Here is a 144179-nt window from a genome sequence, read left to right as displayed (position 1 = left end):
TCGACCATGGTATCCTTCTGGAGAGGCTCGCGGAGTTGGGAGTTGGGGGCACTGCTTGGCAGTGGCTCTGTTCCTACTTAGCGGATCGTCACCAGAAGGTAGTGCTTGGGGAACATTGCTCGACACCCTGGACTCTCCATTGTGGAGTCCCTCAGGGGTCAGTTTTGTCCCCCATGCTTTTTAACATCTACATGCAGCCTCTGGGTGCGGTCATCAGGAGTTTTGGAGTGTGTTGCCATCAGAACGCTGATGACACGCAGCTCTACTTCTCCTTTTCACCTTCGTCAGGTGAGACTGTTGATGTGCTGAACCGTTGTCTGACCGCGATAATGGACTGGATGAGAGCTAATAAACTGAAACTCAATCCAGACAAGACTGAGACACTGTTGGTGAGCTCTTTCCCTGCTCAGATGGTGGATGCTTATCCTGTTCTAGATGGGGTTACACTCCCCTTGAAGGAACAGGTTCATAGTTTGGGGGTCCTTTTTGACTCGAGGCTCAAGTGGCCTCGGTGGCACGGAATGCGTTTTACCACCTTCGCTTAGTAGCCCAACTACGCCCCTATCTGGACAGTGATGATCTTGCCTCGGTTGTTCACGCTCTGGTAACTTCTAGACTGGATTACTGTAACGCGCTCTACGTAGGGCTGCCCTTGAAGACTGTTCGGAAACTTAAGCTAGTGCAAAATGCGGCAGCCAGGCTGTTGACAAGGACCAATCGGTCTGCGCATATAACACCTGTCCTGGCCCGCTTGCACTGGCTACCTATTTGTTTTCGAGCTAGATTCAAGGTGCTGGTGTTGACCTATAAAGCCTTACACGGTGTGGGACAGCAATACCTTGTGGAACGCCTCTCCCACTATGAACCTACCCGTTCACTTCGTTCTGTATCTAAGGCCCTCCTCCGGGTACCAACTTACCAGGATGCCCGGAGGACTGTTACTAGATCTAGGGCCTTTTCTGTGGTGGCCCCCAAATTGTGGAACAGCTTACCGGAGGAAATACGCCTGGCGCCTACGGTTCTTTCTTTTAGGCGCCAGGTTAAGACCTGGCTGTACTCCCAGGCATTTTAATGTTTTAATGTTTAATGCTTTATGTTTAATGTTTTTAGTTTAATGTGTCCTTCTGTTACTGATTTTATTCTATATTGTATTTTAATCCTGTTTTGTACACCGCCCAGAGAGCTATTAGCTATGGGCGGTCTAGAAATGAAAAAAAATAAATAAAAAAAAATAAATAAACTCTGTTAAGAGCCTGATGCATCTCATTGTTTCACAGAGTGACAAGGGCTTCAACATGGTCACCTGCTCTATCTACTGGTACCAGGGCATTCAGAAATCCAGTGGATTCCATTAGTCTCCGGGGGCAGACCATCTTAATCTGTCCACCATCCCTGCAGGGGAGGATCAGAGCCGTCAGTCTAAACTTCACCAGGAAGTGGTTTGACCATGACAATGGGTTGCCATCCACCACCACCCTACCTCCAGACCATTCCTTCATCTGGAGCAAAAACCAAGTCGACGGTATGCTCTGCCCTATGTGTCAGGCTGGTGGCAATTTGGGATGGCCCCATGGTTGTCATGGAAGCTATTAAGTCCCAAGCCAGAACACTCAAGGCAGCCTCAGCATAGACACTGAAATCACCCAGGACTATTGTTCTGGACTCCTCCAATACCACAGCCGAGATGGCCTACACCACCTCGGTCAGAGAAGTGGCCAGGCAGCAGGGTGGATGGTACACCAGCAGCAACCCAAGTTTACTGTCTCCTTTGTCTGACACCAAGGGCAGGCCCTCACAGCCAACTCCAAGACAGAGTGGTTTCCAGGTGACAGAGATGGAAGTTCTGTAGACCACAGCAACTCCTCCCCCCTGTCCCTGCAGCCTGTGCTGGTGTTGCACTGAGTATCCAGATGGACAAAGCTGGGTCAGATCAAATCCTCCCAGCTCACCCATCCAGGTGTTGGTAATGCACACCAAATTGGCACCTTCATCCATTATCAAATAATGGATGAGTGTGGTCTTATTGTGTACCCATCTGGAGTTAAACAACAGCACACACATGCTAGTGGCACAGCAGATGAGCAACAAGGAACCCGTCCATGGGAGGAGTGGGAGCGAGGAACAAGGCATAGATAGCCTTGCCCTCATCTTCTATGGTAGCTCACCACCTCTCCATGGCTATACCGCTCTCTAACTATGATCACTGGAATTGGGGTGGCATCACCCATGTCCCTACTAAGACTCCTCCTAAACATCTAATAGGGACTCCACAAGAGCCCTCCAACAAAACCTACCTGAACCAGTTATCGCAGTAGGCCTCTGAGAGAATTGGGAACAGTCAGACCCACTCAATTGCTTTCACACAGGGCACATCTACTCCCCTTCCCATCTCCCACCCAGGGAGGGCCAGTCTTCTGCCAGTTGCAGACTCTCACCCTGAAGGCATCTGGCGACTTTCTCCTATCGTTCAGTTCACCGCACAGGCTCTCACCCTGCACAGGAGCCACACATGCGCCATACGCCCTCCCCACTACCAACCTCCTCTACACTGTTTTTTTAAATTGATGATTAAAGTGCTCTAGTGCAACAAATCTCCTTTTTAAAGAAAAAGGACATTTTTCGATGAAGAAAGTGACAGGGAAATGCACTATAAAGTGTGAGAGAAACAACATTTAATAGGAAGATATATAACCCCTGCACACGCAAATCAGGATTAATAGTCATTGTTGTATAGTTGTATAATCTCCCTGCAAACAAATCAGGACGCATACGCAGTAAAGACTGGACATCACCTACGCTCCACAAAAGCTCTAAGTCAACCCTGTGAGATCACAGGGATTGTAGCCAACTATGTTCTACTCAGAGTAGACCCACTGAAATCAATGGGCCTTAGTTAGTCCTGCCTATGAATGTCAATGGGTCTACTCTGAGTAGGACCAGCACTGTATACTACCCACAATTGTAATGAGTATTATTTAGCACTAGCCCTACTCATAGTAGACCCATTGAAGTTCATGGACATGACTAACAGGTTCATTGATTTCAGTGGGTTTACTCTGAGTAGGACGCAGTTGAATACCACCCTTTTTAAAATAAAAAACAGTTTTCAATTGAACATTCCTTTCTTGCCACTAGAGGGCCCTATGGAGCAACTGGAAATAGATTTTGCTTGTCTGTCACTCTAGTGTGTCTATTCCATCTTGCTCTCTCTGAAACCCTTGCAGTTGTTTCTGAAACCCATTTCTTCAATTACCTTTAAAAAGAAAAGAAAAGGCCCGTTTATCGCTCTGGCTTTCCTTCCCAAAGCCCCATTGCTTCTCCTGATGCTAATGAAGTGTGTGTGTGTGTGTGAGAGAGAGAGAGAGAGAGAGCAGTGCACAATGTCCTTGTCATCAACGTCTTGCTGCTTCCAACAGGCTCTAGGAATGCTGCTGCTTCAGTGCCTTGTCTCTGCCAGTGCAGTTCCAGGCCCTTCCCCAAAACAAACACCGTAGACAATGAAGCCTGGAATAATAGACTTCAGATGAAGGGGAGATTAAAAACAGGCAACAATGAAAACAGACCTTTAAAAACAACATAAAAGGAAATAAAATCAATGCGGGGGGGATGGGGAGTTAGAGCTGCAAAAGCACAATGAGGAAAAGTTTGGCCTTCAGAACACACAATAGGCAGACACAGGCATATCGTGCATCCTCCCACCTGGGGATAACTATTAAAAATTATGGAAATGACCTGCAAAATGTACCGCTTGGAAGATCTAAAAGCTTGGCTTTAATTTCCTGTGGCAGTTGAGGGTGTTTAAACTTTCCAAGGCAAGGTTTTCTACTTTGCATGACAGTAAAGTAGACGGTTATTATTGGGCCCATATGCACAAGTAATTTGCACAGGTAATTGTGATGATAGCAAAGGGCAAATTATAGGCTGCAGCCAGTAACTGCTGAAATGTGTTTCATGAATATAATGGCATTGTTCTTCATTGACAGTGTTTGTACACCACAATTTCACAAGGGTGCTCAGGACAATGGACAAATTAGAGTGGCAGAATGAAATAAACAAGATCGGTACAAAAGCTTTTAAAAAAGCAACCCCAGCAAAAGATATGATAAAGCAGGGGTTCCCAAACGGTGGGTCTCCATTGGTCCACAAGGTGGTCCGTGGCATGGCTGCATTAAATATATTGATTTTTAATTTGTATTTTTATAGCTTCTTTTATTTCTTATATTGTATGTTATTGTATTACACTTTGAATTGTAATATGGAATCCAAATAGAAAAACAACAGAATACCATTTAAGAAATAAGCAAAGCAATAAAAAATACAGTTAGAAATCGTACAGCTTCTAGCCCATGGCATTACAACCGTTAAAGCAGACAGAAAAATCATTAAGTGGTCCACCAAGACCATCAGTAATTTTCAAGTGGTGCATGGGGGGAAAAAGTTTGGGAACCACTGCCATATAGTGATCGACCTGAAGATTTTAAAAGTCGACAGAGCCCAAGCCTATGCATGCCCACTCAGAGGTAAGCACTATGAAGTTCATTGGGGCTTGCTGCCATGTAATAGAGAATTCCAAACCATGGGAATCAGGCCTCCAGAGATCCACCTCCTCAAAAAACCCAAAGCATCCAAACTCTGTTGGGTGGCAGGTGGGAGGGGCTGAAGCTGGGAAAATTCCACATCTTCAGCAGACGTCATTCCAAGAACTCCACCCAGAGGGCACAACTGCCCCACCCAGCCCATGCTCAGCCCATCACCCATGTGCACACGTTGCAATCAAATCTTCCACCCACCCCACACCTCCTGCATCCATGCAACATACATGCCAAGGAAGCGCACCAACAAACATACACACCAATGCAAAAAAACCCCCACCCCACACAGCCCCCTATACAGCAAGCACAGAAAGAGGTACGCAGCCCTCCTGATGCTGCCACTGAGGCAGGATCTGAGGGGGCACCAGAGGTTTCAGAAAAGTCGCAGCTGGAGATGCCTGGGGTGGAGAGGTCTTCTTGTGGCAGTGTGTGTGTGGGGAGGATGTTGGCATTGTGTCCAGCGCTGAGGGTGCCCCCTCAAGCAGCAGCGAGGAAGGGGAGCAGGGTACAAAGAAGGTGGGTGGTGAAGGTGGCAGGGGTGTTAGCATTGCATCAGCCCTGGACAACTCAACATTGCATCACCCTTATACTGGATGCTGAGTCATTATATAAAAAATATATTGACCAGCTTACTTTTGAGCATGTACTTAGGACAGGAAGCATATGCGTGCTGTATAAGAGTGAATATAAGAGTCAGACGTTATTACAATTGGGTGAGTGTATTTTTCATGCATAATTGAGATAAATTCTGTTTCAGATTCTTGCCTGAATTGGAATATAATCCTTAGTGGTTATGTTTACAGAGGCTTGTATCATGCTGCTTTACAGAAGAATTTGGCGCCTGTTGAAGACCTTCCTCTTTCAACAAGCCTTTTAAGTAGAGACCTTATCCCAGTCTGCTTCTGTGTTGGAATTGCTTTTTAACAAGCTTTTAAACCTTTTTTTTAAAACCAATATGTTTTTTAACCTTTTTTTAAAAAAAAATCTTCAAAGCTTTTTTAAAAAATTGATTTTAAAGTTGTTTTGTTTTAATGTATTTTAATGTCTGTTTTTATGATGTTTTAAAGTGTTTTTAGTGCTTTTGTTTGCCACTCCTGCTGGGAGGAAAGGCAGGATATAAATAAATAAATAAATAAGAATTGCAAAGTTATTTTCATAAATGATATCTGCAGCAGTAACATAGTTTATATGATAAGCCTGATTTTTAATTTTTAGTATGAATTGGTATATTTTATAGGTTAATTAAAAGCATTTTTATATATCTTTGTTTTATATATTGAAGCATTGTATAACCTGAATCCACGCACAAACAGAAGCTCTCCAAATAGATGCCACTGATGAAGACTTGAATTGAGTCGAAATGTGTTTGGCATATTTTCACATATTTGACATAGTATTTGAGATTTGTTGTGCATATTACCGTTGCAATTTATATTTCTGTATTTGTACACCTTTGCATTTTATTGCCGTGTTGCCATTGGGAGTGTATGTATATTTTGTCTATAGAGCTAACAATTTATAGAATCATCATAGAATCATAGAATAGTAGAGCTGGAAGGGGCCAGAGCTTGGAAAAGTTACTTTTTTGAACTACAACTCCCATCAGCCCAATCCAGTGGCCATGCTGACTGGGGCTGATGGGAGTTGTAGTTTAGAAAAGTAACTTTTGCAAGCTCTGGAAGGGGCCTATAAGGCCATCAAGTCCAACCCGCTGCTCAATGCAGGAATCCAAATCAAAGCATTCCCGACAGATGGCTGTCCAGCTGCCTCTTGAATGCCTCTAGTGTCGGAGAGCCCACTACCACTCTAGGTAATTGATTCCATTTCCATTCATATCATGCCCACTGGGCATTATTGTGTATTCTGTCAGCTATTAGCCAAGACTATTTTTCCCACTATTAATTTCTATATATTTTTTTAGAATCATATCATGTCTGATTAGACCTTGACTTTATTTTCTTTTCTTTATCTGATTTGGTATAAGGCATCTTCCTTTGATTCTACCTACGGAGGAGTTTGCAGAATCAGCCAACTGTCACCCTCTGCAGGAGGTGAGATGCAGGGGCCAGGGCAGGAAGGGAGAGCAGCAAGATTTGCAGTGGGATGTGGCATGGGCCCCCCACCTCATCTCCCAGTCCTCCGCCAGCACATGCCTTGATGCCTTCCTGGGTAGCGTGTTGGTGCATGTCCAGGAGTTCATCCACTTTTTGGACGCAGAGGATGAGTTTGCAAGGATAAGGGATGCTTTCTATGCCATGGCTGGCCTCCTGCCCATCCTTGGAGCCCTGGATAGCACCTTCATGCCCATCTTGGCACTCGGTTGCAAGTGTAGGGGAGCTGCCCACCATTCTGCTCTCTCCCCTGCGGCTGAGCATGGGTACCAGGTGAGCCCCTTCCTGCTCACAGTATATCCCATGGATGTATCAAGCCACATGCCACTGCATAAACAAATAGACTGTTCCATGTGCTTGATGATCCAATGGGCATTTGCAATGCTCAAGAGGTGGTTCTGCTGCCTCCATCATGAGAGGGCATGTGACCCACTGCCCCATGAAGAGGGTAAAGTTTGGACCCCCCGCTTCCTGTCTCCCCTTTCCTTGGTTCCCCCAGGTTGGGCAATCTTGTGTGGGGCAGCCCTCCTCAGCCCATGCGTTGGGGTCCCCCCAGCTCCCTGTCCACAAGCTCTCCTGTGTGTGTTACTGCCGGTGTAGGGCTCTCTCCTTGGTCCTGAGCCTGACTCTTGCAGTGGCTGCTTGCCTGTGTGGGAGCTCTGGGTCCCTCAGTGCTGGTTGGATGGCAATTGCTAAAAACAAACTCTGCTGGTGATGGCCGGCCAACAGGACTGTAGCTAAACTGGGACTGCTGACAAACAGGAGGAGGGATCCATGTGCTCGAGGAAGCGGAAGCATAAAACAAAACAAAATTAAGGGGGAAATCTAAGGGAGCAACCAACTACAGCAGCAACAACACCTGTTCCCCCACTCACTGAGGAGTAAGCATGTTTAGTGGATATTGAATATGGGTGCCTGTTGGGGGTGGTGATGCAAGAAGGGGATAATAGAATGGATTGTCCTGTAAAAGGGCATGGCTGGCTGGCTGGCTGGCTGGCTGGCTAGAACCCTGATCGGGGCCCTCTGCACTGCAACATTATGTTGCAGGTCCCACTCGATATTATTAGTACAGCTGTTCTAGTTGTCATTTTTATTGTTGGTATTTAGGGCTGCCACTCGGTTAAAGAAATCTTAATTGAATTCAGTGGCATTTACTCCCACATAAAAGGATCCAGGATTGCAGCCTAAAATTAACCATAGTCAATTAAACATTGTATCACCACCATCATATAACCAACCTTATTTCATGTTCACATCAGCCGGAAATTCAAACATTAAGATCCATCAGACTTGCCAGCCGACTGCATGGTGAGCATATGTGTTGAATGAAGGCTTGTTAAAATGTAGAGCTGTTCTCCAGCACCCTGTAACAATTTGCCGACAACTGAAGTGTGGGGTTTTGTATTTTCCCCATGAGCTTTCAAATACACCAGAGACATTTGCCGGAGATTACAGATTTACCGTGTGCGGGGGAAGAGGCTACCCTCCCCCATCCCACCCCACCCCTAACAAATGCATATACTGAAAACATCAAGAAATAATGGAACAAAATGGAAAGGAAAGGGGGGAAATGAGCACTTTTAGAATATTGACAATATCACAATACCAGATAATGGAACTCTGTAGGCCTCACAGGTACCCTTACCTTTGCATCTGTCCCTAAGAGGCAGGTAATTGCTATCTGGAGCAAAACATTTATAAAAGTTGCCAGGCCCAGCCTCCAAGAGGTCTTCTGTATCTTTAAAAGTTGTGCAGGGGGAAGAGAGAATTCCACCTTGTGGTTTTTCCCATTATAGTGTTGCAAGAACACCTGCACTGGGCTGACTTTCTCTTCTCCTAAAGATACAGGATCAGGATCAGGCCAAGGACCTGGCAACCTTAGTTAGAATGTATGTGTGCGTGTGTTTTGTGCAGATGAGTATGTGCTGTGAGCAGATGGGTGTGAATGGGAGTGTGTATAAGAGACGGGGGGGCTGCCCATAACTGGCATACAGCTCCTGGATGGCAAAAAGGTTCCCTATCCCTACTTTAGTGACATAGGTGCTGCTGAACTATGCACTTACCCTGTGCCGGTTTCCAGAAAGTCCCAGTCACATAGGATGGGTCCGCAATGCAGCTCCTTCCTATGTCATCAGCACCCCAGCCTAGTCCTATTGCAGGAGAACTAGGAAAGGTGGCAGTCTATTGCTCATGCCAGACCGCTTCCCCCAGCCCCAGCCCCAGCCCAACACACCCACATGAAAACGTTTTGACCTTTCTTTTTCTTTGGTCATACAATGGGAATAAAATGGAAATGGAAATCGATCCCGACTTATGGCGACCCCATGAACAGGGTTTTCATGGTAAGCGGTATTCAGAGGTGGTTTACCATTGCCTTCTTCTGAGGCTGAGAGGCAGTGACTCGCCCAAGGTCACCCAGTGAGCTTTATGGCTGTGTGGGGATTCGAACCCTGGTCTCCCAGGTCATAGTCCAACACTCTAACCACTACACCACACTGGCTCTCTACAATGGCAATAATGGGCTCAAATTACAGAAAGCCAGATGGCGGCTGAGCATCAAGAAAAACTTCCTAACTGTTAGAGCGGTACGACAATGGAACCAATTACCTAAGGAAGTGGTGGGCTCTCCAACACTGGAGGCCTTCAAGAGGCAGCTGGACAGCCACCTGTCGTGGATGCTTTAATCTGGATTCTTGCATTGAGCAGGGGGTTGGACTCGATGGCCTTATAGGCCCCTTCCAACTCTACTGTTCTATGATTCTGTGATGACTGCTGATCTCAAGTACACTTTCACACAGTCCCCAGGACCATTATGAAAATAACAGAGGAAAATGCTGAAGGCTCCTTTGTCTTTTAACCACATGCTTTAATTTGGATTCCTGCACTGAGCAGGGGGTTGGACTCGATGGCCTTATAGGCCCTTTCCAACTCTACTATTCTATGATTCTGTGAGATAATGCAAAGACAGCATAACGAACTTGCTAGTTTTATTACCAGGGCTGTAGTCATCTGCGGTCTCGGGGGGTCTTAGACCCCTTACTTTTTTGGGAGCAGGGCCCCTATCTCTCCAGCATCTTATGAGGCAATCAGCATGAAAGGAGAGTGTGTTAGCTACTGAGAAGAGTCTTCTAACATCCTTCCTTGTCTTTTTCTGTTGAGTGGAGTGAAAGGAGGCGAGTCAGCTACTGAGGTGAGTCATGCTTATTGTCTCCTAGGAATGTCTGTTGTTGTAAGAGAAGGCATTAACAACGATCTCATTCTCAACCCAGTGGCAAAAAAAGGGGGAGGGGTGTGGCTGTCTAACATGAAGGGACCCTGCACTTCTGAATTTGCCACTACACTGATGTTTATGACTATGGGTGCATGCCAAAGCCCTTTTGGGCAAAATGTAGGAAGATGCCAAATGTACCTAATGTAAAAGAATGGATTTCAAAATTATGGGATTAACCCCGGTCAGGTAGCAGTGGGACTTGATAATGCTGCAGAGCCACTATTGAATCTGCACTCCTGTTGCTCACACTGGCTCAGGAAGAAAGTTGTGTGTGTGTGTGTGTGTGTGTGTGACATTCCTGGAGCTGGTACAGTGACAGGAGTGGTACTGGCTCAGGATCCAGTGGATCCCAGGCTGGCGCAGTCTCACCCCAACCTGCAATGCCTCATTTTGGCACTTTCTACATATATATAATAAATTAATAATAAATTAAATTTTTGTGTCGCCTATCTGGCCGAAACCACTCTAGGCGACGTACAACATTAAATTCAACAATACATCATAATACAATACATAATAAAATACAATGCAGTCAACAATAACCATTTTAAAAAGCGGCAGTACAGGGCCATCAATAGACAATTTTAAAACAATATAAAGAAATTAGCCCACCCCGGGGACCCCAAAGGCCTGTCCAAAGAGCCATGTTTTTAAGGCTCAGAGAAATGTATCTAGGGAAGGGGCATGGCGAAGATCGAACGGGAGGGAGTTCCAGAGAGTGGGGGCCGCCACTGAGAATGCCCTCTCTCTAGTCCCCACCAACCTAGCTGTTTTCGTTGGTGGGACGGAGAGAAGGCCCTGTGTGGCTGATCTGGTTGGGCGGCTTAGTTGGTGGTACTGGAGGTGCTCCTTCAGGTAAACTGGGCCGAGACCGTATAGGGATTTAAAGGTTAAGACCAACACCTTGAATTGGGCCCGGAAAACAACTGGAAGCCAATGTAGATGAAATAACACCGGCGTGATGTGATCACGGTGGCGGCTGTTTGTAAGCAGGCGTGCCGCCGCATTCTGCACCAGTTGTAGTTTCCAGACCGTTTTCAAGGGTAACCCCACGTAGAGCGCATTGCAGTAGTCTAATCGAGAGGTGACCAGGGCATGTACCACCAGTGGGAGCTGGTGAATAGGGAGGTAGGGTTGCAGCCTCCGTATGAGGCATAGTTGATACCAAGCTGCCCGGCTCACTGCCGAAATCTGAGCCTCCATGGACAGCCTGGAATCAAGCACAACCCCAAGGCTGCGGACCTGATCCTTCAGGGGCAATTTTACCCCATTAAGATTCAGGTCAGCAACACCCAGCCTTCCCCTGTCACCCACAAGTAGCACCTCGGTCTTATCAGGATTGAGCTTCAGCCTGTTTCTCCGCCAGTAATAGTTTTGTCTGTCGATCCTCCATTTGGTGGGCTGAAGAGAGACAGAGACCAGCAGGACCACCCAGTCCAATTCCTCCCCTGCCCCCAGTTTGACATAAAGGGGGTTTGGATTGTGGCCTAAATTGTCTAATTATATGAGAGTGCAAGGGGAATGTCAGAAACAGAGTAACATAATTGGTCACCATTTATTACCCACTACAGATAAAATTCTATCTTTCCTTATGTTTGCAACATTGTTTGAAAAGTTATGAAGTTCATCTGACTGTATGCCCTGCAAAAGATTCTCTCTCTCATTAGGCTGGGCTACTTTTTATTATTATTTTGTTGGGAAGGTTCTTTTCTTTTTAAGAACTACGGTATGTTTAATTCAAGAGTTGATGGGTCTGTTGCATTGACTTTTCTTGCTAGAAGTCTTAGTAAACCAATGTAACAGTATGCTATATTTAACAATTTATGAAGTTGTATTATATTGAGGCATATGTATATATCTCTCTCTGTTAAGATTAAGGAACATGTGTTTAAAAAACAAGGAATTTATTATTATTATTATTATTATTATTATTATTATTAGTTTACTTAGTTTGGGCCAAAGGCCCTCAAGGCGGCATACAAAAAACATAAATATCATCAATAAAACAATACAAAATACAATCTGCAAAAGTTAAATAACAATACACATAGCAGCTCTTAATTGTGGCTTTATCCGTGGTACAAGTAACTGCATTTTCTGTGTCAAATTCCAGTCTCCTCAAAGCCAGGAATAAAAACATTCAGACTGTAAAGCTCCAGTCAGAAATCCTGTGGACCAAGAACAAGTTCCTTGCTCCTGGAGGATCAAACTGGGGCACTCATACAACAGCCCAGAATCCTCCGAGGAGTCCAGAGATAGCAGGGAGCCAATCATACGCTGTGGTCAGATAGAAAGCTCTCAGATGGGAGGCATTTCCTTAACAGGGCAACTAGCTGCCAAGGGAAGTCACCAACAGGTTATCCCTCTATGCCAGCCTTTCCAAACTTGGTGCCCTCCAAATACTCTGGTCTAAACTCTCATTAGCCCAAGTAGTCCAAAATACCTGGAGGGTGTCAGGTGAGGTAAGTGAAGGCTGTTCTGTGCCACCACACTCCTGGCCTCCTACCTGATTGCCTAAAACATTTGTCCACTCTCAGGCCTGAGTGCACCACACTGTTACTGGATTGGGGTGTCTACAGGGCTGAGCAGAAATGTCCCCTAAATTAGTCACCCCATTTCTAAGGCAGGAAATTTGGAGGGGGCATTTTGGAATTTTTCTTTTTCAACTTAGTTGTCCTGTCACTGCAGGAGGCGGGCAATGGAGGAGTTCCTCTAAGGCAGTGTTTCTCAACCGGTGTGCCTCCAGATGTTGGACCACAATTCCCATCTTTCCTGACCATTGGCAATGCTGGCTGAGGCTGATGGGAGTTGTGGTCCAACAACGTCTGGAGGCACACCAGTTGAGAAACACTGCTCTAAGGGGACGCCTCCCAGTAGCTTGCATTTCCCCCTCCCCTCCAAATGCCCTTGGAATGATATTATGCAGTTCATGTCATCATTCTGAAGAGGAATTGTGGGGTGGGGGGAGGCTGAAGGCCGCTTGGGCAGGAATTGCTATAGCAACAAAAAGCCATTGCCACCCCATAAGCCCTTGCTGAAACTTGCAAAGAATTCAATCTTCCTCATTTCCCCTCATTTTCTGCCTCGTTTTCTGCCCCAATTTTCTCTCCTGTCCATTTTCAAGCTGAAAGTTCTGAAACTAGATTTCCTTGACTGAATCTTAATTTCTATCTTGCCAGCTAGCTCCTTCACCTAAAGGCATGGTAGCTCTTAAGAACATAAAGAGCCCTGCTGGATCCGGCCAAAGGACTCTACCTAGTCCAGCATTCTGGGTTCTGCCCAGTGCTGTGCGCAGGGAGGTCCACGTGTGCAACAGGGCTTACTTTCCTCTCTTCTCCTCCCCCCCAGTCTGCCCCCTTGAGGGTGTCTGGGGGGCTACAAGGAAGAGGAGGAGAGGGGGATGTTCCACTGCACAAGTGGAAGTCTGTTAAGCGAGTGGCAAGGGAAGCACTGGATACAACCTTCTCTTCTCACAGGTGTGACAGAGGTACCCCTAGGAAGCCTACAAGCAGGACATGAGTCCTGAACTGTTCTTGTTCCCCAGTGATTGGATTTTAGCTGCCTCTGGTCCAGGAGATAATATATAGCCAGCATGACTAGTAGCCATTGATAGCCCCCAGCATCCATTAGAAATGGAAAAATCTGTCCATTTCGGTTTCTCTCTCTTTTTCATTTTTCTGAACTTAGATTTGGTTCTCTGCATTTTTGCAGCCATTTCCTGAAAAAAAATCCTCATGAAAATTTATCAAGGTTTTAGTGTGAATTTTTGCATGCAGTTTTGACTAATATGTACATTTTTGCAAAGCTCTTTCCCCTAATAATGCATACGTTGTGGCTGGAGAACTGCACCGCAAACTCTGGAAAAGTGCAAGTTTTGAAAGATAGCAGTGTTTCGGTTCAAGAAGGGCGGATTATGAAGGTTCTAATTAAAATGCAAACAAAACAATTTCTCCCCCATCCCCAGTTTCCATTAATTTGTCACCCACAGTTGTTTGTTACATGTTCATCAATATTCCCTGAGCAGTAAGAAGTTCTAGCATCAATGCTACAAGGATGAGTTCATTTTTGAACATAGAGACCACAGACCTATGGAATCTTTGTAATATTTCTTTTATTTAACAATCTACAAGCAGAGGATATTGGAAGCAAATAGAGATTCCTGTGTCAGGCAACAAATCTGTTAGCCCTGCATCCAGTTCCTGCAAGTGTTCCTGCAGTGCCCCAGACTCTCCCTCTGCCTTTTCCAAACTGTTTCTTTGCCCTATCCTTATAGCTCTGAGGGATGTCACATTCCAAAGGCAGGGGGAAAGAGAGCTTTCTAGGCCATCAGGAAAACATCCTTCCCCATTAAGGAACATTAAAGCTCTTCTGTCAAAATCTCTGGCCACTCCTCACTTGGCTATTCCCAGTGATCAGGTTCAGAAAAGGACAATCAGAATGATCAAAGGGACGGAGCGACTCCCTTGTGAGGAAAGGTTGCAGCATTGGGGGCTTTTCAGTTTAGAGAAAAGGTGAGTCAGAGGCAACATGATAGAAGTGTATTAAATTATGCATAGAGAAAGTGAAAAGAATTTCTCCCTCTGTCATAACACTAGAACTCGTGGACATTCAATGAAGTTGAAAGTTGGAAGATTCAGGACAGACAAAAAAATACTTCTTCACGCAGTGCATAGATAAACCATAGAATTTGCTCCCACAAGAGGCAGTAATAGCCACCAACTTGGAAGGCTTTAAAAGAAGATCAGACAAATTCATGGAGGATAAGGCTATCAGTGGCTACTAGCCATGATGGCTGTGCTCTGCCAGACAGAGTCAGAGGCAGTACGCATCTGAAAACCAGTTGCTGGAAACTGTAGAAGCGGAGAGTGCTCTTGCACTCAGGTCCTGCTTTTGGGCTCCCCATGAGCATCTGATTGGCCACTGTGAGAACAGGATGCTGGGCTAGGTGGGCCATTGGCCTGATCCAGCAGGCTCTTCTATGGTTCTTATGACTGCCCAACTAAAATATACAGCTCTTTTTGTGTGTCACCTAGCCTCTCATACCGATGCACAGCAGGTATATGAACCCAAAGTCCAAATATCTTTTACTATCGTTTCTGGTCTGATCAATTTCAGCTTGTTGCTAATGAACTAAAAACAGTGCCTGAGATGGATCAGTTGTCATTTGAAACCAGATTGATAATATAATTAAGATTCCCTCAAAGACCTTTTATTTTTGCCTTGTTAATTAGCAGAGGAGTGGGGGAGGGAAGACCCACAGAATGCAGCTCCTGCCATCTCCTGACAGATTAATAGAATCATGATTTGCTCCCCATCTCACTCATCATTCTGTAGGATTCATTCACAGACACCATGGTGGGTTAGTTGGTTGGACATGGACTGATGTTTGCGCCCAGGTTTCTAGACAGAAAGATGATGCCCTGGGAAAGCCATAATTGCCATTTTAGTTTATTTCTTTATGGTATTTATAGACTGCCTTTCTTCTCAGTATGGTGTGCAACATAGAATGTATAACAATAATAAAACTCAAGAGGATGTAAAAATTAAAGCCATTTAAAACCTCCAAATAAAAGCCGTCATCTGCTATAGTTAAGTGATGTGTATAAAATGAAACAGAAAAGATGGACTTACAGTATGAGAACATATCAATACTATCAACATATAACTGTGTTATACCAGTTTAAATGCCATGGATTTCCCCAAAGAATTCTGGGAATTGTGGTTTGGTGAGAGTGCTCTTGGTTAACATGGTTATCCCATTTTAAAGTCAATAATTTGTTTCTTGCAAACACATTTTTTGAACAACCAAAAAGACGACTGTACACATGGACATCACCAAATGGTCAATATAGGAATCAAATTGATTATATAATTGGTAGCAGAAGATGGAGAAGTTCCATACTTTCTGCAAAAACAAGACCAGGAACAGACTGTGGTACAGATCATGAACTGATCGTATTGAAAATCAGAGTAAAGCTAAAGAAGAAGAACAAAGCAATCATAATGCCAAAATACAATTTAAATAACATCCCAGAAGCATATAAAAATCAAATGAGGGACAGGTTTGAGGCTTTAAACATAGTTGACGGAGAACCAGAAGAACTATGGAATGAAGTCAGAGACGTTATCAGGGAAGAATGCAAAAAGACAATACCTCTAGTTAAAAAGAGAGAAAGACCTCAATGGATGACTGAAGAAACTCTTCAAATGGTTAAAGAGAGAAGGAAAGCAAAAGCAAAAAGAGAGCCCTGTTCCAAAAGATTAGAGAAATGAAAGGGAAATTTAAACCAAGAGTAGGGATGTTGAATAATCAACAGGGGAACACACTGACTGACCGAGATGAAATAAAAGGAAGATGGAAGCAATACACTGAAGAACTCTATAAAGGAGATGCCAGGATGACTGATTCATTCAGAGAGAAACTGTATGATGAAGAGCCAGGAATTTTAGAATGCGAGGTGAAAGCTGCTCTTAAAATACTTGGAAGAAACAAATCACCAGGAACAGATGGCATACCAATAGAGTTGCTACAAGCTACTGAATCTGTCCAAATTTTGACAAAAATCTGTGAAGAAATATGGAAAACTAAGCAATGGCTCACAGACTGGAAGCGTTCAATATACATCCCAATTCCAAAGAAAGGGAATGCAGTAATTATCAAACTATTGCCTTAATATCCTGTGCAAGTAAAGTAATGCTCAAGATTCTACAACAAAGGCTCTTACCATATATGGAGCAAGAAATGCCAGACATCCAAGCTGGATTTAGAACGGGAAGAGGTACCAGAGATCATATAGCAAACATACGTTAGATAATGGAACGGACCAAGAAATTTCAGAAGAAAATCACCCTGTGCTTTATAGATTGCAGCAAAGCCTTTGACTGTGTAGATCATGAAAACCTATGGAATGCTTTAAAAGAAATGGGGGTGCCACAGCATCTGATTGTCCTGATGTGCAACCTATACTCTGCACAAGAGGCTACTGTAAGGACGGAATATGGAGAAACTGATTGGTTCCCCATCGGAAAGGGTGTGAGACGGGTGTATTTCCAGAGCTTGGAAAAGTTACTTTTTTGAACTACAACTCCCATCAGCCCCAGCTAGCATGGCCACTGGATTGGGCTGATGGGAGTTGTAGTTCAAAAAAGTAACTTTTCCAAGCTCTGATTTTTTATCACCCTATTTGTTTAATCTATACACAGAACATATCATACGGAAAGCAGGACTGGACCAAGATGAAGGAGGTGTGAAAATTGGAGGGAGAAATATCAATAATTTAAGATATGCAGACAATAACATACTACTAGCTGAAACCAATAATGATTTGAAACGAATGCTGATGAAAGTTAAAGAGGAAAGCACAAAAGCAGGACTACAGCTGAACGTCAAGAAGACTAAAGTTATGACAACAGAAGATTTGTGTAACTTTACAGTTGACAATGAGGACATTGAACTTGTCAAGGATTATCAACACCTTGGCACAGTCATTAACCAAAATGGAGACAATAGTCAAGAAATCAGAAGAAGGCTAGGACTGGGGAGGGCAGCTGTGAGAGAACTAGAAAAGGTCCTCAAATGTAAAGATGTATCACTGAACACTAAAGTCAGGATCATTCAGACCATGGTATTTCCGATCTCTATGTATGGACGTGAAAGTTGGACAGTGAAAAAAGCAGATAAGAGAAAAATCAACTCATTTGAAATGTGGTGTTGGAGAAGAGCTTTGCAGATACCATGGACTGCAAAAAAGACAAATAATTGGGTGTTAGAACAAATTAAACCAGAACTATCACTAGAAGCTGAAATGATGAAACTGAGGTTATCATACTTTGGACACATAATGAGAAGACATGATTCATTAGAAAAGATAATAATGCTGGGAAAAGCAGAAGGGAGTAGAAAAAGAGGAAGGCCAAACAAGAGATGGATTGATTCCATAAAGGAAGCCACAGACCTGAACTTACAAGATCTGAACAGGGTGGTTCATGACAGATGCTCTTGGAGGTCATTGATTCATAGGGTCGCCATAAGTCGTAGTCGACTTGGAGGCACATAACAACAACAACAACAAGAAGTTGGTGGCTAGTATCACCACATCTTGTGGCAATAAATTTAGTCGTAAGAATGTAAGAAGCACCCTGCTGAATCAGACCAAAGGTCTATCTAGCCTAGCATTGTGCTCCCACAGTGCCCAAACAGATGCCTCTTAGAAGCCTACAAGCAGGACAGGAGTGCAGTAGCAGGTTTACTCAGGGTCTGCAGTGTACTGCCTCTTAGAGTGGAGAAATCAGGACAAACGTCCATTGAAAGTCATAGCATTCTCTAATCCCCCTTTTAAAGATCTCCAAGCTGGTAACCATCACTGCCTCTTGTGGCAGTGAATCCCAGAGTTTAGCTAGGCACAGTTGAACATATACGTCCTCTTGCCTGTCCTGAGGCTCTCACTATCACCATTGGATGGCTCCAGATTCTAATATTATGGAAGAGGGAGAAAAACTTCTCTCTGTCCACTTTTGCCACACGCTGCATCATTTTATACATCTCATTTTATTTGCCTTCCCCCCCCCGAAACTAAAAAGCCACAGACGTTGTAACCTTTCCTCATAGGAGAGTTGCTCCAGTCCCCTTATCAACTGCAGTGTGGCAACCAGGACTCTGCAGGACTCTACACAGTAGTCCAAGCGAGACTGCACTCTAGGTTTCTATAACGGCATTACTCTATTACCTTTCTGATTGCATTTGCCATTTCATTATCCATTTGCCAAGTCTGAGATCTTCGCCATTTCTTTTTGCTTTTAAAAATGTAAATGTACTGTCTTCAAGTCAATTCCGACTTATGGAGACCCTATGAATAGGGTTTTCATGAGGCTAAGAGGCAGTGACTGGCCGAAGGTCACCCAGTGCGCTTCATGGCTGTGTGGGGATTCGAACCCTGGTCTCCCAGGTCATAGTCCAACACCTTAACCACTACACCACACTAGCCCTTTACTACCTTGAATAATTTTTGTGTCATTGGCAAATCTGGCCACCTCACTGCTTAAAAAGTATAGATCCTTGAGGAGCTCCCCCCCCCATGAGAACTGTCAATTTATTTCGACTAGGAATGGGGGAGACATTTAGTTTGGTTTGCATCTTAATGTGAAACTTCTTAAGTCACACTTACTGAAACAATGCATGAACTGAAATGCAGCCATCCTCCCAAACACACACTTCTCTGAATTTTACAGTGCTATTATCCGTGGCGCAGAGTGGTAAGCGGCGGTAATGCAGCCGAAGCTCTGCTCACGGCTGGAGTTCGATTCCAACGGAAGGAGGAAGTTGAATCTCCGGTAAAAGGGGTCGAGGTCCACTCAGCCTTCCATCCATCCATGGTTGGTAAAATGAGTACCTGGCATATGCTGGGGGGTAAACGGTTTGCCTAGTAAACGTCGCAAGACATCACCCTAAGAGTCGGAAACGACTCGCACTATAAGTGCGGGGACACCTTTACCTTTACCGTTATTCTCCAACCAAAACCTGTGTACAGAAATGCATATATTACAGGAAAGTGTGTGTAAAAATGCATGTATAAATGAAAAGAACACACAAAATGCATTTTATTAGGCAAAATTGCTTGCAAAAAATGTGTGATTAGGAGAAATGCACATTAATATGACATTTGTCAGGAGAGAGATGGAAGAGTGCAACCCTGTTAATTCTCCTTGACCTCTTGGTGGCTTTCAATACTGTTGACCATAGCAGCGTCTCAGAGAGGTGGGGCTTGGGGTTACTGAGCTTCGGTGTTTCCACTCCTATTTCCAGGGCCATTTCCAGAAAGTAGTTAAGAGAGGATACTGTTTGGCACCATGAGAGTTGTCCTGTGGTGTTCCATCTTCAGGGTTCCATCTTGTCCCCCATGCTATTGAACACCAATATGAAGCCACTGGGAGCTGTCATGAGGAGATTTGGAGTGAGGAATGACCAATATGTGAATGACACCCAGCTCTATATCTCTATTCCAACTGAATCAGAAGAGGTGGTGGAAGTGGTACACCTGGGCTTGGAAGTGGTGATGGGCTGGATGTGGGCCTATACATTGAAAATGAATCCTTAAAAGACAGAAGTGTTGTGTCCAGAGTTCTCAAGTATGGGAGGTGAGGATATGGCCTGTCCTGGATGGGGTTGCACTCCCCTGAAGGATCCCTAACTTGGGGGATGCTCCTGGATTCAGACTTGTCACTGGAGGCTCAGGTGGCCTTGGTGGCTAGGAGTGGCTATTTCCAGCTCCAGCTGGTTTGCCAGCTTTCGCCCCTTTTGGACAGAGATGACTTGGCCACTATATTCCATGCTCTGTAACTTTCACACTGGATTATTGCAATGTGCTCTGTGTGGAGCTACCCTTGAAGATGAACTTGGAAACTTCAACTGATCCAAAATGCAGTAGCCAGATTACTAGCCAATTAAATTTCATATAAACCCTGTTTTAAAATAGCTGCATTGGTTGCCAGTTTGTTTCTGGGCCCAATTCAAGGTGCTTACGCTTGTGTATAAAGCCCTAAACAACCTAAGTCCCAAATATCTGAAAGACAGCCTTCCCTACAGATCCTCTTGGATTTTGAGACTGGCAGAAAGAGCATTCTCTATGGCTAGGGTTGCCATATTGCCCGGTTAGCCAGGTTTTACCCGGATTCTATGCATGCCACCCGGCGCCCGGCTAGCCCCTTAGGTGGCCCGGATTCTCAGCTTTAATTTAAAAAAAAAAAGTTTCTAGGTGGTCCGGTTCTCGAGATATGCATAAAAACGTCAGCCGCCCCCCCCCCCGACTGTTAAATCTTTCTTTAAAGTACTACAGCACTTCCTAGCTTTAACCCCGCCCGTTCAGGATTGCAGCCAATCAGGGATTGTGTTTCAGTTTCATTGACCTCAGGCAGTGTCTAGAAAACAAAATGGTGGTTTCACCTCCCGTTTATCTGAAAATCTCATAAATTGGGTAAGTATATACATTTCAGTTTTTTTTCCTCTTGTGTGTAGGAGTCAGATCTTGGGCAGTGTTTGAAAACCTTCCCAATGCTTGCTTTTTGTAAAAGCAATGCTAATCCCATATGCCCAGAGTAAATCCCATTGAATTCATTAGGACTTACTTTTGAGTAGACATGGTTATGAATGTGCTCAAAATCAATGGGACTTTGGAGTGAATGTAAAAAAGAATTGTGTTTGTGTTCTAACTCTTTCTGCCCCCTTCTCCAGTCCTATTTTAAAGCAAGTAGGCAGGGCTTACTTAGGTATTACAGTTTTTATTCTGTAGGAAAGTAATACTGATTTTTTTTAAACTAATACTGATTTTTCTGCAATGACCAACTGGTTTGACAATAAACGATTATATGGGCTGTATGTATTTATACATCTGCAGTGTGTGCGTGAGTGTGTATGGAGTCTTTCCAACACCCCTGTGAGGTAGGGTTGGAAACCAAGGCAGCTCACAACAAGAAATAAAGCCATTTAAAATCCAATAACCATAAAAACAAGTATAAACAGTTGCAAAACAGTGTAAAGTGGCATGATTTGGAATTTTGGGTTGTGTGAATGAAGTTGCTTATCACTTGAGGTTGCATTTCTATCCCTGTTTGAATAAGCCCCACTGAATACACTGGGACTTGCTTCTGAATAAATAAACCGAGGATTGCACTATAAATATCTTTACAGTTTGTGTAAATAATAAATATATTTGATAGTCATGCTTATATAAATATTTCTTCATTTATCATATTTTTGGATTTTGGTTAGGAATCCTGACTGGTTGTGAGATGCTTAGTTTTTTGCCTTACTCATAGGAATCTTCTTGTGGTTGGTATGGTATTACATTTAGGAAAGTGTTACTGCCTTCTGTGTTTTTTTTTCCTCTTTGCATTTCACTTATCTTTAACCTCACAGCCATAGAAGCAACAGCAGCATATGCAAGATAATTAACTCCCATTAGTGATAAGAACAAGAATTTATAATTATTATTTCAATTAAAACAAGAGGCTTATCAATACTTTGAAGAGGACCAGATATTTATTTTCTTTCTGAGCCCAGGACTGGGTCTTTCATGATGCCTGGGGGGGGGGAGCAGGAGAGTAGTCGATAAGACAGACATCCTGGCATTGATAATCTAATTAGCAAGGTATGTGTGGGGTTGTTGCACACTTCCAGGCCCAGTTTCATTTTGAGTATGGAGGTGGAACCTGTGTAGATGTGGTTGATCAAAGGGAGAAGAAATTTTGAGTTAAGCAAAGCTCTGCTTTTATAAAACCTAAGAAACATACAGATACTTTGAATGTCTGAGTGCCTGCACCGGTGGAATACTGGAGGAACTTGTAAAACTTGCTGCAACAGTATTTAGAACTGAGCATATGGTGTGAAAGACTACTTTTCCTAACATTTTGGCTTCTTGTTTTTCTCCACCCACCACATCTTTGAAATATATCGTATATGGTTAACCGTACTGCTGCCCTGACTTACTTTATGTTTGTTGCTATTTTGTGTTTTTATTATGTTTTTATATTGTGTATTTTTATTGTTTTTATTATATTTGTAAGCTGTGCTGAGCTCTGTTTTTAACAGCAAAAGGGCAGGATATAAAATCTCTTAATCAATCAATAAATACTCCATAGTGTTGGAAACTAGAGTCTAGGCATTTAAGGCTGAAAATGTTGCTTTTAAAAAAAAGATTTCTCACATCTTTCCCCAGCTTTTGGTGGTAATTCCTAGGCACAAAAAAAAAAAGAACCGGACAATCCAAATATTAATATGCAAATATTTGCATAATATGCAAATACTTTACATAATATGCCAATGAACCTGCCCAGATTTGTGGAACTGGAATATGGCAACCCTATCTATGGCAGCCCCTGAGTTTTGGAATTCACTCCCCACAGAGGTGTGGCTGACACCTTCAACATGCAGCTTTCATCATATGCTGAAGATGCACCTCTTCACCCTATCTTTTGACACTTGAGATATATAGGACTCTCTAGAGAGCCAGTGTGATGTAGTGGTTAGAGTGTTGGACTATGACCTGGGAGACCAGGACTCGAATCCCCACGCAGCCTTCTAGTTGTGAATGTAATTTGTTTTAAACTGAATGCCGTATTTTATATTGTTGTGGCCTGCCCTCGGACCTACTAGTGCAAGGTGGGCAACAACAACAACGGTATGCCAATAGATTTTTGTGAGGATTTTTAAAAAAAATATTTTATTTTATTTCTTTATTATCTTTATTTTTACCCCGCCCTTTTTCCAAAATTGGAACTCAAGGCGGCTTACAGATAAAAGTGGATACATATAATAAAAAGATACAAGAATCTGCATTAAGCTAAAATCAAACTGTTTGCAACATTAAAACATTAACATACACTCAAGATACTTAAAAACAATTTAAAAATAGTGCAATTAAAACTGTGAGCAATACAGCATACCTCTTAAGGCCCTGTCCTAAGCACCTTCTGTTCCAAAAGCCCGTTGGAAGTCTTCACCTGCTGACGAAAAGACAGCAAGGAGGGAGCCATTCTTACCTCCCTAGAAAGGGAGTTCCAAAGCCTAGGGGCGGCCACCGAAAAAGCCCTGTCTCGCGTCCCCACCCATCATGCTTGTGAGGGTGTTGACGTACTAGCCTTAACTGGGCAAAAGCACTCCTGGCCACCGCAGCCACCTGAGCCTCCAAGTTTAAAGCTGGGTCCAGGAGCACACCCAAACTGCGAACCTGTGTCTTCAGGGGAAGTGTAACCCCATCCAGCACAGGCTGTATCCCTATTCCCTGATCTGCCTTTCGACTGACCAGGAGCACCTCTGTCTTGTCTGGATTAAACTTCAGTTTGTTCACCCTCATCCAATCCGTCACTGATGCCAGGCACTGGTTTAGAATCAAGACAGCTTCCTTTGTGTTAGGTAGGAAGGAGAAATAGAGTTGGGTGTCATCAGCATACTGATGGCACCAAACCCCGAACCCCCGGACAACCTCTCCCAGCGGTTTCATGTAGATGTTAAATAGCATGGGGGATAAAACTGAACCCTGAGAGACCCCACAGGCCAACAGCCAAGGAGTCGAACAGGAATCCCCCAGCACCACCTTCTGAGTACGCCCCTCCAGGAAGGAACGGAGCCACTGTAAAACAGTGCCCCCAACTCCCATCTCAGCAAGGTGGCCCAAAAGGATACCATGGTCGATGGTATCAAAAGCCGCTGAGAGATCCAGTAGAACCAACAGGGACACACTCCCCCCGTCCAGTTCTCTGTGTAGGTCATCCACCAAGGCGACCAAAGCCGTCTCTGTCCCATAGCCAGGCCTGAAACCGGACTTAAAAGGATCCAGATAATCCGTATCATCCAGGAATCTCTGGAGCTGGGAGGCCACCACACGCTCTATTACCTTGCTCAGAAATGGGATGTTGGACACCCCAACATCATGCACACTGATGGAGAAATATGAACTGAACTCAAGAGTGGAAAAAATAAAAAACAGAGAAACAAAATTGATTTATCCATCCTTAATACTGACTCTCTGATACTGTTCTTTAACCAGTTGTCAATCCACAAGAGGACCTGGCTTCTCATCTCATGACTGGTAAGTTTGCTCAGGAGAAGAGGTTCTAGTCTTGCTTTCTTTGTGACATCTGCATGCAGGGAATTTGGGGGTTTGTTTCTTTACGGAAGAACATTCAGTTTATGTGGGTCCCTATTTGCAGTTTCAAGTTGTGCAGGCCAGACACAGGTCAACTACCTCCATAAGCACTAGGCCTACTGCAGCATGCTACTCTAGTTACAGTTGCAGCTCTGTGCAATGATAGGACTGTCCAGGAGCCATGTACTTGTGCCTTTCTTTTCTTTGAAAAGGATGGAATGGCAAAAGAATTCAACTGGTAAGAGTTTTAGCACTATTTTGAGACAAGAACTAGGAACGGGAGGCGAGGAGGGGTGAGCGGCACCTTGACAGTTTTCTAATGCCATTTCCATTAGAGGTGGAGAGGCTAATTAATTGGCATCTAATATATGTGAGCTTCCTTAATTAAAATGTACTGAAGCAAGGCTAATTCCTTCATTACAAAGACAGCATTCCATTTGAGTCCCTGGTTTTCAGGCTTCTGCTTGTCCATGCTCTTCATGGAGAGCTTCATTCTTTGACCTGCTCTGACAACCTTCACAAATGCTGAGCATGCGCTGCGAACATAGAAGTGTGCCCTCTGGTCACAGCTTCCAACCACTGCACAAACTTCCATAGAATCATAGAATAGTAGAGTTGGAAGGGGCCTATAAGACCATCAAGTCCAACCCCCTGCTCAATGCAGGAATCCAAATCAAAGCATTTCCGACAGATGGCTGTCCAGCTGCCTCTTGAATGCCTCCAGGGTCGGAGAGCCCACCACCTCTCTAGGTAATCGGTTCCATTGTCGTATGGCTCTAACAGTTAGGAAGTTTTTCCTGATGTCCAGTCGAAATCTGGCTTCCTGCAACTTGAGCCCATTATTCCGTGTCCTGCACTCTGGGATGATCGAGAAGAGATCCCGGCCCTCCTCTATGTGACAACCTTTCATGTACTTGAAGAGTGCTATCGTATCTCCCCTCAGTCTTCTCTTCTCCAGGCTAAACATGCCCAGTTCTTTCAGTCTCTCCTCATAGGGCTTTGTTTCCAGTCCCCTGATCATCCTTGTTGCCCTCCTCTGAACCCATTCCAGTTTGTCTGCATCCTTCTTGAAGTGCGGAGATCAGAACTGGATGCAGTATTCAAGGTGAGGCCTAACCAGTGCTGAATCCTTGCGCCTGAGGGTGGGAGATTTTGGGGCACCATTAAAAGATGGAAGGTTGTTAATAATGTAGAGCAGAGATTCCCAAACTGTGCTCCATGGATCACCAGCGATCTGCGAGCCTCATTCAGGTGTTCTCCAGTGTGTTTGTGGATTTGCCATTGAAGACGGGAGATAACACATCCATCACACTGAATTTTCATATTGATCTTTGATTGTATTTTGATTGCTGCTTTTATTTCTCATATTGTATTTCATTCTACTGCAGTTGGAATTCTATGGAATACAATATCTAAGAAATGAAAGAAGCAATAAAAATACAGTTGAAAGTCACACAGCATTTGCACATCACATTATAATTACTACAACAGACCGAAAAATCACGAAGTGGTCCGAAAAGATCCTCAGTAATTTCATGTGGTCCATGTGTGGGGGGAAAAGTTTGGGAGCCATTGATGTAGAACATAATTCTAGCCATGTCTCCTCAGAAGTAAGTCCTATTGAATTCAATAGGGCTTACTCCTAGATAAGTGAGTACAGCCTTAGTTCCTAACAGGGTAGGGACATAGATGTAGGAAAAAGCCACAGCTCCGTGATACTTTGCATGCAGAAGGTCTCATGTTCAATTCCTGGCATTTTTAGGTAGGGCTGGGAAAGACCTGGAAAAGCTGCTGCCAGTCAGGGTAGGTGATACTGAACTAGATGGCCCAATAGTCTGATTTGGTACAAGGCAGCTTCCTTTGACATTTGAATTTCCTGCCTGACACACCTGAGGTGATTGCTTGGAGGTGAACAGAGATGTAATGTTTCCAGAAATTGGGGTGGGAGGAATGTTTTTTCCCCTTCCTCTGCCCCCACCGAAAAAAAATAAACCCTGCTGAGAGAACTTTAAAACCAAACTTTTACCAGCCATAAAATGCATTAGGTATAACTTTAGGTAACCATTGGAATGTTTAGTAAATTAATGAGTGTATGTAACCTATGTTGTTAAATCGTCATAGCTCTGCTGCAGTCAGAGTAGATATGACCCACTTTCAATTGGTGGTAATTAAGAAAGGGAGATTAATAATCCAGATAAGCTCCTTAAATGCAATTACTTTCTGCAGCAAGTAAATTACCCCAGTTCCTGTTGAGCCCAAATCTGATAGTGTCAAATTTGCAAATGAAGTTTCTTCACAATGAACGCTCCCCTTATCTGTTGTGTTACACTATGGAACCTTCCCATTATAGAATGTATAGGGAGACCCCCCGGTTTCTGCGTGGCCTTTTTCAATATTTAGTTTGTGAGTGTATGTCAGTGTGGTGTATTGCTCAGAGAGCAGGATTAGGAACTGGGGGACCAGGGCTCGAATCCCCACTCAGCCATGTAAATCACTGGGTAACCTTAAGCCAGTCACTGCCTCTCAGTTTAACCTACCTCACAGGGTTGTTGTGGGGATTAAATGAGAAAGGTAGAACCATGCACACCATCCTGAGCCCCTTGGAGAAAGGTAGGATATAAATCCAATAAACAAATAAATTTCTTCTCTTGAACAGAAAAAGACTGCTGCAGCCTCTGTATTGCAATGTCAGTTGCAAAATCTTGAGTGCAGCTGATCCCAGCAGGACTTGCAGACAGAATTGGTAAATTGATCTGCATAACTGTAAGCCCCACTTGCCAAAGAACAATTGCGGCTCCTGATTGTTCCTTTGCAGCTACATATTTAGCTGCCCCACACCTGAAGTCATATGATGCCAGTGGTAGGTAGGTGGGTATGGCTTGGGGAAACAGCCTGGCATATTCAGATTAGAAGATGTGCAATACATGCGCCCTTGATGATATGGCTGGCGTCTATCTCACTATAAGACATTTCACCCTACTTTTCTTTCTGGCCTATTCTATCTGGCCTGGTAGGCTGATTGTTGCTGGGGGCAACATTTAGTTTTGTATAAATTGTACTAATTTTGCTGGTATTGGGACTTCATTTTTGTATCTCTCATTCGGTCCTTAGCGTGAAATACTTGTGGATATTTCAAACGTATGTTAATTAGATGTTTTTATTGATCTATTAATATTTGTATACCTGCTTATTTAAATTTTGTTGATTATCTTGTATTATACAGCCACAAGAGAGAGAGTGGCTATATACTATAGCCAGCATGGATTTTTCACATTCACTGAAATTGCAAAGTAAATCATACATATTTAAAGTGACTATCTGACCTATATCAACTGTCTTAATATTGTTGCTTCCTCCCTGCTAAAACAAGATCAGCCCAGCACGTGTCTTGTTTCTGTTATTTGGGCTGATTGCAGGTGTTGCCGCTACCACTCACCACATGCTCAGAGGTACATGTTACCAAATTATTCCAAGCTACACAGGAAGTGGATTGGACTGTGAAAGACCAACCCAAATTGTGTCTGCATTTTTACAAATTTGTAGGGCAGTACAATATCTCAGAGAGGAGGTCAGGTCTCCTGCTCCCCTGGTGCATTCACTATAGCTGCCCAATTTCCCTGCTTTTTAAAGTTTGATAGAAATATCTGTGGGCTATAGGTACGTTCTTAAATTGCAAGGGTTTTTTTTTGCCTAACAGTGAAATGGTGTCTTGAAATGGTGCTTCATTTAATTTAATTTTTTTCTGTTGTTGTTGTAAGCCTCTTTGAGCATGGTTAACCATGAGAAAGTGGTATACAAATAAACTGATGATGATGATGATGCAGTCGGGTCCCATGATAGCGTGCTATGGGGAGGGATGGAAGGACCTGTCAATTTTGGGTCTCTCAGTTTCTCATTTTTCCAATCTTAAATTCAGTTCTCTGTGTTTCGGCAGCAATTTGTCATTTTTTAAAAAACCCTCATGAAAATTCATCAGCATTTTAGTGCAAATTAGCCCTAAGTAACCAATTTTTGTAGCCAGTTTTGACTAACATATACATTTTTGCAAGCAATTTCTCCTAATATGATGCATATTTGTATGCTATTTTTATTAACATTTTTGTAAACATTGGTCGAAGAACTATTATGTTTTGGTTCTCATATTGTTTTGGAAAATGTGGCTTTGATAGGCTCGCCTTTAAATGCAAACTGAAGTGAATTTCTCCCCCATCCCTAGCTATGAGTGGGGCAGAGGTGATAACGAAACACATCAGATCTTTCTACCTTCTTTAGATTTTGTGGAAGTCCAAAGTGACAGAGAGGAGCCACTAAATGCCTTTCACACCCGGGGAAGCCCATTGTGCATTTAACAAGCACCAGGCTAAGTTTACTGCCCTATAAATCTTGATTAGACACCAGCATTTTTCTCCCCCACTTTAGAACAGTAGGCAGTTGATTTATGGCAGCAGCCAAGCTGCTGTTGAAGGGGGACCTGGCTGCACGAGCCACAAACACAATTTATCCTAACAGCTAGGGGGTGATTCACTTACAGGACGGAGACAGGCCGTTCATTTCCCAACAATTATCCACAGAGAGGGCAGGATAGGCTAACCCTTCCCACCCGCCTCCCATAAGTCATCCATTCCTCCCTTCTCCATAGGCAGAACACACGTGCCAACACTCAGGTCTGTGAATTACTAGTGAGCACATTCCCTGGGCTGAAAGGGAGAGAACTGTAGTTAGCAAGCATTTGGGAAGAGCCACTGGTAGGGTCTCATGGACTCGCCATTATGTGACAGATAAGTTCACTGTCACCATGCCAGGGCAGCTTTCCAAAGGCTGTTTCCATGTGAAGTAGGGTTGCCAGGTTCCTGGCCTCAGACTGATCCTGTATCTTTAGGAGAAGAGGAAGTCCGCCAAGTGCAGGTGTTCTTGCAACACTGTAATGAGAAAAACCACAAGGTGGAATTCTCCCTTCCCCCTGCACAACTTTTAAAGATACAGAAGACCTTGTGATGTTCCTGCTTATAGTGTAAATATGGTAATAATAATAATAATAATAACAAAATTTTATTTCTAAGCTGCCTATCTGGCCGACTTAACGGCCACTCTAGGCGGCGTACATAAAAATTTAGATACAACATATAAGTACAATTACAACATCAACCTCTAATTAATCAAATCCACCCACATCTTTACAAAATAAAACTAGATTACCCAAGAGTCCCGTAGGCCCGCCTAAACAGCCAGGTTTTCAATTTTCGGCAGAAACCTGCCAGGGAGGGGGTGGGGGCCACAATCGAGAATGCCCTCTCTCTGGTCCGCACCAGCCTAGCTGTTTTAACTGGTGGGACCAAGAGAAGGTCTTGAGAGGCTGATCTCGTCAGGCGGCATATTTGGTGATGCTGGAGGCGCTCCTTTAGATAAACTGGACTGAAACCGTGTAGGGCTTTAAAGGTTAACACCAACACCTTGAATTGGGCCCGGTAAACAACTGGTAACCAGTGTAGGTCTACTAGCACTGGAGTGATGTGATCATGGCGGCGGCTGTTCTTAATCAACCGTGCCGCCGCATTCTGTACCAGCTGTAGTTTCCGGACCGTCTTCAAGGGTAACCCAACGTAGAGCGCATTACAGTAGTCTAAGCGAGAGGAGACCAGGGCATGTACCACCCGTGGGAGCAGATGGACACGAAGGTAGGGTCGCAGCCTCTGTATCAGATGTAATTGATACCAAGCTGCCTGGCTCACTGCCAAAACCTGAGCCTCCCTGGACAGCTGGAAGTCAAGAATGACTCCAAGGCTGCGAACCTGGTCCTTCAGGGGCAATTTTACCCCGTTTAACACCAGGTCAATATCTCCTAACCTTCTCTTGTCTCCCACAAGCAGTACCTCAGTCTTGTCGGGGTTCAGTTTCAGCCTATTACCTCCCATCCATTCACTTACAGACTCCAGGCACTTGGAAATAGTATCCATAGCCACCTCTGGTGAGGACTTAAATGAGAGATAGAGCTGAGTGTCATCCGCATATTGGTGACACTGCAGCCCAAATCTCCTGATGATGGCCGCCAGCGGCTTTACATAGATGTTAAATAGCATGGGAGAGAGGATAGAACCCTGTGGCACACCACAATTGAGAGGCCAAGGGTCTGAAACCTCATCTCCCAATGCCACTCGTTGGTGCCTGTCTGAGAGATAGGAACGGAACCACCGTAAAACAGTGCCCCCTATTCCTATTCCCTCCAGGCGATCCAAGAGGATACCATGGTCAACGGTATCGAAAGCCGCTGAGAGATCCAGGAGGACGAGGAATGAATGGTAAGTGCTGTTTATATAGAAGACATATAGTAAGTGGAGTGAAAGAGGAGGGGGGAGTATATGAGCAGTAGAATGCTGGATGATTGGCTGAGCGTTTGAATGGCTGGGAGTATAAATGGAAGAATGACAGTTGAATCTGGGTGGATGTTGGGAGTGTGGAGAAAGAGGTGTTTGAGGGTGGAGGTCAGGAATGTGGAGAAAGAGGGAGTTGGAGTTCTGATTAATAATAAGTCAAGTACAAAACAGGAATAGATGAAACCATACGCTTGTGAAACATTCTAAAACTAATCTTGTTATTTCTGATATTTAATAAATACTTATTTGGTTTACCAAAGGCCTGATCCTTGGCTGGGGGATATACATACCAGAAGGGAGGGCAAGGTAATTACCAAGGCTGAACAGAAACAGTATCTAATGGTGGCAGCGGTGAAGGGAGGAATAATAACAATTCAAGTATCCAGAGCAACCCAGAGTTGTATGCGTTATCTATAAAGATACAAGGGGGTTGGGAACAGCATAAACACTCAGTCGCAAAAGTAACCAGCTAGAGAGAGACTCAGGCAAAGTCTCTGGGAGTATTGGTTATAGGACGTGACTGGTGGTGCTGCCTAGCAGGGGGATCTAGTGAGATCTGTGCTAGAGCGGAGTGAGAAACCATATAAAGGACGGTCCAGACTGGCGGTATTCCTGGTGGTGCCTAGTGAAAGGCAGTAGCCACAAGCAGGTGGGAACCTGACAGGGAGAACCAGGGAAGGACGTCACAGACCTCTTGGAGGCCCGGCCTGGCAATTGTATCTTTCAAAGTTGTGCAGGGGAAGGGAGAATTCTACCTTGTGGTTGTTCCCATTACAGGGTTGCAAGAACACTTGCACTTGGCTGACTTTTTCTTCTCCTAAAGATACAGGATCAGTCTCAGGCCCTGAACCTGGCAACCCTAATGTGAAGAGAGAGTAATGACTCTTGCCTTCCCATGGGCAACTGGTTGCCACTATGAGAACAAGATCCTGGACTAGATGGGCCATCTTCCTGATCCAGCAAGCTCTTCTCATGTTTGGAGTCATAACTAGGAAGGATACAGGTTGGGCAGGAGGGAAGCAAGCAGAAAGGCAGGAGGCGAGTCCCGAAGCAGCATCAGTTGCTCCCAAGTAACTGCAGCACCTGAAGCCTCTTGAGAATTTAGTTCTTTCTCAGACTCAATCCAGAACTGCACAGGCTATTCCTGTCAGCCCTGTAGGCAGGTGCGGCTTCATGCACCACCCACAACGGTTTTTTTTAAAAAAAAGATAAAAGTGTTGCACAGTGATTCATCAGTGCCCTTTATGAAAACTCCTATCATTTACCATCAACTTATTAGGGCCAAATTACATATGCAATTTGTTTTAAAGCTGAACAGCAGCTGCTGCAGAACAGAGAGAAAATTGGCTCAGAGCATTGGCCCTGGAAGGAAGGGGTGTTTAATCCCCCCCTGCTGTTTTCCTGTTCAAAACCACCAGCAGCTGCTATTAACCCTGTGAGGAAACCATTTATTATTCATTATTATGTAATGTTGAAGGACAGATGTTTTGCGTTATCAGTGGTTTTCAGCTTGCCCTAGGATTAAACACCTCTGCTTGAACATGCAGTAAAAGTGAATCTGATTAGGCCTCAGACCTCTACAAAGTTTACAGTGTATGGGGCCTTGGCTGTTAACAGAAGCCTTGGCTACTGTTGCTAAGGGGGGAGACATCTTTGGCCATTAGCAGTACAGTACTGAAGAGTGTCCTGAATTAATATTTATTTATAGTGATCAGAGGTGTTAGAAGCAGATGATCTGATTGGTGTTCTGAGGGTCATTCTAAAACGAACTCCTATCAGTTCTTGGGTGAAGGCCAATAGAAGCGGCTCCTATGAGATGGTCACATGTCATTGGCCAGAGTTTGAGGCCAGCAGCAGATATAAGGTAAGGAAGGCAAACAAACAGAAGGTGCTTCCAGAGGGTGGTTATATTTGGGTGGGATTAAATCACATACCACCAAATTCAAGTTGCTCTCTTATAATTGATTGGGAGGTCTTGTGCAACAAAAGACTGGACTTCTTGCGACGGAGAAAGTGAGAGGAAAATGCACTGGAAAATTTGGGATAACACTTGCTCTGACGCAACATTGCCAGACCAAAGCGTTTCCATTAGCCACACCTGGAGGGCTAACGGGTTGATCTGCCGATCAGTTGCCAATCAGGCTTAGAAGCTGATTTTTTTAAAAAAAACACTCAGGCTGCTCCCTTCAGGTTTTACCGTAAAATGGGGCAGGATTTGACTAGTGTCATGTGCCCCTGTTTTCAGAAGAGACAGGTGGAGATGCACTGGAACCAGCAGAACAGTGGGTGTGTTTCTACCCCAATCTCCCCGCAAACAAATCAGAATGACTACTCAATAAGCAGTTCATTTGGAAACACAGTTAGAGGCAGACAAAGAAGAAGGCTAAAGAAAGTAGAGGCAACCCTAAGAAGGAGTTGAGTGGGGGCTCAGACTGCAAGATATTGTTTTGGTTCCTGTTTAGGCTGCGTAAGCACCATACATTTAAACACATTTTACACCAAAAAATCCTGGGAACTATGGTTTGTGCAGGGTGCTGGGAATTGTAGCTCTGTGAAAGGCAAACTACGGATCCCAGGATTCTTTGGGGGGAGGGAGCCATGACTGCATAAACTTGTTTTAAATGTATGGTGTGATAGATGTGACCCAAGTATGCACAGGGACTGCCAGTCTTTCAGTAGAGGCAGTTTGTCATACAACAGTGCTACAAAAGCGGAGCATTCTGTTTCTCTCTGCCTCATAGAAGTGTAGCCGTCTGGCATCTCGGGGAGCAGAGTCGCAGCCGGGTCCATATAAGCAACTTAGCACAAAAACGGAGTTTGTGATCACTGAGAAGACTCTTTTCAGTAGCTGACCTTTTTCATGCTTATTGGCTCCTAGGACATCTGTTGTTGTGGGAGAAGGTATTAACAAGGATCTTACTCTCAACCCAGCAGCAAAAAAAGAGGGGGAAGGGGGGTGCCTTTGACTATCAGGAAGGGATCCCGCACTTCTGAATTTGCTACTGCGCTACTGCTGCCTCAGCTTGCATCTGCAATATGGGAACAATACTAACCTACCTTATAGGGTTGTGGTAAGATTACCAAACAATGTAAAAGTATAAAGGCTCTACAGTTCTTATAAGAATAAGTGGAACCTGCAACAAAATGCTACAGTGTATTCTCACCTCTGTCCAGGATGTCAGCCGTCTGTGTCCTTCTCCAGCAGGCTGTTCTCCCCCTCCCCCAGTTATTCTCTTCCAGCTAACATTCGCTGGACTAGTCTTCCAAACATGCTATACTTCCCTCTTGTGTCTCAGTAGCCCCATTTTTGGTTACAGTGCTGTTGGCCCTCACTACCTGAGTTTGCTATTAGATGGATTTTAGTTATTTATTTTATATATAAAGGAGCCCTAATGTGGTGGGTCTGACCACCACCTGACTAGCTACTAACTCATCTTCAGTTTTGCTGGTGGAGATTCTGTCTGTATTTAATACCACTTTGCAGAGGGGCTTAAAAGGGAGGGGGGTGCTATGAAAGCCACTCTATAAATCCCAATTCTGCTCTATTCTGACCGAGTTAATGGTTCAGAAAGGGCATGTTCACAGCCTGTTGGGTATTAACATGCATTTGAGAATTATTCACTCTATAACTACCTCCTACCAAGCAGGGGAATAGAAAAGGCTCCACTAAGATGCACTCTTCAAAACTGAGTTTCATACTTGTGTCTGTTTAGGTACTGCATCTCAAAGGATACATCATTGCCTACTATGAAATAATTCTTTTCCAACATTGGGCCTAAAAAACACATGCTGTTACATGGTCCATAATTTCTTTGGGATATGTTTTTAAACTTGACTCTAGGGGCATACCCAGATTGCAGATGTAATTTAAACATTTCCCCCTTTTTGCAGGGAATGATGGGAACTGTGCTATGTATTCAGCTAAGCCCTACTTAGAGTAGACCCAATGAAATGAATGGACCTAAGTTAGCTATGTCTATTAACTTCAGTGGGTCTACTCTGAGTAGGACTAGCACTGAATACCACCTTGTACTTCTGAGGGATCCCTAACTGAGAATTCACAAGCACCCCCAACAAACTAAAATGGTCAGGATGTTGGAAATGCAACTCAAACTTTCATTAGGGTTGCATGGGATTAAAGCAGATAGAGAACAACCTCCAAGATTCCTAAACTGTCTCTGGCCTTTGATCTCCAGGTTGACCTATACTTGGTGTTAGTGTTGCTGACCTCACTTTCCAACTTCCTTCTCCTTCACTCTCTCCTGGGGAAGGGGAGACATTGTTTCTTTTGCCTCTGTCTCCCACAGCATGAGAGCAAAGATCAGGCATGGCCTTTGTGCCTCCAACCTAGCTGGTTAGTTAGAACCAATGGTATAGTGGCAAATTTAGAAGTGCAGGGTCCCCTCATAATAGTCACACCATGCTCCCTCACACCAAGTCCCTTTCTCACATTTCCTCATTTCCCTTGTTTTCCGTGTCCACACTCCACTACAACAGATGCCCCTAGGAGCCAATCGGTGTGAAAGGGGAGGCTGTGTGTTAGCTATTGAGAAGAGTCTTCTCAGTGGCTGACTCACCTCCTTTCACTTTGATTGACCCCAATCAGCATGAAGGGACAAGGACTCTTCTCAGTGGCTAAGACACTCTCCTTTCCCGCTGATTGGCTCATACATAGCGACCTGACAGAGACCTTACTCCCCCCAAAAGTAATGGGTCTAAGACCCCCCTGTGACCCTGGATGATTACACCCCTGGTTAGAACTAGGACTTTTCTATCAAGTATGTGTTTCCGAAATAAACAGCTTTCTTATTTTACCAACGCCTAAAGTCTCAGTGTAATTAAATCTAGAAAGAAGTGCCACTTCAAAAGATTCACATATGCCCGCAAAGCTTGCTTGGAGGCTGTTAGCAAGCTATGCCAAGACAAGATTCCTTGGGAGAAAGTCACAATGTTTAAACTAGTATGAAAAGGAAATGGGTGTGTTACACAGGTGTACCTCCCCTGCCCCCAGTAGTCTGCCTGCTTCTAGATCTGTTGCAAAGAAAACTAAATGCCCTCACCACCTCCGCTTCCCTCTGTAAACTGGGCAGTATTTTTTTTTCTTTTAAAAAGCTAACTGATCAGCTTGCCTGCTCAAGAATCCTCCTGGTCCAAGATTTTTCCAGGTCTTTATAACCATTTCGATGCTTTGTTATATGCCTTCAAGTTGATTACGACTTATGGCAACCCTGTGAATCAGTGACCTCCAAGAACATCTGTCAGGAACCACCCTGTTCAGGTCTTGTAAGTTCAGGTCTGTGGCTTCCTTTACGGAATCGATCCATCTCTTGTTTGGCCTTCCTCTTTTTCTACTCCCTTCCGTTTTTCCCAGCATTATTGTCTTTTCCAGTGAATCCTGTCTTCTCATTATGTGTCCGAAGTATGATAACCTCAGTTTCCCCATTTTAGCTTCTAGTGACAGTTCTGGTTTAATTTATCCTTAAACTTATCTTAGCTTTAACGATGACTGTACGAAAGGCAGGAAGCTTAAAGGAGAGAAGGACTTGAGGGAGTAGGCAAAAACTTCAAAGCTATTAGGTAATTGTTCTCATTCAATGTATTTCATTCAAGCCCTACAGCAGATAACTGGCTAACCTATCACTGACCTCGCGCATTAGAACAGGTGTGGGGAACCTTTGGCCCTCCAGATATTGTTGAATTACAGTTTCCATAATCTCTGGCCATTGGCCATGCTTACTGGGCCTGATGGGAGTTGTAGTTCAGCAACATCTGGAGGGCCAAAGGTTCCCCACTCATGCATTAGATGAGGAGGGTGTTTTGGTGAAAATTTTGGGGTGGATCCATAGTTATCTTTGTATGGAGAGTTTGATCCCTCAACCCATCTGAGTTTGACACCCCTGTTCTAAGGTATCTTGGTCTCTGGTTGGGGCTGCTATGGATGCTCAAAAGAAATTTAACAGTACATGCAGTGTGGTGTGTTGTTCTTTCTGTGTGTATATGCACTTGCTGTGTGCTTGAATTTAAGTTTGAATTGCTCAGAAGCAAGTAAAAAGAAACTTTATTAATCGCACACATTCTCAAGAGAGATTTCCTCCGTCTCATTCGCTCCTGCAACAGAGATAGATAGGGATGCGAGACAGTTTTCAAGGGGTTCTAGGAGCAGCTGCATAAAAGCTCTTAGGAGCTCAGCTAGGCACTCATGCATTAAAAACGCTAATCTAGAAGCTCTGTGGGCATGTTAAGAGCTTTAACCTAGTTGTCTGTTCTGCATGAGCCAATTTCAAAATATCTTCAGCAATTTGGGTTGCCTGCTAAGGTGTTGCTGTTTCAGGAGTGGCAAAAACATTTAGGATGGCTACTCATCCATCCAGACATCAGTTCAAGGAAGAGGTTATGGATAAAGACCTAAAGGCACAGTGCTCTGCAGTCCTCCTTAAAATACTCAAAGACAGACTACTGGTCCGTCTCGTTCAATGGGTGCTTCCAGATTGTCACTCTTTTCAGGTGGGATTCAATCATACACCTACCAGCAAATTCAAGCTTCACAATTAAAGTTGATTTGAAGCTCTCATGCAACCAACCCACTCCCTCACCCCCACTGGACTTTTCGGGATAAGAAAAGTGATAGAAGAAAGAACAGGAAAGTGTGGGGCAACATTTGCTTGACACAACATCATCTCACCTCCTTACAAACAAATCAGAAGGAATGCTCTATAAAAATAACCGACATTGTCTCACCTTCAGGCAAACAAATTAGGATGAATGCTCAATGAACAGGTCATCTGGAAGTGTCCAGTATTGTCTACACTGACTGGCAGCAGCTCTCCAGGATTTCAGATAGGGGTCTCTCCCAGCCCAACCTAGAAAGGTCAGGAATTGAAGCAGGGACCTTCTGCCTACAAAACTGATGCTCAGTTGCCACCCTGGGCTCCTGCTAGGAGGAAGGGCAGGATATAAATCAAATAATAAATAAACAAACAAACTATGGGCTCTGAGAAAATATTTATCTTTTGCTTTAGAACGGCACTTCCCTTATGGATAACTGTTCCTCTTACTCTGCTCCCCGCTGCAATTAACCAGATGAGTAATAATGTCACCATTAATAAGTTGTGTGCTGTGATGTTCCATGTTGCTGTATAAGTAACTGTTGTGGGTTTATTTCAATATTTATGGTAAGTGAGGTTTAACAGGTTAGCATGGTAAGTGATGAGAGTTGGGGGGGGAATGAGAGCATGCAGGTGTATGTTGCACGTGATTGGCTGGGTGAATGTGGGGTGACTGGTTTATATTCAAAGGATTGACAGTTTAGAGTTGGATAGAGATGGGGGATTGGCTTGGATAGAGAGGGCTGGAGGGTGTATGGGTATGAGTGGGTTAATATATAGGCAGGTTAATATTGATACTGATAATAAGGCTGCATTCACACTGTACATTTATTCCACTATTATTCCACTTTAAACAGCCATGACTTTCCCCAAGGAATTCTGCGAAGTGTAGTTTGTGAAGGGTGCTGAGAGTCGTTAGAGGACCCCAGTTCCCCTTGCAGACCTGCAGCTCCCAGAGTTACCTGGAAAGAGGGATTGTTTGTTAAACCACCCAAGGATTTGTTACTATCTGCGGGGAATACAGGCCTCCTAGCAACTCTCAGCACCCTTCACAACCTACACTTCCCAGGATTCTTTGGGGGAAGCCATGACTGTTTACAGTAGAATAAATGTATGGTGTGAATGTGGTCAAGGTAAAGACTGTTGGAACTATATAAGTAAGGAACACATCTAGAAACAACATGCTTAAGTACGTGAAATGAAAACATTCTTCCTTAAGAAATATCTGTTAGATAAATAAACTTGTTGCTGTCTATAAACACACCTCCTTCTTAGCCAGCTACAGAGGGGCCCCAAAGGGGGCTGATCATAAATAAATGTGAGGTAAAAGTTATCAGTTATGGCAGTGACTAACCAGGGAAGGAAGCTAACCCATGGCTGTGGCCTTAGGGAAACTACAAAAGGTGACAGAGGCAGGACAGGGAGTGGCTTTCCTGGAAGTCTGATGGGTACAGTAAGGGCTGGGGGAACAGAACAGCTTTGATGTACAAAACAGGTGTACTTGTGGACTGCGGTTAATGCACCTCCTCCCCTCCCTCATCTGCTACTGCTGGCGAGGTGAAGGTGGTGGCGAGTGGAGGAGAGGTGTGGGGAGGTGTGACTGTGACATGTGCTTTTTGCAACAGATTTACATGGAGAGGAAAAGCAGAGGGAAAGGGGTAACCCACCTACAGTCCACAAATGTGTATTTCTCATTTTTACACCAGGTCAGGATAACAAGAAGCCTCACTCCCAATACACCTGGCTCAGTGGTTTAGTTGCAGTACTTTCCCAATCAATTGTACATGTGAGCCACGGGTTCAAAGCCCATTCTCCTCTCTCTGCTGGAAGCTAGTAGGGGCTTCTGTTCTGCCAATGTCTTGCACCAACTTACCTAAAAGTTGCTGACTGCCCCTTTGTTTCTGGGACCTATTCAAGATACTCCTGTTAAAGTTTCACGCCCTAAATGACTTAGGCTGCAATCCAGTGATGCCTACTTAGAAGTTCCATTGGGTTCAATGGGACTTACTCCCAGATAAATGTGTATTGGATTGTAGCCTTAGGCCCCAAATCTCTGAAAGGCCACCTCCATGGCCCTGCTGGTCTTCTTGGATGTTAAGATCAGCAGAAACCTTACCAAATTTGAAAAAAACAATGTTGCATCAGGATAATACAGGAAAGGGTGTCTGCTCTAGACAACAAACTGTTAGATGTCTCAAATGGACCTCTTGCAAGTCTTAAAACTCTATGGGAGTGAAGCTAAATGAAAAAACTTGACGGTTCTCTAAACTATGAAAGAGGTTCCCAAACTATGGTCCATGGACCACGAGCTTCATTCAGGTGGTCTGCAGTATGTCCATATTAAATATTCATTTTGATTTTATTTGTTTTTTCCCCCTGGCTTCTTTTATTTCTTATATTGTCTTTTACAGTAATGCAATTTGCATTCTAGGGAGTGTAAATTGTAATACTATAAAACAGTGATTCCCAAACATTTTTCCCCGTGGACCACTTGAAAATTACTGAGAGTCCTGGCAGACTTGCCTCCTACACCAATTGTAATTCCATAGAATTCAAATTGTAATACAACAAAATCCAAGATAAGAAATAAAAGAAGCAATAAAATGCAATTAAAAATCTATATGAATCTTTAATACAATGAATGTGCCATCTCCCATCTTCATCAACAAATCCACAGATATACTGCAGGCCACCTGAATGAAACTTGTGAACCACAGTTTGGGAACCCCTGAAATAAAATACAATACATTAATACCTCCATTAACAAAGGAGATGGATTCCTGGACATTACTTCTTTAACACTTCTCCCAGGCATTTTAGCATGCATTTTTAAATTGTTTTTTAAAAAATGTGTTTTTAAATTTGTATATTTGTTTTTAATTGCTGTAAACCACCCAGAGAGCTTCGGCTATGGGGTGGTATAGAAATGTAATAAATAAATAAATAAATAAACAGAAACTTTGGTACCAGAGGGAGGAATAACATGAAAAGAATAGAAATAGTTTCCTATATCCACTCATAGATTGTGGGGGCAACTTCAACAGGGGCTTTAAAGGGTGCCTACCCAGCACCCTCCTCCTCTGAATCGTATTGAATCCTTCCCTCCCCAGCCCTGGGAGAAAGCAAGAGATCTCTTTAATGCAAAGCAAAGGCACAGGCTTATCAGTTTATTGATAGCAAAGCAAAGACATATGCTAGTCAGTTTCACCTTAAAGAAAAAAAACTGGGTGGTCAGTTTCATCTTAAAGCAAAGAGGCAGGCTTGAAAGTTTATCCATAGCATAGCAAAGCTAGTCAGTTTCACCTTAAAAAAGCCTTCCTTAAAAGGAGCTTGGTTCCTGGAGGATTTGTTAACTGAGGTATTACTGTATAAGAAATAAACAGCAATACAAATAAAATTTAAAATCATACATCATCTAGCACAGCACATTACCATTGCTACAACAGGCAGAAAAATCATAAACTGGTCTGCCAAGACTCTCAGTGGTCCGTGGGGGGAAAAGTCTGGGATCCACTGCTCTAAACTATACAAATGTATCTGCTTATGTGAGGGAATTCTCTTTAAAGATCTCACATGGGTGGTACCACACACTGATACAATTATCTTGTATGACTTTAGGGTTGGAACTGGATTGTTGGCGCCTGTGTTGTGCCAGGGGCACATCCTTCCATTTATGATGGGAGTGCCCTCTGTTTCATAAACTTTGGTTAGAAGTATATCAGAAGATTGCTAAGATGATTAAGACAGATATTCAAATGACCTGCAATTATAATTACTAAACACGCTGGATGATCAGGCAATAAATATTCATTCAAATGAATTATTTATGTGGCTGTTGGCTGCTGTTCAGATTTCCAAAAATGAAAGACGTTAACGTGACTTACAGTTGCCTTTATGGTATAATATGTTGTGAATCTGGAGATATCTGAGAAAATAACACATAATCTAAAAGTCTCGAAAGGATCTGAAGACCCAAATGATGTCCACACCATTGGGGGGGGGATTTCATCATTTATGCTGCTACAAAGGATCTGCAAAGTTCGTTATCTGTGCCAATGCATGAAATTTGGGCCTCATGATTGTGATTTATAGAAATTATGTTCTTCTATTGATCTTGTTTAACTGTCAATATTAGATGAGTGGCTATGTAATGTGACAATGGAAACAATTCTTTTTAAAATATATATCCTCTAATTGTATTTGAATTGCATAAAACCAAAAAAGAAAATATTGGCAAAAGGGACTCTCTTGATAGTTCTGCCACCATCGGAAGTGTGGGGAATAGTGGCCTGGGAGAGGGCTTTTTCTGTGGCAGCCCCTAAATTAAGAACATAAGAAGACCCTACTGGATCAGGTCCACTCCAGGTTTTAGTTGGAACTTTCAAAGAGAGCTGTCTAAGGTGCTCTTTGAAAGTTTGGACTAAAACCCAGAGCGGATTCCATTGTCCCACTGACATGAAACCACCAGTCACCACTGATCAGGCCAGTGGCCCACCTAGTCCAACATCCTGTTTTAACAATGGCCAGCCAGACCCCTGTGGGAAGCCCGTAAGAAGGACCTGAGCACAAGAGCATTCTCTCCTCCTGTGGTTTCTAGCAACTGGTATTCAGAAGCATATTGCCTCCAACTGTGGAGGAAAAGCATAGCCATCATGGCTAGTAGTGAACTGTGGGATGCCCTTCCAACATTGTACAGCTTTCACTGTATGCTGAAGAACATAGAATAGTAGAATTGGAAGGGGCCTATAAGGCCATCAAGTCCAACCCCCTGCTCAATGCAGGAACCCAAATCAAAGCATTCCCGACAGATGGCTGTCCAGCTGCCTCTTGAATGCCTCCAGTGTCGGAGAGCTCACTACCTCTCTAGGTAATTGGTTCCATTGTCGTATGGCTCTAACAGTTAGGACGTTTTTCCTGTTGTCCAGTCAAAATCTGGCTTCCTGCAATTTGAGCCCATTATTCCGTGTCCTGCACTCTGGGATGATCGAGAAGAGATCCCGGCCCTCCTCTATGTGACAACCTTTCATGTACTTGAAGAGTGCTATCATGTCTCCCCTCAGTCTTCTCTTCTCCAGGCTAAACATGCCCAGTTCTTTCAGTCTCTCCTTAGAGGGCTTTGTTTACAATCCCCTGATCATCCTTGTTGCCCTCCTCTGAACCTGTTCCAGTTTGTTTGCATCCTTCTTGAAGTGCAGAGACCAGAACTGGACGCAGTACTCAAGATGAGGCCTAAAGATACACCTCTTTATCTGGACATTTGACAGTCAAAATATTTTGTTTTGTGGGACCCACGTCTTGCTGAATGTATTCTCTTCTGTTCCTTTTGGAATGGTTTTACTTGGTTTTACAAAGACAATGGTTTTATCTGTTTTTATAACTGCATTCTGTATTGTTGTAACCTGCCCTGAGTTATGGTGAAGGGCGGGTAAGTTATCTAGGAAATAAATAAATGGATAAAAAGGGGAAGGACCATGAGTGCCACCGTGGGGGGGAAGGGTGTGATAAAATGGAATCAAAAGATAAAATATATAGTTGTCCATTTGTGGCGCACTGGCAGCATGATAGGAAAAGAGAACTAATCCTCTGTACTAAAGTTTGCCTGCCTTATCACCTGGAGACAATTCTTATTCACCCCACCCCACATAGCCATGAGGCTCACTGGGTGACCTTGGGCCAGTCACTGCCTCTCAGCCTCATGAAAACCCTATTCATAGGGTCGCCATAAGTCGGAATCGACTTGAGGGCAGTACATCTACTCTACTACTACAGGTGACCAGTCAGGTTACTACTTACAAGCCTGCTTTGATGTGGACACAAGGAGGCAGCAGTCCTGACCTACCCTGCATCCTTGGTTGGTCCAATGATTGATCCTGGAAGTCAAGCACTGGACTTCTTCCATGAAATTCAGCTAAGGGTTGTCGCTCCAGAATCCCCGCACCAGATTTTAGGGGAGGGATTATGACAGTGCTGAGCAGGGACTGTGGAATGGTTGAAACAGGGCAGAGCTCTTCCAAGGACATCTTAAGGACCTTTGTGAACAGAAACCAGAGAGGTAGGTATGTGAGTCTGTAGCACTGAAAACAGCAAAGAGTCTTGTGACACCTTGAAGCCAAAAAATTATTGCGGGTTAAGCTCCATGGGCTACATGTACTATAATGAGCCTCTTTGCAAGCATGTGATGAAGTGAGCTTTGGCCCATGAAAGCTTCTGTCACAGTACATTTCTCTCGATTCTCCACAATATTGATGCTACTGTAGATTCCAGCACAGATGGGTGGATCAACATGATGGATGCGAGAGTGGATGTCGCTCACATTAGACCCCACAGGTGAGAGGTAGTGTTAGAATAAACAGAATCGGTGTAGTGTTGTGGTTGCTAAGTTGGACAAAGACTCTGGATATTTGGGTTCAAATCCCCACTCAGCCATGAGTAACCTTGTGCCTAACCTACCTTGCAGGGTTATTATGAGGATAAAATGGGGAAAAGGGACACACACCACCTTACCCTTGGAAGACGACCAGGAATGAAATCTAAGTAGTTATAATAAACACCAGCTGTCTTTGGGGATGGCAAAGAAACAGCATTGCCACCCCATTGCAACACCTTGGGGGTGAACAATGCATGCTGGCACATCATGTTGTTCTCACATCCCAAAACTGTTGCATAGCTGCGCCAGATCAGCCAATTAAGCTCCTTGTTCCTTTTGGGATTCTCCACATCCCATTTGATCAGTCTCTTTCCCGCCCACCCACATTCCAGGGTCCTGCTCCTCCAGTTCTCAGCAGCAACAGCTGTTCCAACTTGACTGTTCTTGGCAAAGTTTACCTCTTCAAAGACTCGCCCTCCTCCCCCCCCCCCATTCCCATCGTGGCCTGAGAAAATAGCAATTGTGGCTAAATTTGTAGAATATACTATTACATTTCTCTATTAGCGGGCCTGCGCCTGGCTGCTGTCGATACCAATTTGTCTCAGGCCCAGAGTTAGAGGACCTCTTCTGTGGCTCCCTCTGTCTTTCATAAAGGGCCAGTGTGTATGCTATGTATGGCCTCAACGGCGTAGGAAGCATTTGGGTGCAACTCAGCTTGCACTGAAAGCTGATAAACCTCCATGGGAAAGAGTTGTCAGAGAGAGGAACCTCCATGCTTCCTAGACTGTCCTTTCCCTTCTAACCTGTGTTGATCTTTTCAGTGCTCGACTGATACTCTTAGGTTTGCTGTCCTCTCTTCTTACATCCGTCTCCTCCTCCCTTGGAGAGGAGACCCTTTGGATCTCTTTTCATTTAAAAAAAATTAATTAAAAGTATTAATAACCCATCCTTCACCCAGAGATCCCAGGTTTTAACTGACCTCCTCCTACAAAGATAATTAGGCGTGTGGTCATGCAGAACAGGTCCTTCTTTGCAATGGTCCATGCTTGTGGAATTCAGTTTGATCTCTCTTCTCTTGAAATGGAGGAACAAGCATGCCATGTTGCATCTCCACTTTAGTTAGCCAGTACTAGGGATCTTTCCTTTGAAATATGTATTTCCTTTAATAAATGCCAGCTTATTGTTTTCTTAAAACCAGAGTCTCAGTGTGATTGTATTCAGAGTAAATATGCTTCTTCAACAGCGATTCTATTACATTTCAGCTTCTGCCAGCATTCAGTTCCATTGCTGACAAAGGGCATGTTTTCCATTGCATGAGTGTGTGGCAGGGAGCAGCATCCCTAGTGCATTGAGCATCCCTAGTGCATTGAGCATCCCTAGTGCATTGAGCATCTGGTGCATTGAGCCCTGTCATACATCCAGGGGGGAACCTATGATTGCCATGCACCCAAGGAGGCACCTGCAGCACTTTCAGGTGTGTGCTTAAATATTGAAGGTGTGCACTTTCAGAAATTGACATGTGAGGTGGTACAAGAAAGCTGGTGTGGGGTAGGGTCATGTGGCCTTATTTATTTATTTATTGCTATTTTGTTAAAAAAAGAAAAAAATAGGGAAGTGGGGAGAGGAATAAAAAAGAAAACCCATCATCATGTTAACAATCCAATAACCATCAATACATCCATCTTAGTTTATACATACCAATCAGTATATACTCTCCAGATGTCCAAATAGGTATCCAACAAAGTTGGCATTTATAAAAAGTGCATTCAGATGTAGCAAAGGCAGTAAGGTCTTCAGACCATTGAGTAACAGATGGTGGATATTTCTCCTTCCAGGCTTGACTTATAAGTCTCTTGGTGACCATAAAGGCTTGCAAAATCCATTTTTGTTGTTTTGCTGTTAATCCCCATACTACAGGAATGTAATTTAAAAGTACACAAACATCTGTAAATATCAAGGATTTTGCCAATAAAAAATTGATTTGGACAACAAATCACTGGACATACCCACATCATATGCCTTAGCAGATCATGTGGCCTTATGTAGCCACTGTACAACATTGACAAGCTGTTTCTAAGGTAAGTGGGCAGGGCAGGCTCTGAATTGTGTATTGTGCTCCAGTATTGTGTGCCCTCTTGCATTTCCAGGTCTGCTTCCTGCCACCTCCCAAGTTTTCACCTATTGCGCACCTTTGTGGCAGAGCCTGTGCATTGCCTGCAGAAAGCCCCACGCTCAGGCCCAGTTAAAAGGATCAGGTTGACTCTTCTCTGCCAGAGACCCTGGAAAGCCATTGTTAGTCAAGGCTGAGCTAGGTGAACAAATGAACCTGGTATAATTTAGCTTCCTGTATTCCTCTTGGTGGCCAAATTCAATGGCAGGGAGCAGAACTGTGGTCACATCCACACCATACATTTAAAGCACATGGCTTCCCCCAAAGAATCCTGGAAACTGTAGCTTGTTAAGGGTGCAAGGAACTGAAACTCTGTAAGGGGTAAACTATAGTTCCCAGGATTCTTGGGGGAAGCCATGTGCTTTAAATGTATAGTGTGGATGGGACCTTGAGGGTTTAAATCTGGACCTCATCTGCTCCAGTCATGCAGAAAGATGAAACACAGAGTCTGATTTAACAGCAAATATTAATCTGCCCACTTGCCTATGACTTACTTTCCCACAGTCCGTCACCCCCTAAGTACCATTCTCTTCTGATGCTGGAAGTGACTTTTCTTGGGAGAAGAGTACTTGCGTGAGTGGGTGGGGACAGTGGGCCTGGAAAGGTTCTGCAGTCCTTGCCCGAGATTTCTTTATTTCATTCCATTTATGAATTGCTTTCTGTGAAACATATCAAAGTAACATCTCCCCTTTGCTGTAAAAATCTGATTTCCCCTCCACGTTTTCTATGTGGGCCTTTACCAACCTGATGCTCTTCAGATGTTTTGGACTACAACTCCCACCAGCCCCAGCCAGCATATTTCAAAACATCTGGAGGGCACCGGGTTGGTGAAGGCTGCTTTATGTGACTGGCGCAGATTCATGTTTAAAGAAACAGTCATGCTTGCACCCATCCACACTGCACACACCAGCAACTCAGGCTGCATACACATGACATTTTATTCTAGAATCAATGGAGACTAGGGTTAGAGACATACTCACTGTTCTGTCAGTTCCAATGCATCTCCACCTCTCTCTTCTGAAAACCAGGGCACACAACGCTAGTCAAACCCAGAGCTTGGAAAAGTTACTTTTTTGAACTACAACTCCCATCAGCCCAATCCACTGGCCATGCTGGCTGGGGCTGATGGGAGTTGTAGTTCAAAAAAGTAACTTTTCGAAGCTCTGGTCAAACCCCATCCCTTTTTACTGTAAAACCTGATGGAAAGCCTCTTCAGTGTGCGGTTTTTAAAATTCAGCTTCTAAGAGATTTCGCAACTGATTGGCAGATCAACCTGTTGCCCCTCCAGGTGTGGCCAATGGAATGGAAACTCTTTGCTGTAGGCAACTATTGTGCTCACAGCCTACTTGTTTTTTTCATCTAGAGAGAAACACACTCAACTGTTCTGCCAGTTCCCGTGCGTCTCCACTTCTCTCTTTTGAAAAAGGGGGCACACAACGCTAGTCAAACCCCACTCCTTTTCACTGTCAAAACTGGTGGGAGCTGCTTGAGTGCATTTTTTAAACAATTCAGGTTTAAAGAGATTTCATAACTGATCAGCAGATCAACCCATTCCCCTTCCTAGGTGTGGCCAGTGGTGACTAGTATGTTTACAGCCTAATGCATATTTTTTGCCTCTGAAAAGTGCTTTGTGAGAAACTGGTTTCATTCTGAAAATAAAAGCTCATTGTAGATTGTTTCTGTGTTACTCCTCAGTGTGTCCATTTGAAAACAGATGTAGGTGGTCCCAGCAACAGGGGATGTATCCACACCTGCCCAGTGACATTGTGGGTGGGCATATAGCAAGATCACAACCACCACTTCCTCCTTCATTCACCTGGGACATGTGCAAGGAGGAAAAGGCATGGATAGCCTAATCAAGGCAAGGGGAAAGTTTCAAAATGTGTCTCAAGTAACCACACCCATCCTTGTGGACAGTAGGATCTAGAATCAATCTAGATTGAAAGTAGGGTTGCCAGGTGCAGGGCCTGAGACTGATCCTGTATCTTTAGGAGAAGAGAAAGTCAGCCAAGTGCAGGCGTTCTTGCAACCCTGTAATGGGAAAAACCACAAGGTGGAATCCTTCCCCCTGCACAACTTTTAAAGTTACAGAAGACCTCTTGGTTGCCAGGCCCGGCCATTGCTGGGGGTTTAAATAGACCCAGTTGCATCAGCACATTAGCATACTGTGCGCGCACATCTACCATCACCCAAGATGGCAGTGGGGGGTGTTGATGCCCTTGCCACCATCTTGGGTGATGGGAAGCATGCATGCGCAGCTTGCTGATGCGGTGATGCGGCTAACCTGCACCAGCAGTGGGGTGGGCTGTTCCCTGGGAGGGTGACTCCCGCTCTGTGAGCTGTGCCAGCATTGGATTGTGGGATGCATGCTCCATGACCCGATGCTAGCATGGATTGCAGAGTGGGAGCAACACTTTCCCACCCCCAGTAGCAGGGGCCCTTGGCCAGGGCACAACTTTGCTGCCTGCTGGCGCTGGTGCTAATTAATGTATATGTGTGTTTTATTTATTTATTTATTTGGTGATGGCTAAGACTACCTTGTTCCAGCAGACATTTTAAGGTAGTGTTTGATTTTATGATAGTTTTATTGTTTTACTTTCTGCATGTACACTGCTTAGAAATGCAAACGATTAAGTGGTATATAAATGTTTCAAATAAATAAATATCCAATTCTTTCTCCCAAAGGAGCCTGGGGCAGCAAACAACAAGCAATAAAACAAAAACATATTTAAAACACCATATATGTCCAGTTATTTAATTATAAATATATAAATAGTTGGTATGCAATCATCCTTACTGAACCAGGGCACATGTATATTTATAGTGGAAATAAGTGGGAACATATTGAAACTGTTATAGAAGAGGATATAGCTGGCATTTGCATTTAATGTGTAGCTTTGTTTTTGCAAGACACCTGTGATATTGCAGTTGCACCAAGCTGGCATTCTCCTAAAAATCTCCTGGAGCTTTGGACATAATTGGTCCAACCTGACTCTTCTGTTTGCATCCAGTTGTTTGGCTCTAAAATAAGGATTCCTGTTGCTAGAAGGAAGAGATTTAGTAATGAATTTTTACTCCATACTTCACAGCAAAACATGAGCACACAAACACAATGGTATGCCATCAGGAACTAAAGTCACTGCTGTGCACAGGAATGTGAGGATGCCTCCTAGGGCCCTGTGCTGGCCAATCTCATGGGGTGCAGCATTGTGATGTCATTGTGCAATAGCAGTATGGCACTATGATATCACATTACTTAGGGGGGTGTTCCATTTTGGAAGAAGGGGGACTATTTTATCAGAAAGGAGCTGTTCTCACACAAAACCTTTTGCTGCTTGAAGCAAAGGGCAAGATGGCATCTCCACTCTGCCCTCCCAATTCTACAGACAAAATCTGAATGTGCTGACAGTTGGATTTTATTTCAACACTGGCAATGGGATAGCCTCCTCCACTGTACCTGAGGGCATCAGGTTAGCCTAGGACAGGTGTAGGGAACATTTGGCCCTTCAGATGTTACTGAACTAGAACTCCCATCATCCCATGCCATTGGCCATGCGTGCTAGGGCTAATGGGAGCTGTAGTTCAGCAACATCTGGAGTCCCGAAGGCTCCCCATTCCTGGCTTAGGAGATGCTAAGCTGGCTGGCTAAGGGGAGTCAGGCACTGTTGTCATCCCCTGGCAAAGCTTCCTCATATTGCCTAACAGTAGTGCCGGCCCTGCCATTTCCACCACCCAATTCCCAGTCAGGTTGGCTATTGGTGGCAAATCTCTTGAACTGCTTGCTGCAGTCAGCTGAGCTATGTGGTCTACAGGTGCTTGTGTTTACCAGTCCTCTTGTGTGTGGATTGCATAAACTTATCTGCTGGAGAAAGCAGACTGGCATCTAGAGAGACAAAGGGACCCTACTCTACAGCAGGGATTGAACGTTGGGCTTCTCCAGACTTAGGATTCTACCAATAATAATAATAATAATAAACTTTAATTTATAGGCTGCCTATCTGGCCAATGGCCACTCTAGGCGGCTTACAGTAAAATATGATAAAATACAATAAATAAGATATAGTCAATACATTACATACAAGTTCAGTATAATAAATTATCAGCATTTCAATACAAGGCTAATTTATCCTAGAAGTCTCAGAGGTTGTAAAGGCCTGGTTAAAGAGCCAAGTCTTCAGGCCCCGGCGAAATATTTCTAGGGAAGGGGCATGTCGAAGATCTATTGGGAGGGAGTTCCAGATTGAGGGGGCCGCCACAGAGAAAGCTCTCTCCCGAGTCTTCACCAACCTAGCCACTTTAGTTGGCGGGACTGAGAGCAGATCCTGTGTGGCAGATCTCGTAGGGCGGCACAATTTATGACGGTGGAGGCGCCCCGTCAGATATACTGGGCCTAAACCGTATAGGGCTTTAAAGGTTAATACCAACACCTTGAATTGAGCCCGGAAAATAACTGGAAGCCAGTGGAGATTGTAAAGCATTGGAGTAATATGATCGTATCGGCGGCTATTCGTGAGTAAACGAGCCACCGTATTTTGTACCAGCTGTAGTTTCCGGACTGTTTTCAAGGGTAGCCCCACGTAGAGCGCATTGCAGTAGTCTAAACGAGAGGTGACCAGAGCGTGCACTACAAGTGGGAGCTGGTGAACAGGAAGATAGGGTTGCAGCCTTCGAACGAGGCGCAGTTGACCCCAAGCTGCTCGGCACACCGATGAAACTTGGGCCTTCATAGACAGCTTGGAATCAAGAATCACCCCAAGACTGCGGACCTGATTTTTCAGGGCAATTGTACCCCATTAAATATCAGGTCGATGTCTCCCAATCTTCCCTTGTCTCCCACGAGCAGTACTTCAGTTTTATCAGGATTCAGCTTTAGCCTGTTTCTTCCCATCCATCCACTCACAGATTCCAGGCACTTGGACATGGTTTCCACAGCCGACTCTGGTGAGGACTTAAATGAGAGGTAGAGCTGAGTGTCATCCGCATATTGGTGACACTGCAGCCCAAACCTCCTGATGATGGTTCCCAGCGGTTTTACATAAATGTTAAATAGCATGGGAGAAAGGATAGAACCCTGTGGCACACCACAGTTGAGGGGCCAAGGGTCTGAAACCTCATCACCCAATGCTACTTGCTGTTGTCTACCGGAGAGAAAGGAACGGAACCAGTGTAATACTGTGCCTCCTATTCCTAATCCCTCCAGACGATCCAGCAAGATATCGTGGTCGACGGTATTGAAAGCTGCTGAGAGATCCAGGAGGACAAGAAATGTGAGTTCTCCCCTATCTAATGCCCTCCTCATATCATCCACCAGAGCGACCAAGGCTGTTTCTGTTCCATGTCCAGTCCTGAAGCCTGATTGGTATGGATCTGGATAATCCGTTTCATCCAAATGCGCTGACAACTGATTGGCCACCACTCGCTCAATGACCTTGCCCAGAAATGGTAAACATGAATGTTTGGCACTCAGTGACTGCAGTCTTGAGAAGGGACTTGCATGTGTGAATGAGCAATCTCTGATATAACCTCAAGTGGTGTTCATGCATGTTCCATTCAACTAGCCCTGTGATTGCCAGGAAGAAGGCTCAAGAGCCTCTCTATTCTTAAAGGCTGGCAGATCACAACTGGCAATGAAGGTGGAGGGCCAGTGTTTCCTTACTTGGGAGTGTGCCCCTTTGAACACAGTGTGCCATACTTTCTAGTAACCATATATAGGATTCAGCTGCTTGACATTCAACAGCTTGCTGTGCAATACGTCTCCAGGTACTTCCACTTGCGAGGAGGACTTGATCCTTCAGTGTGGCAGCACCTACACTTTGGAATTGAAACCTGCCCACTGAAATTAGGCAGGTGCTTTTGCTGCACTGTTTTCAGCACCTGCTAACACTTTTGTAAATCTGGAACAAGTAAATCTGAAATGCATTTTAATATGTAGTTTTATTTTTTAGAATGTATATATTTAAAAATGAATTTATTTGGGGGGGGGAAATAGGCCAACTTGTTTTTAACATCTGGTTTTATTTGTAATTTTAATGTATATTTTATATGAATCACTTAAAGAGTATTAAGCAGTATATAAATCCTGTTAAATAAAAATAAATACACTAAAAATGAAGGGGTTTTGTTGTTTTATTGGGTGCAGTCACCATATTCATCCATTTTCTCATCACTCAATATGGGGAATTTTCCTCTGCCTTGGAAGCTCTCCTTGAAAACGCCCACACCCACCATGTTCTAGGGTTCCCCTGAGGATAACAACATTAGTGTGCTTCAGGGAGGAAACATCAGCCAGAAGGCAGGAGGGGAGCAGGCAGAGGATTAAGTCTGATGAACAAACTTAAATGAACCAGTGTGCACCCTCTGGATGCAGCAAACCCCTACAGGCTATAATCATGGCAGGATATTGGTGATGTGCAACATTTGTCCTTGCTTTAAATGAAAAGCCAGAGCTGGTTGACGCATCTTGGCTGTGTCAGCAGCCATCTACCCTCCTACAAAGCTAGGTCAGGGTGGGCAAGCCACCTCCTCTGACCCTCAGTTCTTCACCTGAAAAAGGGAAATAAACAACCGCCTAACTTTCAGGGCTATTGTGAGACAGATGTACACATATTTTATTGCCAGCCCTGAGATTTGGATAACTATACCTAATAAATAAAAACAACCTATTGCCATTTAATGTACAGATGACCACATTCCAACAAATTGCCCTCAAGCATTAGACAAAGTCATAGAGGTCAGGTCTATCAGTACCTTTCTAAATGAATCCTCCATATACAGGGATAGTATAGCTTTGAATACCACCAGATGCTGCAGACAAGTAACAAGAAGGTAAGGTCATCCCCACTGTGCTCTAAACACCTGGAAAGTATGGAGGGCAACACAAATATAGCATGCATAACAGAAGCCTGGTAGAATGGAAAGAACCAGTTGGCCATGTTTATTTCTGGATACAAAGTCTAGAGGAGTCTAGAAGAAGGGTGTACTGGAGGTGGTATCACTTTGTACGTCAAACAAGGTAGAAATCCCAAAAGACCTCCACAGAATCATTGTGGGTCGTGATACCAGGCCCAAGAGTAATTTGGTACTGAGGACATGCTATCATCCCCCTGACCAAAATGCTCAGGGAGATCTTGAGATGAAGGAGGCATCCAAAAGAGGGAATGCTGTAGTAATAGGTTTTATGGTATGGTATATTTACTTTATATTTACTTTAGTTTTTAACAAAATTGTAAGTCACTTGGAGACGGGTAACAAGCGACTAATAAATCAAATACTACTAATAATAACTTCAGCTACACTCACATATACACTCACATATAATGTGTATTCCAGTCATGAGAAGGAAGTAAAATTTCTGGATACCCTAAATCAGTGGTTCGCAAACTTTTTTCCCCATGGACCACTTGAAAATTCCTGTGCGTCTTGGTGGACCACTTACCTTTTTTCTAATAAAATACAATGTAATAGAATGAAATACAATATAAGAAATAAAAGAAGCAATTAATACAAGTAAAATCAATATGAATATTCAATAAAATAGATCCCATCTTCAAATCTGCAGACACACCGCAGACCACCGGGATGAAGCTCGCTGTGAACTGGTAGCCCACAGACCACAGTTTGGGAATCTCTGCCTTAAATGATTGTGCCCTAGAACAGTTGGTCATGGAACTAGCCACATGACAACCCTGGACTTAATCTTAAGTGATGCTCAGGACCTGGTGCAAAATGATAGGCTGCATTAACAGAAGTATAGTTTCCAAATTGTGTGAAGTATTGGTTCCCCTCTATTCGGCACTGGTTAGGCCTCATCTTGAGTACTGTGTCCAGTTCTGGACACTGCACTTTAGGAAGGATGCAGACAAACTGGAACAGGTTCAGAGTAGGGCAACAAGGATGATCAGGGGAGTGGAATCAAAACCCTATAAGGACAGACTGAAAGAACTGGGCATGTTTAGCCTTGAGAAGAGTGCTGATGGTACTCTTCAAGTACTTGAGAGGTTGCCACACAGAGGACAGCCAGGATCTCTTCTCGATCGTCCTAGAGTGCAGGACATGGAGTAATGGGCTCAATTTACAGGAAATCAGATTGTGACTAAATATCAGGAAAAACTTCCTAACTGTTAGAGCGATATATCAATGGAGCCAATTACCTAGGGAGGTGGTGGGCTCTCTAATCCTGGAGGCACTCAAGAGGCACCTGTCAGGTATACATTTATTTAGATTCCTGCATTGATCAGAGGGTTGGACACAATGGCCTTATAGGCCTGTTCCAACTCTAATATTCTATGATCCTATTCTATGATTCTATGTAGGTGTTTGGTAGCAGTGCAAACGGCCAAAGGGGAATAAAATCCAACACAGTCACATTTGACTTCAAAAGAGGAAACTTCCCAGAAAGGACTGGTAAAAAGGAAGTTGAAAAGCAAAGTCAAAAGGGTCAAGTCTCTCCAAAATGCCTGGAAATTGTTTAAAACCACACAGTTAGGAGCTTACCTAGAATGTAGACCACAGATCAAGAAAGGTACCACCAAGGCCAAGAGGGCGCCTGCATGGTTGAAGCTATTAGAGGCAAAAAGGCTTCCTTTAGAAGATGGAAGTCTTTTCCAAATGAGGAGAACAAAAAAGGAGAAAAAAACTTTGGCGATAGAAATGCAAGCAGCAGACAAAAAGGGATGCTCAAAAGAATTTGAGAAGCACTTTGCTAAGAATACAAAGACAAACAAAGCATTATTTAAATACATGTGTAGCAGGAGACTGGCTAACGAGGTATTTGGACTCTTGGATGACAAGGGAGTCAAAGATGTAATGAAGGAGGATAAGGAGATTGCAGAGAAGCTGAATGAATTATTTGCATCTGTCTTCACAGTGGAAGATATAGTGCATGAACTAACTTCTGAGGAACTGAGGCAAATAGTGGTGACAGGAGACCAAGTTCTAGCCCTTACTGACAAAATAAAAACTCACAAATATGGATGGCATCCACCAGAGAGTTCTTAAAGAACTCAAATGCAAAGTTGCTGATTTCCTATAAAAACATGCAATCTGTCCCTGAAATCAGCTTCTGTATGTGAGGACTGCAACACCAAGTTTTAAAAAAGGAATCCCGGTGGGATCCAGGAAACTTACTGATTAGCTTAACGTCTGTTCTGGGAAAATGGGTGGAAAGCATTTTTAAAGAAAAATTTACCAAGCATATAGAAGAATAAATCTTGCTGAAACAGAACTACCATGCCTACAGGAAGGACCTGAGCCCACCAGCACTCTCTCCACTCGTGATTCCAAGCAACTAGCCTTCAGAGGGACAGTGACATCTGATTGGCTACCGTGAGAACAGGATGATTGAACAGATGGGCCTTTGACCTGATCCAGCAGGGCTTTTTGTACGTTCTTATGTAGGGCCGGCTTGACCCAAAATATTTCCCAATGTCAACAAATTCAAGCCTCTCCTCCCAACACAACATCTCATTCACACACTGACACACTCAACTCTTCCTGTCCAGCTGGCCCTGTGTGTGAAATGGGTAGCATTTCAGAGAAACCTAAATTGAAGCATTTGGTTTTCTACCTCCTACCTAGCCACCTACATTTTGCTTCCAGAACTGTACCACTACTCTCCTCATGTCATTGGTACCAATGTGGACCACAACCACTGACTCCTTCCCAGCCCTAGCTGCCAGGCTTTCTCTAGAACCAGCTTTTCCCAACCTCTGGGTCTCCAGATGTTGCTGGACTATAACTCCCATCAGCCCCAGCCAGCATGGCCAATGGTCAGGAATTATGGGAACTATAGTCCAGCAACATCTGGGGACCCAAAGGTTGGGAAACGCTGATTCACACGTGACATCAGTCACCCTGTGTTGCGCACGCGCATCACAAGCTTGGATATTTATGCATCTAATGATAGAATTGCCCACTGTCAGGAGGCCTCTGCTCCCTGAAGCAGGATCCTGGGCAAGAGAAGGGATCTGTTCGTGTGCCAAGGAGTGGTCCCTTTTAAGGGTTCATTGCCTTCTTCCTTGGCATCTCTAGTTAAGAGGATCATCAGGTAGGAACATAAGGAGGTGCCTAATATGGAGTCAGAGCCACTGGTCCATCTTGCAATGCCTCTCCCTGGTTTCAGGCTACCTGGAGATGTTGATTCACCTGGGCACCTTCTGCACGCAGGGAAGATGCTCTGCCCCTGAGGTACGGCCCTCGCAGGTGAAAGGAAAGATCTTTCTCTGGCAGATATTCTCTAGGATTTTCTGCTGCCAGTCAGTGGCCAATCCTGTCCTCCATGGGCAAAAGAGGGTTACCTGAGGCAGAAGACAGCTTCCTATGTAGTTCTCTTTACCTAAGGAAAACATTTTTTAAAAAATCTCAATGAGTTTGATTTTCCTCCTGCAGACCTGCACCAGTGCTGTATTCCTCACGTGCCCCGCCAAAAATAAATAAATCTCCATTACATTTTAATGGAGGGACCATGGCGGGGGCCGAGACGATTATCTGGGCTAAACAAAAGAGTCAAGTCTATGGGTGGCACCCGCAATGGGAAACCATTAAATAAGAAAACCAAAACAGTGGCAGCCCCCCCCCTTCTGCGCCTGGCTGCTTTCCGGCGCCTTCCTCAGCCCGCCAGGCTGCCTTCTGGATCGCGCACCTGCCGAGGGGACGTCGTCCCATCTCTCCCCTCCCCGCAACTCCCCGTCGCCTCTCACCCCGGCGCGCCCCCGTCCCCCCGTCCCGATCCCTCGTTGCAGTTGCACGAGCCAAAGAATAACGCGAGAGTTGCAAGTGGCTTCCCTCTCTTCTCCTCTCCCCAGCTGTAAAACTGTCAAAGGTAGCGAAGAGGAGAACAGGAGGAGGAAGCGCTCGAGGAGTGGAGCGGCGGCGGGGGTACGGTGTGTGTGTGTGTGTGAGAGAGAGAGAGAGAGAGAGAAAGTGAGTGAGAGAGAGAGAGTGCGGGCGAGCGAGGGGGGGTCTTCGCGCATGAGCCGCCGGGGGCGGTGGCGCTTTGGCTGCGCGCATCGCGGCGGCGGCGGCACGGGGGGCCCTGCGAAAGCGAGTGAGCGAGAGAGAGAGGGAGAAGCGCGCTGCCCGCCGGCCCGCCCGCGCTGAGGTAAGGGGTCCCCCTGTCGCCACCCAGCCCTCGCCTCGCCCTGCCTGGCTCCGGCCCTTTCCCACCCCGAGCCTGGCTTTTACTCCGCCCGGTCGCCCCCCTTGCCCGGCCTCGAGGGGCTGCCCAGCTTCCTTTCGCGGAGTGCAGCTGGAGCAAAGGGGGGGGGAGAGAGATTTCCCCCCACTTCTCTCTTCCTCTCTCCCTGTTTTGCTTTCCTCCCATCCCTCGCTCTTCCTTCCTTCCTCTCTTGCTCTCGCCTCCTTCTACATAAAAAGTCGCCATTTTGCTTCATTGCTTTTCCTGGGGTTTTTAATTATTTATTTTGTATGCCTTCCGGCGCCCCCCCCGCGCCCCCAAAGAGGAAGATATTTATCGCACCCCGCCCCCCATCCCATGCACGAAGAAAAAGGTCGCAGGGCGGTGGTGGGTTGTTTTTTAATGTCTTGGTTTTGTTGCCCTTGATTTCCTCCTCTTTTCTCTCTTTCCCTGCAAGATTAAAAAAAATAAAAATAAATCAGCAACAACACTACAAAAACCTCATTGCATTCCCCACCCCTGCAACTGCTTAATTATTTATTTTTGCGAGAGGGAAGGAAGAGGAGTCTTTCAACGGGGCAGAAAAAAATAGCAAAGACGAACGAGTTCCTGGAAATGTAGAAAAGAGAAATGGCAAGGGAGGTTTGAGAGCTTGCAAGTCTTTTGCTGCCTTGGAAGTGGATTAGCGTGTCTGTCCAGACTGAGCAGCCTCGCCCCTGGCAGCAACAGGTGGTGTGAGTTCCCCCCTTCCCTAAGACACACATTTGGAAGCTGCCTTGGAGCCTAAATGCTTGTGGAAAGTGGCGCAGAGTGGAGAGGTGGGTGAGGCACAGGTGATGCAGGTTCATGACCTACCTGAGCAGGTCAGTTGGAGGTTGTGAGGCAACCGCCAGCTGGAAAGTTAGAAGCTGTGACCAGAGGTCAAGGTCAAGGGTGGGTCAGGTCAAGGTCAAGGGTGGCTGGTCCTAGACGGGAGCGAGGAGTTGAAGTTTGAATCATGCGGCCCTCATTGGCAGATCAAAGGCAGGCAGGAGACCCAAAGGGTTGGGCCCCCTCCTTAATCTATGGGAACTGCGTGGAGCGCATGATTGCACAAGCCACCAAATTGAGTAGCCAGTGTTTTTAGGACTGCCGGTGAAGAGGTGAGCACACTGAGTCGTGCTGCACGAGGCCTCTGGCAGTGTGGCAATGCACTGCTCTGTTTTTTGCAATGCATCTGTTCTCTGGGCCGGCAAAAATGGCTTGGGCCTTCCTGGGTGGTGTGCAGCCTTCTGCCACTTCCAGGCAGGTAGCATCCTTTGGGGTGTCTGGCTTCCAGAGCGTGTGGGAATGTCTTTGGCCCACACCTTTGCCTCAGGCTGCTTCTGTGCTCAGCGCAGCAGCAAGGCTTCTGTGGAGAAAGTGCGACCCACATTGCCCGCTCTAAGCTGGAAGGGAACACCAACACAGGCTGGCGCCGGGAAGGGCTCTGGGTCAGTGGCAGAGCAACTGCTTTGCATGCAGAAGGTTCCAGGTTCGATCCCCACATCTGGGAAAGACTCCCTGACTGAAATCCTTGAGACCGGCTACCAGCCAGCTTGTAGAGAATACTAAGTTAAATGGAACAATGGCCTGGCTTCTCTTTAAACCAGCTCTTAATTTAGACCCATGAGGTCTGGAGTCTTACTTTATTTTTAGAGGAAGAGGTGCAGCTCAGTGGTAGAGGAGGTGCTTTGCTTGCAGAAGGTCCCGGGATCAATCCCTGGGATCTCCAGGTGGGGCTGGGAATGTCCCCTCCCTGAGACCTTGGACAGCTGCTGCCAGTCAGTGTAGGTAGGCAGTGCTGAACTCGGTGGTGCAAGACAGCTTCTTTGCTCCCACCCTTCCTTTACCGTGCGTGGGTTACAGGGACTGCAGGCTTTGAAAGAGGAGATGTTGGAAGAGTCTGTGGGGTTATAGGGGACCAGTCTCCACCCCCTCTTATTTGGCAGTTTGGATGCTAATGAAACATGTTTGTTTCCAGTTGAGTGGTGAGCCACGTGGTGCCTGCATGCTGCCACCTTTTCCTTAAAACCCAACTTTCTTATCCAAGCCTAAGTGTTTTGGACAAAATTGGGTGTTGCTTAACTTTCTTTAATAAATAAATGAAATATCCACGTTTTGGGTTATTTGTTCACTCACGTTCCCTTTTCCCTAATATTAGGTTTGCTCCAAGATCTGGTAACATTCAGTGCCAAAAATATGCAACCATGCAGAAAATCAGACGGGGCAAATACTTTTTCACGGCACTGTAGACTGCATCTGAACATGGGTTCCAGTTAGCTGTTGTCACTCATAGCTATTTGATTGGTGCACCTTGTATACATTTTGTTCAAAGCACTTAGGCCTACCAGGTGCTGAGGAGCATCGGTGGTGGTGGGGAGAGGGTTGTTATTTTTACGCCCTGCCTGAGGGTTTCCTAGAAGCACCTGATTGGCCAATGGAAGAAAGTAGAAGCAGGACTAGAAGCAGAGCCGGTCCCAAAGGGCGGCCAGGTCGGGCCCTGGCCAAGGGCCCCTGGAGCCACAGAGGCCCCTGAGGGGCCTCTTGATAGGGTGGGCGAGGAGTAGTGCTCCTTTTCTGTAATCCGCAGCAGAGTAGCTGCTGCAGATTGCAGGGAGGGAGCTTCTTCCACCTGCCCATTTGCTGGCTCTGCCTACCCATCACTCGTCTTTTGCAGTTGTGTGGGCTGTGCGCGCAGGACTGCCATTAACTAAGATGGCAGCCAAGGTTTCCCTAAGGGGCTGAAGCCTCCGCCACCATCTTGGTTGATGGCAGCGATGCGCATGCGAAGCAGCCTGTGCAGCCGCAAAAGACAGGAGAGATTGAGCCAGCGAATGGGCGGATGGAAGAAGCTCCCTTCCTGAAATAGACAGGTAGGTGTGCGCGCATGTTGTGTGCAAGCATGCACTCCGGGGCCCAGGGCAAGCTGGTGCCCAAGGATCCTGGCATGTCTGGCGCCTGCCCTGACTAGAAGGACTTTTGGGTTTGATCGAGTTGGGCTTTTCTAATGTGTAACTGCATTTGCCTTCATTCATCCGTTGTTATCCTGACATCTCTTTGTAAGCTCCTTCAGGCAGGGACTCTCTCTCTCTCTCCTCTTTTGCTCATATGAACAATAAAGTGTCACATGGATGGATGGCACCATGTAAGTAGATCATAATGTAATATGTGGTGATGAAGACAGCTGGGATCCTGGTATTGGCAAGGCTGTATTATTGGGGGGAAAGCAAGTCTGCAAGGGTATATCCATCTAAACTTGAGGTATAGGATGGAATATTTTGCATGTCTTGCAGTGGTAAGGCCCAGAGTTGTATGGGGATGTTGTAGCTTGATCAAATAGCGTGGTTTAATTTCTTAAGTGCAAGACTGTCTTTGCCCTTCTAAGAGTCTAGGAAGGTAGATCACTGTTACTTCCCATTGCACAGGCAGATAAACTGAGGCCGAAAGAAATGCTAACTTAACCCAAGAATACAGAGTGAGCCTGGGCAAAGTTGGGCTTGAATCCCCTGGTCAGCTATTCACTGGAGTCTCTGGGTTATCTGCCCAGAAAGATTTTGGAAAAGAATAAATAGGGTAGAGTTAGTTGCTGAACATTTGCTTCTCGAGCTCAAGTTAGGGATTTTTCAGTCCTTTTCAGAAATGATTGATCAATAGCATTTAGTGTCCTTTGAAATTATCATTATTGTGCATTCACATTTGCTTACTATGCCTGCTGCCAGCGACGGTGGTCGTTAATCCCCTGAAAAAAGATTCTTCAAATCGTTGAATGCACAAACAAATTCCCCATTGCACTGATGGAGGGGAATTATACCCGTTTTAAAGCTTATCCTTTTAAAAGTGCTGGGCACGAAATCTGTTCCATTCAAAATACAGTACATCTTTTTTTAAAATGCAATGCCTGCGGAAGCAAGAAAAGAGTCAGTTTTAATTTAATCCAGGCTTTGCATTGTGTGGGCGTAGGAATATAGCTCTCAAGGTTCTATGTCCGAGACATTTTGTTTAGGAAACTTACCAAAAAAACTCCAAACAAACCCAACCTCACATATCTTGCATAGAAAGAAAGGGAGGGAATTGTAGAAATCTAGAGGAGGTTAGGAAATAGTTTTGCTGATGCGACAGCAATCAACTTCTTAAACCCTTGTTTGCTTAATAATCCTAGTGTAGGGGTGTTTCCAAAAGGAAAAATTTGGAAAAAACATGTCCCCCCCCTATTTTTCCACAATTGTTTTCTTTTTTTCTCTCTCTGAAAAACTGGAATCCCTCTCCCCACCTCAAATTTCCAGGCTTTCACATCACTAACCCTTCTGTTGCAATCACTTTCTCCCCTCCAAGCCTGGAAATAAATGTGCTCTCTGTGTGTGTGTGTGTGTGTGTGTGCCTGTGCGCGCATGCACGATAACTCAGATGGAGAGATTGCTGGGGGAAAGTAGCAGGAAAAGGAAAGCTTGATAATCCCTCTCTTGTCCAGTGATTATCCCCTGTAAATAGCCTCGTCCTGTAGGGGAGGGCCGTAGCTCTGTGGCAGAGCATCTGCTTTGCATGCGGAAGGTCCCAGGTTCAATCCCCGGCATCTCCAGGTAGGGCTGGGAGGGACTCCTGCCTGAAGCCCTGGTGAGCCGCTGCCAGTCAGTGTAGACAATACTGAGCTAGATGGACTGAGAGCCTGTCTCGGTATAAGGGGGCTTCCTGGGGTTCTATGTTTTATCTTGCAAATGTGCGCTTCAGGAGTGGGGCTGGCAGAGTTACAATTGTGGTGTCAGTGAGCCTGAGCACGTGGGCTTGGCGCTGTGGACAGCACTGATGCCGGGTGAGAGCCTGTGAAAGTCGGACCCACAGTGCAGGTCTTGCTGGTGTTCCCATCTGAATGATGCAGGGCCTTGCCTCTGATGTGCGTGCGTCAGGGCCAGGGCAGCCTCTTTAAGATGTTGATACTGAGGAGCCCGCAGAAGGCAGCCTGCCCAGGACTTCTCAAAACCTGGCGCTTGTCCCAAATACAGCAGGGCTGGGCATGTTTGATATGTTGCAGCAGTTGGCAGCTGGCAACTTCATGTCAGCGGGGCAGCTTTCAGCACCTTGGACAGCTCCTCGAAAGTTTGGACCAAAACCCAGCTCGGATTCCACTGCCCCACTGACATGGAGCCACAAGCTGCCACTGTGTTGCAGGGTGTTAAGTGCTGCAGGACCCCATTCTGCTCCCTTTGGACAGTCCCACCCCACTCTGCTGCGTGTGTACTCCCAGCTCCTTATGTGATTTATGTGTGTGGAACTCCCAGAAACACACCTGGCGTCCCATGTGTAGCTTTGCCTAGTTTTGGGTTTGGGTGCTGGCCTCTAATGAGACAATTTTTGATTACTAGGTGTCAAAATATTTATTTATTTTATTTAAAATATTTATTTAATATATTTCTGTCCCATCCTTCTACCCTACAGTAGGGCACTCAGGGCGGCTGATTGTCTCATCGTCAGGGTGTCAAGAGCATCCTTCTCTCTTTCTGACTCTCTACAGCTGTATGGAAGTCTCTTTCCTAGGACGGGATCTCATGTACGTGTTGCCCACCTGATCAGCAAGCCACTTTGCTGGCCACCCTGAGAAATGGTCTTCTGTGCTTGGCCCCAGATCTTTTGTTCCTCCTGCTACCACCACCCCTGTATTTCTTTTCACTTTGGGCCCATCCATGCGACTGTGTAATCTGCAGTGTTATAGCTTTGTGTCCTCATTAACTCACGGCCATCCATATGACCTTGCAAGCTGGTACGGATTTTCGCATTCACAAATCTGCATTAGAAATACCACTGAAAAAACGATAAGATTTCCTAAACCGATAATCAATCGCATTAACGTCCATGCATCCTGACACAATGCTGCGAACTTTCCTGCAATAGGTGGCCCAAGGGCATTCCTCCGTCATATGCCAGCCCCGTGTCTTCTTCCCACCCAATAGCTCATCCACAAACCTGCGCATGCGTGGGAATTTTAAAAAAATATTTCTGCGCTCTTCTGAGAAGGCGCATGAAAAACAAATGACCGTTATGAACCAATCATTGAAAAGGGGTGGACTTAGGGGAGTGTTCAATGGTGAGGCAAAGAAAAAAAAATGTCCGCACATATGAACTCTTGATAATCGGGTTTTCACAATAATCCGGCTACAAACGACATGTGTGGGTCTCGAAGCCACCAATCGAATATGGAAAAAGTGGAGTTTGTAGTTAGGTATGGATGGGCCCTTTGTTTCAGGGTAGATGGGCATGCTAAAAGTGCTGTGCCAGTGAGACCCCAACCTCCCAATATCTTAATTTGCCCAGAAGCACTCTATTCATTTATGCAAATTTGTGTCATTGGCATGTGCCCTGATTTAAGTATCTTGCAGTGCTCCTCTGCTGGACGATTAAATAGCTTGCAGTGCCCCTGCGTGGGACCCTTTGCCTGACCCAGCTGGGCTGTTCCTCTGCTCTTATAATCTGGAAGTAGTGTTCAAAGTTGGTAGTAGAGGACAGAGCATCTTCTGTTCGAAGAAAAGGTTATCCCACTGCTATGGCTTAGATTAGTTCTGTGTTTCTCAGGTTTCTGAAAGTGGAGAACAGATCTGTCTCCCTGAATTTAAAATTGGAGGCATGCTCGCTTATGCATGAAAAAGTTACCTTGCAGTGTGTAAAAAAAGTACAGACAGATTACTCAGAGGAACCCAATCCCTGAGTTTTCTACATGAGCAGAAACCTGGGTGTGTGCTGTTTAGAAAAAGATGAGTCTGGTGCATCAATTCATTTAGAGATGCAACAGGGACCATCCTTTGAGGGCAGATGCTTTTGCTGTGGCAATGCATCAGGAGTGATTGAAGGCAGACACATAGTATAATTATCTACCAGCCACAGCTGATTAGAGGGAGACAAGAGCAGAGCAGGATATCATGCAGAGTTGTAGCGGGCAGCTTCCTCCATAGATGGCTACTGTGGCTTTATAGGAACTTTTAGCTATTTAATGCATTTATTTCTCATGGCATACTTGCTGTTCTCCCTCAGCAGCGTGGCATGTTACTCGTTTCAGGAGTTACCAGCTTAGTTGGCAGATGATTGGGACTGCACTGGCTAGACATTTAGAAAGTCATGAACAGCATGGAAGGGGTGAGCAGAGAAATATTTTCCTGCCTGTCAAAGCAGGAGAAATCAGGGATCACCCAGTAAAACTGATTGGTTAATACTAGCAGCAGGTTTTGGACAGACTAAAAGAAAGTGTTTCTTCATACAGCTAGGGATGGGCGGATATTTTCAGTTTCTCTCGTTTTCCCAATCTTAAGTTCAGTTCTTCACATCAGTTTGCAATTTTTTAAAAAACTAGGGGCTTTGCCCCTGCTTGCATGGTTCACCAACCCTGCCCCCAACTCCTCACCAATCCCTGCACCCTTAGACTTTGCCAACTGCCCCAGACTAACTCATTAAACCAGGGGTGAGGAACCCTTTTTTCTCCCATCCTGTGGGCCAACCTTGGCAGGTGGGTGGGGCAGCCCTCCCATCCACCGTATGACATCACAATTGTGTCATATGATTGACATTTGGCCTACAGGGTGGGAGCAAAAGCCACACATCTTGGAGGAAAGGGAGTCCTCATGGTAGTGATGCTGAGGCCTCCCATTCTACCCGCTTGCTTGTGTTCCTTCCTGTTCCTTTCCCCTGCACCAGCCTTAAGGCCAGCACGACTGGGCCAATGTGCACTTGCTCACCTTCTCTCCCTGTCCTTCCCACCTGCCTAGCTTTGAGCATAGTGCGGCTGGGCTGCCCCCCCCAGTTACTCACCTTCCTTCCACTGCGTGCTTGCTCACCTTCTTTCCTTGTCCTCCCCACCCCCGGCCTTGAGCCCAGCGTGACTGGAACGTGCTACAGTTTGATTAGCGCCATCTGTCTGTGGCCAAGGAAACTGCAGCGTGACTTACATTTTTATGTTTAAAGAAAAAGTTCTCATGAAAATATGTCAGCATTTTATATTAATTTGTCCTACTGTGCGCAATTTATATGCAATTTTGTCTAACAATTTTGTTTTGGCACAGAAACAGCCTTGGTCGCCCTGTATGATGACCTTTGTCGGGAGAGAGACGGGGGAGTGTGACTCTGTTGATTCTCCTTGATCTCTCAGCGGCTTTCGATACCATCTACCATGGTATCCTTCTGGGGAGACTGGCTGAGTTGGGAGTGGGAGGTACTGCATTGCGGTGGTTCCACTCCTACTTGGCAGTTCACCTCCAGAAGGTGGTGTTTGGGGAACATTGCTCGGCACCCTGGACTCTCCAGTATGGGGTTCCACAGGGGTCAGTTCTGTCCCCCATGCTGTTCAACATCTACATGAAACCGTTGGGTGCGGTCATCCGGAGCTTTGGAGTGCGTTGCCATCAATATGCTGATGACACGCAGCTCTATTTCTCCTTTTCATCCTCTTCAGGTGAGGCTGTCAATGTGCTGAACCAGTGCCTGGCTGCGACAATGGACTGGATGAGGGCTAATAAACTGAGGCTCAATTCAGACAAGACTGAGATGCTGCTAGTGGGTGGTTCTTCTGACCGGATGGTAGATGTCCAACCTGTCCTGGATGGGGTTGCTCTCCCCCTGAAGGAGCAGGTTCGTAACTTGGAGTTTCTCCTAGAACCATCTCTGACACTTGAGGCTCAGGTAGCCTCGGTGGCATGGATTGCCTTCTACCAACTTTGGTTAGTGGCCCAACTACGTCCCTATCTGGACAGGGATAACCTGGCATCAGTTGTCCATGCTCTGGTAACCTCTAAATTAGATTACTGCAATGCACTCTACGTGGGGCTGCCTTTGAAGACGGTTCGGAAACTGCAGCTTGTGCAAAATGCAGCGGCCAGATTGGTAACAGGGACCAGACGGTCCAAACATATAAAACCGATTCTGGCCCGCTTGCACTGGCTGCCTTTATGTTTCTGAGCTCGATTCAAGGTGCTCGTTTTGACCTATAAAGCCTTACATGGCTTGGGACCACAATACCTGATGGAACGCCTCTCCCGATACGAATCCACCCATACACTACGTTCAAGATCAAAGGCCCTCCTCTGGGTGCCTCGTCCGAGGGAAGCTGGGAGTCTGGCAAGAAGGGAGAGGGCCTTCTCAGTGGTGGCCCCCAAATTATGGAATGATCTTGCTGACGAGGTGCGCCTGGCACCAACACTGTTATCTTTTCGGCACTAGGTCAAGACTTTCCTCTTCTCCCAGGCATTTTAGCATGTGTTTTATATTGTTTTAAATTTTTAAATTGTGTTTTAAATTGTTTTTTAAAAGATGTATTTTAAATTGTATTTGTTTTTAGTTACTGTAAACCGCCCAGAGAGCTTTGGCTATGGGGCGGTATACAAGTATAATAAATAAATAAATAAATAACATGCACATTTCTGCAAAGCAATTTTCCCTTATATAATGCATTGTTGTATGTTATCTTCACAAACATATACATTTTTATGCAGGCTTTACTCTGTTATATGCCTTTTTGTACACATTACTTGACTGGAGAACTGCACTGCAAAATTCAGGTAAGTGAGAATTTCGAAGGATGACTGCGTTTTGGTTTCCATATTTCAGAAAATGCAAATTAGATAAGTTGTGCAGAAGGGAATGTGGCCCTGAGGCTGAAAAAGATTGCGCTGCCCTGCCTTAGGGGGAGGAAGTTCCAGAGCTGGGGTGCAATCACTGAAAAGGCTCTGTCCCACTTCCCGACATGGTGAATAACATTTGCTGGTGGGATTGCAAGCAAAGCCTCCATAGTTGATCTCAGTGTTCATGATGGCTGATGTGCAGAAAGGCGTTCAATTACATATTTGAATCCAAAATCATTTAGGGCTTTATATACACACTAATACCTTTGGGCCTGGTAACATGTAGACCACATCTGCACCAGACATTTAAAGGACTATTTTACGCCTTGAAACAGTCATAGCTTCCCCCATAGAATCCTGGGAACTGTAGTTTGTTAAGGGTGCTGAGAGTTGTCAGGAGACCCCTATCCATCACAGAGCTACAATTCCCAACGTTCCCTGGGAAGAGGGACTGATTGTTAAACCTCTCTGGTAATTATAGCTCTGTGAGAGGAATAAGGGTCTCCTGACAACTCTCAGCACTCTTAAAAAACTATAGCTCCTAGGATTCTTTGGGGGAAGTCATGACTGTTGCAAGTGGTAAAATACTGCTTTAAATGTCTGGTGTGGATGTGGCCATAGACATGTTATGAGTATTACTGCCATAGGTTTGCTTTGAAAAGTAAGTCCATGGAAGCTAGAGATACTGTTGCCTAGCAATAACCAGAAATGGAAACCTCTGCGTTCAGACACTGTATACCTCTGACAGGATTGCTGACCATCATGCTCTACCTGCGAGCTTCCCTAGCACATCTGGCTGGCCATAGGTTTAAGATGAGAACTTTGGTTAAATGGGCTTTTGTTGTGTCCTCAGAAAGTGATTTTTGTGTGTGTAAAGGTAATGATAATCCATCAGCAATCCTGTACTGTGAAAGGGCTGCAGCTAGCCCGCCCCCCAAAAAAGAGAGTCCAGACTCTTTTCTGAATTTTCAGCTTTCACTAAACACTCACACACAAAAAGAAGCTTTTAGACCAGCCTTTCCCAGCGTGGTGTCATCCAGATGCTTTGGACTACAACTCCCATCAGCCCAGGCCAGGCTGTTTAAAAAAACCAGCTTAATGAAAAGTACGCAGGAGTATTCTGTCCAATTGCTCAACGAGACATAATGCAATTCAATAACTTTAAACATATCTGCCTCCCCGTATTTATATTCTGGACCTTCTACAATGATTCCCTGACCCTTTAAACACTCCTGTTACAAAATCTCTGCCAACAGGCATGCCTGCGGTTTCTGTTTGGACTGAGCAAAACTCTGCACTCCACCTTTGCTAGACTTTTGTTCAGAAATGAAGGGGAAGGCAGAAACTCGGAGACATTCACGGGATGGGGCTAAAGGTTCCCTAGCTAGGGAAAGGCTGTAGTACTTGCTAGGGGTGGAGGGAGAAGTTTGATTCCGTTTGCATTGAAAGGCAAATCTACCTAAATTTGCACTTTCCAGAACAATATGCAAACCAAAGCACAGCCGTCCTTAGACGTTTCCACAACTCCTAATTTTGCAGTCTTGTTTTCCAGCCAAGCAATGTGTACAAAAGTGAATATACTTAAGTGTGAATAAAAGTGCGTATATTTTGTTTTTATTTATTTATGAAATTTGTTAGTTGCTTTTCTTCACAAAAGAGAACACAAAGTGACTTACAATCAATAAAAAGTTAAAGCCAGTATAAAAACTAAAACAAAGTAAAAAAAAACATAGTACATAAATATAACAGCAGTGGAACAACTCACCCCCTAAAAGAGGCTACAACATCAAGAGCCATCCAAAGGCCGTCTAAAATTAGGAGCTGAATGCCTGGAAGAAGAGAAATGTTTTTGCCTGGCACCTAAAAAGAGGTAGTGGTGGCACCAGGCGTGCCTCCCTGGGGAGAACATTCCATAAGTGGAGGGCCACCACTGAGAAGGTCCACTCTCGTGTTGCCACCTTCCGCATCTCCCTCAGAGACAGGGCACACAAAGAAGGGCCTCAGATGATGAATGCAGGCTCCAGGTTGATTCAAATGGGGAGAGGCGGTCCTTGAGGGATTGGGGTCCTGAGCTGTATAGGGCTTGATAGGTTAAAACCAGCACTTTGAATTGAACCCAGAAACTAACTGGTAATCAGTGCAGTTGTGCCAGAATTGGTGTTATGTGCTCAGACCATCTTGCACCAGTGAGCAATCTGACTGCTGAACTCTGCACCAGCTGCAGTTTCTGAACTGTCTTCAAGGGGAGCCCTACTTATAACACATTGCAGTAATCTAGCCTTGAGGATAGGAGAGCCAGTGTGGTGTAGTGGTTAAGGTGTTGGACTATGTCCTGGGAGACCAGGGTTCAAATCCCCACACAGCCATGAAGCTCACTGGGTGACCTTGGGTCAGTCACTGCCTCTCAGCCTCATGAAAACCCTATTCATAGGGTTGCCATAAGTCGGAATAGACAGTACATTTACATTTAGCCTTGAGGATACCAGAGCATAGACAACAGAAGCCAGGCTATCCCTGTCCAGAAAGGGTTGTAGCTGGAGCACAAGTGAAAGTTGATGGAAAGCACTGCTTGCTACTGAGGCTACTACAGCCTCAAGAGACCGGGCCCCAGGCTATGGTCTGAAGGCACATAAGGCCAGCTCCCTGCTGAAGCTAAGCAGGGTCAGGTCTGGCCAGTGCCTGGATGGGAGACCGCCTAGGAAGTATATGTAAGCTGCCTTGGGTTTCAGTCATGAAAAGAAAGGCGGGGTATATATGAAATTAATAATAATAATAAGAGACAGTAATGGGTCCAGGAGTACCCCCCCCCGGCTACATACCTGCTTCTCCAAAGGGAATGCAACCCCATCAAGAGCAGGCCACATGCCCTCCATCCGGTCTAGGGAACCACCCACTGACAGTGCTTTAGTGAAAGTAATATATAAAAACGTGTTACATTAGGAAAAATGCAAATATTGGGGACAACACGCTTTGTAGAAATGTGTTTATTAGGCAAAATTACATGCAAACATGACTTCATTGGAAATTTGTGCTAAAATGTTGATGAATTTTCATGGGGCCCTTTTTAAAAAAAATCCCAGTTTATATGGAAATGTGGGGAACTGAATTTAAGATTGGAAAAATGAAAAGCTGAGAGAAATTCTGCTCACGACTCTGGGGGCCTTGGCCAGAAGGTGGGATATAAGAAGTCATTGTTTTCCATCCCGTCCTCTGTTTGTCACATGCAGTGCTGTTACTGTTCCACTGCAGTTTGGTTTCCAACAATTCATCTTACTGTCCAGTATGGCAAAATTTTACATAATTAATTACATTATCATTATGTTATTTGACACTATTCATGCCTATGCAAAGGAAAGGCAAAGCAAATTGGGGAGGAAAATAGTATAAATTGCATATTGTTGTATATTGTTTGTGGACTGAAACAACAACAGTGAACACTAATTGTATTCATTGGATTGGTTTCTGCTCCTGTTTCAATTTTTGTTGGAATTCTCCACCCCTATATTCAATATATCCAAAGTTGCTGCGTAAAGGGGATTGTGGAGTTGTAGGGCTGCAGCCTGCATACTGCTGTTTTGCTATAGTTTATAGTTAGAGGGTGTTCTTGGTCTTACTTTTGCATTTTTTAAAAAAACACTGTGGAGTTAGTTCACACATGCGCCTGAACTATCTAATCTCTCTTTATTAGGATGCAGAAAATGCAGCAAGATTGTAAGAAAAGTCTGCAATATTCGTTGCCCCCACTTTATTCTTTAGTTTGCAGTTCAGTTTCCATGTCCCATTTTAATGCAATGTAGCTGCTAAAAAGACTAATGCAATCTTGGGCTGCAGTAATAGAATCATAGTGTCCAGACAACACAGTGTAATATTCTACTTTAGTTTGCACAGCTGGGCAGGACAAATCTGGAGTACTGTGTCCAACTCCAGGTGCCACATTTTCAGAAGGGCATTGACAAATTGGAGCATGCCCAGAGGAGAGTGATTGGGATGGGTCTGGAAACGAAGTCCTTTGAGGAATGGTGCAAATTCATGGTTAAGGCTATCAGTGGCTGCTAACCCTGGTTGCTATGTTCTACCTTCACTGGAGGCAATATGTTTCTGAAGACCAGTTGCTGGAAACCACAGGAGGGGAGAGTGCTGTTGTGCTTAGGTCCGGCTTGCTGGCTTCCCTTTGGGGCATCTGTTTGGCTGCTGTGAGAACAGAATACTGGACTAGATAGGCATAGGCCACTGGCCTGATCCAACAGGACTCTTACATTCTTATGTATGTTTATCCCGGAGAAGAAATATCACAGCGAGACTAGACCGCTATCCTCAGATATCTGGAGGCTGTCATGCAGAAGATGGAGCTTGTTACTCCAGAGGACAAGGTTAAAACCAATGCAAGTGAAGTTTCAAATACCTCCTTTTAAAAATTAGCATTAGTGAACGTACATATTGCAGCCTCTTGCATCAGCTCCTGACTGGGTCAGGGGGCATAAAAGCCCAGCTGCCCTTGGGCAGCGGATCTGCCTTTGAGGGCGCTACCCCCTTCTATTTTTTAAAAAACCAATCTAGAGGAGATTGGTAGTGGGGAGGGCGTATGGCGCATGTGTAGTTCCTGTGCAGGGTGAGAGCCTGTGCGGTGAACTGAATGTGACGGTCCTTCCCTGGCTCTCCCTGTCAGGTTCCTACCTGCTCGTGGCTACTGCCTGTCACTAGGCACCACCAGGGACTCCACCAGTCCGGACTGTCCTTTTTTATGGTTTCTCTCCCCGCTCTAGCACAGATCTCAACAGATCCCCCTGCTAGGCAGCACCACCAGTCACGTCCTATAACCCGTATTCCCAGAGACTCTGCCTGAGTCTCTCTATCAGGTTACCTCTGTGACTGCGTGCTTAAGTTGTCCCAATCCCTTTGTATCAATGCAGATAATCCTGGTTTGCTCTGAATACTTGTGGTGTTATTCTTCCCTTCCCCGCTGCCACCATTTGTCACTCTTCAGCCTTGGTATTTACCTTACCTTCCCTTCTGGTCTGTGAAACCCCAGCCAAGGATCAGGCCTTTGGTAAACCAAAAGTATTTATTAAATAACAAAGATAACAAGATTTCTTTATAAAGGCACTTAAGCATATGGTTTCATCTATTCCTGAGGTACTGGTCTCAGTATTAATCCGAACTCCACACTCTCCTCTCATAAACCCACCAAAACAACCCACTAACATCCACCTCACATTCACCTTCCACCTCACATCCCCCTTCCACCTCACATCCACCTACCATGTATCTCCTATACAAACAGCACTTACCATATATACACTAATAGAGGAACATCACACTGAACGATAGGAGAAAGTCGCCAGGTGCCTTCAGAGTGAGAGTCTGCAACTGGCAGAAGGCTGGCCCTCCCTGGGTGTGAGACAGGAGGGGAGTAGATGTGCCCTGTGTGAAACATACTGAGTGGGTCTGACTGTTCCCAATTCTCTCAGAGGCCTACTAGGATAACTGGTTCAGGTAGATTTTGTTGGAGGACTCTTGTTGGGTCCCTATTAGGTCTTTAGGAGGAGTCTTAGTAAGGAAGAACATGGGTGATGCCACCCCAATTTCAGTGATCATGGGTATAGGGAGGTATAGCCATGGGGAGGTGGTGAGCTACCATAGACGTTGAAGGTAAGGCTATCTACACCTTGTTCCTTGCTCCCACTCCTCCCATGGATGGGTTCCTCGTCGCTCATCTGCTCTGCCCACTGGCCTGTGTGTGCTGTTGTTTAACGCCAGATGGGTACACAATAAGACCACACTCATCCATGATTTGATCATGGATGAAGGTGCTGATTTGGTGTGCATTACCAAGACCTGGGTGGGTGAGCTCTGCTCACCTGGATACTCAGTGCAACACCAGCACAGACCGCAGGGACAGGGGGGAGGAGTTGCTGTGGTCTACAGAACTTCCATTTCTGTCATCAGGAAATCATTCTGTCTTGGAGGTGACTGTGAGGGTCTGCACCTGATGTCGGGCCAAGGAGACAGTAAACTAGGGTTACTGCTAGTGTACCACCCACCCTGCTGCCCGGCAGCTTCTCTGACCGAGCTGATGGAGGCCGTCTCGGCTGTGGTATTGGAGGAGTCCAGAACAATAGTCCTGGGTGATTTCAATGTCCATGCTGAGGCTGCCTCTAGTGTTCTGGCTTGGGACTTCATGGCCTCCATGACGACCATGGGGCTATCTCAAGTTGTCACCAGCCTGACGCATAGGGCAGATTTGGTTTTTGCTCCAGATGGAGGAAGGGGTGGTCTGGAGATGGAGGGGGACTGAATGTCACCCTTTTGTCATGGTCAGACCACTTCTGGGTGAAATTTAGACTTACAGCTCCAATCCTCCGCTGCAGGGAGGGTGGACAGATTAAGACGGTTCACCCCCGGAGACTTATGGAATCCTCAGGATTCCTTAATGCCCTGGGGGGGTTCTGAGTACGAGTAGATAGAACAAGTGACTCTGTTGAAGCCCATGTCATGCTCTAGAATGAGGCGTGTTGAACTTTTGACAGAGATGCCCCTGAGCACCCTCTCTGGTATTGTGGAGCCCGGTTTGCACCTTGGTACACCAGTGAGCTAAGCGCAGTGAAACAGGCTGGACAATGGCTAGAGTGCAAGTGGCGAAAGATGTGCTGTGAGGCTGATCGGAGACGAGTAAAACAACATAGCTGTGCCTACTGTGTGGTGGTGAAGGCAGCGAAGAAGGCCCACTTCTCTGCCACTGTCGCATCCTCAAGTAGTACAGTGGAGCTTTTCTGTATTGTCAGGGGTCTGTTGACGTCAGCTGCAGGATATGGAGTTTTAGACTCTTTGGAGGCCCACTGTGAATTGTTTGCAAGGCATTTTGAGGGTAAAGTTGCTCGCCTCCATAGCAATCTTGATGCTCTGTCCACATCCAGTGTAGTCCCCAGTGAGGTTCCAGTGCAATGTCTGCTGCAACTTCTTGGGATCGGTTTCAGTTGATGCAGTCTGATGATGTGGACAAGGTGCGTGCAATGATGCAGCCAGCAACATGTCCTCTTGACCCTTCCCTTCTTGGCTTATTAAAGCTTGCCAAGGGGGTTTGACCAAGTGGATCCAGGGTGCGGTCAATGTGTTGTTGCAGGAGGGAGTGGTTCCAGCTGCCCTGAAAGAGGCAGTGATCTGACCGTTCCTGAAAAAGCCCACCCTGGACCCACTGGTTTGTAACAACTACCGCCTGGTTGCAAATACCCCCTATTTAAGCAGTGTGATAGAGAGGGTCGTGGCGCAGCAATTGCATGTCACCCTGCTGCTGAAATAGTTGCACTGGCTGCCCATTAGTTACTTGGCTAAGTTCAAGGTTCTAGTTTTGGTGTACAAAGCCCTATACAGCTTTGGAATTCCCTCCCTTTAAACATTAGACGGGCACCATCTCTGTTGTCTTTTCAGTGCCTACTGAAGACCTTCCTCTTTCAACAAGCCTTTTAAATAGAGACCTTATCCCAGTCTGTGTCTGTGTTGGGATTGCTTTGATGTTTTTAAAGCTTTTTTTTTAAGATATTTTTAAAGATGTTTTGTTTTAATATGTTTTTAAAGATGTTTGTTTTAATATATCTTAATGTCTGTTTTCATGATGTGTTATAGTGTTTTTAGTCTTTTTGTTTGTTGCCCTGGGCTCCTGCTGGGAGGAAGAGCGGGATACAAATTTAATTAATTAATAATAATAATAATAATAATAATAATAATAATAATTGCACTTCTGATAAAAAAGTTAAAAAGAGGGAGATAGCATGCATTTTAATGCAAGGTACTGATGTAACTTGGCATACATGTTTTTAAAAACACACACAGGAAAAATAACAGAGTGTTTACTAATAATATTTGAAATACTTCGGTGTGTGTGTGAGAGAGAAGGGGGGGCAATAACCCAAAGCTTAAATATAAAATTAAAATTAAAAACAAAACCTTGAAAATGTTTATTGTCCTAAATTACGCAAAATTAGCTGAAAGTATTAATGAACTAAATCTGGACATTCAGACTCCACAAGAAACTCATAGAAATATTAACAATGTGATCTTTTGCATGTTCACGCAGAGTTAAGTGTCACTAAGGTCATATCCACGCCATGCATTTAAAGCACTATTATACCATTTTGACAGTTGTGGAGACTCCTGGGAACTGTAGTTTGTTAAGGGTGCTGGGATTTGTAGCTCTGTGAGGTCAGCACCTGTAACATACTACAGTTCCCAGGAATCTCCATGACTATTCAATAGTGGTATACTAGTGCTTTAAATGTTAAAGGGGGGTTACTCTCACGTAAGAGTACCTATGACTAAACGGCATATGTTATTTTACCAACAACACAATTTACAATATATGTTGCTGTTTAACACTAGACTAGAGCAACCATGCCAACCCATTTAATATCATAAAAATTGAGGAAATGGCACCAGAACTCTAAAGAAATGTATGGAGAGGTAGATAGAATTGATATCTTTACTGCCTAGCAACAAGACGAGTTGGTAACTAGGGGTGGAGCCACAGCAGATATATATGTGATTAAAGAAAGAAAAGAAAACCTAGATCCGACACTTCATGCATTTAAGAAATGAGCAAACAGCCACGTATTGCCTATTACTAGCAGCACTTTTCCCCCCGTCCACACCAAACATTTATTCCACATTAAACACCTCAAAGAATCCTGGGAAGTGTAGTTTGTGAAGGGTTCTGAGAGGAGACTCCTATTTTCCTCACAGATCCTACAATTCTCAGAATGGTTTAACAGTGAGCCCCTCTTCCTAGCAAACTCTGGGAATTGCAGCTGTGTGAGGGGAGTTGGGGTCTCCTAACAACTCTCAGCACCCTTCACAAACTACACTTCCCAGGATTCTTTGGGGGAAGCCATGACTGTTTAAAGTGGGATAAATGTCTGGTGTGGATGTGGCCATACTAGTGTTTGCGATGGTACTCAGTGGAGCAGAGTACTGGCTCCTCTTATATGCTGGCTCTTAGTGTTACTCCATAGGCCCATTCTTCAACCTGGGTCTGGGCCGTACTGCTTCAGATAGAAGATGGGACTCTCCTGACTGAATGCTACGCCGTTTTTGTTTGTTTTAATCCCTCTAGATGGAAAACTAGCATGTCAGGGAGACATACTAATTTTATATGGTGTTTGTTAAAATGCAATCCCTGAATGGTTCAGTCCAGAGAAGATTTGTCACTTCAAGGAAAACTATTCCATCGTTTGTTTATATAGGGTGGTATGCAGTACCATGCCTACTCAGACTCTGCTTATCTCAACACCCAAGAGTGTTGTGGGGAAGGAGGCCATCTTTCAAGTATTTGAGGCCTGTGATGTGTATAATATGATCCTGGGGGGACGACGACGACGATGATAGATTTAGATTGTTAGGCTGGCAGACTCTGGGGCCTATTGGATTTTCAGACCAGAATATGGGTTGGATCAATAAAATGTTGGCTGGTCGGCAACCCTAACCAAAAGGCATCTAGGCAGCAGCACAGCTCAATTATATCATTGGCCTCAGGACCAGCATCAGGGGTTTGCATCGATGGATATCTGCCACCACCACCACCCCGCCAGATCCCAGATAAGCCTTGATGTATATCCTCCTTGATATTATTTGTTACCTGCTCTCTCACTAAGTGAGCAGGCAACAAAGGGAGAGAAGGAGTGATAGTCCCTTCTCACAATCTGAGCTTCTTCTAGATTGGGTCCAGAGGGAAAGGGCACGTGAATGGGCAGCAGAAATAATGGCAAGGAGGAAGTGGACTCACTTGGAGGAGGGGGACCACTCCAGCCATCATATCCAAGAATCCCCCCCCAAATCCCCCTGGAGCTGGCACTGATTGGTTTGCACTAGTGATAGGATCTGTTGGCCAGTGCCGGTTCAAAAGCATTCCATCATGACCTAACAGGCCAGTATCAATATGAGTTTTTTCTTTGTCCAGAAGCAGCTGCTCTTACCAATCCAATTTTTTTTCTCTCGCAATTTTTTTTTGATATTAATGTTTTGAAAGGAAGTATTGACAAATGAAAGGAAATATTGATAAAATTATTGTTCTTAATAATATTTTAGAGGTGGATTTTTTGTTTTTTTAAAAAATCCATGTTCAAAAATAGCCGTGGAAAATACGTACATAAAAATCCAAACTGCAAATTGGATTAAGCAAATTAATGGCAAATTCGGTACCAAATCCAAATTGGGCAGACTTCTAGCACATTCCTAGCTTGCACTGACATAGAATGGCTGCTGGCATGCCCATGGGATTCAGCACACTTCCTTCCTTCGTTTCTGGTCCTGGGTAACTTGATTTTGTTAGGAATTCCACTGCCTGGGTTTGTCTGCTCCCAGCTCAATGGAAACCCCTCAGGGTGTTTTTGACCATCTCTAATATGGATGAGAAGTGTTTTGCAGAACTCTTTGGGCTCATCCAGACGACTGCAAAATGTATGACACGCCCGCTATGTGTGATCATTATTTTTCGGTCGTCCAAATGACGTCTCGCGCTGTTACGCATTTTTGCGGGTTAAATCCGCTCCTTGCAATACCGGCAAAAATGCGATTTGCTGTTTAAAATCGGGAATCATCCGCTGTGCCTTCAGGAGTTAGGATGCAATACCGCGGACTTTACAGCTGATGGGCGGTTCTTGGGCGTTTCCCCTTGCCCCTTCTCATTCCAGCCAATCACGTATCTGCACTTTTGCGCATGTGCGAGAATAAGCCCGGGAAAATTGAACCAATCATCGCAGTGGTGGGGTGTTGGGGGGGTGTCTCCAACTACTGCGCAGATGCATTTAATTTTTTGCCAGCCTGCAAACTGGGCGGCCGCTCTGGGTGAGATGTGCAATGCACAGCAAGCGAGCAAGGGGGAGTGGTCGGTTTCAGCCTTCCTCCGAAAGCCTTGTCAATTTCATTCTACTTGCTGGGGTTTTTGCTTCAAATCAGAAAAGCATACATTGGTTTAAGTGTAATATCGCAAATGCAAACAAGAAAAGGGCTTCTGGTGGGTTTCAAGCCTGCTCCAGAAAGCTTTGTCAATTTCATTCTCCGTGGGAAGGAAAGGGAGAAGGGGTGTGTGACATGTTTCTTGCTTTTTTGGAGAAATAAGTGCATTGCCAGCATGTGTATCTCCTTAAATATCAATAAAGGCAGAAAAGCATACATTCCTTTAAGTGTAATATGCAGATGCAAACAAGAAAAGGGCTTCTGGTCGGTTTCAAGCCTGCTCCAGAAAGCTTTGTCAATTTCATTCTCCTGGGAAGGCAGGTGTGAAACTGACCAGCAGCCTTTCCTTCCCAGGCAAGAACTCCTTTACAGACATATTGTGCTTTGTTGCAAAGGGGGAGAGGAGCATACCGTAATTTTTTTGCTGACCAATTGGTTGATAGGGGGAGGTTTTAGAGGTGGAGCTTGGAAAAAGCGAAAAGAATGTAGGGGTCTTACCGCTGCGTGTGCAAAAAAGTGTTTTTTTTAATTGGGAAAGAGCGAACTAAAAGGCAAAGTGAGGACTATCAAATGACAAACCGAATATGGAAACCATGGATTATCCCGCTCCGTTTGGATAAGCCCTTTGTCTGAGCAAGTACTGCAAGAGTTAATGCAAAGATTCTTGCTGCAAGTTTGCTTTCTCTATGTGAGCATTTATAGAACAACCAGATTATCAGGCAATTTGGGATGGAAACCAAAGCTTTAGACTAATCGCTTTCTCAGGACAGAACCCTTGTTATATTTCAGCTTTGTCTGACCCAAGTCTTGCCTCCTAAGCTGTGTTTGCAGCAACATTAATTAATAATGTCAAAAAAGTTGACTGGCTTGTTGCCTGTGACCACATTAGGCTGAATACCTGGGAAGTTGACTTGAAGCAAAAACCCGGAAGGGGAGAGGAGGGGAGGGATTTCTGCAAGGCCTCCTGACTATGGAAGTTTTTTTGCCTTCAGTCTCTCTGGGACTATAATAGCACAGTGGTTAGTACTTAAAACTGTGGAGAAAGCCAGGGAAAGTTGGATATTAGAATCATGAAAGAGGAGATTGATGGATGCAAGGCTGTTGGAAGAGAACAGATGCTGATGGGGTTTTGTGTGCAATGCACAAAAGTTGCATGTTGTGATTCAGGATCTGGGATACAGCCTGTTTGGGTTGGGGAGTATTCCACCATAGGATACAAACAGAGAAAGTTTTTCTCCCTCTTTCATAACACTAGAATTTGTGGGTATCCAATGAATCTGAATGTTGAAAGGTTTGACAGTCAAAAGAAAGTACTTCTTCACACAGGACTATGGAACTCCCTCCCGCAAGAGGCAGTGATGGTCATCAACATGGATGGCTTTAAAAGAAGATTAGACAAATTCGTGGAGTACAAGGCTGTCAGTGGCTACTAGCCATGATGGCTGTGTTCTACCTCTGCTCTCGGAGGCAGCATGACTCTGAATGCCAGTTCCTGGGAATCACAAGTGGGGGACAGCGCTGTTGTGCTTAGGTCCTGCTAGTGGACTTCCTTTTTGGGCATCTGGTTGGCCACTGTGAGAACAGGATGTTGGACTAGATGGGCCACTGGCCTGGTCCACCACAGATCTTAAGTTTGCAGTGCTGGGGCAATTGTTTCACCCATGTTTTCATTGTATTGTAAAATTGCTTCGATTCATACACGGAAATGATGATGATAATAACTGTTCTGAGAGCCCTTGAACTAGAACAGTGGTTCCCAAAGTTTTTTCCCCGTGGGCCACTTGAAAATTATCTGGGGTCTTGGAGGACCCTTTAATGATGTGTCTGCTTGTTGCAGCAATTACAATGCGCCGTGCTAGATGCTGTATGGTTTTTAATGGCACTTTGGTTGGTTCTTTTACTTCTTGTATATTTTATTGTATTTTGTAGAGTTCAAATTGTAATACAAAAAATACAATATAAGAAAAAATAGAAGCAGTAGAAATCAATATGAATATTTAATGTCTTCAACCACAAATCCAGATATGCTGTGGGCCACCTGAATGAAGCTGAAGCACCACTGCTGGTCCATAGACCACAGTTTGGGAACCTCTGAACTAGAATAAGTCTGTGTTTCTTTGCCTATCCCAGTCCTTGCAAAAATGTATGTGTGTAGTATAATCATCTTATCAGTGTGGCCAACTGATAGATGTGATGGGCTTGTTTGGCTGCACAGTATATTTTAAGGTTCCGGGTTCAGTCTGTGACTTTTCCAGGTAAAAGGATCTCAGGCAACTAGGCTGGAAAAGACCCTAGCTGAGACCTTGGAGACCTGTATGCTAGTTGGAGTATGGAGTGCAATTCCCATAATCTCTGGCCACTGGCTGTTGAATGGTTGGATGAGAGTTATCATCACAAATGTCTGGAAGGTACTGTAGGGCCCTGCTTATATGGCGGGTTAGGGATCAGGCCCTCACTGTAAAGCAGAAATCACTGTAAAGCGGAAAATGACGCAAAATGCAGCAAAATTGCAAAAACGGCTTTAAAATGGGGGATTTCCCACCGCCACATTAGCAGAACACCGGAATGCAAAGTGCCAGTAAGCGGGGCCCTACTGTACCAGGTTCGGAAATAGGTCACACTGACTAGACGGTCTAATAGTTTATTCTGTGTAAAGCAGATTCATATGGCAGTAGCCATCACACAGCGAGGTATAAGCAGCCACCATGGCAAGCGATACTCTGCTGTATGAATTTACATCCATAGTCTGATGAAATGGCCCGTGTGTTTTCTCTGCAACATGAGGACTTGGAACTTGGCTTGAAAAGTTACTTAAATGGCAACACTTGAAATTCTCACATTCGTCCAGGAGCTACTGCTCTGCATGATAAAACCTGTTCTTCAGTTATGCTTAGCTGTGACGTGTCTGTTGAGAACCTTAGGCCGATACACTGATTTAAGCATCCTGTAGTCAAGGCTGCTTTTGAGTTTTAGAAGCAGGAAAAAGACGTCTTCCAATATGAATCTGCCTTAATGCTCATAATTTTATAGGAAAGACCACTTGAGTTAATAATACTGAGAATTTAGATAAGATTCACGTTTCCCTGTTTAGAACAGTTTCCCATTCATAGGGAAAATTGGAAATTTATCACTTTGATCTCCTCATTAAAATTCCCTCCCTCTCCTCTCCTGATGCCTTGTCACAAAAATGATAAAGGAAACAAAGAGGAAAATCCTCTGCCTGGCTTCTCTGAAAGACCTAACAGAGAAATCATTTTTATTAACTTTTTTGCATTTACACTTGGCATGATTATGTCTCCCCAAGTTAATTAATGAGGGAGCTTTAACCACAGCTATAGTTGAATTGCTAATCCAGGGATGGGCAACCTGTGGATCTCCCTGAAGTTGCTGGACTCCAACTCCCATCATCCCAGCCCCATACTGTCTAGGGCTGATGGGGGTTAGTATCCAACTACATCTGGTGGGCTAACAGGTTCTCCATCCCCATGCGAATTAACTCCAGGTATATTTGGAATGGAGCACAGTAATCTGCCTTTGAGTGTAAGGGAATCTGGAAGGCAGATTCCTCATCCTCTTATCTAATCTGCAGACGTAGAAAGCTGCCTTATACCAAGTCAGACCATTGACCCATCTAACTCTATACTGTATGACAGTGAAAATGAAATGGACTGCCTTAAAGTCAATTCCGATTTATGGCAACCCTATGAATGGGATTTTCATGGTAAGTGGTATTCAGAGGTGGTTTACCATTGCCTTCCTCTGAAGATGAGAGGCAGTGACTGGCCCAAGGTCACCCAGTGAGCTTCATGGCTGTGTGAGGATTCAAACCCTGGTCTTCCAGGTTGTAGTCCAATACTCTGTGACTCTTCAGGATTTCAGACAGGGGTCTCTCATAGCCCTACCTGGAGATGCCAGGGATTGAACCGGGGATCTTCTGCATGCAAAGCAGATATTCTATCCCAAAGTCCCAGTTTTTTCCTTGTAGTTGGTCAATAACAAGAGATGCACTCAGTTCCTTTCCTCCCCTGTGAGTATGACATCCAGTCTCTCCAGAATTCTATTTCTGGGATTGAAAATTTGATTGTGAGAGGAGAACCTTCATACTTTCAAAGAGTTGAGCCCAGGCTGCTGTTTGTGTGGCAGGTGAAAGGCTTAGCCTAGTTCCCACTTTTTTCCTCTTCATCCTTGAATGTCAAGCCCTGTTATCATGTTAAACAATCAGTCTGGTGAATTGTGCCCTTTTTCCTTTGCTTGTAGCCATGGCCGATTCATACTCCTACAGAGGTGGAAAGAAAGTGGCCAGATCCAGCAAGACCAGCGCAGACAAAGAAAGCAACAAGACAGAGATGAAGATAAATCCGGCGTATGAGCAGTCAAGGCTTGGTAAGGAAGCTCACCACCTTTTCCAGGTAGAGTAGATGGGTTACTTTTGGATCAAGAGAGCCAGCATAGCCAGTGGTCAGGAATGATGAAAGCTGGAGTCCAGCAACATTTAGAGTATCATGCTGGCTACATGTGTCATGGCTAGGAAACACGTACAGGCTAGGGTACTCGATAAATTTATGCTTTGGTTAAAGGTGTTCTAGTGCCTGTTAACAAATGTCCTCCCACGCAACACCAACTCAGATTGAAACAATGACTCTCAAATTGCATGAACTTCTTTGAGCTGAGAATAGTGTTGACTTCCGTTTTTTTGGTGGTGGCTCCTGTGCAAGATTCCACTGTCCTTATTAAACTTTCCCAATCTAAAACATAAATTGGCTAGGACTTTATCTTCTGTTCCAAACACAATGTTCCACTTTCTGTGCTGCATTAACACCATCACATGTGTGAACAGACAGCATGAGAAGCGACTGCAAGAGATGTGTGCCTCTTGTGTGAAAGCACATCCCTCTGATGTCATAGGTTTGCCGGGCCTTTTTTCTTTTATTTTCTGTTAACAAGAACACAATACAAATATAGCCAACGCTAGTTAATACAGAATGCAACACAAACAGCAGTGGCTGGTGGCTCCATGTCAGTGGGGCAGTGGAATCCACTCCAGGTTTTAGTCTGAACTTCCAAGAAGCTGTCCAAGGTTTCAAATTGACAGATGTGTTGATTCAGGCCACCTTGTCATCCCCTGCCTGGCTTTTTGCAGGAAATGCAACCAATGACAAAACCGAGGGCAAAAGGAAAGGGAGACCAAAGGTGGACAGCCAGGCCCTGAAGGATATTCCGGTAAGATTTCAATGTACTTCATCTTTTCTGGTAACTGGGGAAACGGATAGATGGAACAAGGGCAGTCTCTGAGGACTTGAAAATAGGAAGGTGGCTTATACTGGTTCCAGGCAGAGGTCTTTCCTCAGTCTGCTGCCTGGATTAGCCTTTGATTAGACCAGGGTGGCCAAACTTGCTTAACATAAGAGCCACATACGATAAACTTCAGATGTTTGAGAGCTGCAAGACATGAACAAATATTACACACACATTTTTATTGTTACGTGCACGTTTTGTTACAAAAATTTTATATAAATATTAAGAAATATATGTACGTAATAATATTTATTCATGTATGTAGTTTTTAAACTGTTAATTTGTATTAGTTTCAATAATCACAAAGTACACATGTCTATACCAAATGTTTTCAAAATCCTGAATGATTATTGTTTTAACTATATTGAGCATATTTAATATGGTAATGAACTACGGAAACATCTAAGAAAAATATGCAAATAAAAGGTAAAAACAGATATTTTAATGATATTTATTTGTCTTAGTAAATATCTGGTCAAAACACATATGTCAAAGAGCTGCACATATATGTCAAAGAGCCACATGTGGCTCGTGAGCCGCTGTTTAGCCACCCCTGGATTAGACATTCTGGGGAACTGAACCTTCTGTGCGCAAAACCAGCCTTACGCCTAAGAAATAGGTTCACATGGCCATCAGGTCATAACTTGCACAGTCTGCTCCAACTGACAGAGGAGAAATGAGGCAACAGACAAGCCATTCACTTTGGTTGCAGCAGAGTTCAACCATGATATAATTTATTTCTGTTTGGTCAGTCAAAATGTTGCAGCTGGTTTGGGCAGCTGGTTTGGGCAGCTCCTCACCATACCTCTCAGCTGTTTGCTTTCTAGAAGCTGGCCAGTTCCACTCAGTTCAGCTTCTGGCATTGCCGAAAATCACCCTCTTGGAGTGAAGGTCCAGTTTTCTGATCTGCTAGACTTGAAAGCACATAACAACAACAAAGGTGCTTTTCATAAGGTTTTAAGAGTTCCTCCTTCCTGACTAGTCTGGACCTTTCTGAATGACAAGGAGTATTTCTCTGTTCTGGTGCTATTCTGCTATCTTCCCTCCAAAGGTGGCATCAAGAATTGAAGGATTGTAGTAACATAGCACCTACTAGAGCGAGGGGAACCTTTGACTGTCCAGGTCTTGTTGGACTACAACTCCCATCATCTCTGTCCATTAGCTATGGAAGCTGGGGCTGATGGGAGTTGGAATCCAGCAATATCTGGAGGGCTGCAGACTCCCAATCCCTGACCTAGTATACATGTACTCTCCTCCCATGGAAAGCTACCATGTCTCCTCCGTCGCTGGCTACCCCACAGCCCTATTGCCCCTGAAACATTACAGGATCATTGGGTGCATGCAAGTGGCACCACATTAGGGATGGGATCCATTGGCCAGTGCCAGTTCGAAAGCATTTCATTGACCTAACAGGCTGGTATTGATTCGAGTTTGCTCTTTTCCCACTAGCTGCTGCTATTACCAATCTGTTTTTTCCCCTCACAAAAAATATTGGTATTAAAATCAATATTTTGAAAGGAAATGTCATTATTTTGAAACGAAGTATCGATAAATAAAAGGAAATATCGATCAAATTATTGTTCTTAATATCAATATTTTAGAGGTGGCTTTTTAAAAAAAAACAGTTTTCAAAAATAGCTGCAGAAAATTGCTACATAAAAATCTGATCCTCAATAGAGAATAAGTGAATTAATGGAAAATTTGGTACCAAATCCAAATTGGACAGAATTCTAGCGTATCCCTACATCCCATGTACAACTACTCCGCAAAAATGGGCAGCTTGAACAGCTCAGAGACCCCAGGGACTTGGAGCTCACACATACTACTTACACCCCAGGCCCTCTTTGGAATGTTATTGTAATCTGTGTTTTCAGGCCAGGTGTTGGCATCAGGCATTCTTGGGCAGCTGCCTTGGCTCCATTGGTCTGGTAGGGCCCGCTGGTGCTGATGGCTGCTTTGCCTCCCCCTTCCCCTTTCCTGGTACCCGAGCTTACTGAGTGGCAGCAGCAGTCAACTGGGAAACCACCATTTTAAGTTACCCACAATGCTCCCTGGGCAATGCTACCTCGGGATTGTGGGTAAATATAACAGCAGGCAACTCTCAAATCGTGGATCTGCTGACTGCCACCATCCTACAAGTAGAGGATGAGAGGGTCTCATGTTGGGTGGGCGGAGGCACACACCTGGGGCAGCTGAGCTGCATACCACAGGAGGTAAGGAGGAGAACAGCCAAGTGGGTGGCAACAACATCAGATCCCACAAAGACAGAGGAACTTGGTGCAGGTTGGACAATGATACCAATAGCGCCTGAGACATGTCCCAGAGTGGTGACATCAGATGGTGTTTAATGCATGGATGCTGTTTAGATAGTCAGCCATGATTAATTCCCAGGGTGGTAGACATAGTCATTTCACCAAACCTGTGTGGATGACATCCAGATTTCTGTAGGCTGCAGTGACTAGACAAAATGTGGTTTTTGTCTAACCCAACATTCATTCTTTTGTTCCGTGTGTGGAAAAAGACATATGTGGTTCAGCTGGGAAGTGTGTGGAGAGTTCTTCTTGGAGGGAGCTCCCCTGCTCACACGCATTAGCGCTGTCTCTCCCAGATACTCTGTGCCAGATCATGCAGCAGTGTGCCCCTAGAGAAGGGCTGCTGTGCCACAGTATATTAATTTATTTATGTTAAAGGCTTCTTTGAATCCGGAGTATCCTCCTACAGAGGAAGATGCTTGCTGGATCCCTGCATGGTTCACTGATCTTGGCTTTCCTCCTTCCCATCATCTTCCACTCGACTGCATAATTTGTAGTAGAAGATTATCTTTTCTGTTCTGTGACTGGATTGCTCAGTAACTCCTGATGCATGAGAAACTCCTGACACAATAGACTTGCTCACTCCCAAAGGAGGCTCCCTGTTGTGTCTCTGCATGCACCACTGCGCTAGGGATGCTTCCAGCCAGTTAGGATGGTACTTCTGAGGGCAAGTGATTCTGAATTTTCAGGGCCAGAGACTCAAGCTGGGGGAGGCAATCCATGAGCAGTTCAGCCTGCACCCAAGCAGCTTGTTGCTGGGATCAGGGAACCAAGGCAAAGCCAGCAGCTTCTTGATAGAGCAGATGGGGCCCTCTTGGCTTCTTGTGTCCCGTGATTCCAGCTCTTGAATGGCAAGACCACACTCCAGCCATTAGCAGTGGTGCTGCTGCTGCTGCAAACATTGTGGAGACTAACCCTACTTGCAAGCTGGCACAGTGAACATAAGAAGAGCCTGCTGGATCAGGCCAAAGGGGACCCATCTAGTCCAGCATCCTGTTCTCACAGTGGCCAATCAGATGCCTGTGACAGTGGACGTAGAACACAGCCATTGTGGCTAGTAGCCAACAATAGCCTAATCCTCTTTTAAAGCCACCCAAGTTGGTAGCCATTGCTGCATCTTGTGAGAGGAAATTCAATAGTTTAACCATGCATGTGAAGAAGTCCTTTCTTTTGTCTGTCCTGAATCTTCCAATATTCAGCTTCATTGGATGACCCCATTATGAGAGAGGGAGAAAATGTATAATTGTATGCACCTCTGTCATGTTTCCCCCTTATTCACTTTTTCTCTAAACTAAAACACCCCAAGTGGCGTAATCTTTCTTTGCTGGGGTGTAGCTCCAGACCCTTAATCATTTCTTATGTGCTTTTCTGAACCTTTTTGAGTCCCATTTTTTTTGGGGGGGGGGACACGACTCCTTGTGATTTCCACAAGGAGAAACTCGGTGCTGGCCCAAGTGCATTATCTGATTATTTCAACCTGGTTTGTGCAATCCAGGTAACTGGACTCAGTACCTCCTATCATCACATCCCCTTCACAAACTTTATTTTCATCCCTCTTGAATTAAGTGGGCCTTCCTTCTTTTTCTCTGCCACATGCTACATGCATGTTTCTGTTATTGCAGCTGCCTTTGATGAACCAGTGGAAAGACGAGTTCAAGGCCCATTCCAGGGTGAAATGCCCCAACTTAGGCTGTTGGCTAGAATTCCCCAGCATCTATGGCCTGAAATACCACTACCAGCGCTGTCAAGGGGTAAGGAGGATGGAGGTCTGTGTTCCATTTTGGTAACCCATATTTACAACTTGTGTTATTGTCAGTATCAAATATGTCCGTCTAACCCTGTGTTAACCCTGCCGAATCTTGACTGTCTTTCTAGGACTTTATACCCACCTTAGGATGAGGGAGAAATTTGATTTAGTTCGCATTTAAAGGCAAACCTACCTAAGTCGCGCTTTCCAAAACAACACAAAAACTGGAACATAGCCGTTCTTAAAAATTTGCCCTTTTCCAAATTTTGTACTGCAGTTCTCCAGGCAAGTAATATGTACGGAAATGCACATATTAGGGTGAAATGTGCATAAAAATGCATATATTAGTGAAATTAACACACCAAGATGCATTGTATTAGGGAAACTTGCTTTGCCAAAATGTGTATATTAGGAGAAATTCCCACTAAAACGCTAATGAATTCATGAGGGTCTTATTTTTTAAAAAAATTCACAAACTAATGTGAAAAAGTAGAGACAGGAACTAAAGACTGGAAAAATGAGAAATGGAGAGAAACTGAAACATTCGCCCACCCTGATATCCACCTATAAGCTTTGATTGTGCAAACGCTGCAGTTTGGATACATAGAATATTTATTTATTTTTATTTTATTTATTAGATTTATATACCGCCCGACTAGCAATAGCTCTCTGGGCAGTGAACATAAAATAGCATAAAAATACAATAAATTACAAAATAATACTAAATAATACAATCAAAAATCCAATACAATAACATTTTTAAAAGTAAATCAATTTAACTTAAAATGCTTCAGAGAATAGGAAGGTTTTGACCTGGCGCCGAAAAGAGAGCAGAGTCGGCGCCAGGCGTACTTCCTCAGGGAGACTGTTCCATAGTTCAGGGGCCACCACTGAGAAGGCCCTAGATCTCGTCACTACCCTCCGGGCCTCCCTGTGAGTTGGAACCCGGAGGAGGGCCTTCGTAGCAGAACGTAATGTATGGGCTGGTTCATATCGGAAGAGGCGTTCCGCAAGGTATCGTGGTCCCGCACCGTATAAGGCTTTATAGGTCAATACCAACACTTTGAATCTGGCCCAGAAACATATTGGCAACCAGTGCAAGCTGGCCAGAACAGGTGTTATATGCTCGGACCGCTTGGTCCTTGTCAGCAATCTGGCCGCCGCATTTTGCACTAGCTGTAGCTTCCGAACTGTCTTCAAAGGTAGCCCTATGTAAAGTGCATTACAGTAATCCAAACGTGAGGTTACCAGAGCATGTACCACTGCTGTAAGGTCCTCTCTACTCAAATAGGGACGTAGCTGGGCCACCAACCGAAGTTGGTAGAACGCATTCCTAACCACCGAGGCTACTTGAGCCTCAAGTGAGAGGGAAGAGTCTAAAGAGACTCCCAGACTACGAACCCGGTCCTTTAGGGGGAGTGTAACCCCGTCCAGGACAGGGTATATATCCACCATCCGATCAGAGAACCCGTCCACCAACAGCATCTCAGTCTTGTCTGGACTGAGCTTCAGTTTGTTAACTCTCATCCAGTCCATTGTCGCGGCCAGGCAACGGTTCAGCACATCAACAGCCTCACCTGAAGAAGATGAAAAGGAGAAGTAGAGCTGCGTGTCATCAGCATACTGATGACAACGCACTCCAAAACTCCTGATGACCTCTCCCAAGGGCTTCATGTAGATATTGAAAAGCAAGGGGGACAAGACTGATCCCTGCGGGACCCCATATTGGAGAACCCGCGGTGTCGAGCAATGTTCCCCAAGCACTACCTTCTGGAGACGACCTGCCAAGTAGGAGCGGAACCACTGCCAAGCAGTACCTCCAACTCCCAACTCCGTGAGCGTCTCCAGAAGGATACCATGGTCGATGGTATCAAAAGCCGCTGAGAGATCAAGGAGAATCAACAGAAGAATAGTAGAGTTGGGAGGGGCCTATAAGGCCATCAAGTCCAACTCCCTGCTTGATGCGGGAATCCAACTTAAAGCATACTTGACAGGTGCCTGTCCAGCCACCTCTTGAATGCCTCCTGAGGTCATTGGTTCCATTGTCGTATGGCTCTAACAGTTAGGAAGTTTTTCCTGATGTCCAGTCGAAATCTGGCTTCCTGTAACTTGAGCCCATTATTCCGTGTCCTCCACTCTGGGACGATCGAGAAGAGATCCCGGCCCTCCTCTGTGTGACAACCTTTCACGTAATTGAAGAGTGCTATCATATCTCCCCCCAGTCTTCTCTTTTCCAGGCTAAACATGCCCAGTTCTTTCAGTCTCTCCTCACAGGGCTTTGTTTCCAGTCCCCTGATCATCCTTGTTGCCCTCCTCTCATCCCTTTCCAGTGTGTCTGCATCCTTCTTGAAGTGTGGTGTCCAGAACTGGACGCAGTACTCAAGAGGAGGCCTAACCAGTACTATTGCTGTTATGTTGAAGTTGTATTAAGAGCAAAGTATGAATTCTGCCAGCTGTGGTTTCTTCTTCTTCTGCTTTTCAGGGACCCTCCCAGCAACCCAGAGGGAGCAACAATGACCAAGAGGCGGGGGGGGGGGACAGGGGAGGCGGTGCTGAACTAATGATCTAGTTATTTACCTTTAGGCTTCTCATTACATTTGAATCCCTATAGGAACACAGGATGCTGCTTGATACTGAGTCAGACACTTGGTGCATGCCCACTGGCTGTGCTCTCCAGAACTTTACAGGCTTCTCTCCCAATCCTACCTGGGGATGCCATTGGGGACTGAACCAGGGACCTTTTGCATGCAAAGCGGATGCTCTGCCCCTGAGCTGCACCCCATCCTCTATCTTGCCTGCTTCCAGTATACTTTGATGAGCTGCTTCTCCTATATATATTTCACCCCACCTCCCCAAGTACATTTGAGAAACGCCTTGCTCCAGGTGCCATCGGTTCTTTGAGAATTGGAGATGGGGGGGTGGGAAGAGATCCTAAGAACATAAGAAAAGCTCTATCAAGCCAGAAGCCCATTAAGTCCAGCATCCTGTTCTCACAGTGAACACCCTGGCTGCTGGATCAGGCTAATGGCCTGTCTAGACCAGCATCCAGTTCTCACAGTGGCCAGCCAGCTATCCCTCAACGCTATGCTCAACATTCAAGGCCCTCCTCCGGGTGCCTACTCCAAGGGAAGCTCGGAGGCTGGCAACAAGGGAGAGGGCCTTCTCAGTGGTGGCCCCCAAATTATGGAATGATCTCCCTGATGAGGTGTGCCTGGCGCTAACACTGTTATCTTTTCAGCGCCAGGTCAAGACTTTCCTCTTCTCCCAGGCATTTTAGCATGTGTTTTTTAAATTCCTTTTTAAAAAATTGTTTTTAAATTTGTATATTTGTTTTTAACGTTTTTAATTGTTGTAAACCGCCCAGAGAGCTTTGGCTATGGGGCGGTATACAAATGCAATAAATAAATAAATACCCCAAAGGGAAGCTGGCGAGCAGAACCTGAGTGCAACAGCACGTTCCCCACCTGCGGTTTCTGGCAACAGGTATTCAGAAGCATACTGCCTCCGACCGTGGAGGTAGACCATGGTCATCAGGGTTAGTAGCCAGCACTCTACCCACCTGCAGTGCAGTTCCCAAAGGATGGCCACAGGGACATAGGAAGCTCCTTATGTAGAGCCAGACCATTGGTCCATCTAGCTCAGTATTGCCCACCCTGATTGGGAGCAGCTGTCCAGGGGTTTGGACAGGGAGTCTCCCCCAGCCCTATCTGGAGATGCTGGGGATTGAACTGAGACCTTCTGCATGCAAAGCCGATGAGCAAAGACTTTCCTGCTTAGGTGAGTGTGGGCAAAGGTTTGAATTATGAATTCAGTTCTTATGAAATGGTGTCGATTGTGCTTTTCTGCCCTACTTCAACTGCTGTGCGTTAGCATTTCTTGACTAGGTTTTTTTTAATTGATACACTGAAAGTTGCTTTGAGCTTGCAAGAAGGAACATAGGAAGAGAAGCGGGAAAGACGTGTTAGAATTACAGTTAAATAATAGGAGTCTCTCCACTCATACCTCTGGCCTGCAGGGTGTTAGGCAGAGTGGCATGTATAGTGTGATCCTGGGATTGTCCGGCACAAGGGAAGAAACTGCTTTTGAGCGTGCAAGGTTATATCCTGAGAATCTCAGCTTTCACCTGAAAAAACAAAAACCATGCAAGCTTCTAGCCCTTAAGGTTGAAAGTTCCTGCTTTAAAGTGGGAGGGCAGTGCCTGATACAGAGGAAGGAATCCTGCTTTGAGGCCGTTGAGAATGGGGGTGGTAGCTCAGATCTGCCTCACATGCAGAAGGTCCCAGGTTCAATCCCTGGCATCTCCAGGTAGAGCTGGGAGAGAATCCTGCCTGAAACCCTGGAAAGCCACTGCCTGTCAGTGTTGGCAATATTGAGCTGGATGAACCAATGGTCTGGCTCAGGAGAAGGCAGCTTCCTGCGTCCCTAAATTACGCAAAACGAGCACGATGTGTTTGTTTATTTTTGAATTTATTAACTGTTTTTCTGCCAGCACAATCCGTTTAATTTGCATAAATGCAGCCAGGTCATTTTGGCAGATAATTTGAGTTATTGTGGTGCAGAGCCGGAACGTGCATGTGGTTTGTAGGGCTGCAAAATATAGCCAGTTAATTAATAATGAGTGAATGAATTATATATATGTTATTTATTTTTATTCTTATTCTTCTTATTTTATTTATTTATTTATTTATTTATCATTTTATTTTTAACGCAAGTCCTTGTAAACTCATGGATGTCAGGAGACAATCTTCCTTTCCCCTCCTACATAGGAACGTAAGAAGTGGCCTTATCCCCAGTCATACTGTTGTTCTGTCTGTCTTAGTGTTATTGACACCAGGGGTGGAGAACTAGTTGCTGCTGGCGGGCCAGATCCTTATCACCCCAGTGCCCGCCTGTCAATCACCTGATGGCAGGGAACCCTGTTTTGCCTAGACGGTTTGAAATCAAACAATGCAGGTAAAGGCACAGCCCTTTACAATCCCCGGTGCCCACAAACCTCCTTTTTGGCCGAGCCCCATCTTTAACTGTCCCACACCCGACATCACATGTATGACTGCAGATGTAGGGCAGGTGGGCTCGACTTGGCTCAAACAACCTCACAGCCAAATGGAGAGGCCTGGCCTTCCCCACAACTGGTCTACACTGACTGGCAACAACTTCCCAGGGTCTCAGACAGGATTTTTCCCAGCCCTACCTGGGACTTTCTGCATGCAAAGCATGTGCTCTGCCACAGAGCCTTGGGCCTTCCCTGGAAGCACATGTGAGTGGCAAAACTCAGGCGCAATCCTCTTCCCAGCGGAGAAGAGTTTAACACAGGAGGCTGCCTTACACTGAGTCAGGCTGTTGGTCCATCTTGCTCAGTGCTGTCTGCACCCAGAATGGGGACTTTGGCCTTGGAGATGGTGTTGGATTACAACTCCCACCATCCCTGACCGTTGGCTGTGCTGGCAGGTGCTGGTGAGAGTCAGAGTCCAATGACATCTGGAGGCTACGAGGTTCCCCATCCCTCATCTGCACTGACTGTCAGCAGCTCTTCCAGCATTCTAGCTGGGGTCTTTCCTAGCCCTCCTTGGAGATTCCAGGGACTAAACCTGGCACCTTCTGCATCGAATGCAATGTGCTGTAGTGATGCCTCTTCTGAGTCGGTGCCTGCTGTGGTGGTCGTGCCTCATCTAAAAACAAAGAGAGAATGCTTTTTTGTTCTTGTTCAGAACTTTTATTTTGTTCCTTTGCAAATTTATGTAGATTTAGGCTATGTACACACCATACAATTAAAGCACACGCCTTCCCCGAAAGAATCCTGGGAATGGCAGCATGCACCTCACAGAGCTACAATTCCCAACTCCCTTAACAAGTTACAGTTCCCAGGATTCTTTGGGGGAAGTCATGCGGTTTAAGTGTATGGTGAGTAAGCAACGTAAATGGCTTAAAAGTCATGTGATGAATCGATTCAGGGACTGCCCTTGTTTTTCGCACAGTGTGCCCACAGCCCTGTATTTCGGCTGGAAGGCCGAGTCCAGTGGAGACTGGTGGCTCCAATGTCAGTGGAGCAATGGATCCACTCCAGGATTTAGTCCGAACCTCCAAGGAGCTCTCCAAAGTGTGTTTAGCTCCGATTCCACTTTCTTCTCCCTCTTCCCACTGTCTTCCAGGGCGCCATAGTGGAGAAACGGACCTTCCCATGCCCATACTGCGAAGCTGCCTTCACATCCAAAACCCAGCTGGAAAAGCACTGCCTCTGGAACCATCTGGACAGGCCGTTGCCGGCGGTGGCCCCTCCAGTGGACAACAAAGTGCAGAGAGGCACCAGCAAGGGCGGGGGCAAGAAAAGGTATCGTCCTGTGGCTTTTGAGGCAGAGAAGAGGGAACACTTCCCCGTGGATTTGGGATGGAAAGAGGTGCTCAGGCATGAGGCCTCAATGTCTTAATCTCCGCCTTAAACCAGCCATCTGTGCTTTGCCCTAGAGCTGCCGAAGGTTCAGCTTCCCCCACCATCCATCCCAAACAGGCAAAGGTGGAGAAGGCCATGGCTCTACAGCGCCCCGAGAACGGAGAATGTGCGGCTGTGAACCAGGGCGTCAGAGACTTCCAAACCACAGCAGCCAGAGGTGGCAGAGCAGCCACTACCCCTGCCACTCAGCCGTCAGGCGGCAAAGGCTCCAAGCAACAGGCGAGCAGGCAGGCTGCTGTGCAGGAGGAAGACCCCGAAAGGATGAAGCACAGTAAGATTAGAGCAGCGTTTCCCAGACTCCGAATAGCTGAGGCCCAGGTCCCCCACCCTTAAAATTGGAAGCATGCACTATTCCTATACCCAAAATGGTTTTGCTTTCTGCGGGTACAAGGGTAAAATTTAACCACCACCTAAGAAGTGCATTTCTACATCAGTCCTTAATCTAGATATATTGTGAATGGAAGGAAGCAATCCCTGAGCAGTGGCTCATCCAGAGATGCAGTGGGCAACTTCCTTTGACAGTGGGTCACTTAGCTCCATCTCTGCCATGCTAGCGACTGTATGATCACAGCAACGATGTGGCAAAATTACTTACCCGTAACAGAGGCTGTTGGGAAGGAGGCAAGGGCCAGCAAAGCATGCAGGGGCTCAACAGACAGACTCTGCAGCAAATGGGTGCCTTGGGCTCAGCAGAGCCTCTATTTTGTTTGTGTATTGCTCAAGGCACACAGTTCAGGAATTGGGGGCCTGTAACCTGTGGTTACCCCTTTCCGTAAGAGGTCCCAGGGAAGGGGAAGACAAGAATATGTTGGCTCAGAACTTAAGTGTAAATAATGGATTCCTGCATTGAGCAAGGGGTGGGACTTGAGGTCTTATAAGCCCCTTCCAACTCTGCCAGTCTAATGGAATCTCACTTTGCCCCCATCTGCACTACATTTCCCAGCATGCTTTGAGGGAAGCCATGAATGCTTAAAGTGGTGTGATATTGCTTTAAATGTATAGTGCAGATGGGGCCTTTGTTTCCATTCAGATTTCCATTCATGCAGGGTAAAACTATTTCATCTCCCCCTCCCCCCCAAGCAAGTTTGATCCATGGGAGTTGAGCTACTGTCCACATTTTCTTGGAATGGCACCTTGTTTTCTGTGCCTCCTTGTGATTGTGCCTTTGTTCCCCCATTTGGAACCCCCTGCCTCATAGAGGAAGGCATTCGGCTTTCTGTTTTGTTCATAGTATCCTAGGGTTGGAGGGAACCCGCTAGGCTGCTTTAGTCCAACCTCCTGCTCAATGGAGGACACTCAGAGCTAGAGCATCCACATGTTTCTCCTAATGTTCAGCCTAAATCCAGGGCTTCCCAAAACAATAGCTGTCCCTCAACATTTGCACTTCTCTGAATTTTGCGATGCAATTCTCTATATAAAAAATATATTAGGGGAATGCATGCATAAAAATGCATATACTCATGACAATAATGCCTTATAAAATGTGTGTATTTGGAGAAATACACACTAAAATGCTGACGAATTTATTTATTTATTGCATTTGTATACTGCCCTATAGCTGAAGCTCTCTGGACTGTTTACAACAAATGAATGTTTATAAGGACTGTTTTTTTTTTTAAAAAAATGGCAAATATTTGCAGAAATGTGGTCAACCAAATTTAAAAATGGAAAAATGAGGAACTGATAAATAAAAATTGAAAAAAATTGTCTGTGTCTACCCTCTTATCATCTAAATCCGTTAGATCTAGTTCTGTCCTCGAACACTTATTTGCCCTCTTTGGTGGGATAGCCCTTCGTGCGTTTGAAGAGTGCTATCATATCCCTTCTAAGTCTTCTCAGTGGCCAGGCTAAACATACCCAGTTCCTTCCATCTTTGTTCCTAGGACTTGTTTTCCATACCCCTGACTTTCTTTATTACTGTGTAAAAAAGCACGTTTCTAGTCCTTATGACTGGGGAGGTAAACTTATTTATTTATTATTAGATCTGTTAACTTGAAAACATATGGGCAGTGCTAAGCTAAATCTGAGGAAACCAGAGGAAAGCTAAGTAGGACTTTCTGTGGCCTGGAATAGCGTATCAGCACTGTGCTTCATTTCTTGCCTTTTCTCAGTGGACAAGGCAACAGAATAAATTAGCCTACACCAGGTAACCATTTGCAAATGGGCTTAATTGGAATAATAATATTGCTTTGCATATATGTGGGTGTTGAGCTGTGAGCTTACTGTGCAGGTGTTTAAAAAATTTTTATTTCCGGTTTCTCCTTTTTGAGTTAGGAAGGAAACAGAAAACTCCTAAGAAATTTACTGGAGAGCAGCCGTCCATCTCGGGCACTTTCGGACTGAAAGGTAAAGAATCAGCCTTGTTTCTGTTCTTGGAACAATCAGTGCAGGGTATGAGCTTGGAAAAGTTACTTTTTTGAACTACAATTCCCATCAGCCCAATCCAGTGGCCATGCTGGCTGGGGCTGATGGGAGTTGTAGTTCAAAAAAGTAACTTTTCCAAGCTCTGATTAGACTTTCTATTTCCAAGGAACACCTTCGCATCAACTCTGCAAAGCCCTTTGTGCGTTGCAGAGGATTCTGCAAAATAGGCAGTATATTTGGTTCAAGCAGGGTCCTTGCCAGGCCTTTGGGGCCTCACTGTAGTCTGGCATGAACTAAGAGTGTGTCCCAAAACCCATGGATTTCAAGAGAATAATAGCAGTGATGAGCAAAATATCTTTCCGGGAAGCAGGCTCAGTGCCAGCGGGTGGCCAGATCAGGCACTGCCTGAGAGCCCCTGCAGCAGGGGCTAGGAAGCTGGAGCTCCCACTTCACAATCGCCGCCAGCATCGGGTTGTGGGGTGTGATCACAAATTGTGACTGGATGGTTGTGTGGAGTGGGAGCTTCACTCTCCCAGGCAACACTATCCCGGCACATGCATGCAGCCGGCACACACTTAAATACTCCTGGCTGTGCCACCTCTTGTGTTGCTGCATCAGCATGCTGTGCGTGCATGCCTACCATCACCCAAGCTGGCAGCAGGGGCATCAATACAGGGGTGTCTGGTGCCCAAGGGCCCACTGCGGTTTGGTGCCGGCCTTGCAGTGAAGCTTGTTCACCATTACTGAATTATCCAGTCGACTGCCTTGTCTCACATGTAATACATTTGTTTTATTGCAGGAATAGCCAACGTCATGCCCTCCGGATGTTGTTGAAATGCAACTCCCATCAGTCCCTACCAGCACGGCTAACGGTTGTGGATGATGGGAGTTGTAGTCCAGCAACATCTGGAGGACAGCACATCGACTGCCCCCATTTTGCATTATGACCTATTTCCCAGACTCCTGCTGTCCAACCTTTTTAAGTGGGAATGGTTATTACTCCCCACTACTGCCAGTTATAACATACTGCTACATGAGCATCACTATACCTTCCTTTGAAGGAAGGAGCCATCCAGTCTATTCTGTTGTCTCCCGCAAGTAAAAGCCTTCCTCTTCTCCAGGGTTGGCGAAAGCAGAGGACAAGGCGAAAGCACATCGAGCAAAGAAACTGGAGGCAGCGCTAAGCAGCAGCAGCAACGAAGAGCAAAAGAAGAAACCGCCAGGATCCAGCATGAGAAAGGATGTGGCACCAACAGCAGCGGCTCCTTCTGCTACGGGTGGGCCAAATTTGAATAGCAAAATTAGAGATGTGAAGGCCTGGGGGGAGGGGAAATATATCCCCCAATTTTCCCCATCCCCACCCACCAATTTTTCCTGGGGAAAAAAATGCAAAAACATGCCCTCCCCCCATTTTCCTATTTTTCCAAAATACACAAAACGGCAGCATATGTGAATGTTGTGTGTTTTTAAATGGCCATTTCTCCTGCAGAATGCGCGGAACATGTGACTGAATAAGGCTCAGGCAGATATTTAATGGCCTGGCTCACACATAATACTAAGCCATGGTTTAATAAACTGGTTTACTGAACCATGATTTGTTTGATTGCCCAAACCATGTGGTTAACTATGGTTTGCCTACTGCCAATAAAACATTATCTGAAGCTATAGTTTGTTGTTGACTTATCAGCCTTGTTCTGCTTTAATTTTGCCTTGGTGTTATGTGCAAACTCAGCACCCTGCCTTAAGAATTGTTTATTTGGCCACCCTACCCCAGAAACTCACCAAGCTATAAAGGCAGGAAGCGAGAGAAGCTGGAAAACAAAGCAAGCTTTGGAGAAACAAGCCGTTGTTTGTCGAACATCTGTGGTTCGGTTGACTTGTGGCTTAGCATTATCTGTGAACCAGGCCATGGCTCAGTGGGAGAGCATTTGCTTCTGCATGCAGGAGGTGGGAGGTTTGATCTGCAGTATCTTCAGGTAGGGCCGGAAGAGCCGCTGCCAGTCATCACAGACAATGCTCAGACAGATCGACCAATTGTCTCACTTGGTCTAAGGCAGTCTCTTATATTCCTGACTCTAAGCTGTCGTGGGGAAAACTGGTCATTTGAACGTATGCCGGCTGTTTGCTGTTTCTGGCTCGAGATGCGTGTATTTTGCCGTCAGTGCTTTCCAGTGTTACTTTTTAAAGTGCGGTTTGGGGGTTAACTGAGGCTGTGAGAACTGTCGTCTTCTGGATTTTCAAACACTGGCAAGCAGGCACCTGGAGCATCTGAAGGCAATACGGGAGCCAGGCAAAAACGTGCTTCTCTGGGGATCTCTTATTGGCTCGAGGAAGGCAGAATGTTCCAAGTAAACACAGCTGTGGCCTCTTCTAGCTGGTCCACATTCCCAGCTTTTGAATCTCTGATCAGCGTGAGGCCAGTCAAATAAACAACCCAGCAGGCCTCACTTTGGCCTAGTCTACTACGTTGCAGTGGGAACCAAGCCAGTTCCTCGTTTGCTTGAGTGCATGGCTCAGCTCTGCCTCTTTTGGCTGCGTTGTCTCGTGGGGTGCCATTTAAACAAACACAAGTCCCAGAGCTGGTAGTCAGCCACTGAACTGATCCTGTTTGTTCAGATGTCGCTGGGCTTCAGAATGGAACTCTTAACGGAATCACGGCAATGTTCCATTTCTCTCCGCTATAAAATGGCTAGGGGAGCTCTCAGGAATTATTAGTGGAGAAACATTCCCCCCCTATTTTTCTAGCTTGTCCTATCCCCAAAGCTCCAAGTGGCTTATAATTTGAAAGCAAACATTGGGAACAAATGGTAACTTATTTTCCAGGAGGTATTGTCATATTACTAGAAATAGTCTGCAGATTGTAGGTTTTCTGTGCTACACTGTTTATTATTGTATCCTGCATTGGCATCATGTTTTCACGAAGGGTGAGTTAAAGATTATTTCCAATAAATCAATTCAGTTAATAGTCTGGAGTGACATACGCTCAGGAGCATTTGAGCTTACCATTCCTGTTGTGACTGCAAGTTTGAATCCGCATGGAAGTTCCCGAAGGGTGAGTGAGGCTGAACCATTAAAAACTCACTTTATGCAAGGGATCATAGCTCAGTGGCAGAGCACGTGATCTGCATGCAGAAGGTCACAGAATCATAGAATAGTAGAGTTGGAAGGGGCCTATAAGGCCATTGAGTCCAACCCCCTGCTCAATGCAGGAATCCAAATCAAAGTTCTGGTTCAATTCCTGGTGTCTCCAGGTGGGCTGGGAAAGACTCCCCTATGACAGCCTGGGGAGCTGCTGCCAGTCAGGGTAGGGAACCTGTGTCCCTCTAGATGTTGCTGGGCTACATCTCCCATCACAACTGACCATCGGCCATGGTGGCCAATATGGAGGACCACAGGTTTCCCTCTCCTGGAGTAGACAAAGATTTCATGCGGCAAAGCATAAGGCAAGCTGCATAGGTTTCTAAAATCCCGTGCCTATCCGGGCGCATAGATGCCGATGTGTTTTAATCTCTTTTTAGTCTACTGCTGTTCTAATTGTTTTTAAAATGTTTTTAATTACTTGTTTTTAACTGGTCTTTGTGAACCGCTTAGAGGTTTTCTACAATCAAGTGGTATATACATTTTGTTAAATAAATAAATAGGTTTACGAAGAAGAGAGGGAAACCTATGGTCCTCCACGTATTGCTGGACTCCGACTCCCATCAGGCTCAGCCAGCATGGGATGTCAGGGATGATGGGAACTGTAGTCCAGCAACATCTGGAGGTGCCCAGTCCTGGAACAGAGAAATAAAATAAAAATTGGCTATGGAAATAATCCAGTGTTTACCTTTTGTCCCAGCACACTCTCTCTTCTCTAACAGTATAGATTCTCTCTGCCCCAGGGGTAAGCCAAAGTGATACCTTCCATATGTTGTTGGACTGCAACTCCCATCATCCCCGACCATTAGCCATGCTGGTAGGGGCTGATGGGAGTTGTATTGCGACAAAATCTGGACGGCACCCTGTTGGCTATCCCTGCTCTATGCCCAAGCAGTCACCTCCACGAGACAGCCTTGACCTCTCGTACAATCTCACTCACCCCTGTTCCTCTGCCTCAAGTCCCTGGATAAAGCACTCCAAATTAGCTCTACCAGATGTGGAGCTTCTTCTGGCATGATTGGCTTAAAGAAATGGAGAAGCTTCCAGGCCCAGCCAAGACCTGGAAATGGGTTTTGACACTTGTGGGGCTGGGTAGCTCAGTTCCTGTTTGCCTGTAGCCAAGTCTCCTAAGTGGGACCAAAAGTATTTGTGAAAAGTTGGCCTGCACCCTTTTTCCTGTGAAAATGGAAATTTGGGTAATTACTTTTTTTAAGTGTGTGTTATGATCATGTCAACTTCAGCAATTTAAAGATGTAGGCCTACTGGCTGGATGTGGGGGGAGGTATTCTGAACACTGCAATTCCTGCTACACTGGTCGTCACTTGGCTTTGGGACCCAATCCAAAGGGTGGCCCTTAAGCAGCCCGGGACCTGGATATTTTAAGGGCTGCCTCCTTCCATGTGGACTGCTCTCGTTTGTGTTTCTTCCAACCCGTTATGGCAGACAAGCTTTCCCCAGGGTGGCTAAGGACCAAACTAGACGTGATGGTTAGTCAACTCTGTATTTAAAGTGCAAAAATGCTGGGGGGTGGGGGAGTGAGGGAACAAGCCCTTCCCACGTCTGGCCACTCTCCTCTTCTGTTCATTCCCTGAGTTGGTTTTTCCTTAGCTGGGTCCCAATACTGAAAGCAAGCCTGGCTGGGGGGGTGTAGAAGAAGGGCAGGGGGAGAAGGAGTGGGGTGGAATGGGGTTCACCTTTTTGGATTTAAATTGCACTCTCCATCCCCACTTAAAGAATCACACACAAAGAGATGGGTCTGCCTCTGTCATTCATAGCTTGCTCCTGTGCCACCTTGGGTTTCTCCAGATGGGTTGTTTCTTAAGCAACCATCCTGATTTTGCTTGAACAAAGCTTGCTTGGAAGTTATATGATGCCCACTCACTATTGAGCATTGGTTCTGATTTCTTTGCGAGGAGCTTATGCTGCAATGAGCATTCATCCCTGATTTCTGTGCAGGAAGATAGGTCTTCCTGTCAATCAATAATTATCCCACACATTTTAGTTCATTTCCCCATAACATGCCTGACCACAAGAAGCCTGTATATAAAGTAGATTTGCTGCGCTGGAGCAACAGAGTGCTTTAATCCATGGTATTTGATTGAGTACAGGAATACCCCGCTATACGGACCTTCACTTAACGTACACTCGCTTTTACGGACATACTCCATACTCCACCATGCCCCTGTTTACGTACGCTTGCTTCACATTTATAGACACTTAACGGTGTGTGGGGGTGGAAATAGACGTGATCGTGCCACCACAAATCAGCTGGGAGGCGCGATCATGATCAGTTGAGAGGCGCAGCAGCGCAGCAGCAGAGGCTTTAGTGCGGGGCTTTGAGGCTCCGCATGAAGGAGAGGTAAAAAAAGTTTTAAAAGGTAGTGTTTCACTTTAAGGACATTTTTGGTTTACGTACTCGCTCTGGTCCCATTGAGTACGTTAATGCGAGGTATTCCTGTAGTGACCTACAAAATAGTGACAGTCTGGCGGCGATCCAAGATTTAGCTCAAAACAAAGCTGAACTTCCCTCTTGCCTGAATCTTGGGGCTGTCTTTATCCTTCTCCAGTGAGCCCGGAGGAGCAGTGGCAGCGGATGATCAATGAGAAAGGAGAGGTGGCCTGTCCGACCTGCAGCATGATAACCAGGAAGACGATCCTCGGTCTGAAGAAGCACATGGAAGTCTGCCAAAAAGTAGGAAGCCGAAATTAGATGTGACTAGCAAGCAAACAAACAGACATGTTTCTCTCTGCCTATTTCCAAGGGTGTCCAGACTGTGAATATGCAGGAGTGGTGTGCAAGTACAAGTAAACTATATATTTCTAAAGTATCTGTATAGGATATAAAGCAACAGGCAGCTGTATATTCAAAGCAAAGCAAATTTAAACCAACTGGTACTACTTTCCTTGCTGACGTTTTATTGCACTCTACTGTGAATTTGTTTTAATATGCTGTTTACTACTTTGGGGGCCTCTGGGACTGAAAAGGAGTATAGAGATAAATAGTAGCAGCATAATATAAATGATAGTAGTAGTTTATAATATATAAAGTATTGTTTATTATTATTACTATTGTTGTTGTTGTTGTTATTGTTATTGCCAGTAAGGTCCTGGAGGGAAAAATATTTTTTTGGCAAATGCTGAAATTATTTTTAATTAATTATAATTGATTGATTGATTGATTGATTATCTTTTACAGGCACCCCAAGGCAATTTACAAAAATACCTAAAAATAGTTTTATAAACCGTACAACCCTCCCCCCAAGATAGGTTTGAAAACAACACTAAATGAACACCTAAGGCAGAGGTGTCAATGTTAGTATTTGCCTCAATTCAAGGGGGAGGTGATTCCATAGAGGGGAGGAAGAGGCTGGCATTGGGGAGGGGAGGGTTGCCCTCCTGCCGTGCCCCGCTGCATGGAAGCAACTTAGCCACAGCCCTTGTTTGCTTGCGCCATGGGCCCCCTTTTGGTCTAGGGACTCCCAGATGCCAAAGTGCTGGTCTCCATCCTAGCTAGAAATTGCACCCTCTGTCCTGAAAGCCCTGTCCTTAATTCCAGGTAGTGCTGAGCGAAAATGCACACAGACATGCCTGGCCCCTCAAGACATCCTTTTTGTTATGCATTCATGATGATTTGTGCCCATTGTGGTATCAGGTCGGCTATACGCGATTTCACTTTCAATGTTTTTGCACCTGCAAAAGGTTTGGATGCATGTCCCATAGCTTCTTGCACAAAGTCTGTAATTTTTTGTAACCACAACAACAAAATGATGTGTGGACCGTCCAGTATAAATCCACCACCAATGCACTATTGTTGCATTAGTGACATGTTGCAGAATACATCCACAAGCAAACACCAGTCTCGAGGGGTCTCCACATACAAACTTTTATGCTGTGAATAGGGGGCATTTTGAGAAGAGAACTTTGAGGGCAGGGGGCGTGGATCTCACTGGGGTTTTTGCTTGCTTTTTCCTGCTGCTGTCTACCATTTTTAATTGATGTAGTATTGTCCAAGGGCTTTCTGGGGAATTAAAATTGGAGGGCCGTAGCTGTGAAGACCTATGAAGATTGCTAGTGAATTTTCCTACCCCTCCCCATCCTTGAAATTCACCCTATTCACCCTATAAATGCACAAGACAAAAGGCAATTTCACCCCTCTTTTTGCTGCTGACCTATATTGCCATATAAAAAGTTCACTATGTAAAAACCCAGCATTATTTTGAGATATAGAATCATGGAATAGTTGAGTTGGAAGGGGCCTATAAGGCCATCAAGTCCAACCTCCAATATGTGGGGATTGAGGTCATATTGTGAAGGAACAGGACTCTGCACATGTTCAGAGACAGTCTTCATGATCAGATTCTTGGGCTAACCCTTAGCCCTGGAAAATATTTTTTTTAAGAGAATGCAGCTTGGGATGCCAGCTCACTACCCCTTCCTCCATTCACAGAGTGGCAAAAATCTAGGTGTAGATCAATGCCTTGCCCCTCACAGAGCCTTCTCATGACCCCTTTCTTTCCCCAAAGTCTGGACTGGAATTCCGGATTCTGCCCCAGACTGAATATTGATACCAGTGATAACAAACGTGGACAGGAGGCTGTTCTGAATGCTTTATTTCTGTTGCAGAACAAGATTATTGTAGGATAAGCAGACCGTGCCCTAGGATAATTTCTCTGTGTGTGCATGCATGTGTGCTGAATATGTGAACTTTTTATTGCCTGTATGGACTTTTCCATCCATTGTCTTGGTTTTTTCTTGTTGGGTTTCGGCCAAAAAGAGTGAGTAACCTCCAGTTCAGGTGCCTCCATTTGAAATACTTTTGTTGACTTTTTTGGTCTGCTTTGTTCAGCTGCAGGATGCCTTGAAATGCCAGCACTGTAAGAAGCAATTCAAGTCCAAAGCTGGATTGAATTACCACACCATGGCTGAACATGTCAACAAGGTAAGGGGGCAGGCCCCTGCATGAACTCTGCTTCCTTTTAAATCAAATAAATAAATATTCTGCACCATGGTGACATTCTGCATTCTAAGAAGTTGAATTCTGCAACTTCTGCACATTTTGCACATTTGCATGATTGATTTCTCTTATCTTGCAACCAGAGTTTTGCAATTTGTACTACTAATTGCCCTTCCAGCAGTCGGTGTGTGTGTGTGTGTGTGTGTGTGTGTGTGTGTGTGTGTGTGGAGGGGCAAGGAGCTATGTGGGGCAACGATGCATAACCCCCCCAAAGGCTGGAAATACTGTTCAGCAACCCTTCTGGCATCTGAAATCTTACCAGGCATTGCCTATACATTTTGGGGCATGTATTTGCAACCATGAGGACTAGAAAGTTGTTTTCATCTTTATTCTTTTCTTTTTTAAAAAGTGGAAAGCAGAGTTTCCAAGGAAGAAAGTATTTCTGCACCTGATACCACTTTTCTGTGCTGGCATTGACCCGCAATATATGCACAGCTTTGGATATGGTGCTAGGGTGCTTTGTGCTGACATTCTTCCTGCTTTTTGCAAAATCTCTCTTTCGGAGATTTTAGGGAAAGATGTCAATTTATGCTGCAATCCTACAAACTATAAGTAGAGCACAAATCCTATTGAACACAAAGAGAAGTATTTCCAAGTAAATATTCATTGGATTGTGTGCTGTAAAAGGCTTCTTGTAAAGACAAGGGAGTATACAGTGCCTAAGATCATAAGTACTATCTTGTTGGATCTGACTTGCATAATTTCCCCCAGCATTCTGTTTCCAGCTGAAGACAGCAAGATGCCTCCTGGCATCCACAAGCGGGGCATGGGCTGAAGAGCAAAATATAGGCCAAAAGTCTATCTAGTCCACCATCCGGTTTCCTACAGTGGCCAGCTTGTTGCCCATGGGAAGCCTGCAAGCATGACCTGAGCACAATAGCCATCTCCCACTGTAGTTGCCCAGTAATTGGTATGCAGAGGTCTAATCAACGGGATGGAGCAACTCCCTATGAGGAAAGGTTGCAGCATTTGGGGCTTTTTAGTTTAGAGAAAAGGCGAGTCAGAGGAGACGCAACAGAAGTGTATAAAATTATGCATGGCATGGAAAAAGTGGATAGAAAGAATTACATTAGAACTTGTAGACATCCAGTGAAACTGAATGTTGGAAGATTCAGGACAGATAAAAGAAAGTACTTCACACAACGCGCAAGTGGTCCATTCTGCCCAACGTAGGAAGCGGACCTTTAGTGTAGTGACACCGACCCTTTGGAAGTCCCTCCCCTTAAATGTTAGACAGGCACCATCTCTGTTATCTTTTTGGCACCTACTGAAGACCTTCCTTTTTCAGCAAGCCTTTTAAGTAGAGACCTTATCCCAGTCTGCCTCTGTGCTGGAATTGCTTTTTAAGATGCTTTTGAAGCTTTTTTAAAAAAGATGCTTTTAAAGATTTTTTTAACATGTTTTTAAAGACGTTTAGTTTTAATAGATTTTAAAGTCTGTTCCTATGATGTTTTAGAGTGCTTTTAGTGTTTTTGTTTGCCACCCTCGGCTCCTGCTGAGAGGAAGGGCAGGATATACATTTAATTAATGATGATATTTTAGCTATGGAACTCACAAGAGGCAGTAATGGCCACCAACGTGGATGGCTTTCAAAAAGGATTAGACAAATGCATGGAGGCTAAGGCTATCAATAGCTACTAGCCATGATGGCTACGTTCTCCCTCCATGGTTGGAGTGAGTATGCTTCCAAATGCCAGTTCATAGAATCACAGAATTGTAGAGTTGCTGGGAACTGCAGGAGGGCGGAGTGATCTTCAGCTCAGGTCCTGCTTGCAGGGCATCTGCCTGGCCTTTGTGAGAACAGGATGCTGGACCAGATGGGCTGCTGGGCTGATGTAGCAGGACTCTTACGTTCTTATGGCGCCTCTGATCCTGGAGGTAGTATACAGCAATCATTAATTTATGAAGGCCATTTCTATACGGCTGAATGTATAAAAACAGTTCATAGCAAATTAAAAACACAAATATTAAATATACAATGAAACCACCAATACAACTGCTAAGAACAGCAATAAAAGGTGGTGGTATTGTTGTTATTAAATTTATCACCTGCCCTTTCTCCCAGAAGGAGCCCAGGGTGGCAAACAGAAACACTAAAAACATTCTGAAACATCTGAAAAACAGACTTTAAAATATATTCAAACAAAACATCTTTAAAAACATCTTTTTAAAAAAAGAAAAGGAAAGTACAGAAATGCCATAACATGCGGAAGATAGGGTCCATCTTTAACTTTAAGTTTGGGAGGTGTCTTCAGAAGAGAACTGAAGCAGGGGACCAATGCTAATGATAGAGGAGCATCATACTTTGTCTGGTAGTTGTCCGGTAGGTACAGAGAAGGCCAAGGATACTGAACCTTTAAGAGCTGGGCATAAAGGTAAGCTGAGATGGAGAAGGGGAACCTCTTGCTTCTCCCAGCCTAACCCTATTTGACTTTGAGTAAAGATGCACTCGGGAGAAGGTTGCTCTGAGTAGGGGCAGGAGAGAAATTTGATTCAGTTGGCACTTACAGGCAAGCTTAACTCATTTGCCCTTCTCGTAACAATACACAAACTGAAAATCAGCTATCCTTCGAATTTCACACGTCTGTGAATTTTGCAGCACAGCTCTCCAGCCAAGTAATGTGTACAGAGATGCACACCCAGGGTAAATTGTTCATAGGAATGCATATATTTGTGAAAGCAACATACAAAAATGCATTCTGTTGGGGGAATTGCTGTGAAAAAAGTGTGTTAGGCAACATTGCATACAAATTAGGAGGAAATTGTACGAAATGATAGATTTTCAAGAGTATCTTTTTTTTTTTAATTGCAAACTGACCTGGAAATGTGGAGAACTGACCTTAAGATTTGAAAAATGGGGAATGGAGAGAACTTGAAACGGACAGATTTGACCGTCCCTATCTCCTGGTTAGGTAGGGTGGCCAGGTGAAAAAGAGGAGAGGGCCCTTGCACCTTTACTAGCAGTGAGGGAGAAGGAATATCAGCAGATGTCAGTGACCAGTAGCCATTGACAGTGGCCACATCCGAAGGGCCCCCCCCCTGTTTGGAAGGGCTCAGCATCTAGTACTCCTTGTTACGCGGCCTTTCATTGTGGAGGTTCTCAGCGTGTCCCAACATCCAGGAATCTGTCCGATACTTTTTTCAAAGCCATCTACAGCACTGACCATCCATTACATCTTGTAGCAGTGAATTCCATAAGCCAATTGCACATTGTGTAAAACATGCTTCTCCCTGTTTTTGCTAATCCTGAATCTTTTCCCATTCCGCTTCTTTGGATGATGCCTAGTTCTGGAACAACGTGTGTGAGTGGGAAACAATCCCCGTTGGTGGGGTTTGCAAAGCATGGCAGTCCAGGTTCCAGAAGGGTCCTCTTGCCATTGAGTTGGGACCCTGCAACAAAATGCTGCAGAGTGCTGCTGTTCAGGATTCTAGCTGTTACATTCCATTCCCCTCCACCTTTCCCGCCCGTTTTCAGTCCCCCCACCCTGCAACAAGTCGGTCAACATTCTGTGGCTGCTAGGAACATAGGAAGCTGCCTTATACTGAGGTCACATCCATACCATACATTTAGAGCATACTGAAAGTACATGGCTTCCCCCAAAGGATCCTGGGAACTGTAGTTTGTTACTGCAGTGGGAATTGTAGTTCTGTGAGGGGTAAACTGCAAAGCAGATGCTCTACCACTGAGCTATAGCCCTTCCCTGCTGAGCATGTTCACTGGGGGGGTTGGGGTTCTTCCTCCTTAATTTTTTTTTGCCTAAATATTTTTTGTACTGCTGCAAACCTTGGTATTCCCCCAGGCCTGCTGATAACTCCTAATTGTGCATGGATGGTGCACACATTGGCTATATAAGTGACAGCACTCCAAGCCTGCACATCAGAAATATAGATATGTATATTTCATTTAGTGGTACACAAATGCCCGTAGAACATAAGACAAACCTGCTGGGTCAGGCCAATGGCCCATCTAGTCCAGCATCCTGTTCTTACGATGGCTAGCCAAATGCCTGTGGGAAGTCCACAAGCAGGACCTGAGCGCAAGAGCATTCTCCCCACCTGTGATCTCCAGCAACTTGCATTCAGATACCGGAGGTAGTATATTGTCATAATGACTTGCAGGTACTTATAACCTTATCCTCTAGGAATTTACCTATCCCCCTTCTAATACTGCCCTAGCTTTTGGGCATCACTACATCTAGTGGCTAATGCTATAGGGCAATATTCAACTAATGCATCTTATCAGTGCTGGGATTTCCGCTACTGCAGCAGGGCTACCCCTCCTCTCCTCCCACCATACGTAACCCCCCCCAACCAGATTCAGGGGGTGTGCCTGAGGAGGAAAGGGGAAGAACGTTCCATTGGGTAAGCAGAAATCCTGGTGCTGGCAGAATGTTCACATAGCACTAGGTTGGGTGCAACCCAAAGTTTAGCTATGTGCTGTGTGAAGAAGTATTTCCCTTTGCTCTGAATTCTCCAATTTGTCAGATGATCTCATTGGGTTCTAGTATTATGAATCCATCATGTTTGCCACGTTTTATTTAAACCATCAGGATTTGGGGGGTTCTCGAGTGCAGGCCTTTGTGATGCAGAAACGGTCACAAGGAGGACATGGGCAGATGGCTAACATTGCAGCTTTTCTTCCTTCCCTGCAGCCAGTTCCTGTGGAAGCTGCTGTCCCTCTTAGTGAACACGAAGAGCGGGAGAAGTTGAGGAAAGTACTAAAGCAGATGGGGAAACTAAAATGCCCTGTTGAGGTATTTGCTTTTGCTCTTGGCTAAGATTTCCAGCTCTGTGTGTGTGTTGGGGCAGCCCACATTGTCAGTGAATAGTTCAGGAATTTAAAGTTCATCTGTGAACATTGACAGATTTCACATACCACCATTCCACATATGAACCTGACCGGACCCTGATATCATCATCTGAGGCCCTTCTCTGCCTGCCAACTCTGAGGGTAGCGACGAGAGAGCAGGCCTTTTTTGTAGTGGCCCCCTGTTTTTGGAATGCTGTCTCCAGGGACGCCTACCTAGTGATAACCTTGCTGTCTCATCCAGCATCTTGTTCTCACAGTGTCCAACCAGATGTCCCCTGCAAGCAGAACCTGAGCACAACCGTACTCTCCCCACTCGCAGTTCCCAACAAGTGGTATGACTCCGATGGTGGTGGTAGAACATAGCCACTGTAGCTAGTTGCCAATGGCAGCCTTATCATCCTTTAATTTGTCTCATCCTCTCTTAAAGCCATCCAAGTTGCTTGCATTTGGACTGCAGAGTCCATGCCACATCATCTGTTTTCTTCCCTGCAGGGGTGCGTGGCTACCTTCTCCAGCCTTATGGGGTATCAGTACCACCAGAAGCGGTGTGGGAAGCAGCCATCTGAGGTGGAGAAACCGGTCTTCACCTGCCCGCACTGTGGAAAGACGTACAAGTCAAAAGCTGGACATGACTACCACATGCGGTCAGAGCATCCATCTACGGTGAGACGTCCTCTGTGCCCCTGAGCCTCTCCCCCTCCAACCCAAAGATTTCTTGCTGCTAATGTCCATTAATAGAGCACTTACATTTTGCAAAATGCCTTACGCTTTACCATGCTTGTGCTTGCAGCAAGGCAACAATGATGTGCTTGTTGAAAACCAGTGGAGGCTGATGGCTCTGATGTCAGTGGGGCAGTGAATCTGCTCCGGGTTTTAGACCAAACTTTCAAGGAGCTGTCCAAGGTGCTTTCAGACTGAAACCCGGAGCAGATTCACTGCCTACGGATCACAGCCACCACCTGTACTGTTGGAAACTTATTTGTTCCCTCAGGCTTTTGAGGTTTATCAGTATTAGTTTTGTGTTTCTTAGCTGGTTCTTTGGATGCTGCTGGATTTTATTTTAATGAACTGATCTTAATTAATGTGCATTTTAGAGGGTTCTGAGCCACTGATTTTTAGAAGGCTGCATATAATTTTTTAAAATATTAGGGTAGGATTATTTTAAAAAGAGGGGAACCAAAGACAGGAGTTTGCTCAAGTTCATGCAAATCCCTTTTCCACCTTCATTTTGCACCAATAGGATTCAGATTCTGTACTGCACAGTACTGTAAACAAACTGCAAAATCATTTATGGGTATTCATATTTCCTATGTTGCTGAAGCGTATATTTGATTTACATTCTTTATCGTGTGGCATGAGCCTGTGTCTCAACCTGTGTCTTAGTGCAACTGTCAACAGCTAGAAATAAAAAGACTTTTGACACTCACTAAAAAAGTGATATTTTTGGCATTCCATCTAGTGATCATCCTGTGGCTTACAAAGCAGATATCATGTGCATTTGGGGAAATATGACATGCCCTTACATTTTCTGTCTTCTCAGCCTCCTGAACAGCCTGAGACAAAGCCTGAAGTCAGCTTGGTTGAGGATTTTGAGAGGACTCCAAGCGGCAGGATCCGGCGCACGTCAGCCCAAGTCGCCGTCTTCCACTTGCAGGAAATAGCCGAGGATGAGCTGGCCAAAGACTGGACCAAACGGAGAATGAAGGACGACCTAGTCCCTGAAACAAAGCGGGTGAGGCCCTGTCACTTACCTGACTTTTGTTGAAGATGGGGTGTGCGGTCTTCTGGGGCTCCTGGGACTAGGGGATTGTTCAGTTGATTGGTCTGGAAGAGTCAGGGTGTTTCTGAATCTGAGCATCAAGCTGACAAGCCTGGAGCAGCTTTGTACAACCAGGTGGAGCCCTGTTGGCATCTACAGAGGTAATGCTGCAGCAAGGGCTAGCAGCCTCCCCCCCCAGCTACTCCTGGGTCCTACTGGATGTGCATATATACAAAGCGGTCGGTATTTTCTTTTTCTGATGCTAAGTAAGCTCTCCTTCATCATGCCACCTTCACTCTTGAAATGACAAAATGCACTCTTTTTCATATCGCTGGTTGATTCCATCCAATTAAACATTTGTTCAGTTTGGTGAAAAACATGTGCACACAATCCAGTCAGTCTTTTTAAACTTGGCAAAATGATGGTGATGATACCATTTTAAAAGATCTTTTTTCTTGAAATAATAAGTATATAGATAAATCCAGCTTTGGAGAGAGGACTGGGAGTTAAGAGCCTGTTGAGCCCCAGCTCTCCCAGGGGGATCAATGTGGGGAGCCGGTCGAGCCTCAGCCTCTTCAGACAGAGCAGGGAGAGGAATCAGAGGTAGATGAGACTTTTGAGGACAATGAGGGAGGGGGAGTAGTTGACAGCCTGCCAGTTCCCACAGACAGTTCTCCCGCCGAAGCAGATTTCGCTCCACCTACAGACGCCCCAACAGAGCCCTTGAGAGATGACCGGGCAGGCGCACCAGCTCCACCCCCCCCCCCAGGATTCCCCGCCTGGCACTTCAAACGCTTTCCCGCCTCCTGAGGCATCTATCGAGCCTGTACTGTCATATGAGCCGGCGGAGGCTCGCTCCCCTTCACCCCGCACGAGACGTCGCAAGAAGGTGGGACTTCGAAGGAGTCAGAGATAGAGAGTGAAGACCTTCCCTACTTAAGGCGGTGCCCCCCTGACCTGGTTGCTGAGTCAACTTTCTTCACACGCTTCAGAGAATACCTAGGTAGCTTAGGACTGTAGTGAGTTAGCATAGTTAAGTCTATGAAACGCATTTGCCTTTGATGTTACTTCAATAAATCAGGAATTAATTCCAGCCTCGCCTCCGACTAGCGATTCTCACTCTGGGCAGGACAGAGCCCAGGCCTATCCTCTCCTCACAGTGGCCAGCCAGCCTGATGCCTGTGGAAAGCCCGCAAACAAGACCTGAGCACAGGAGCATTCTGATTCCCAGCAACTGGTTTTCAGAGGCATGCCACCTCCGTTGCCTTCCTGATGGTCACAAGGGCCAGCCAGTCAATGCTGTATCCAGCCTCTTTGGTTGCATACAGGACAAAATGCGGCTCACCTGAGCTTGATGCTTTGATACCTGAGGCATGTATTTTTAGGACCCACCCTATTTTGGGATGTTAGGCTATTTTTAAATTGTTTTTAATGTCATATTTTAAAATTGTCATAAACTACTCTGGGATCTTTGGGTGAAAAATGGAAATGGACTGCCTTCAAGTCGATCCCGACTCCAGAGCTCGGAAAAGTTACTTTTTTGAACTACAGCTCCCATGAGCCCAATCCAGTGGCCATGCTGGCTGGGGCTGATGGGGGTTGTAGTTTAAAAAAGTAACTTTTCCACGCTCTGCTTAGGCGACCCTATGAATAGGGTTTTCATGGTAAACGGTATTCAGAGGTGGTTTATCATTGCCTCCCTCTGAGGCTGAGAGACAGTGACTGGCCCAAGGTCACCCAGTGAGCTTCATGGCTGTGTGGAGATTCGAACCCTGGTCTCCCAGGTCATAGTCCAAGGTGAAGGGTGGGTAAATAATAACAGTAATATATTATTGTTTTGGTTATCTGTACAGCATTCACATAAGAGGGAAAATATGATTCCACAGTGGACCTTACCATTCAAATTATGATGTCTGCTAGAGTCCCCAGTATCTTAAAGGTTTCTTTCTGAGTAAACAAAAGGCTTCCAGTGACAGGGTCAAGGGTGCAATTAGGCATGCAGTCCAGTTGCCTAATAGCAGTTTACCCATGGGCTGTCTTGTCCCAGGCCAGAAGGAAAGCTCTGGCCCTACAATTAATATTATGAGAAAGCTGGGGTTTTCTTCCCTATAATTCAAGAAGTAGGAGATTCATCACCTTTCCAAACAGCCTATTCCACTGCTGAGGAAAAAAGAACAATCTGGCTCTCACCAAAGCACACATGCTACTTGCCAAGTCTCAAGGGCCTACACATGAAGAATTTGGTGGGTGTCCCTTTAAAAACCCTGCATTAAAATTTCCTGTGGGTTCCAGGAATCTCCTTGAGAAATTTCTTCAGCTGTTTGGATACTTCTCCTGAAAAGGAGCTTCAAATTCAGCCAGAAATTTGGTGTAGGCCAAATTTGCTCACAACAGTAGATTACAAGGTGCCAAAACAGAAGTCCAGAATAGCCATAATGCTCCAAATCTCCTAACTGCTTGAAATCCTTGTTTCAAACTCTGGCAACAAGGAGAGCTCTGGTTAGCATTAACCATGATTAGCACCAACACATGGCATTATACTACATCATGATAAAAAGGGGAGAATTCATGCATGGGGAGTGGGGAATGAGTATACTTCTAATCTGTTAACCAACTTTCAGAGATCAAGGTGAATGAGAGATCTGGAAGATCTTTTGTGAAACTGTGTTCCCTCTTCTGACTTTGATTAACAACCGTCTTCTCATTCAACAGCTAAATTACACCCGTCCTGGGCTTCCGAAGTTGAATCCAAGGCTTCTGGAGACCTGGAAAAATGAAGTGAAGGAAAAAGGACACATCAATTGCCCTAATAATGTAAGTGCCTCATTTTCTGCAGGGATGGTTAGAAAATGGAAGAGAGGATTCCCCGCTTGCTTTTGTTTTGTACATAAAGTTTCAGGGAAAGTGTAGCCTTGCTAGTGCAGGGAGTATTTGGACATGATGAAGACTGGAACAGGCAGAGAGGCATTATAAAACAATGTCATTGTTTCTTTGCAGAACTTCATGTTTGGTGCTAAATCAGATGATGATGCATCACTTTCTAAATGAGCGTTTGCGCTGTCAGTACACAAGGTACCCTCCGCAGAACCAGATTGGCAATCTGGAATCTGTTTCAGATTTTGGAGACCTGGTTTCGCTGCAGAATTGAACAGAATCCGATGCATTCAGGGGGCGTCTATTTTGATACTGTGGTCTGTATGTGAGCAGATCCCTCCTATGCTGCAACATGTGCCACTCTGGCATTTTAAAGAGAAATGAGACAAATGTATGGAGGATAAGTCTACCAATGACTTATGTTGTAGGAGCCAAACAGAACCTCCATGTATAGAAGCAGTATAGGGAAATGTTGTTGCCTCCATGCTTACTGCTTTCCCAGAGGCAGCTCACTGGTTACTGTCAGGAACTATTCAATGGGGAAATTATATGGGATGGCATTTTGATGAGGACAATGTTGTGTGGATGCTGTGAGAAATGAGCATGCATGAGCAACACCAACAGACTGCCATGTGAGAGCACCCTTAATGTGCTGGCAATGGTGTGTATGTGCTGATGCCCTAACATAAAGCAGAAGCGCACATTGGGGGAAGAGGGGGTGGGAGGAGAGAGGGGGCTGTTTGCATCAACAGCTTGAGGAAGAAGCCCAGCCCAGAGCCGGCAGAGACTCTTCCCGAGGATCTCTCCCCCCATCACCTTGGGAGCCTCCTATGGCTGGCCCCTGAGCAGGAACACTTAGCTGCCCCACACCTAATAGGCAGTTTCCACACACCAGTGATGAGAGGAGTTCACTTTGTGCCCCCCCCCCCGAACTACAAGTGAAGAGATCCTGGCTAGCTGTGTCTGTGTTGGAATTACTTTTTAAAGTTGCTTTTAAAGCTTTTTTAAAGAATATGTTTTTAAAGATGCTTTGTTTTCATGTGCTCTAAATTCTTTTGTTTTTAAGATGTTTTAGAGTGTTTTTAGTGTTTCTGTTTGCCGCCCCAGGCTCCTTATCAGAGGAAGGGCAGGATATCATGGAATAAATAATAATAATAATAATAATAATAATAAATTTTATTTATAAGTCGCCTATCTGGCCGAGTTAACAGCCACTCTAGGCGACATACAGTACACAATAAAATACAATATCAAAATACCATAATAACAAATTAAGCTAAAAACCACCCGTCCAGTTAATAACAGCATAAAAGTTAGTCCACCCCAGAGATCCTATAGGCCTGCCTGAATAGCCAGGTCTTCAAGGCTTGACGGAACCCCATCAGGGAGGGGGCATGGCGAAGACCGGAAGGAAGGGAATTCCAGAGGGCAGGTGCCACAATCGAAAATGCCCTCTCTCTGGTCCGCACCAGTCTAGCAATTTTGACTGGTGGGACCGAGAGGCCTTGTGTGGCTGATCTCGTCAGGCGGCACAGTTGATGATGCTGGAGGTGCTCCTTCAGATAAACTGGGCCGAAACCATGTAGGGCTTTAAAGGTCAACACCAACACCTTGAATAAATAGACTAGGGGATGTTTCTAGACTGGGCCGTGCCTGATGCTGGGTTCATTCCCTGCAAGGACTAGTCCAGCCTTCCCTAGTCTATTGCCCTTTAGGACCACAACTCCCATCAGCCCTAGCCAGCATAGCCTGTGCTCAGCAGTGATGGAAGCTGTCATTCAGCAACATCTGGAGGGCCAGCAGATCCCCATTTCTGCCTTAAATGCAGGCAGACCAACACCAAGAAGGACTCCTCCATGAGTTGGAGTTTAGAGAGAGAGGTGTTGACAGGCAATCCGGCAAGGAAGCAGTAGCTCTTCACAATCCACCCCTGTGGCTCCTCTGGCCACTTCATTTTTGGCAGGTAGCCTTTGCTCTCTGCCAGAAGTGAAGCCGCATCTTTGTGAAACCTCTTTGTACCAGATCTGTTGCAGATTGCTTTGAAAGATAACCAGATGTTGCAGGCACCTTCTCTCTGACTGTGAGACAACACTCTTTTCAGCAGGAATTTCATGCAAACAGCTTAATTAAGGGAAAGGCTGCACTGATGTTTAAATCCAGCAGATACAATTAGAGGAGCTCCTTATTCAAATCAAGGGCCTTGTGTGCATGCAGACTATTCCTGATTAGGTGTCTATATACTTAGAGTCCCAGTTTCCCAAGGGCTGTCGCATTTAATGTTCTGAACAAGTCAGGCTCACACAGAAACTCAGGAACTGGCTTTTGGGTGCATTACCACAGCCTAGGTCCCCTGTCCTATAGAATCATAGAATAGTAGAGTTGGAAGGGGCCTATAAGGCCATCAAGTCCAACCCCCTGATCAATGCAGGAATCCTAGTTAAAGCATACCAGAAAGGTGGCTGTTGAGCTGCCTTGGCCATGGTACATTGCCTACAACAAGGAAATCCAACTGGTTGCTCACAGCTGCCTTTCCCCCAGCTGCCTCCAGCCAGCACCTGCCAGCCGAGCCTTGCCCACTGCTGCATTCCTTCTGCCGACAGCTGTGGATGGGGCAGCATTTCTTAGCCAGCTGCCCCTCAGCCTTTCCAGAGCTAAAACAGCTGAAGGGCAGCCTCACTCAGAGGCGGCAGCAGATGTGGGCTGCCTTGAGTTTTAGCTGCACCCCTTTCCGAGCAAGTCCTTGGGATTCAGTGCAACCCATGCTCGTTGCAGAGCATCCAGAGCTCACACACTGCTCCTGAGCGAGGTTATCCGAGGATAGGGAGCTGCCTTACATTGAATCAGACCATTAGCCCACCTAGCTCAGTATTGTCTTCACGGACTGGCAGCAGTTCTCCAGGGTTTCAGGCAGGGAGTCTCTCCCAGCCCTACTTGGAGATGCCATTCGCGACTGAACTTGGGACCTTCTGCATGCAAAGCAGGTGCTCTGCCACTGAGCTACGGCCCTCAGTGCTTGCACAGAGAGGCCGGGGCTGAGGAAGATGCCAGTGAGGTGGGAGGGAAGCCAGAGAGCATCCCCCTCCCCTGGTTGGCCAGCTCACCTGTTGGTGGCACAGGAGACGATGCCACACAGACATCCACATTGCCTCTCCTTTCATGCTGAGAGGATTTTTCAGTCAGGGGAAGGGGTGGGGAGGTTGGATCCTTCCCAGCCAAAATGAGATGAGTGATCCTTATCCTCATGGAGGATGGGGTTACCAATGGCTGCTAGCAGTGATGACTGTGCACAACAAAGGAGTCGGGTCTTTAGTGTGGTGGCACCGACCCTTTGCAATTCCCTCCCCTTAAATATTAAACAGGCGCCATCTCTGTTGTCTTTTTGTGTGTTTTTTTAAAAAAAGATGTTTTAAAGATGTCATAGAATCATAGAGTTGGAAGGGGCCTATAAGGCCACCAAGTCCAACCCCCTGCTCAATGCAGGAATCCGACTTAAAGCTTATCCGACAGGTGCCTGTCCAGCTGCCTCTTGAATGCCTCCAGTGTTGGAGAGCCCAGTACCTCCCCAGGTAATTGGTTTCATTGTCATACTGTCCAGAGCATTCCCGTAGTCTACCAGGGAGTGAACCCGACCAAAAAATGAGATAAAATGAGTTTTGTTTTTGAAGACATTTTAAAGATGTTTTGTTTTTAAGAGGTTTTAAAGTGTTTTGTTTGCCACCCTGGGCTCCTTCTGGAAGGAAAGGCGGGATATACATTATTATTATTATTTCTCCATGTTAGAGGCATTATGTCTTTGAACACCAGTTGCTGGTGAATCTCAGGTGGGAAGAGCACAGCTGGATATAAATGCTTGCATCTCACCATTTTGTTCTGGCCTTTAAGGACTGGTCTTCCTCCCCTAATTTTGTCCCCCGTCCCCTTTGCTTGTGTGTCTTGTCTTTTTAGATTGTAGGAGGGTTAGACAAATTCATGGACAAGGTTATCAATGTCTACTAGCCACAATGGCTATGCACTACCTCCGCTGTCAGCGGCAGTCTGCCTCTGAACGCCAGTTGCTGGGAATCACAAGTGGGGAGAATTTTGTTGCGCTCAGCTCCTGCTTGCAGGCTTCCCATAGTGGGCACCTGGCTGGACACTGTGAGGACGGGATGCTGGACTAGATGAGTTTTTGGCCTGAACTAGCAGGGCTGTTCTAATGTTCCTATGATTTCATGGCCAGGGCAACTAGCCCCTGAGCATCTTGCCTGGAGAAGGAGTCAGCCCCATGGGCTGGAGAATTTACGTTCTGCCTGATCTGCAGGAAAACTATGTCAACAAAGTGTGGGGAGTCGGAGGGAATGTTGCTGCTGGAGTGGGTGAGAGGCTTCAGCTAATTAGCACCTCTGCTTTGAAAAAGTGTGTGGCTCTGACAAGGATTGCATCACTACCTACACGATTAACCCAGTTTCCCTTTAAGCAGTAGACTCACAGCCGCTGCTGCTTCAGTAAGATCTCCTGTTGCCCAGTGGGGCCTCTCATAACTGTTTGAAAACGTCTGAATTTGCAAAGGTCCATTTAGAAACCTATGTTGCCTGCCAGAGGCTGAGCCACATGACTCCCATTAACATTAATTAGAAACGTGTGACAAGATCCCGATGGATGGATCGCCTATAAAATGATGAGACGGAGTTGTGTTGACGAGACAGAGCTTGCAAGGCAAGAGGGCCTTGTGGGGCTTTCTATGAACCGTGGAAAGGGAGGTTGGAGAGTGTGGAAGTGGACTACAAAATCCTACTCACCATCTGCTTTGCTGTTTCTCCTTCCAGTGCTGCGCAGCCATCTATTCCAGCGTGTCTGGTTTGAAAGCCCACCTTGCAAACTGCAACAAGGTAAGGCATTTAAAAGGATTATATATCCCACCTTTCCGACATTTAGGTCTGCAAAGCAGCTGACAGACCTGTTTGAATAAACTCTCTTCCATTCTCTGCAGGGAACAGGTTTTCCACATATTGATCATCCACCCTAGAACAAACCCATCAGACTCCCTCACTCTACCCTGGTGGTCTATGCCAAAGGGCCACACCAAAGGACTAAAACCCTTTGACGTTACCCCTGGCACACAATGTTGATGCTGTGTTGTTGTTGTTGTTAATATTACTAATTTATAAATCTCTCCTAATGAAGCATTTAGAAGTGATTTCACAATATAATTACATGTATTATTATGTGCCTTCAAGTCGATCATGACTTATGGCGACACTATGAATCAGCGATAAGAACAGTTAAAACAATTATGTATATAAAAACAATTTCAATACAATACAAGTACCACCTGGGATAAAAATCTCCACTTAGAAGGGCTGTTGAAAGAGGAAAGTCTTCAGTAGGTGCTGAAAAGACAATAGGGACAATGCCTGCCCAATTTCTAAAAGAAGGGAGTTGCAAAGGGTAGGTGCCACCATGCTAAAGGGACAATTCTGACATTGTACAGAATGGACCTCCTGATAAGCTGGTTTCTGCAATTGGATACATAAGGGATGAGGTGATCTTTTAGGTGTTCTGGTTTCAAGCTTTATGCACCAGTAACAGCACCTTGAACTTAACTCTGTCGTTAATTGGCAGCCAGTCTTTCAACAGCAGCATAATACAATGGTGACATTTTGCTCGATTGATCAGTCTAGCCACTGCATTCTGCACTGTCTGCTTTCTTCAGGTCAGCCTGAAGGCCAACCTCACTTATCACACTTCAGGATGGTTCTTTACATGTGTCAGGTGTTACATACTCCTAACCGCTGTTTAAGCTAGAAGCAGACACAGACCTTTAACAGAAAGATTTCACACATCTCTGTTGTCCACAACTTCCCTTTTTCCCCTGCGAGCTGGCATCACACAGAACTTCCTCATTTTCCTTTGTGAAGATGTGATAGAAAGCCTCCCAGCTCTTACAAGCAAATACAGTAGGGCCCCGCTTCTCGGCGTTCTGCTAATACGGCGGTCAGGCGTGCTGGAAAGAGCAGGAGGCAGGGAAGCCTCTTGGTGCTGGCTGCGGCGATGCTCTCTGCCTCGGCCCTGGACCAGGACACCCCGAGCCAGCCAGAGGAGGAGGAGGAGGAGGAAGCAGTGCCGGCCTCCCTCCCCTCCTCTCTCCGGCCCACGGCAAGGGTGAAGGGGCGGGAGTGGGGGAGGGGGATGGAGGCTGCTGCTGGTGGCACAGCTACACCCCTCAGCTGGCTGAAGAGCCAAACAGGCAAACTGCACCAAAAAAAGAAAACACCCAACAGCCCTCATCACTGCTTCTGACGGCCTGGCTGCAGCCCACTCATACGGCGGGTTAGGTTCCAGACCCCCTCCTTGCGGCCCCTGCCTGATGCTGCCTTTGATCCACTTTTTGGCGATTTTCACTTTTCGGCGGGGGTCTGGAACCTAACCCACCGTATGAGTGGGGCCCTACTGTATAAGCATATTGTTTATAGAATTCTCCTTATCAGAAAGGACAAGATTTATTACTCTTTCACACCCCGGATGATACAAAAAGCTCCGCTGGCTACTTGAGGTTGCAGTGGAGACAAAGAAGTGGGCCTTCTTCACGGCCCTTACCGCCCAGCAGTAGGCATGATTATGCACTCTCACATTTGGCCAGCTTTTTACTGCGCCTTTCACTGCTTGTGCTCTAGCTGTTGTTCAACCTGCTTTCATCACCCTTAGGTCTCTGATATACCTGAGTGCAGAATGGGCTCCACAGTGCTGGAGAGGGTGCCCAGGGGCTACTGTGTCAAGAGCCTGATGCATCTCATGATTCCCCGGTGCAGCCAGTGCTTCAGTTGGATTGCCTGCTCTTTCCACTCGGGAAAAAAACCCACAGGGCATTCAGGAAACCATTGGATTCCATTACTCGGGCAGATCATCTAAATGGTCCACAACCCATGTGGGGGGTGGGGGGGATCGGAGCCACCCTGGGCTCATTTGCGAGCAAGGGCAGGATATAAATAACTTCTCTTGGTCAAGGATCTTCCAGATCTCTAAAAACAAGGCTTAGGGCTCGTTCACCCAAACACCCAAAAGATGTTGTGATGGCCACCAATTTGGATAGCTTTAACTGAGGACTCGATAGATTTGTGGAGTGTAAGGCTATCATCAACAGCCACTAGCCACAGTGTTCTGCATCCAGTGTTACTGAACATCAGTTGCTGCGCATCACAAGAGGGGACTGAACTGTTGCACACTCAGGTCCTGCATGTGGGCTTCACGAGAGGCATCTGGTTGGCCATTTGTTGATGAGAACACGATGCTGGATGTAGCATGTTTTCTGGGACAGAATCATGGTGGCCATCTGCTGCAAGAAGCTCTCCTTTGACCAGTTGATGTAGCAAAAATTTTAAATGGAAAAAAAAAGTTGGCAATGGTGGGGAATAATTCCCAGAGAGCAAATTTAAGAATTGCCTCCCCAAATCTCCTCCACCCCACCCTCAGTTTTTGGGTCATCCTTTCATCACCCTCCAGCAAATTCAAGCAGAACGTTCAACAGTTCAAAGTTTTGGCTCACCCGTAATTATTTTCTAACGGATCAGAAAATGGCCGGATGGTTCATTCAGATGCTTCAAATTGTGTGAAGATGCACCTAACCCATCAAAACGATTGTCTGCTTCAAATTAATACCACAGATCCAGTTGCAAACCAGTTCTCGCAGTGTCAGCCTCACCTCCTCTGCCTTTGGGAGCTCATACATTACATCTTTGTCAATAAAGAATATATTACACCTTCTCTAGTGGTACATAGAGGCAGAGTAGAAAGCTCATTCGTTTTTCACAAGGACAGTGGCAGCAATAATTCAGAGTTTTCATTAGCTGCTCCGCAACCTAATAGAGAAATTAGAAAACCTTTATTGATCAGGGTTGGCTATAAATTAGAAAAAGTCTTCACTCCTCATGGGTGTCTGTAGTGTAGAATGAAATTGCTGTTCTGCTCCAGGGGAAGGTTCTATTAGAGCAGCATGGATTTCAGGATGGCCAGCACCGTGTGGGGTTCAAGCTGGAGAAAGTGTAGAATGTTGCTTCAGCAACAGACAACCTCAGACTGAATGCTGGATAAGGCTGCAGCTCAGTCTGGGTGGTTAGCTCTGCCCCTCCTTCCCTGAGGATAGGCCTCTTCTCTTGGCTCTTTGCAACCCTCCTGGGATGACTACACAACCTGACCACTGCTAGGAGCCACTGCTCTATGATGCAGTTCATCAGGCCCTGCAGATCTGAACTCTTTCAAAGTGATTAGGTATTCCTTGACCATTTGTCTATCCTTCTCAAGCTGCAATCCTGCCCCTTCAACTTCACGTTTGCCCAGAGGATCATAGATCCTCTTTTGGGAGAAGACTGAGCCGAAGTAGCACTTGAGCACTTCTGCCTTTTTTTAGTCAATTGTTACGATTTTGCCATCCTCATTGAGTAGCTGTGCCACCATTTCTTTTCTCTGCCTTTTACTATGGACGTACCTGAAGAAAGCTTATTTTAACCTTTAAAATAGAGTTTGACTTACACTTCCTTTTTTACTGGCATAAGTTCTGCCAGGTTGCTAGGTCACGTGACTGAAGTGAAAGAGGTTTGGAATAGATTAAAGTCTCTCCTTGCCCCAACCTGCTGTGCCATCCCCCTGGAACACCCCCCCCTTTTTCCAACTTATGCCACATAAATTCCACCAGCTTAGGGAGTTATGGTGGCATAGGCCCAGCTCAGCTGGGACAGCCCAAGATCCACTTGTTCCAAACTTGCTCATGCCAGTGGATCTTAGGTTTGCATTGCACTGTGAATCTGCTTCCCTGAAACTTCCAAACATTGGTTCTAGTCCTGCCTTTTGGAGCAGCAGAGAACAAGCCTTCCTTCTTTGTGAAGGAGCATGAAATCACCCGCACAAGCTGAAGTGATGTAGTTCAAGAACAAATTTACTGTGCATAGATGAACTCTACATTTCCAAGGTGAAGGAAGGTGTAGTCATCTGGGGTTTGGGGAGTAGGGTCCTAGCAGGATCCCTATTTCTCCAGCATCCTACAAGTCACTCAGTATGAAAGGAGAGAGTATGAGCTACTGAGAAGTGTCTTCTAATATGCTTCCTTGCCCTTTCTTGCTACTTGGAGCCGATCAGAGTGAAAGGAGGTGAGTCTGCCACTTAGAAGACTCTTCTCAGTAGCTAACACTCCCCTTTCATACTGACTGGCTTGTAGGTATGTCTGTTGTTGTGGGAGAAGGCATGAACAAGGATTTCATTTTCAACCCAGCAGCAAAAAAGGGGGGAGAGGGTGTGGCTGTAATTGTCATGAATGGACCCTGCACTTTTGAATTTGCCACTCCGCTACTGGTTGCAAGTAGGAGACAGAATTCATCTGCTTGGCCTTTGCATTGCAGGGAGACCACTCGGTGGGGAAGTATCATTGTCTTCTGTGTCAGAAGGAGTTTAGCTCAGAAAGTGGCGTCAAATACCACATCATTAAGACTCACTCAGAGGTAAGTGCCGGGCAGCTCTTGTTGACAGAGAGAGGGCTTTACAGGGAGCTTCCCACTGCAAAAGTTAATTGCCAGGCCCTAGAAACCCTCTTGAGACTCACAAAGAAGTGGTCTCAATGAGGGCGAGCTTAATGAGACTGGCTGGTTTTTGCCTTTCCCCCTCTCTCCCTCTTTAAACATTATTCTTTTCTCAATATACCATAGCAGTGGTTTTCAAACTTTCTACTTCCAGTTGACTGAAAATGGTTTCCCAGAATTTGGCTCTCTTATTTTTGGCATCGGGGGGATCATTCGTAAGGGGAGGAACCTTACTGGGGATAATGTCTTTGGCAGAGCTCTGTCCAGGAGTGGTTGGCTCCATTCCTCCCTCCCCCCCGAAGCAAGTAAACTTCTGTCATGACTGAGGTTCCCAGTGTTGCCCCTATGGGCATCTCCCTTGATGCCCAGCCAGGTCCTGTGCCCCACCCAGTTTTTTTTGGGGGGGAGGCCTTGTTTTTGTCTGTATTGCATTTGCTTTGGGGTGTGTGTAGGTGCTTTGCCTGTTTTGGGGGAGTGGCTCCATTCTGAACATCTCCAGTTTTTCTTCTATGAAATGGATATTTTATTTATTTAGGCCATTTTTATACACTTAATATATATAAAAAATCTCTGTTGTACAGAAGGATCAAACAACAACAAACGCCATAAAAATATACAATAAAACCATAATACAAAGACATGCATGATACCTATTACAAGTTGAGCAATAAATACCAAAAGAATTCCCTTGCACTTCCCCACTCAACATGTCTCAGTCTCCTGGCTCTCACCCAGGACTCTCCCTGTCCATCCTGCCTCTCCCCCAGGGCCCAACGAACACAATTCACCCCCAAAGTCAGACAAGAAAAGAAGGTTCCCAGGGGATCCCGAAGATGGCATTTAGGACAGTCTTTGTAAGCCTGGGAACCATCTTGAATGTTGGATCTTTGTCTCCCATGAACTTGCTGAGTTATCTCTTGAGCACTGAAACAGGAGCCTGGGATTGTTGTAGCCAACCAGCAACTGCCCCCTGAGTTGGTCTGTTCCATTAGCGCTCTGTATTTTGTGGTGCCCATGGCAGTTTCTTAGATTTCCAAATGTACTCAGAAAGGTTAGAAAGGGGGAAAGTCCCCTTGCACAAGCAGAAATCCTTGCACTGACAGGACACGTTGATTAGACGGCACCCTTAGTCTTCACATCTGCCCCATGTGTCAAGGAATCCTTGGGTGCCTGTAACAGAACTCAACTGATCACATTTTATTTATTTATTTATTCATTCATTATTTGATTATTTATTTATTTATTTATTTATTGCACTTTTAAACCGCCCTTTAACAACAGGCTCTCAGGGCGGTGTACAACAGGATAAAACCACATTTAAAACCAGCAAATGTGGATTACAACATATAGGTATAAAAACACATTAAAAACAGATTAAGACAAAATTAATAGAAATTACAATTAATTAACTATAAAATTAAAATTAAAACTAAGATTAAAATGCCTGGGCAAAGAGGTAGGTCTTTACCTGGCGCCGAAAAGATATCAAAGAAGGTGCCAGGCGTATCTTGTCAGGGAGGGCATTCCATAATTCGGGGGCCACCACCAAGAAGGCCCTAGATCTCGTTATTGCTCTCCGGGCCTCCTTGTGAGTTGGAACCCGGAGAAGGGCCTACGACGTCGAGCGCAGCGAACGGGTAGGTTCATAGTGGGAGAGGCTTTCCAGCAGGTATTGCGGTCCGGTGCCGTTAAGGGCTTTATAGGTAAGAACCAACACTTTGAATCTGGCCCGGAAACGTATTGGTAGCCAGTGCAGTTGGGCCAGGACAGGTGTTATATGATCAGATCTTTTAGTCCGAGTGAGAACTCTGGCCGCAGCATTCTGCACCAGCTGAAGTTTCCGAACCGTCTTCAAAGGTAACCCTACGTAGAGTGCATTACAGTAGTCCAATCTAGAGGTTACCAGAGCATGGATAACTGAGGCAGGAGCCCATAAGATTTTAGGCAGTTCTCCATATGCTGCATCAATCACCACTCCTGAGAAATCCCTACAATCTTTTATTTATTTATATTACATTTATACCCCGCCTTTCTTTTCATGATAGAAACCCAAGGCAGCTTAAATATGGTTCCCAGATGGTCTCCCATCCAGGCACTGACCAGTTCTGACTCTGCTTAGCTTCAGCAGGGAGCAGGCCTCATATGCCTTCAGACCATAGCCTGGGAATCTTCTGTGGTTATCCTCCTTCTGTTTCATTGGCTTGCCCAGTTTGGCAGACGGATTTGGGGACAAGCCCCCTAAACTAAAACAGAAGGGGAGGAGGTTGCAGCTCAATACCATTCACGGCCTTGAAAGTGGGGTGCTTGACTTTCTTTTTTTAAAAAAACAAACCCTTAAAGCCACCAGATTTGCTGGTAGCTTTGGTAGTGCAATGGCAGCGGTAGAGCTGTGGCTGATGTTGTTCTCCTGAGATTTCTCCCCTTCACCCCTTTCCTTTTTTGAACACAGAACTGGTTCCAAACATCTACGGAGGCCATCCAGAAGAAGAAGAGCAGAGAACAGACCGCTCCCAGCAACGAGAAGAAGAAACAAATCACAGACGGGAAGAAACGGGGGCGGAAGCCAAAGGAAAGGCCTCCAGAAGCTCCCATTAAAAGCAAAGAGAGCGTTATAGGAAAGACAAATCATAAGAAAGCGACGGGGGGCTTGTGGCAGAGTGCAGACTGCAGCCCTGAGGAGAGAGAGAGAGGTAACAAGCCGCCCCACAGCAAGAAAGGGGGAGCCAGCAAAATGCCAGAGAAATAAGCAGTCGTGGGGGAGGAAAAGAAAACTCTCTAATGATTAGTTTACAGCCCAGGGACTTGGGGTGGCAACGGGGGGAGGGGGAGGACCACTGCCAGTATGCTGGGCCCCTCCTCCTTCTGCACATCCCTTTTCTAAATGGAAAACCACTTCAAAGCATAATCATGGACTTTTGTTTTCACACTGGACGAGGATAACAAAACGAGACGGTTGGTATGATTCCTCCATCGAAAACCTCCGTGGATTGTACATAAGCCCTGCAGCGGTGTGGGCACCCTGTGGGTCATGCGCCCTGCACCCATGGACAGGTTGAATAATAAGATGGTTGCTGATGGGAGGCGCCCCTCCTCCTCTCCTCCTCTGTCTGCATTCGAACCTGATACCGCTCAAGGAGAGGGAGAGAGCAAGCAAACGGGTGTTGCTCCAGTGATGGGAGAGGAAAGTGCAATAGGAACCCAGGCGTAAGCTTGTCCATTCTCTTTTTTTTAATTATTATTTGTGGATTGCTTTTCAGGTAGCAGTCGTGTTAGGAAATAGAGCTGGTGGGACTTTTATGAATGAAATTATTGTTGTGGTTGTGGTTGCAAACCAGCTTTCTTTTATAATTTTTATAGGAAGTGCTTTTTACAAAAAAAAAGGAAGAAAAAATTCCAGTGAGATTGTTTAACAATGAACATTTCAGAATTGTTTTGTTTTGTTCATGTTTAAAAATTTACTTTTATTTTGGAGCTCGTTCCCCACTGTCAGTTGGCTGACGCCCATTTGGGAACTATTGTTTGGACGTCAAGGTTTTGGAAATTGAGAAGTTTTTTTAGAAGACTAAAATTGGGGGTGGGAGGAAAGGGGTTGGCAAAGACATTTTTGGAAGCAGACCCTTTGGGGGAATTTTGAAAATGGTAGTTTTCTCGCCAAGTAAATTATTGCCTAGATGGTTCTGTAGTGGAAATCTCAAATGTTTTTTCTGAAACATATTTCTTTAAAGACAGCTTTGAAAGGAAACCACTTGGTTGCTATATTAAAAAAAAAAAGTCAAGAACATTTATTATGCCTGAACAGGAAATATGAAACCATATAGGAGCCACGGGACCACGTGAGCTCGCCCCGCCTCCGGCGTCCCTGTGCATGCCAGCCTGGCCCTTTTGTTCTTGCCTTCCCATGTTGAGCAGTGAAGGTCTGAAGGGGGGCTACTTAGTCATCTTCACTTGAATATGAGCAGAACCCTCCATGTGGTCAGAATTGCCAGTGTGGTGTAGTGGTTAGAATCGAGCAAACAGAGGAGGGAAAGCACCAAGATTGGTGGGACTAAAAGGAGGCAACCTCCAGGACAACTTGTAATAAGTTGTTTATTCAACTCAGCTGTTTGTTTAGCTCAGTGTGACATTTTACAGTTTTTGAGTTATTTTGAAATAGTTCATTTTTGAAATAGTTCCTTTCGAGTGTACAAGATTAAGCCTTTCCCAGATTTAAAAAACCAAACAAAGTTCACAGCTCCTGACAAACAAGGCATATCTCTGAAATGCATTGAGCTACATCTGTGGTAAACAAACAGCTTATTAGGAAAAGCTCAAGTGCTTGTCTCTTTCTTGTTCCACCATCGTGGTTAGAGTATTGGACTAGGACCTGGAGACTAGGGTTGATATCCTCCCACTCTGCCATGGAGCTTTCTAGATGACCTTGGGCCAATCACAGTCCCTCAGACTAACCTACTTCACTGGGTTGTGGTGAGCATAACTCCTTGGAGAAAAAGCGGGATTTAAATGTCATAATAAATGAATAAATAAATAAATAGCAGGGTTTCTGGCTGCACAGAGGCTTCTACTCATGTTCAAGCAAGCACAGATAGAAGCCCCCATTAGAGTTTCCCTGTTCAAGATAGGTAGGTTGGGGTCAGAAAGGCTGGGGCAGGTTGATATTTCCTGAACACAGATAATGAGAGAGAATATAAGAAGTTCTAATCAGTCAATCAGCTGATTTCTGTACAGCAGGAGTCGCCAACCGTTTGGGGCCAATAGGCACTTTTGGAATTTTGTGAAAGTGCCATGGGTGCCAGTCACAACATGGCTGCCATGGGGGTGTGGCACAATACAAAATGGCCACCATAGGGGTATGTGGGAGAGGTTGAGCCAGCACAAACAGGAACTGAGCAGGAAGAGCAGTCTCTCGTGCATTTTGGATGTTTGAGGGGATATTTACTGAGACTTTCATGAGCACCATAGGTGGTACTGGTAAGCTCACTAGCATCCATGATGCCACATGGATCACCCCTACTGCAGAGGGTGGGAAATGTACTTACTAAAGATCCAGCAATTTGTATATTATGTTAATTCAACAGATCTGGCAACTCACCATCCACTTACACCGGGGGGCCTTGAGTCTAAGCCAGTCTTTCAGCCATCACATGACTAACGGATCCATTGTTGGAACCAGTGTGCACTGCCCAATATGTGTCACTAGCAGTGGCGGCTGGTGGCTCCATGTCAATGGGGCAATGGAATCCGCTCCAAATTTTAGCACCTTGGACAGCTCCTTGAAAGTTTAGACTAAAAACCCAGAGCAGATTGCACTGCCCCATGGATGTGGAGCCACCACCGGTCACTAGTTTCACAGTGTTGGTACAGGAATTCCTAGGAGAAAACGTAGCTGACATTCCCAGAAGCGCTTCCCTTGCTTGTGGCTATTTCCTAAAGCACCAAATTTAGATCCAAGGAAGATTTGCTCCTAGTTTTCAGTAAGGCAGTGTACCTTGTATCCCGGCTGTGGTTCCTGTTTTTGTGTGTGTGTGTTTGTGTGTGTTCGTCATATGACTGAGTGCTCCTCTGTATAAAAAAACATTCCCTCCACATAGAAAATAAGATATCAGAGGAAAGGATTCTGGCCATGCCTTCTTCCTCACATGCTAGCTTTCTGTGTGCAAGGAGTTTGTTTAGTTTTAGTTAAAGGAGCATTCCATCATGTGAACCCCCACTTGCAGCTTGAAATGGTATACCGCTGACACAAGTGCCCATTGGGACTAGTAGGGCAGAAGGCAGAGAGGCCAACAGGAGGTGAAGCTGGAGCCAGTGACATCCAGAGCCACCTCCTGACTGGTTACAAGTGGGCAGAGGGTGTTGGGGCAGTGCCCCATTTGCCCTGCTGGACCAGCTTCCCATGCCTGACCCTGGCTTACCACCTAAGTGAGGACTAGGCTGGTGTGTGGAAACATTCTTATAGGGCGATTCTTCATCTCAGTGCCAGGTCAGAAAAAAGCCATCCATTTCCCCTTGCCTCAGCTAGGCAGAAAGGTGTCAAAGGGCTAGCGTGGGCCCAATCCTCCTGGCCCAATCCTACTATCATCCATCATTGTCAGATGCTCAGTCTGCTCAGTGCAGACATGCTCCTTACACGTGGTTAGTGTGATTCATGGCTTGTTGCCTTCACCATGGTAGCGATCCCAAACCCACATGAAAACCCTGGTTTAGCTTGCCAACCTGAGCCCTCTTCTTAGAGAGAGCCTGCAGAGCAGATGTGGGAAACCTGTGGCCCGCCAGATGTTCCCAAATTTCAACTCCCATCAGCCCTAGCAAGCATGCCCAATGACCATGGATGATGGGAGTTGTATTTCAGCAGCATCTGGAGGGCCAGAGGTCCCTCACCCCTGATATTGCCTGGAAGAGCCAGGCAAGACCTGCTAGTCACATTGCAAGCATGAAGGTTGGGCAGGTGAGGGAATGCCCACCTTTTGCTCAGTGCAGATGTGGCACGTGATGAAAATGTACCATGGTTATGAGTTTGTGTCTGCCTAGGGCCTCTGTTGCTTGGGATGAAGGTGATATATAGGACAAGGAGGCATTACTGGTTCTGGACCCAGGGTGACTACTTTATGGCTTTCCAGATGTTGTTGGACTCTTCAGCTCCTACCAGCCCCAGCCAGCATGGCCAATAGTTAGGGATGATGTAGTTCAGCAATTTGTGGAGGGCCAAAGGTTGGATAGACACCTCTGGATTAGGCTTTTCTTCGTAACACTCCATGTTAGGGAACACTTCTGGGATTGAGGTTGGCTACGGTGTTTGCCTGGGGAGATACTTTAAGGCAGGGGTAAGCCAGCTTGGTACTTGTGGAGCTATAACTCCCATCAGCCATCGCCAGCCTAGCGAATGGTCAGGGAAGATGAGACTTGCAATCTAATAACATTTGAAGGGCACCACATTGGCCAACCCAATGCTCTTAACCCAAGGCCAACCCAAGGGCCTTAACAGCCTCCGTCATAAATTGAAGAAAACGGTTCACCTCTCTGTCTGCTATGTAGCTGACATTTGGGTGTGGAAACAAACTTGTGTAATTCAGTTCTTACTTTGATTTTCATTTCTAAAAAGGGCTGTAGTCTGTTGGGGGAGAACAAGAGAACAACCCAACCTCTCGTGACAGAGGGTGGTATTCAGTGCTTGTCCTACTCAGAGTAGACCCATTGAAGTTAATAGACATGACTAACTTACGCTTCAGTGGGTTTACTCTGAGGAAGGCTTAGTTGAATACACCCCAGAATCTGTTTCTAGTAAGGCTTTGTATACAGAGTCACACAAACAGCTTGTGAGATAATCGAGGCACGGATCTTGTATGTTCAGGCTTGTTTCCCATTACACACTTGCAAGGCAAGAATGTGCTGTTTGTTAGCATATATCATGCAGTGATGGTCCCGTACATCTTGTACAAAAGTCTGCTTTGTGATGGAATGGTGGGGAAGTGTAGCCTCTCCCCAAATATCAATCCCATGTAACTTTTACGAATGACACTGGTGTAGTTATGCCAGCCTTCCCCAACCTGGTGTCCTCCAGATGTTTTGGACTATGGCTGTTATGGCTGATGGGAGTTGTGGTCCAGAATATCTGAAGGCCACAAGGTTGGGGAAAACTCAGTTATACCAACCCTTATGTATCTGGGAAAAGAAGTCAATTAGGGGCCTCTGAAGCTTAAAAAACACTGGTCTGTCTACTAATAATCAGGTTGCCAAATCTTAGGGTTTGAACTGAAGATAGCAATTTCCTGAGGGTCTTTAGGAGAAAGAACAGAATATCAAATGAGGAGCCAAAATCTAGGAGGGCAGCAAGCTATTTTATTGTTGAGCGCTGTTGGCATTCACACACACGTCCATCAGGATGCATCCTGAGGCACCAGGCCAAACTTTCCCTTAACCAGCCAAAATGCCATTGTCTGTCCCACCAGGCTCCACCCATAACCCGAGAGGTTCCACCCCTTAACCCCTAGACCAGCCTTTCCCAACTAGTGGGCCACCAGATGTTGTTGGACCACAATTCCCATCTTTCCTGACCATTGGCAATGCTGGCTGAGGCTGATGGGAGTTGTGGTCCAACAACATCTGGTGCCCCACTAGTTGGGAAAGGCTGCCCTAGACTCTTCCCTCTGCATTACAGGGTCTGAGCCTCAGAAGATCTGGCAATCCTAACTTTGAATCTCAGCTAGCTCAGAGTTTTCTACCAAAGAGCCCTGGGAATCCTTATGCTGTTAGGGAGCTAAGTTTTCCCAACAAATCAACCTCAGCTTCCACATAAAACTACAGCTCCCAGGATGCCTTGAAGAAGTCGGCATTTAAATGGATTAAAATCCCATTTAAGTTAGTAGTGCACACGTGGCCTTTGACCTTAAGAGGCCAGGTCTTGGACCTCAGGCAACTAGACTTTTCCTAAAGTGCCACTGATGAGAAACAGAAGTCCCACAACTTCTGGGATCATGGAAGAACCTCAGATGGTATTCATAGAGAAGTGTACCAAATAGACTGAATATACAAGGTTGTCCATGCAGTTTGCCTTATTCTGTGCCCTGTCATCCATGATTGGTGTGGTATTTAGTAACTTTACCTGCATTGTCACATTAGACACAAGCAATCCAGGCTTGTAAATAGTCTTGTCTCCTGTTGCCAGTAAGAATGATGACGATAAAGGTATGCATGGGCAGTCAATTTTTTTTTAAGCTAGTAACTTTCACAAACTTAGTTACAAGATTGGAGCAATCCACACCTGTTGGAAGGGTTTGTCCTTTGATTGCCAAAGCACAAGGAAAAGGAGGAGTGAGGGAGCTATCTGGTTTCATTTTTCTAATAAGCAGACAATACAACTCAGCACTCTAGGAAATTACCTACTATCTCTATGATGAGTACAAATAAAAGTAACATTAGATGGGCTCCCTCTCCCCTAGTGGAAGCATCGCTTTCCTCTTTTCTGCTCTAGAAATTTTTAAAAAGTGCATTTTGGTTTTAGGGGTTGACTTAGACGGAGAAAGGGCATATGATGATACTGATTTCTTTGAACCCCGTACACCAGCAACAGTTTCTGTGCAATACCAAACCCTGTTTGTAGAGCTGTATGGGTGACATTGCCATGAAATTTCGCCCCTTGTTGTTGCTTGCGTTTTAAATTGAATACCAGGTAGTTGCAAAAAGGGTTATACACATTTCTGAGAGCAGGACTCCTTAAACTTTGTTCTACTGAAGACCGCTATATTCTGTAGACCACCACATATTCTCACCTTAATAGCCTTCATGACTCATGACACTTGTAAGGCTTCTAAATTAAAATTGCACTTGAGCTCTATGCGCACAACAACCCAACAAGGCAAAAGCGCTTATGGGGCAGAATTGGGCATAGCTAATTTTGTTTGCTTATCTGTTTGTTTAGTCTGTGCTTATTTTTCAAAGTTTTCACTGCTGAAGAGGCAGCTGCTTTTTTCATTTTTAAATTTTTAAATTTTGCAGTTTGTACTGAAAGGTGGGTTGCCTCTTTGGCATGCGGTGAAAAGACAAAGGAGGCTTCAGCATTTCCCTCTGTTATTTTTGAAATGGTCCTGGGGACTGTGTGAAAGTGCACTGGAGATCAGCAGTCATCACAGAATCATGGAATAGTAGAGTTGGAAGGGGCCTATAAGGACATTGAGTCTACCCCCTGCTCAATGCAGGAATCCAACTTAAAGCATACTCGACAGGTGGCTGTCCAGCTGCCTCTTGAATGCCTCCAGTATTGGAGAGCCCACCACCTCCCTAGGTCATTGGTTCCATTGTCGTACAGCTCTAACAGTTAGGAGTTTTTCCCGATGCTCAGCCGAAATCTGGCTTCCTGCAACTTGAGCCCATTATTCTGCGTCTTGCACTCTGGGACAATCAAGAAGAGATCCTGGCCCTCCCCTGTGTGACAACCTTTCAAATACTTGAAGAGTGCTATCACATCTCCCCTCAGTCTTCTCTTCTCCAGGCTAAACATGCCCAGTTCTTTCAGTCTCTCCTCACAGGGCTTTGTTTCCAGTCCTTTGATCATTCTTCTTGCACTCCTCTCATCCTTTTCCAGTTTGTCTGCATCCTTCTTCAAGTGCGGTGTCCAGAACTGGACACAGTACTCAAGATGAGGCCTAACCAGTGCCAAATAGAGGGGAACTATTACTTCACATGATTTGGAAACTCTACTTCTGTTAATGCAGCCCCAAATAGCATTTGCCTTTTTTTGCAGCCACATTGCACTGTTGACTCATATTCAGCTTGTGATCAACAATTCCAAGAGCTGTCTCACATGTAGTATTGCTGATCCAAGTATCCCCCATCTTACAACTGTGGATTTGGTTTCTTTTTCCTAGGTGTAGAACTTTGCACTTATCCCTCTTAAATTTCTTTCTGTTGTTTTCAGCCCAATGCTCCTGCCTATCAAGATCACTTTTAATTTTGTTAGCCTCCAGGGTATTAGCTATCCCTCCCATTTTTGCATCATCTGCAAATTTGATAAGCATTCCCTGCACCTCCTCAACTGACATTTATAAAAATGTTGAACAGCACTAGGCCCAGGACTCAGCCTTACGGTACCCCACCCATTTTGCTAAGGAACCACTAATAAGCACTTTTTCAGTATAATTCTGTAACCAAGTGTGGATCCACCTGATAGTTGTTCCACCCAGCCCACATTTAACTAGTTTGCTAATCAGAATATCATGGGGCACTTTGTCAAAAGCTTTACTAAAGTATATGATGTCCACAGCATTCCCATAGTCTTTCCATGCTGGCTGGGGCTGATGGGAACTGTAGTCCAAATCACCTGGAGTGTGCCACATACGCAAAGGTGCTTTAAAGTGATGAGGCCAACAATGAAACAACAGAGATGCTTGTCTGCATTGGGACATGAATACCTTCAGCACATCTCTAATGCCTTCAGCGTAATTAAAAAAACTACTTCTGCAGCCTTTAAAATGTTTGTCATATGAAAACAGAATGGAAGGAAGGATGGAGCACCCACTTTGCATACAGTGGGTTACAACTTCTGTTCCCTCCATCTCCAGTTAAGAGAGAATCAGGTACCAGCTGGAAGACCCTTCTCTTCCTGGGACCCTGGAGATCTGCTGGTCAGATGAGACAGTACTGATCAGGATGGTCTAAGGGAGTTTCTTATGCTCCTTTTAAAGGTTGTTCCACACAACCCACAGCCACAACCTGGTGTTTTTGCCGAGCAGCCAGGATTGTCTCTGTACAGCCTACCCAGGAGCCCCGACAAGTGGACCTGCAGAATGCATCTGTTTGCAAGCAAGAACTGGTCACATTCACACACTACATTTTTATGAATGCATTTAAACCATCTGATGTGTACACTTTTTAAAAATGGTTGAACATAATGGCCATCGCTTCAACTGTCCCCCCCCCCCCGTAACGTATTCAAAATACTAGATTCCCTCCAGTGTTGTTTTTTCTCTGGGTACAGACACATTTACTGTTGTGCTGGGCCCAGTGTATCTCCACCTCTGTTTTCTGAAAATGGAGACACATGACACTAGTCAAACGCTAAAACCTGGTCGGATCAGCTCGCATGCATTTTTATTTTGTTTCAGCATCAGACAGATTTCACAACTGATTGGTAGATGAACCTGTTGCCCCTCCATGTGTGGCCGATGGAACCCTCTACTGCAGGCTCAAGCAGAGACAGTGATTGGCCCAACACTTTGCTGTGGGCAGTCCTGAAAGGTCTGAAGTCAGCAATGGGGAAGGGAGATGTGTCCAGCTGAGGGTGGAGTCAGTTCAAACTGCAACCAGAAAAAACATTCTCACTGCTTTTGAAGTGACTAGTGTGCCCACAGCCTCTATCTCTATCAAGAGGGGCCATGCAAATCTCTTGAGCAAACTATACCATGGGCCATTGATTTCAGGATGAACATGGGTTTGCGTACCATGCATGAAGAATTTCTTGCTTGTTGAGACAACTCTTGTTATATCTCTCTCAAAGCATCTCTACACAGCTTGCAAGCTAACAACCCGAGCATAATCCACCACCCATATACTGACCTGCCAGCAATCTGCTTGTTTTTGCCATCCAAGCGGCCACAAAATAATCAAGCCCCCAGTGGATCATTATACAAGGCTTTGGGGCTGATTTCAGATTTGATGAGTCTCAAGTTGTTAAGACTAGGATTCACAGAGTCAAACATGATATCATTTATTGAGCCAATTTCTCTTGGTGTGTAAGTTTTCAAGTCATACATAAGAACATAAGAACATAAGAAGAGCCTGCTGGATCAGGCCAGTGGCCCATCTAGTCCAGCATCCTGTTCTCACAGTGGCCAACCAGGTGCCTGGGGGAAGCCCGCAAGCAGGACCCGAGTGCAAGAACACTCTCCCCTCCTGAGGCTTCCGGCAACTGGTTTTCAGAAGCATGCTGCCTCTGACTAGGGTGGCAGAGCACAGCCATCATGGCTAGTAGCCATTGATAGCCCTGTCCTCCATGAATTTGTCTAATCTTCTTTGAAAGCCATCCAAGCTGGTGGCCATTACTGCATCTTGTGGGAGCAAATTCCATAGTTTAACTATGCGCTGAGTAAAGAAGTACTTCCTTTTGTCTGTCCTGAATCTTCCAACATTCAGCTTCTTTGAATGTCCACGAGTTCTAGTATTATGAGAGAGGGAGAAGAACTTTTCTCTATCCACTTTCTCAATGCCATGCATAATTTTATACACTTCTATCATGTCTCCTCTGACCCGCCTTTTCTCTAAACTAAAAAGCCCCAAATGCTGCAACCTTTCCTCGTAAGGGAGTCGCTCCATCCCCTTGATCATTCTGGTTGCCCTCTTCTGAACCTTTTCCAACTCTAGAATATCCTTTTTGAGATGAGGCGACCAGAACTGTACACAGTATTCCAAATGCGGCCGCACCATAGATTTATACAACGGCATTATGATATCGGCTGTTTTATTTTCAATACCTTTCCTAATTATTGCTAGCATGGAATTTGCCTTTTTCACAGCTGCCGCACACTGGGTCGACATTTTCATCGTGCTGTCCACTACAACCCCGAGGTCTCTCTCCTGGTCGGTCACCGCCAGTTCAGACCCCATGAGCGTATATGTGAAATTAAGATTTTTTGCTCCAATATGCATAATTTTACACTTGTTTATATTGAATTGCATTTGCCATTTTTCCGCCCATTCACTCAGTTTGGAGAGGTCTTTTTGGAGCTCTTCGCAATCCCTTTTTGTTTTAACAACCCTGAACAATTTAGTGTCGTCAGCAAACTTGGCCACCTCACTGCTCACTCCTAATTCTAGGTCATTAATGAACAAGTTGAAAAGTACAGGTCCCAATACCAATCCTTGAGGGACTCCACTTTCTACAGCCCTCCATTGGGAGAACTGTCCGTTTATTCCTACTCTCTGCTTTCTGCTTCTTAACCAATTCCTTATCCACAAGAGGACCTCTCCTCTTATTCCATGACTGCTAAGCTTCCTCAGAAGCCTTTGGTGAGGTACCTTGTCAAACGCTTTTTGAAAGTCTAAGTACACTATGTCCACTGGATCACCTCTATCTATATGCTTGTTGACACTCTCAAAGAATTCTAATAGGTTACTGAGACAGGACTTTCCCTTGCAGAAGCCATGCTGGCTCTGCTTCAGCAAGGCTTGTTCTTCTATGTGCTTAGTTAATCTAGCTTTAATAATACTTTCTACCAGTTTTCCAGGGACAGAAGTTAAGCTAACTGGCCTGTAATTTCCGGGATCCCCTCTGGATCCCTTTTTGAAGATTGGCGTTACATTTGCCACTTTCCAGTCCTCAGGCACGGAGGAGGACCCGAGGGACAAGTGACATATTTTAGTTAGCAGATCAGCAATTTCACCTTTGAGTTCTTTGAGAACTCTCGGGTGGATGCCATCTGGGCCTGGTGATTTGTCAGTTTTTATATTGTCCATTAAGCTTAGAACTTCCTCTCTCGTTACCACTATTTGTCTTAGTTCCTCAGAATCCCTTCCTGCAAATGTTAGTTCAGGTTCAGGGATCTGCCCTATATCTTCCACTGTGAAGACAGATGCAAAGAATTCATTTAGCTTCTCTGCAATCTCCTTATCGTTCTTTAGTACACCTTTGACTCCCTTCTCATCCAAGGGTCCAATTGTCTCCCTAGATGGTCTCCTGCTTTGAATGTATTTATAGAATTTTTTGTTGTTGGTTTTTATGTTCTTAGCAATGTGCTCCTCAAATTCTTTTTTAGCATCCCTTATTGTCTTCTTGCATTTCTTTTGCCAGAGTTTGTGTTCTTTTTTATTTTCTTCATTCGGACAAGACTTCCATTTTCTGAAGGAAGACTTTTTGCCTCTAAGAGCTTCCTTGACTTTGCTCGTTAACCATGCTGGCATCTTCTTGGCCCTGGCGGTACCTTTTCTGATCTGCGGTATGCGGTATGAGCTTCTAATATAGTGTTTTTAAACAACTTCCAAGCATTTTCGAGTGATGTGACCCTCTGGACTTTGTTTTTCAGCTTTCTTTTTACCAATCCCCTCATTTTTGTGAAGTTTCCTCTTTTGAAGTCAAATGTGACCGTGTTGGATTTTCTTGGCAATTGGCCAGTTACATGTATGTTTAATTTAATAGCACTGTGGTCACTGCTCCCAATCGGTTCAACAACACTTACATCTCGCACCAGGTCCCGGTCCCCACTGAGGATTAAGTCCAGGGTTGCCGTCCCTCTGGTCGGTTCCATGACCAACTGATCTAGGGAATAGTCATTTAGAATATCTAGAAACTTTGCTTCTTTGTCATGACTGGAACACATATGCAGCCAGTCTATGTCCGGGTAGTTGAAGTCACCCATTACTACCACATTTCCTAGTTTGGATGCTTCCTCAATTTCATATCTCATCTCAAGGTCTCCCTGAGCATTTTGATCAGGGGGACGATAGATCGTTCCCAGTATTAAGTCCCTCCTGGGGCACGGTATCACCACCCACAACGATTCTGTGGAGGAGTCCGCCTCTTTTGGGGTTTCGAGCTTGCTGGATTCAATGCCTTCTTTCACGTATAGAGCGACTACAAAAGTGTTCACATGCCTGATGACAGGTCCGCTGAGAGGGAGATATGCTGAACTTCCTGTTCTGCCCCTGGAGGGCCCCCGACTCTGAGCTTTCATTAGAAAAAGAAAAAGAAGTCTCTAACCATTGTAGAACGAGATATAGAGCAAAATGTGCAAGCACCATTCTAACCGATCACTTTGTGAGAAATGAACCTACTCCCACCTTTCAGTGGTTTTTAGCCAATGAAAGAAGTCACAACTGTGATTGTCTAGGGCTAAAGAGGAAATTATAGAATCATACAGGTGCAGTGGCTCAGGGGTTACGTGCCCTGCCACCTGTGCAGCCGTGGGCAAGCGGCGTAGTCCCAAGGAGCCCAGTTGCCCCCCAGCTGGCAGTTGCGGACAAGGAAGGGGCTGACTTGTGCAGCTGTGGCAAGCTGAGCAGGCCCTAGCCAGCTGGGGAGGACTAGACTCAGAGGGAGGCAATGGTCAACCCCCTCTGAATACCGCTTACCATGAAATCCCTATTCATAGGGTCGGCATAAGTCGGGATTGACTTGAAGGCAGTCCCCACCTGTGAAGACCAAAAAAAAAAATGGCTTCCAAATGAGCCAAGAAGTCCCTTCTTCCTACACTGGACGCAGAGCTTGGAAAAGTTACTTTTTTGAACTACAACTCCCATCAGCCCAATCCAGTGGTGATGCTGGCTGGGGCTGATGGGAGTTGTAGTTCAAAAAAGTAACTTTTCCAAGCTCTGCACTGGAGAATAGCCTTCCAGATTCATTTTGACACCGCTTTTGGTCTTCCCTGGCAAAAAAAGAAAAGTGATTGTTGCCTGTTAAAATCGATTGAGGATTCTAGGATTTTAGTGTAGCTGCTGTAACAGGACAGTAGCATGTCTGCCCAAAAGCAAAAGGTAGAAGCAAAGGCAAGTGTTCATGTTCTTTCTAACTCAGGTTTAATTTCATGCAAAGAAATAACATTTTTTCTGTAAAGTTTTTTTTAATTACCCTGCAAATTCCAATGCACATAAGGTCCACCAGTATGCCCGTGCAAGGCGGGTGGGGTATTGTGGATGAGAGAGTATAGATGACATCAACCCTGCAAAGCAGGCCAGTGTTGCCATACCCATATCGCTGGCTGGGTGGATGGGGTCTGAGGGAGGGTAGTGCATGACAATCCTACAGTTCCATCCAGTATCTTGTGTATGGGGGTGTTTTTTTAGGAAATGAAGTTGGGATGGGGTGGGAGCTGTTAAGTTCATTATAGCAGCAACATGGGTGAGGAAGGGAGTGATTAATTGCTATCCCACCCATAGGTTGCTGCTGCTTTCAAAAAATAATAATTGGGTATACACATTTCAAAAGGCTCAAATCCTTTTTGCTGAGAAAGAAAGACAGACAGACAGACAGTGGAAGCATATTTGATGGGGGAGTTACCTTTTGTCAGGGCCGGCCCTACCGTTAGGCAGAGTGAGGCAGCAGAAGCTGGGAAGTGGGGAGTGGCAGAAAGGTGCTGGAAGACAGAGGTGTGTGTATGCCGTGCAGCCTGCATGGCCTAAGCTAGCCTGCTGTCTTCAGTTGTAGATGAGGATATTGTCCCATCATCAGTGTTGATGTAAAGCCCCATCTGCACTAGACATTTAAAGCAGTATCATACCACTTTAAACAGTCATGGCTTCTGTGACGCCCTTCCCTGGCTCTCCCTGTCAGGTTCCTACCTGCTCGTGGCTACTGCCTTTCACTAGGCACCACCAGGGACTCCACCAGTCCGGACTGTCCTTTTTTATGGTTTCTCTCTCTGCTCTAGCACAGATCTCAATAGATCCCCCTGCTAGGCAGCACCACCAGTCACGTTCTACAACCAATGTTCCCAGAGACCTTGCCTGAGTCTCTCTATCCGGTTACATTCGTGACTGTGTACCTATGCTGTTCCCAACCCCCTTGTATCAATGCAGATAACTCATAACTCGGGGTTGCTCTGGATACTTATAATGTTATCTTCTCCTCTTCACTGCTGCCACCATTTGTTACTGTTTCCCTTCAGCCTTAGTTATTACCTTACCCTCCCTTCTGGTCTGTGAAACCCCAACCAAGGATCAGGCCTTCGGTAAACCAAACTAGTATTTATTAAATAACATTAATAACAAGATAACTTTGATAATGATCTACAAGCTTATGGTTTCATCTATTACTGTGATATTTGACTTATTACTAATCCAAACTCCACCTCCCTCTTTCTCCACACTCTCCTCACATACACCAACTCACACCCACCTCCAAACTCCACCAAAACAACCCACTAACGTCCACCAAACACCTCTCAAACAACCCACTCACGTCCACCCAGATTCAACTGTCATCCTTCCATTTATACTCTCAGCCATCCAAACACTCAGCCAATCATCCAGCATTCTACTGCTCATTTACTCCCCCTCCTCTTTCATTCCACTTACCACATATCTTCTATACAAACAGCACTTACCATATATACATTAATACAGGAACATCACAGCTTCCCCCAAAGAATCCTGGGAACTGTAGTTTGTGAACGGTGCTGGGAGACCCCTATTCTCCTTACAGAGCGACAGTTCCCAGAGTTCTTTGATCATCAATCCCTCTTCCCAGGGAACTCAGGGAATTGTCGCTCTGTGAAGGGAATTGGGGTCTCTAACAACTCTTAGCACCCTTCACAAACTACACTTCCAAGGATGCTTTGGTGAAAGCCTATTAAAGTGGTATAATAGGGCTTTGAATTATACCCGTTTCTGGAAACCACAGGAAGGGGTAGAGTTATGTTGCACTCAGGTCCTGCTTACGGGCTTTCCTCAGGCATCTGGTTGGCCATTGTGTGAACAGGATGCTGGACTAGAGCCACTGGGCTGATCCAGCAGCCAGGCTCTTTTTATGTTCTGATGTCTGGGGCAGGTGTGGCCTATATGTTACCAGGCCTGAAGTAAAGTATTTGTGTTAGTATATAAACCCCGATCTCTATGTATGGATGTGAAAGTTGGACAGTGAAAAAAGCAGATAAGAGAAAAATAAACTCATTTGAAATGTGTTGGAGGAGAGCTTTGCGGATACCATGGACTGCGAAAAAGACAAATAATTGGGTGTTAGAACAAATTAAACCAGAACTATCACTAGAAGCTAAAATGATGAAACTGAGGTTATCATACTCTGGACACATAATGAGAAGACACGATTCACTAGAAAAGACAATAACGCTGGGAAAAACAGAAGGGAGCAGAAAAAGAGGAAGGCCAAACAAGAGATGGGCTGATTCCATAAAGGAAGTCACAGACCTGAACGTACAAGATCTGAACAGGGTGGTTCATGACAGATGCTCTTGGAGGTCACCGATTCATAGGGTCGCCATAAGTCGCAGTCGACTTGAAGGCACATAACAACAACATAAAGCTCTAAACAACGTGGGACTTGAATAGCTGATGGATCGCCCCTCTCCCCATCAGCAATCATGAACTGTGAGATCAACTGGGGAGGCTTTGTTCACAATCCTGCTGGCAGATGTTCACCTTGTCGGGATGTGAGACAGAGCCATTCTCAATTTTTACCTCCTGAAAATGTGGCAGTGAAGGTGGAGCAGGGGAGCTTTTTGTCTCACTCAGCCTTAAGGCTGAGCGACAGAGGAGTGCTCAAAGGCAAATGCCACCGATATTTTTAGCTCTTGCTTTGCAAGTCAAAGCCATAAGCTCTGTTCCGTGTCACTATATAGATCTGCGCTACCTACCTGTGGTTTTAATGACTCTTAGAAAAGCGAAAATGTTCCTCTTGTTTGTTGAGCACTGTCAGTGTGTCGACAAAAGGCACCCACGGCTTTTTGATAGCTGAGGTAGAAAATCCAAATGGTTCCCTGCCCCTCCCACCTGTGGCCCTGTTCCTGCAGGAGGGTGAACATGTAATAAAATGAAATAATTGATATTTTTTGCCCTTTACCCCCAGAATCTGACATGTGGGCAAGCCATCCTACCTGACAATAGGGCCAAACCCTAGCAGGACTCCCTCTCAGGCTGCCTCTTTTTTCAGTCCCTTCATAATTCATTCATTCCTGTTTGTTTCCTCATTTGTCCTAAATTTAAACAGTCCCACCCACCCCATTTTTTGTGTAGCTTCAGAACAATCGGAAGGAGCAATGTTTTATTTGGTAAAATAAATTTTTAATTGATGGAGGAATCTTGGGAACTGTAGTTTAAGTGTGTTGAGAGTTGTTAGGAGACTCCATTCCCCTTACAGAGCTATAATGTCAGAGTGCTTTAACAATCGATCCCCCTTCCCAAGGAACTCTGGGAATTGTTCCCAGGATTCTTTGAGAGAAGCCATGACTGTTAAAGGAAGCCACAGACCTGAACTTACAAGATCTGAACAGGGTGGTTTATAACAGATGCTATTGCAAGTGGCTGATTCATAGAGTCGCCATACGTCAAAATCGACTTGAAGGCACATAACAACAACAACATGACTGTTAAAAGTGATATAATACTACTTTAAATGTATAGTGCAGATAAGGCCTAGACTGCACGTCTACAAACCTTTCCGGAATATGATTCGCTCAGTCACTTAGATTTTACAAGCTGGTCTGAGGGCTGCCTTTTTCTTTCCTTTAAAAAAATGTTTCTAGGCACCTGGTACAACTAGAAAGCACTGTGATTGCCATGCTCATTGTCTTCTAGGATGGTGTACAGAAAAAAGATGGCTGCCCCCAGAGGTACACATCGGCAGCAATCTTTTCCTCTGTACAATTACTCAAGAAGGAGCTGCACATCTTAACGTATCATCGCTTCCAGCGCATTTTGATAGTTTTCAACTAGCAAGGCAAATATAGTGGTTTCTAGTTACTCTGGGCAGCCAGAAACAGTTTTGGAAGAGAAAGAAGCCCTCCAGCCTCTGGAGATGTCAGTGAATTCCCATGAAAACAGAAACAGAAGTGGAAATTGTTGATGTTCACTTGTTTGTCCCATGAACGGTACAGAAGTCAGTCCAACAAGTATGATATTAACTGTTGTTGTTGCTTTCAGTCTGCAAATGCTACATAATGGTTTACTTTATTCTGCTCTATTAATTTCAGTGCAAAGGAAACAATGCAAATAGGGAAAAACCATAATGACAACATAACTTACATTAGTTACGTAATTAACTATGTAACCTAAGTGAGTTATATAGCAGACAGCGAGATGAATAACATAGTTTTTAGCAGAAGACAATCTGCCGAGGAACTGAAACGGTGCTGGATGTGATGAATACTGGATGGAACAGAAACCAATTCCATCCTTTAGCCTTCCAGACAGTGAGTACTTAAACTTTGTTTTAACAATGTAAAACCTGCTAAAAGCATGTGGCCTTTTGGGGAGGAGGGGATGATTTTTTCCTATATATATATATATATATAAATCCAAACGGACATTGTATGGAACAGACTGGTGAGTGTGCTTGTGCAAAAGGGACACAAACCAGAGCACGCCCCCTCTGTCCATCCTGTGGTCTAATGATTCTCCCATTCACCCATGGTGAGCAGCGACAGCCTCCAGGTCACCAAGCAAGGAACCTTCTGTAAAATGTGTGAGAGCTAGTTTGTGTTCTGCAGATGATAAACTCGGCCTGAGCAGGATTGCTTGCCAGATTTCAGGCCTGTGCAATGTTTAACTCTTAACACTTGACTTTTAACTATAGCACTTTCCCTCAAGCACTTACATTATCCCACGAAATCCACAACCCTGTATGAGAGGTCAGTGTTGCTATCCAAATAACCAAAGCAATGGCCTGATAAGCTCAGCCAGTGAGTTGAGGGCTGTGCTGAGATTTGAGCTGGGGACTCGTAGCTTATTTGCTTAAAGCTAGATCTGTTCCATTTGCAGCTTGAGTAGTGAACTATAGTCTCCCTAGTGTACATCTCATCTCAGGATGCATGGAGATATCATGGCAACGGCTCGTCTCCAGAGGGGCAAGTGACATCATTCTAGTGGCCTCCGGAGGCTGGTTGCAAAATAGACATAAGCCAGT

General features: G+C 45.2%; 1 protein-coding gene across 3 annotated transcripts; it reads left to right on the top strand.

Annotated features, from left to right (window-relative positions):
• Positions 1 to 56913: 56913 nt before the first annotated feature.
• Positions 56914 to 131167, top strand: ZNF512B (zinc finger protein 512B). Of its 3 annotated transcripts, none has more exons than XM_061630974.1 (17): positions 56914 to 57001; positions 82076 to 82201; positions 82959 to 83038; positions 87048 to 87191; positions 93322 to 93500; positions 93635 to 93891; positions 95895 to 95966; positions 97106 to 97261; positions 101690 to 101814; positions 103969 to 104061; positions 108789 to 108890; positions 109439 to 109609; positions 110487 to 110678; positions 113418 to 113519; positions 118385 to 118447; positions 122948 to 123046; positions 125574 to 131167. In XM_061630974.1, the coding sequence occupies exons 2-17, from the start codon at positions 82078 to 82080 to the stop codon at positions 125868 to 125870; spliced, it is 2256 nt and encodes a 751-aa protein (XP_061486958.1). In that variant the 5' UTR covers positions 56914 to 57001; positions 82076 to 82077; the 3' UTR covers positions 125871 to 131167. The 3 variants fall into 3 exon arrangements, with proteins under 3 accessions (XP_061486958.1, XP_061486959.1, XP_061486957.1); XM_061630975.1 differs by lacking the exon at positions 56914 to 57001 and adding an exon at positions 57034 to 57224 and having other exon boundaries at positions 87048 to 87176; XM_061630973.1 differs by lacking the exon at positions 56914 to 57001 and adding an exon at positions 57034 to 57224.
• The last annotated feature ends 13012 nt before the right edge of the window (positions 131168 to 144179 follow it).

The sequence above is a fragment of the Rhineura floridana genome, chromosome 6, assembly GCF_030035675.1.
Source record: "Rhineura floridana isolate rRhiFlo1 chromosome 6, rRhiFlo1.hap2, whole genome shotgun sequence".
Taxonomy (NCBI): Eukaryota; Metazoa; Chordata; class Lepidosauria; order Squamata; family Rhineuridae; genus Rhineura; species Rhineura floridana.
The sequence above is the reverse complement of the archived record's forward strand: the minus strand, read 5'-3'. Positions and strand labels throughout refer to the sequence as shown.

Bases quoted from the DNA above. Each gene is read 5' to 3' on its own strand.
- ZNF512B (XM_061630974.1), top strand. From the start codon at position 82,078: ATGGCCGATTCATACTCCTACAGAGGTGGAAAGAAAGTGGCCAGATCC. The intron at 93,501-93,634 runs GTATCGTCCTGT...GCTTTGCCCTAG, and splicing joins AAGGGCGGGGGCAAGAAAAG to AGCTGCCGAAGGTTCAGCTT. The intron at 101,815-103,968 runs GTAGGAAGCCGA...TGCTTTGTTCAG, and splicing joins ACATGGAAGTCTGCCAAAAA to CTGCAGGATGCCTTGAAATG.